Source organism: Carassius gibelio, chromosome B16, assembly GCF_023724105.1.
Source record: "Carassius gibelio isolate Cgi1373 ecotype wild population from Czech Republic chromosome B16, carGib1.2-hapl.c, whole genome shotgun sequence".
NCBI classification, from domain to species: Eukaryota; Metazoa; Chordata; class Actinopteri; order Cypriniformes; family Cyprinidae; genus Carassius; species Carassius gibelio.
This window is the reverse complement of record NC_068411.1, coordinates 12153608-12274864: the sequence shown is the minus strand read 5'-3', so window position 1 is coordinate 12274864 and position 121257 is coordinate 12153608. Positions and strand designations below refer to the sequence as shown.

The 121257-nt window shown below is 37.0% G+C and overlaps 9 protein-coding genes and 1 long non-coding RNA gene across 22 annotated transcripts in view; 6 read left to right on the top strand and 4 right to left on the bottom strand.

Annotated features, from left to right (window-relative positions):
• Positions 1-530: 530 nt before the first annotated feature.
• Positions 531-15059, top strand: arhgef5 (Rho guanine nucleotide exchange factor (GEF) 5). 2 transcript variants are annotated; one of them, XM_052578202.1, is made up of 15 exons: positions 531-1098; positions 1998-5084; positions 6424-6472; positions 7082-7122; positions 8697-9031; positions 9868-10028; positions 10244-10396; positions 10493-10622; positions 10832-10906; positions 11014-11103; positions 11185-11333; positions 11454-11597; positions 11817-11887; positions 11981-12085; positions 14227-15059. In XM_052578202.1, exons 2-15 carry the CDS (start codon positions 2177-2179, stop codon positions 14361-14363), a joined length of 4548 nt encoding a protein of 1515 aa, XP_052434162.1. In that variant the 5' UTR covers positions 531-1098; positions 1998-2176; the 3' UTR covers positions 14364-15059. The 2 variants fall into 2 exon arrangements, with proteins under 2 accessions (XP_052434162.1, XP_052434163.1); XM_052578203.1 differs by having other exon boundaries at positions 532-1098; positions 1998-4682.
• Positions 15060-15284: 225 nt separating this feature from the next.
• On the bottom strand, positions 15285-25826 carry ccdc106a (coiled-coil domain containing 106a). 2 transcript variants are annotated; one of them, XM_052578204.1, is made up of 9 exons: positions 25665-25826; positions 25143-25265; positions 24918-25019; positions 22098-22283; positions 21518-21568; positions 19271-19492; positions 18721-18930; positions 18337-18640; positions 15285-17022 (listed from the first exon to the last, which is right to left on the bottom strand). In XM_052578204.1, the coding sequence occupies exons 2-9, from the start codon at positions 25195-25197 to the stop codon at positions 16998-17000; spliced, it is 1155 nt and encodes a 384-aa protein (XP_052434164.1). In that variant the 5' UTR covers positions 25198-25265; positions 25665-25826; the 3' UTR covers positions 15285-16997. The 2 variants fall into 2 exon arrangements, with proteins under 2 accessions (XP_052434164.1, XP_052434165.1); XM_052578205.1 differs by having other exon boundaries at positions 25661-25779.
• A 5962-nt stretch (positions 25827-31788) lies between these two features.
• On the top strand, positions 31789-37642 carry LOC127974503 (uncharacterized). The gene is made up of 6 exons (XR_008157301.1): positions 31789-31936; positions 32007-35180; positions 35382-35470; positions 35691-35793; positions 35888-36016; positions 36138-37642. It is a non-coding gene; the product is annotated as an uncharacterized LOC127974503 (long non-coding RNA).
• Positions 37643-40537: 2895 nt separating this feature from the next.
• Positions 40538-45229, top strand: tmem238a (transmembrane protein 238a). 2 transcript variants are annotated; one of them, XM_052578917.1, is made up of 3 exons: positions 40538-40635; positions 44187-44350; positions 44645-45229. In XM_052578917.1, the coding sequence occupies exons 2-3, from the start codon at positions 44310-44312 to the stop codon at positions 44982-44984; spliced, it is 381 nt and encodes a 126-aa protein (XP_052434877.1). In that variant the 5' UTR covers positions 40538-40635; positions 44187-44309; the 3' UTR covers positions 44985-45229. The 2 variants fall into 2 exon arrangements, with proteins under 2 accessions (XP_052434877.1, XP_052434876.1); XM_052578916.1 differs by having other exon boundaries at positions 40546-40635; positions 44642-45229.
• A 110-nt stretch (positions 45230-45339) lies between these two features.
• On the bottom strand, positions 45340-58456 carry si:dkey-17m8.1 (C-Jun-amino-terminal kinase-interacting protein 4). 3 transcript variants are annotated; one of them, XM_052578914.1, is made up of 28 exons: positions 58313-58456; positions 57105-57553; positions 56402-56596; positions 55680-55800; positions 55483-55553; positions 55318-55385; positions 55085-55154; positions 54814-54971; positions 54078-54337; positions 53496-53553; positions 53250-53402; positions 53067-53106; positions 52809-52936; positions 52402-52458; positions 52172-52312; positions 50950-51076; positions 50691-50774; positions 49759-49806; positions 49234-49375; positions 48331-48373; positions 47759-47839; positions 47599-47666; positions 47375-47523; positions 47114-47285; positions 46800-46913; positions 46608-46706; positions 46409-46501; positions 45340-46315 (listed from the first exon to the last, which is right to left on the bottom strand). In XM_052578914.1, the coding sequence occupies exons 2-28, from the start codon at positions 57201-57203 to the stop codon at positions 46206-46208; spliced, it is 2949 nt and encodes a 982-aa protein (XP_052434874.1). In that variant the 5' UTR covers positions 57204-57553; positions 58313-58456; the 3' UTR covers positions 45340-46205. The 3 variants fall into 3 exon arrangements, with proteins under 3 accessions (XP_052434874.1, XP_052434875.1, XP_052434873.1); XM_052578915.1 differs by having other exon boundaries at positions 52402-52455; positions 57105-57556; positions 58313-58433; XM_052578913.1 differs by having other exon boundaries at positions 57105-57556; positions 58313-58432.
• Positions 58457-59589: 1133 nt separating this feature from the next.
• Positions 59590-60937, bottom strand: LOC127975088 (prostate-associated microseminoprotein-like). The gene is made up of 4 exons (XM_052578867.1): positions 60886-60937; positions 60290-60395; positions 60090-60198; positions 59590-59963 (listed from the first exon to the last, which is right to left on the bottom strand). The coding sequence occupies exons 2-4, from the start codon at positions 60393-60395 to the stop codon at positions 59798-59800; spliced, it is 381 nt and encodes a 126-aa protein (XP_052434827.1). The 5' UTR covers positions 60886-60937; the 3' UTR covers positions 59590-59797.
• si:dkey-87o1.2 (uncharacterized protein LOC796684 homolog) lies at positions 59871-76684 on the top strand. 3 transcript variants are annotated; one of them, XM_052578865.1, is made up of 6 exons: positions 59889-60001; positions 66803-66835; positions 73030-73327; positions 74760-74814; positions 74918-75035; positions 75779-76684. In XM_052578865.1, the coding sequence occupies exons 3-6, from the start codon at positions 73031-73033 to the stop codon at positions 75801-75803; spliced, it is 495 nt and encodes a 164-aa protein (XP_052434825.1). In that variant the 5' UTR covers positions 59889-60001; positions 66803-66835; position 73030; the 3' UTR covers positions 75804-76684. The 3 variants fall into 3 exon arrangements, with proteins under 3 accessions (XP_052434826.1, XP_052434825.1, XP_052434824.1); XM_052578866.1 differs by lacking the exon at positions 66803-66835 and having other exon boundaries at positions 59871-60001; XM_052578864.1 differs by lacking the exons at positions 59889-60001; positions 66803-66835 and adding an exon at positions 72080-72361.
• On the bottom strand, positions 67397-70009 carry zgc:174935 (uncharacterized protein LOC796019 homolog). The gene is made up of 4 exons (XM_052578863.1): positions 69424-70009; positions 69200-69254; positions 68645-68759; positions 67397-68325 (listed from the first exon to the last, which is right to left on the bottom strand). The coding sequence occupies exons 1-4, from the start codon at positions 69718-69720 to the stop codon at positions 68220-68222; spliced, it is 573 nt and encodes a 190-aa protein (XP_052434823.1). The 5' UTR covers positions 69721-70009; the 3' UTR covers positions 67397-68219.
• Positions 76685-79859: 3175 nt separating the features above from the next.
• them4 (thioesterase superfamily member 4) lies at positions 79860-87466 on the top strand. The gene is made up of 6 exons (XM_052578862.1): positions 79860-81252; positions 83112-83304; positions 83416-83578; positions 83693-83803; positions 83915-84039; positions 87005-87466. Exons 1-6 carry the CDS (start codon positions 81121-81123, stop codon positions 87052-87054), a joined length of 774 nt encoding a protein of 257 aa, XP_052434822.1. The 5' UTR covers positions 79860-81120; the 3' UTR covers positions 87055-87466.
• Positions 87467-91824: 4358 nt separating this feature from the next.
• Positions 91825-121257, top strand: part of LOC127974456 (nuclear receptor ROR-alpha B) — a 51432-nt gene continuing 21999 nt past the window's right edge. Inside the window, exons 1-2 of one of the 6 annotated variants that reach the window (XM_052577701.1) lie at positions 91825-92305; positions 117407-117436. In XM_052577701.1, the coding sequence (XP_052433661.1) occupies positions 92245-92305; positions 117407-117436 (91 nt within the window). In that variant the 5' untranslated portion in view covers positions 91825-92244. Of the gene's footprint in view, positions 92306-117406; positions 117437-118783; positions 119048-121257 lie in introns of those variants that run through there. The other 5 variants (XM_052577702.1, XM_052577706.1, XM_052577707.1 and 2 more) reach the window with 5 other exon arrangements.

The window sequence follows — 121257 nt, the reverse complement described above, 5'->3', positions numbered from 1 at the left end:
TCAGTCTTCCTGAATGAGCCCTTTCTTGCCTGTCATACATTAGAACCTGCTAGATCATTTCTCCTGACCTTAGTCCAGAAGATTTCATTGATTTTGTCAGTTTTGTTTAGATTATTATGTTATACTTGTTTGCATTTAGATAGCAGCATGCTCTGGAGTTAAGTTTGTTCAGGTGGTTCAATTTGAAGACAGGAATCTTGGCTATTTAGGCCTATAGCATCAGACTCTTTAGAAAATGATCAATTAAACACAAGCATTTTAAACTACAAACAATATCACTTAATCATCACTTAAAAATATTTTGATTTTAAACTAAAAGTTTATTCTAAAATATATTTATAAATTTATACTAAACTTTGTGCAAAAAGAGAAAAAAGTGTCTGTGTTTTCCAGTTTATCTTTCCTAATGCGCAAATGTGTCATCTATGCTACACTGTCTTTCACAGATTTTTTTGGAGAACTTTTGTGTTACATAAACTGCAGGCGACATTACTTTGTATGTGACACATGTGAGCACTTCCTGCTTCTGTGAAAGAGAAGCATGCAGTGGTGAGGTGTGTGAAAGGCTGAATTACTGGAACAAGCTGTAACGCAATTACTATGGGTCTATTGAGTTTATGAGAACTAAAGAAAAGCTGCGTGCAAGCTTGAAGGTTACTTCTGGAGCTCCTCAAGAACAGTGCTAGAGAGCGAAAGCATAAGGAAAACAGAAGAAGGGGAGGAAGATAAGTGTCAATCTGTTCAAACTTGTTTGGGAATTTGAGAAGGGCGGGAGGAGGGGACAAGAGAGAGAGAAACAGAGAGATATAGAAACAGAGAGAGAGCAAGAGAGAGAGAGGGGAACACTGCGAGAATCTTTTTACTTTGATGAAAACTATTTTTGCTTATCTGAACACATTAAGTAGAGCAGAGGCAGGCTGGATAATTAAATCAGTGTTTTTAGAGCATTTATCTCGCTCAACTTTGGATCTCTCAATGGGCAAACACTGATATGTTAAATGACTGTGAGTTGTGCAATTCCTGCTAGCTTAACTTTGTCAAGAAAGCAAAGGAAAAGTTGGAGAGAGACAGAGAAGCGTCACCAAAGACACTTCTCAGGTGAGTCCTCTGCATTATTCCCAAAACTTTTCATTTTTTCCTTTTTGTTGTTACTTTAGCAAACCTTTTTAAACAAACGTCCACATCACAAGCAAATACTGCATTGTCATGCTTGGGAATATTAATCTGTTTATTATATTCACCACAGTGGTTTTCTGATGACTCTGTTAATGTTAATTTGTTGTACATCGTATGATTCAATGAGCATCATGAGTCAGCTATGTCAAAGACTTGCTCCTTCAACTGCTCTTAATAGTGCTTTGGCTGTTCCTAGGCTTGAATTACTTGAAATGCCTCTGAATAAGATACAAGAATAGTATAGGGAAGTGGTTGGTTGATCTGCATTCTTTGTAATTTGCTGAACTGACAAACAGGCTGTTTATCAACTGTATATATAATTCATAATATAAATTCTTATTAGTGTAATTGATCTGTAGAAATGTTAAGAGAAGTATATCAATAAAAAATACAAATGGCAAAATGTTTTATACATATTAACAGTATATTAGACTGATCTGAAGTGATTCGTTTGACCAGAACAGTATTTCTGTTGCATTGCTGTAAGTTATCTGGTGGAGTATAGTTTAAGAAACACCAAGGTCATAGCTTCAGTTGTCTGGGAATTAATAAAATAAAATTCATACTTTGAGTCCAAGTAACTTCAGATAAGCATCTGCCAATAATTAATTCATGTTAGGCATTCAACTTGACACTTAAAAAAAAAAAAAAGTTTAAGTAACTGTTTAAGCTGCCAAGGCATCTAACTGACACGTTTCAACAAGATCCAAAGTTTGAAGATTTCCAAGAATATGTTTGAATGTTTTCCTCTTTGGAATATGAATTATATGTGGTTGATTGATTTATTGACTTCACTGATTGATTTTTGACTTCCCTTATAGGTTCTCTATGTTGCAATGGAAACCAGTCAAATTACTTGTACCGTCCAAAACACTGTGCAGATACAATCCTCTTAAGGTGCACTAGACAGGTTATCGACCGAGTGCAAACTGTGATCTGAGTCTTTTAGCTAATTGGCAAAGGTGACCTGGGTGAAGAAGAGACTTGGAAACACCAAAAAATGGAAAAAACAAGAGAAAAAGAAATGGTGCCAGACACGTGCGATGGGATTAAGGACAGGGAGAGATTTCCTGCAACCAGAAGAAGAGATGAAAAGATTGACTGGAGAGAAAGAGAGAGGCGGAGAAATGGAGATCGATGTGCAAATGGAAGCTCAACAATGTCAGAGCAGGCTGAGTATGGAGATCGAAACAATGAGAGGAGAAAAGGGGACACTTTTCCAAGGATGACAAAACCAAACAGATTGAGAGACAGAAACATACCACTTACAGACTATGAAAGAGAGCGTCAAATGGGAAGACCGAAGGACATACTGTATGAAAATGAAAGAGAAAAGGAAAGGAGGAGATACAGAGACATGGACATGCAGTGTGAAAGAGAAATTGCAAGATACAGGGAGGAGTTGAGGAGAATTGAAATGAGAAAGCCTGTAATGGTGGAGCCAGATAGACAGAGGGAACGAGACAGGGAGTTTGACCCTAGAATGAGAGATAGAAGGAGAGAAAGTTATCCAGGGGTCAGTGACCTTTCAGGCATGAGGGACAAAGAGACAGACAGAGAAACACATCGGCAAAGAGACAGAGAGGACAGATATTATCCTCGGCTCATGGAAGGACAGACAGAAAGCTTTTCAGATAGGGAAAGGAGGACTGATAGACAGAGAGAGGGAGAGAGATCTAGGAAAAGAGATATAAAAATTGAAGGAGAAAGTGAAAGAGTCAGGGGTAAGGAAAGGAAGAGGGAAGAAGACTCTACACAAAGACAAAAACTCTACAAGAGTGAAGGAGCCAATGATGCAGAGCGAAGGGCAGACAGAGTTAGAGAGAGAGACAGACGTAGAGAGAGAGAAGCCGAAAGATGGCGAGACAAGGCAGTAATAGGAAGTGATTACAAAGAGACAGGTTATCATGGTCCAAAAGGAGAAAATTCTGAACGGCTCAAAGAGACAGATAAACCAAGAGATAGAACAAGAGACTCAAGAGACGCTAACTTATACACAGCTGAAAGAGGAAGGTATAGAGATGGAGAAAGGACAAGAGATGGGGATAGGTACTCTGAAAGAGAGATTGAAGAGAGGGAGAGGCGGAGGAAAGAGTACAAAGAGAAAGGGAGACGTAAAATGGAGATTATTGGAGAGCTGATTTCAGAAAGTGATTTTGAAAATGAAAAAAATAGGATGATGAGAGAGAACCTTGAGGACAGAGACAGAGAAAACACATCTGAGACTGATAAAGAGAGACTGAAAGAAAGAACAGAGGAAGTGCAGGAAGACAGGAGTACACAGAGGAATGAAGAGAAGAGTGAAAGCTTTGCTACTGAGGAAGCAGTTACAAAGAAACCGAAGAACAGGATAAGGAAAATGTGGCTGGAACCTCGGAGTGAGAGAAAAGAACCTTGTTTAAAAGAATACACAGAGAGAGAGAAAGCAAAAGAAAGATACATCCAAAGATACAAAGAAATCATGACAACAGGAAATGAAAAAGAGCCTGAGAGAAGGAAACCAACCAAGAAAAAATGTCTTGAGGACAAGTATAGAGAACTTGAAATGGCTGGAGAGTTCATGAGGGATGTGGACGCAGAAAGCGAGGAGAAGAGGATGGAAGGAGACATGGCTTATGATAAAGAAGCCGTGGAATCAGAGTGGCAGATGGAAAGAGAGAAAGTGGCCGATAACTTGGAAGAAAAGGAAAGAGATGAACAGAGAAGCAATAATAGACATGACTATTTAGAGAATGAGGAAGGAAGTGAGGTAGAATCGCAAGCTGAGAAGAACAGAGTGTTGTCAGCAGATGATGGATTTGTAACTGTCTCCAGTGGAGGGGATGATGCAGAGGAAGAGGATTTTGAAGACTGCAAAGAATTCTGGGAAGGTGGAGTTCCCAAAGCTGTCTCTGAACAATCAGGAACTACAGAGGACACAGAAAATGGGGCAAATGAAGCTCCGAAAGGACCACTAAGTGTCTTTTGTGTGATTGATCAGACCCATCCCACGTCACAAACCAATGAAAATTCATATGTACATCCTACTGTTGAAGAGGCAGCCAATCAGCATTCATGTCATAACATGGGAACCCAAGGTGAAATGAGCATAAATGAAACATTTGAAAAGGTTGAACACTGTGAACAGGACATTGAAAGAGCAATGGACAACCTCAGTCTTTGTCCCAATGAGGACAAAGGGGAGGGAGCAAGAAGTACTGACCAGACAACAAAGGGTGTAACATCACTGAAAGTCCAAATTATTCCTCCCAGTGAGCAATCAGAACAAGACACCCAACTCTTCCTACAAGACCCTTCTGAAACTTCAGGGCCATCCAAGGATAATGGTCATGGGGGAACAGAGACTCATATTGAAGATAAAATACAAAGAGGAGCAAAAGAAACCACTGGAGACTCAATGGAACATTCTGGTTCTGATGACACATGGAGCACTCACTTTAGATGGGCCAAGAACACGATGAAAGAGATCCTGGGTCTAAAGTCGGTGGACACAGAAAATGCAAGAGGTAGTGTGACACACATAGACACGCAAACCAACACACAAACAGACAGTGAGAGAGAAATGGAAAAATCAAGGAAAGCGAAAGAAATAATAGAGGGAGGAGAAGAACAACAGGGAGGGATGGAGAGAGAGTTGAATGAGAACCGTGATTGGCTCGATCCTAGTTCTAACCACCACATGGTTTCCTCAGAAGGAGAGGCAGAGGGGAAGGTAGAAGAAGTATCTAAGAAGAATGAGAGTAAAGAGGAAGTTGTTGTAAGCTCTAGTAGTTTTCGAAATTTGGGAAATGAGGCTCACGCGAGGAGGCGAGGGTTCCGGAAGTCAGCGGAGAAAACCAAAAAAGTGGAAGAGGATGAGGAAGAGGGAGTTGGAAGGGACCGCAGGACGAGAATATTCAACAAATCAGGTGAGAGGAAGACGAGCATAAGAAGGCTGAATTGGACATTCAGTCACCCACCTGCTCCCACTCTGTGAGAAGAGATTGTGAAAGGTCGAAATGTGTCTGTTGAACCTATTCTTTCAAATGTATTATACCAGTGGTATATTTCACATTTATGCATTTAGCAGACGCTTTTATCCAAAGCAACTTACAGTGCATTCAGACTATACATTTATTTATTTTTTTATATGTGTGTGTGTTCCCTGACCTTTTGCGCTGCTAACGCAATGCTCTACCACTGAGCCACTGGAACACTTTTGTCACGTATAATGACACATAGAGAGGGTAAATGTGCTTACGCAAGAATGTAACACAGAACTCCATTAATTATTTTCCCTTAAATAAGTGTCAATATGGACATTAAAATGTTTTGTTTCCTGTCATGTAACTGACTGTTCCTAACATTTGAACAGTAATAAGCAGTTAAAACTATTCACTGACAGGCACGTGGCAGATATGTTTTTCTGTTTAATCTGATACAATTGGGTCCTAAATGTTGTTTTATGTTCAAATGGATTGCTGGTGACTGTGGACACTTTAAAGAATGAGAGTATAACACATCCCAGTGATTTTTCAGTTTTCATTCATATTGCCTTGTGTCAGACATAATTAGTCAATGATGGATCTAATGTCAAAAGAAATAATAATAATAATAATAATAATATTCTGAGAACATTCCTAAAATTGTTTAAGAGACCTATTCTTAGGACATTAAACGAATCTGAAACCACACAAACAGTACACTTTAGGTTCTCATAACGCAGGAGTAACTAATAATGTATTACCCCAGCATTTTTTTTCTTTTTTTGGGTAGTCTCATTTTAACAGCCTGGAAGCTCAAGAGGGCTCCTGAGGATTCTTGTGGGGTTGGAGTCATGACCGCTGAGGACTTCTTAAACAGCAGCATTTCTTGGAAGAGACAGAATTTTGAGCTGCCAGATTTCCTATGTTTCACCGTTCTCATTCACGCATAACAAGTCTTCCTCCAGTACACTTTACTGTTTTTGTTCCACCTCATATTTCTCATTGCATTAGGGTTATTTTTATTTATTGCCACATTTTCTTGAGAGCTGTTCAGTTGCTCAAACCCAGAGGCCTTCCGGTCTATCATTTTTAGTTATTCTGTAGAAAGCTTGAGGCGGTTCCCATGTGTACAGCTTGTGTACAGCTATGTAGAACCATCCCCATCTGTATTGCTTGAAATACATTTTTACTGGATTCTGATCTTATCTTGGTTAATCAAAGCTTAAGGTGCTTAAAAACAACATTGTAATGTGTCCCGATTTCTCTGTTTTGGTTTGTATAGATGACGAAGAGGACAAATTAAGTCTTACCTGTGGTGAAATGGATCTAAGGTAGGAGAACGTGTATACTGCATGTATAAACACTCCTATATTTTGTCCCCTGTTAATTGTACTTTTGATAAATGTTTCAAATCATGTACACTCATATGAGATGACAACTCCAGGTGTGTCTGTCAAGCTTAATAAAAGCTTTTTTTATTTTACATATAGCAGGTGGGTGGATATTTTTGGAGGAATTAATTAACTGCTGCTGACTATGAATAGTAAATGTATTCGATGGTGTCCATAACTGAAAACTACTGTTGGTTTAATCCTGCAGGTACACTGGTGCAAAGAGACAGACATACAAGACAGCTCAATTTATACTCTATGATTCCCATTTCTAATGTCCTTATATCTGGATTCATGCATTTTTAGGACATCTAATATTGTTCAGTTGAAAATTGGGTTACTTTCGAGGTTCTAACTCTGATAATATCTTCAACAAAAAAATGGAAATGACACCATGACAACAGAAACCTTTTCTTTTTCGGTTTGATGTTTATAACTTTATATCCGGTCTATCCCCACTGACAGTATTTTATTTAGTAGAAAATCTTACAAATGACCATTATATAACATGTCCTTTGCTGTTTTTCTCTCTCTCCTTCTTACTTTTAGGAAACTTAGGAGGACAAGAAAGAGGAATTCGAAATTCTTTAGTAAGTCCCTGGATTGTCATTATCTGTCTTGATCTTTATGGCTATAACCAAAGACTATAGGGACTTTGCTCTAACAGATTAGATAAATATTTAACAGAAAAATATTTCTATTTAAAGTCTTCAAGATCCATTAAAACATTTCTAAGACACATACAATTCCCAGTGATACAAATATCAATTTAATGAAAGTGTAAATAATATGATTGTATCTGGCTGTAAAACAAAGGAATAACATGGTTACAGTTCAGATGTAATGTGCAGGGAACGTTTTGCCATTCCTGACTATGCTACTTGGCTAGTCCTCCAGGCAAAGAGCAGGTTTATGCTTGCATTTCACTTGGAACTGCAGATAAACCGCTTAGTGTTAAAAACACTTTCTTGGATGTTCATGCTTGTTTTTTTATTTTGTTTTTTTTGCCCTGTTCAAACCCTGACCTGCTTTCTATGACATTCCGACTTGATCTCTGTTTGACCTGGTGGATCATTGACAGGTTTAGCCTTTTTTAGGTTTTTTTCTGCTCCATTTACTGTATCTTACAAATTAATTTATATACAGTACAGACCAAAAGTTTGGACACACCTTCTCATTCAAAGAGTTTTCTTTATTTTCATGACTATGAAAATTGTAGATTCACACTGAAGGCATCAAAACTATGAATTAACACATGTGGAATTAAATACATAACAAAAAAGTGTGAAACAACTGAAAATATGTCATATCGTAGGTTCTTCAAAGTAGCCACCTTTTGCTTTGATTACTGCTTTGCACACTCTTGGCGTTCTCTTGATGAGCTTCAAGAGGTAGTCACCTGAAATGGTCTTCCAACAGTCTTGAAGGAGTTCCCCGAGAGATGCTTAGCACTTGTTGGCCCTTTTGCCTTCTGTCTGCGGTCCAGATCACTCCTAAACCATCTCGATTGGGTTCAGGTCCGGTGACTGTGGAAGCCAGGTCATCTGGCGCAGCACCCCATCAATCTCCTTCTTGGTCAAATAGCCCTTTATGCCTTCAGTGTGACTCTACAATTTTCATAGTCATGAAAATAAAGAAAACTCTTTGAATGAGAAGGTGTGTCCAAACTTTTGGTCTGTACTGTATATGTATAAGGTATGGTTATATGTATGCATTATACATAGTAATTTTTTAAAGGGAAAAGAAAAAAACTTCTCATGAGTATTTCTTGGTTTTTAAGCAAATTCTGCTGCCAATTAGGCAGATAACAGCATAGACAAGTTGCATGCCATGCACTTATGAACAAACCATAAAGTTAAAATAAAATATGGCCTAGGCTTCATTAAATACGGGATCATGTGCAGTGAGAGTAAACATGGTTGGTTTACTGCCAACCACAATGTGTTTTATACAAATTGTTGGTTGCTTATTTTGTCCCTCCTGCTAATATTAATTAATGGCAGTGCTTGACTTCAAGGATGTGTTTTTTAATAGTATAAAAAAAAGTATTAGTATTAGTAATAGTTTTTTTTTTTAATATTTTTAATAGTTCCAGTATAAAATCTGGGTCCAGTTGAGGAGCACAGCTCTAGAATCATCTCAGTGATTTCTCTTTCTCTTGCAGACTCTCAGTTGTATCAGGAGTACAGTGAGGTGATGCAGAACAGAGAGATTCAGTTGTCTCATTCTGATTCTCTGTCAATAAGCACATCTTCCTCTCCGAATCATTCCCCTAAGTTATCACACAGAACTCTCCCATCTATCCCTCAAATCATATTGCCTCAAAATCTGTCCCAAACCAGCCAAAGTTTAAATGTGCCTCAGCAATCCATAAACAGACCCCCGTCCCCTCGCCTGTCCATCTCTGCTTTCTCACCCACACTGTGGCAGGATCTCCCCGGAGTGAGGACCAGCCCAGAGTTGGAGGAACTTACTAGTGATGAGAGACGCCTGCAGGAGGTAGAATCATTTGATTGTTATCCCCTACTAAACATTAAAAGTGGCTCAAGTCATAAACTTAAAAATGTATGATACATTTCTTTGTACTTGATAATAACATACCAAACCAAGAGTGATTTCTCTGAAAGAAAAACAGATCAAGCTCACTTTGCAACAAAACTTTTCACTATGATAAAACAATGAACTTGAGGGGAACTAACATGTTGTGCATTTACTAAAAAGGATCTTGGTGGTTGGAAGCAATTGTAAAAATGTGAGAAGTGATGTTAGAAAAGTATGTTGAATCTGCTTAGATATTTTGTTATTAAATTAAATTAAATTTTTAAGTTTAAGTTTGGCTTAAGTTTCCACTGTTTTAACTGTACGTATTTTTGCATTATGGCTTTATTTACTGTACACATTCAGGTAATTGTGTAAGAAGGTTTTGCTAAAAGTTTCAAAGTCACATTGCAAGATATAATACCACAATTGGGAAATACATTTGTGTAAATGTAAACAATTAAAATAAAACAAATTCATAAATGCAAGATTTAAATCACATTTTGGGATAAAAAAAAAAACAATGTAACAGAGTGAGATGCAAAACCACATCAGTCCTCACAGCAAGATTTAGCTTATTTCGAGATATAAAGGAACACTTCAACTGTAACTGATTGTACTTGTGTAAAATAAAGTCATACATTTTATATACAATGTTACAATTAACTTTAAATCTTGAGACAGAAACAGGCTTTCATGGTACATTGCAGTACCCATATGCAACAAAACAGGTGTTTCAAAAGATATTTGTTTTTATTAGTAAGGATAGCAGCATGAAGAGCCTCTGTCTCTTTCAGGTGAGGTTTGAGGTGGTGACCTCTGAAGCGTCATACCGTCACAGTTTGGACATCATAGTAGAGAACTTTGTCATGTCCAAACAGCTCAAAGGTATCCTGTCTTCGCAAGACAAAAACTGGCTGTTTTCCAGGCTAAATGATGTTAGAGACATCAGTCACAGGTTAGAATCCTATCATTAAATTAACAGAATTACTGAAGATAAACACTTTTTAGTTTTTGAAAGATGTTTAGATTTCTACATATACTATGTGTGCTGCTGACATCTTAAGACATAACTCCCCAAACGTGTATGAATTCATCTTGGAGTCAGTTCTCAAATGTCTGCTCTGAAATCTGAATTACTAATATCACCAATATATGCTTCTTTTCATTTAGCTTTCTGTCCCAGCTGGAAGAAGCAGTGGAGAAGGACTTTATGCGCTTTACTGTCTGTGACATCATCATCCAACACTGTCCAGAATTCAGAAATGTTTATGTGCCATACCTTTCCAACCAATCTTACCAGGACAAGACATATCAAAGATTGATGTGAGTATTTGTTTGCGCTGGTCTTGAAAAAAGCTTCTCCTGTTTTATTTTTGTCCATATGATTATTATTATTTTTTATTCCACCATCTCTCATAGGGACGAGAGTCATGAATTCCGTAGAGTTGTGGAAAAGTTGGAACGTAACCCGGTTTGTCAGCGACTGCCTCTGCGGTCTTTCCTCATTCTACCATTTCAAAGAATCACACGCCTCAAATTGCTTGTGCAGGTACTTCTTTGGCTCCACATTTTTTATGACAAATTCCCCGACTTTGCATGAAATGCCATGACTCATGCTTGCTAGGAGCACATGTTTTCTCACCTGCCTTCTTTGTATATGTTATATTATCTTGATATTATATGCCATCCATCTTGTCACAACGAATATGGCATGCTTCATTTCTAAATTCTGTCTTTTCTCTTGTTTTTGTTGGGTAGAATATTGTAAAGAGAACTGCTTCAAAAACCAAGGATGAAGCACAGGCCATTAAGGCCATGAAACTACTCGAAAAGGTGAGATTCTTGATGCACTTGCAACAATGTAGTTAAGTCACCCACATCTCTGCACTGGAATTTCTTATCAGTTTTCTTTCTCACCGTGTTTCCTTGCTTCTTAACAGATGATCCAGGAGAGTAATGAAAGTATCTCTCAAATGAAGAACATCGAGTCACTTGTGACCCTCAATGCCAAAGTTGACTTTGAGTGCAAGGTGAGCATGACATGTTTGGGAACTTAACTTGCCATCTGAATAAAAGTCAAAATGTACAATGACTTATTTTGTCTCTCTTAGACTCTTCCATTGATCAGTCAGTCCCGCAGACTGGTACGAGAGGGACCTGTGACTGAACTGATAGACTTTTCTCTGAAAGACAGGGAAGAAGAGAGAAATGCTTATATGCACCTTTTCAATGACTATCTCCTGGTTTCTTTGCGGAAAGAGTATGTTTTGCCTTCTTTCTCATTCTTAGTCTTTGAGAAGTGAAATCAGGCTTTTCATGTTTAATGCAAATTATATATTTCGTTTTATGGTGCAATTAATGCTTAACTTCCTGTTTGCAGAGGGGGTAGGTTTACAGTTATCGATCATGCACCGGTGTCGGAGCTGCGGGTTGAGAACTGCAGGTTCAAACTGCATTCCTTACAAAAGAACCTGTTCCGTCTGCACATGCCACAGAAAGCCCTGCTCTTGCGGACAGATACCCAGTAAGTATGTCAGTTATGAGAGACTGTTGCTAGCTTGTAAACATGCAATGGCTGCCACATGTGCATGCCTGTGAAGTCCTCATCCCTGTAGGGCAGGAACGTCCAGTCTTGCTCCTGTAGGGCCAACTTCCAATAGAATCTTGAGTTTTGAAATCTGGTTGTGCAGAATATTGCGTTAAATTAATCTGTTCCCATCTTTCATTTTCTATCATCTCTCAGAGCCAATAAATTGCGCTGGATATCAGCACTTTCACGTCCTTATCCTGAGATTGACTTCAGTGCCGTTCAGGGTATGTGCATTTCCTGCTTTAAAAGAAACTAAGTAAATACTCTAATGCAAGTTAATTAACATGTTCTAACCTTTTTTTTTTTTTTTTTTGCAGACATTCCACAAATGCAGTGCATCAAAGCATTTGTCGCTCAGCAACCCGATGAGCTAAGTTTAGAGAAAGCTGAAGTTCTGTTAGTGCACCAGCAGAGTAGTGATGGTGAGTTAAATCTTATCACATGAACACAAGAAAAAGATCTTTAACCACATGGTTAAGAACAGTGCTAAGAACTGCAACTGCTTCCAGGAAAGCCATGGTTGGTTCACATGTTAGGAATCACATTTGCCCAGGGGCACCCAATCCTTTTCCTGGAAATCTACCTACAAGCAGAATTCACTCCGTTTCAACACACTTGTCTGTAATTATCAAGAGCACCTGCATACCTTGACTTGTTCAGTTTTGTTAGCCTAAAAAAACACCTGACCAATATAAACAAGTAGTCACCTTATAAAGTAGAACCTCTGTTGGCCTTTATTGATAGTATATTTATTGTCTAGTTTAAGAACTTGCATGACTGCACCCAGCCCAAATTCACTAGAGATCTAAGGGATTTGTGGTAGACGAGAAATATAACCAACCCGTTAACGCCCATCTTATGAGACTCGTCTCTATTGTTAATGCAACATACAATGGAAGAGTTCTTGTAGAACTTGTGCGGGTAGATCAAAATGGTGGTGTACTGGTATTCTGCAATGTAGGAAAGGACAGATAGTCCTAGAAATCCAACCTGATTCAAAAACCTCTTACAGTTGATGTGTGTTTTGTATTGCATGTCCTGTAGAACATGACATCATCCATACATGTGTATATGGTAAGCAAATTCCATTGGGTCAAGTCGGACCATCAGGGACTTTTCTTTTTTTATTTTTTGGTTTAGGTAGGCATACTTAAACCATCTACTAAAGATCTCAATTTTGCAGTCTAGAGAATGGTTTCATAACACTTAAGATAACTCCATTAGTCCCCACATCATTGGCAAAGGTTGATTGCTTCTTACCTCACCTGATCAGCAAAAACAGACTATTAATGAGTGAGTAATGATGAGAAGAGTTGAGACCTTGCACGCGAGTTCTTTTTTTATTTGAAGAGATAGTGAAGGGGAAAGACAAAGTGGCATACAGAAAATGTCTCAGTCCACCACACTGGAGTTATTGAATTGTATCTGGGTTTGAGAGTCAGATTACGAATTCTGTTCACTAGCCTTGTCTGCTTCCCACCAGTTGAATTGAATAGTCTTTTCCACAGCAGATTATTGCAAAACTTGTTTCTTTAAAAAAGAACATCACAAACCGTAATCTCTAGCTTCCGCTAACTGTTGTTGTTGTTGTTGTGTGCATGTTCACAAGAGCATGGCGTTCCAGTGGATTACATAGGCGTAGTGCAAAGCTCCGGTGATAATATTCTTGAATCAGGAGTGTTTGATTAAGGAGATAAACAAAATGTTCAGTGGATTCTCCAGGTCTAGATTTGGAAACCCCAGATGTAGGTCAGTGCTTTTCAAACTTGTCCTGGGGATCCCCAACTGCTGCACCATTTGTATGTCTTCCTCTCTGATGAGTTGAATTAGGTAGGTTAAATAGAGGTGACACAGAAAATATGCAGTGGTTGGGTTCCCCAGAAAAGGTTTGAGAAGCACTGATTTAGGTCACTGTAAAACAGGGATGTCCAATCTTGATTCTAGAGGTCCACTCTACTGCAAATATTAGCTTCAACTCACCTGCCTGGAAGCTTCTTGTGATCCTAAAGACCTAGATTAGATAGTTCTAGAGTGTTTAATTGGTGCTGGAGCTAATCTCCGCTGGAAGGTGGCCCTCCAGGAGCAGGATCGGACTCTGCCGTTGTAGAATGTATGGTGAAAGTCAGAAGCAGTTGGATTTGGCTCTAAATCAAGAGGATTTGTCACTTGCCCTAGAGGGTTCTTCTGTCATCAGATGTGAAATTCATATGACTTTTTCAGGGTTAACAACAATATTTGGGATGGCAACTGGATAGACTCCCTATTCCTTATTTGGACCAGTATTATTAACACAATGCACTCAAGGAGATTTTTTAAGACTGATTCTTTCATGACTAAGGCATTCCTAGCTACCACAGTTTATGTAAACAGGCATATTTTCCCACACAGTGTACAATGATTGCATTACTAATGATGTGTGCTCATAGTGCTGATAAATGAACTCCACTGGATCCTAGTAGATATTCTTGGTTGTTCTGTCACAAGTAACATTCCAGAACTGCTAAAGGATGCTTTGACAAATTCAGGGCAAAATTCCATTTATGATTCTCTCCTTTTTATTCAGGCTGGGTTGAAGGAACTCGTCTGTCAGACAGACAACGTGGTTGGGCCCCCGAATCTCATCTGGAGACAATAGTCAGCGACAAAGCAAGAAAGCGCAACCTTCTGGACACCGTGAAAATTGCTACAGCTGCAATGTGAAGCAATATGCATAGCCTTCAATGTTCTCAGGTGGACTTTTTCTAATTACAATTTTTTTGTATTACTTTTGTAAGACTTCTAGAATTACGTCTCAACTTCATGGGAAGTTTCTATTTATTTTGTGAATACAATCAAGAGTAATGTGGGTGTGATGGTCTCACCCATGTCAGGGTTCTACTCCACATCCTGCAGAAAGGAATGGCATGATGCTGAATTGCAGCAGTTTAACTTTTACGATATCTTATGGACACTGACAGAGATTGCAATTGGAACAAATGTATTCATATGCAGTACGTGTTCCTCCGAATGAGTATCTGTGCTGCTTCCATAGTTTTTATATAAGACATTCATGGGCAGAGATTTGGACTACAGTCTGTTGTCCACAATATGAGCGAGCCATTTCACTGCGTGTAATACTGAATACTGCACCAAAACTACTTGTTCTCTGTTATTTATAAACATCAGATCCCCTTCAGCATGGAATATTAATGCTGTCGGACCGCAGCCTGATGGGAATACAGTTTGAAGAGTTGTTGGTGTGCTCTAGGACACAAGATGCAAAAGGACAAATTATTAATAGCTGTGAAAAACAGTGGACTTTAGCAAAGTGCAAATTTTATTTGGGAGCAAGAATTATGGTGTACAGTACCCAAGGCTGTCTACAATGTACATAATAAAGGTTTTATGTTGTGTTCATGGTGTAGTTCCATCTCTGCTTCCTGTTCAAACTGATTAGCATATAACTGTAATACGCCTTTAAAAATAAACAGATAATTAGTTTCCTGAAAGAACATGATTTCATGATTTAGCAGATGGGGTTTTTAGTCTTATCAAGTGCACTTTGAAGAATTATGGGAAGGCTATTAGGTAGCAAGACCTTAAGAAAGAAGAATCAGAATGAAAGAGTAAAGTGGCGCAGGCTTCAGTAGGAAATCAAATGGTTTAGTGTGATTCACAATACAAAGAATCAATGAACATTTCATGAAAGTATAACAGAAAAGACCAGACTATATAAACAGCTTCTCAAACACAACAGCGGAAAATGATTTTATGATCAACTAAACTGTACTTGAAATATTCGCGAATGATTGGTTCCTGAGGTGAAACTGATATATACTTAAGCCCAGACCCTTAAATCAATGGTAGCAGACAGGAAAATGACATTAAAAAGTGCAAGATAATGCAAATACAGTGACACTTCACAATTAGGTTCAATTTGTTAACATTAGTTAATGTATTAGGTAGCAATTATTTTAGATTAGTGTTCATTTCTACATAAACTAAAAAAAAATTAGAATATCAAGTTTTATAAATAATGCATTACCCTAGTAAAAGGTGATATTCTTAGTACAGTTCAAATCTATTAACATATTTACTGACATATTGTTCGAGACTTACTAACATAAAAACATTTTTTAAGTCACCGTAAGTACAATTGCAGGATATTTTTTATTTAGTTTATAAAATAAGTACAAGTATATTTAGTATACTTAGCATTAAATAAATGTATTTTAGATACATTTAAGTACATTTATTTTTCACTAGGGTATAAATGGGAGTAAATCAAAACTGAACAATAGTAATGCTGTTCATTTTAGTTTATGACATCTAATGTATTAACTGTTAACAAACTGAAACTTTTCGTAGTGTTCCCACAAACTTGATCTGATGGTGAGGAAGAAGATTGCGATGTAAAGAGAAACCTGCTGTTTTTTTATTAACCACTTGGAGGATTCAAAATGTGCTTAAAGGAGCCATGAACAGTCTAATCTCGCTGCACATTAACAAACACCCAACATGCACCCACACACACAAAGTGAATTTGACAAACAAAAACAGAGACACACACACACACACACACTCATGAGTACTTCAGCACCAGGTAGAACAGGAACATCTCTGCACTCACTCCCTCACACAACATTAACATCTGCACTATGCTGTACTAGACTAGTACTATTACCAACTGTTTTAACATGTATTATATCACTATATAAACTTTGCACATGCTGAACAGTCAGTGTCATCTAATAGGAGACAGGCCATTATTAAGGGAGACACATGCACGAACACTCCACAAATCACATCCAAAGAGGTTCAAATGGGAACGTAAAGGTGCCGCTTGCGAAGAGTAGCACAGTGTTAAAATAGGAGGAGTGCATGGGTCTATGCATGCACCACTTTTTAGAAGAACCTACATTTCAAAAGTCTTTCACTCTGTCAAGTAAGTGCTATGAGATACGGAGAACCAGGACACACACTTGGGACAACGGAGAGGATCTAATGACCCAGCAGAGAATATCATAACTAAAGGGGAAATTCTTGAGCTTTAACCATAGCAACAATTGGGGGATACTAAAAAGTCTGTTATGAAAGAATGGTGTAAAATGGGTTTGAGAACTAACTTCTGTTTTAAAATACCAAACCTGAAAGCAAAAGTGTGCAACCCACCCGCAGCTTTGAGCGTCCAGTTTCATGAGTGAGTGATAATACACTTGGATCCGAGTACAACATATCTGAACAGAACAATGTGAATGTTGAGATGGGAGATGTGTGTCCTATGGTACATTAAAATACAGTGAAGGGTTCCACTGTATAGTAGCAGGATAAGAATCACCCTGCTAAATCTTCCTATTATCGATTATCCGTTCCTTTCAACCTGGAGAAGCATAAAAAAACAAACTGACGGTCAGTTTCTTAAGTGTTTGTCGATACAAGATTTTGTGCCTTGTGTAAGAATGTGTTTTATATAAATTGCCACACTGAATCAAATGCAACAGATTATGTAAGAATGCTATTATGATCTACACAAGTCATTTAAAACACACTGATAAAAATAAAGCTCTTTCATGAAGCTATATCTCAGTTCATAATGGATATTTATGATTTTGAATTGTACATTTAAAGCTGATTTGTACATTTTAAAACCACCTGTTTTTTATCGCTATTGGCACACATTTTAATATCTGTGCATCCTTAAAATATAGTATTTATTATTAGAGAGCTTATTTATTAAGAATATATTGATTAAAGGGGTCATACAATGCGATTTCAATGTTTCCTTTCTCTATGGAGTGTTACAAGCTTTTGGTGCATAAAGAAGAAAAGTAAAGTTGCAAAGTCTCAAATCCAAAGAGAATAAGGCCCCGTCCACACGGAGACGGAGCTTACCCCAATCCGATCTTTTTTTTCCTCGTCTCAAGAAATATCCGCGTCCACACGAAACCGCAAAATGATGTAGTATACATGCCAGATCAGTATGTGGCGCTGTAATTCTGCCACAGAGATACACTAAAAACAGAGAAGAAGATTTGGACTATGCTCATAAACCTTGCGCGTGGTACACAAACGAACATGGAACAATACATTTATTAATCAGTGTTAATGTTAGTTAATAAAAAGACAATCGTTAAGTTTTTGTTCATGTTTTTGTTGCTGTTACGTGACGTAGAGGTGTCTGACTAGGGTCTGACTAGGGGGGATGACGTGGGCTGATGACGTCATCGTTTCAGAAAATATACGGATTAGCCGTCCAGACGAAAACGCAAAGACGGCGTTTTCAAATTTATCCACTCTGGCACCCGGTTTCAAAAAATAGCGGTTTCACCTTACGAAAACGCCGGATCCGTGTGGACAAAACGTCTAGCCGATAAAAAATTTGTGCATATTCACAGAAACGCGTCTCCGTGTGGACGGGGCCTAAGTCAACATATTCTGTTACACCAAAAACACAAAAAAGTGATCCTTAAAAAAAAACATAATATGACTCCTTTAAACTATATTTCCAATATAGTCCATAAACATATAAATAAAAAACAGTACATATAAACAATTCATTATAACTAACTGGTTTATAAATTGTGTAAAATGACTATGTCCTGGAAGAGTGACAAAGAGAAAAGAAATTGAACAGGAACACTATAATTGCTAAGCATCTGTATGTATGTATATATATGTATGTATGTATTAATACCTGTAGGAGATGGGAAGGAGGAGGTTGTTCTTCTTCAGGGCTTGCACTTTGCTGAGTGTCTGTGGGTCGAGGGCGATATAACACCGCCGGGCGTAGTCTAGAAGCTTTTCCTTAGACGGGTCAAACTCGCCCACCTCAGCCACCTTCTCTGGAGCCACCAGCAGAAGCTCAGCGATGGGTGTGGTAGAGGCCACCGTATTACGATCTACACCGTGGATCTGGAAGGCCTTGGACATGTTCTTAAACCTCTGGTATGTTACCAGGATCTTTTTGTAGCGGAACAGCACACCCGCTGCGTCTTTCACTAGCACAACAGCAATAAGGAGAGAAAGATGAACTGAAGAGATCAGAAACAGAAGAAAGGCACTTGTTCGTCTTGCTCACCTCTCTGTCTTTCTCTCCCTCTGGCGATTCTGAAAACCCTTCTTCTCTTCAGAGCTGGATGACTGCCGGTGGGTCTTCCAGCTGTGCCAATGTTCCCAAGCGACATGTTCTCTGTGATCACATCTTCTCGAGACATCATTTCCTCTTCCTCTAGGTAGCTATCCTCGAGGTAGTCATCCTCTTCTTCGTCTCCCAGAAGAGTGAGGGATTCTGTGGAAGCATAAAAAAAAGGAAAAAAATAAAACAAAAGATTTCTATATGAAATGCTGTTCTTTTGAATTTGATTCATCAAAGAATCATGCAAAAATATATCACTGCTTCTAAAAAACATTAAGGATAACATAACAAAAAACATTTTAATCATATTTTAGAAAAATATTAAGCTCATGAAAACATACATGGAAATATGGTAAATATATAGTGCCTTCAGGTTTTTTTAAGTTAGCTTCTTAACTAAGCTGTAAAAATGCTTAATGCAGACATACAGTAAACATTTAAACCAAAATGGCAATATAGTGCAAATACAGGTTAAAAAACATTTTAGACCCACCTTGCAGTTCATTGAGGGACCTGTTCTTGCTGCTGCTGGTGCTGCCGCCACCGTGGCCCTGCAGAAGAGGCTGAGGGTGGGGAGATCCATACAAGGAATTTATCTGAGCACTGACTGGACCAGGAACAGAGCTCAGGGCCTTGGGATTGGTTGAGGTCTGTTGGGTTGGCCTCTGCTGGAATGATTGACGGTTGGACGAACGCTGGTTCTCCACTTGTTGATCTGCAACGTTAATGATTAAAGTTAATTCTGTGGCCAGTTGCATAATAGGCTTAGACGAAACACAACGAATGCTGTCATTGCTTTCGGAGGTGGATGCTGCTGTAAGGAATGCAGTTGTTTAACAGTTCTGGGAGGCAATTATACAGAAATACTTTCATAGACTTTGCTCGGGCATTTCCGAATGACCATATAACATTTCAGATGCTGTGGAACAAGATTGGCCCGCTGGTTAGTCTGGATTTACCGTCCCATAGCGCTTCGTCACATGATGTTTTTTTATGTGCTTGGAGGAATTTATTCACAAAATGCATTTCTATCTCCCATTAACCCTTTTTTGCACAAGTAAAAAAAACACCTCAGGTGAGCATAAAATAATTTGCTAATTAAGGCATTTTTATTTTTAAAAAATCAGCGTTTCCATCACTTGATTCTAATGCGATACTTCAAAATGTGCAAAAAAACATGGTGATGGAAAACCAGCTAAGGATTAAAGACTTGTCTAACTTGAATATGAAAAATGAGATTCATTACCCTCAGCTAACTGCTAGCTAGGTCTGCACGATAAATCGCATGCAATATTTTATGCGCAACTTGTCAGTAAAGCCGGTTTTGTGATCAGTGGTAAATCTCCATCACCTGCGCGCTTTGACAAGGAGCAGCATTTACTACACAGAGCCGTTGTTCACTGAAAAGCTGCTCAAAACCATGACCATATTTCATATAGAGCTTGTCAGTGAACATTTATATTCAATTATATTCAAATCTAAATAATATGACATGAAAAAACATTCGTAACAGAAAACTCTGTTACGAACATAACCTCGGTTCCCTCAGATACAGAATGAGTATAGCATCCTTCCGGAAACCGCCTGCAGGGGTACTCCACGACTAACCCAAACCGGGTTTGTCTAAGATTTCAGGGCTGCCAAACAAAGATATTTTATTATAAGGCCTGATTGACCCTGATGCGAAGCAGCCTTGCCACCAAGCGTGATGTGGGGCCCGGAGTTTCAGCCAGTATTGCAGAGGCCGCATACATAGAAGGCCAAGCTGCAAAACTAGGGTGGTGGAAGCCATCAGCCCTAGCATCCTCTGGAAAAACTTCAGAGGGAAACAGGCTTTATACCTGACGGAAGCTGCGAGCTGCTGAATTACCAGGGCGCACTTGAAGATTACACCCAGGAATGTGATACATTGGCTGGGGAGGAGTGAGCTCTTGGCAAAATTGACCCTGAAGCCTGAACACTACAAGTGGCTGAGGAGACCGGATCTGTGATGGTCTTGCTCGGTTTGCGACTGGGCCAGTCGTAGAGATAATTCATAACCCGGATTCCCATCTGTCTCAGAGGGGAAAGCGCCGCGTTCATGCACATTTTAAAAGTGCAAGGAGCTAGAGACAGCCTGAAGGGAAGGACTGTATATTGGTAAGCCACTCCCTCGAACGCAAATCTCAAGAATTATATGTGATGGGGGGGCTATCTGGATGTGAAAGTAAGCATCTTTCAGATTGTGTGAAAAGAACCAGTCCCCGTGGGCAAATCTGCGCGAGGATCTGTTTCAACGTTAACTTCCATCTCATGAGGGAGAGGTTCAGGTAAGCATGACACAGGTGAGCAGCCACGGCCTTGTCTAGGGGCGGCATTTGCTCATAGTCCTACTCCTGAGAGACATCAACTGAAGTGAGAGCTGCGTGAGAGGTAGTGCATAAGCAGGCCAAGTAGGGGGCACGCCACTACTTGGTCAGTTTGTCGTGAACTTCAGTGAAGAATGGCACAGAGCACTGGCGGGGGGGCCTGTGACCTCTTTAAAATACTAAAAATACTAACTGGAAATAAATCAGCTAATATGAACTAAAACTGAAACAGTACAATAAAAAAAATAAACATAAAAAAAAAACTAATAAAAATTTTACCAAAATGAAAGCTGGAAATATAAAATAAAAGTTCATTCAAAATATAAATAAAAAGTATAATAGTATACATAATTTTCAATGAGTCTAATTTCGAAAGTAAAAAAGGTTTTTACCGCGATCATTTTCTCGTGTCCTTCTCCAAGAAAAACTCCTGGAATCATTACCTGCAGGAAAAAAACAGAAATTCAGTTTTCCTGTCAGTCTTTGGGAAATCTGTATTAATACCCACCCTGACTTCTGCATCATATGATGATTTACTGCAGCCATGATCATAAGAGAATGTACAAAAACATATTTTTAATATAAAACTGTTTATTACCCTTTCTTTCTGTGGATAGTAAAAGCAAAGCCCATAATATACTTAATATGCATACATAATGTAGCTGGACTGTAGATTGTTTACTGAATTTGCACACATAAGATATATTCAGAACTGATTTAACTTTTTAAATCCAACTCCATGTCTTTCACAAAGCATGTATGCATGACAAATGGAACTATGTAAACTGAAGAGTGTTTATGGAAAAAGGCACAAACTAAAGTGCAACATGACAGTTCTCCCAAACATTCCACTGTTTCTCAAATGACCTTTGACTGCATTAACTTTTTCTTGTGGCACAAAGTATCCTCTATCAGTACTGTGTTCGCTCACTCTCTATCTATTCTCTCCCTCTGGTTCTTTCCTCGTCTCACCATTGCTTTCCTGACTCTTGGTTGAGAAGATGAACCGATCGAGCTGGCAGCGCAAGAAGTCCCTCTCCTCCTCCAGGTCCTCAATGCGTTTCTGCAGCCATGAATTCTTCTCCAGTGAGATCTGTAGTTGTGTGCGCAGGTTATTGATTAACAGGTACGAGCTGCTCTGTGCTGGCGGATCACTTCCTGAATCACAACACAAGCGAATATCACCACATGGTGACCTATACATAGTTCAACCAAAAATTATAATGTATCCTGTCTTTATTTACTTGCTATAGTGTCCTTTCAAACACATACAACTTCAAAAATAAAGATTACGTGCTTGATATTTTTGGGGGATGTTTCGAAACATTTAAGTGAGGCACAGCTGGCAATGGGGCAAACCATGAAATAAGGAGATCCGACAACAGACAATGATGTTCAAGGCGAAGTCTATTTATTTTGAGAAGTAAAGATTAGCAGTCCTTAAAGAAATTTATTTAAGAAACTATGGGGAAAAAGTAGGAAACTGAGAGAAGCGAAAACAAAGAAATAATCAAAAAGGAGAAACAACCCTGATAACTTAACCCCAACCCAACTAATATAACTATAAAACAGAAAATGTAAACCTTAGCGTATCCGATGCCCAACATAAATTACCCTAATTAATAATAAAAGTACATATACGGCAGTCACTCCCTATTTAGAACTACGTAACATAATGAATGATGGTACTATAAGCAGTGATGGGGAGTAACTAGTTACATGTAACTAAATTATGGTTACAGTTACTGAATAAAAAAAAAATTGTAGTTAAATTAAAGTTACCTATGGAAATGTTAAAGGATAACAAGGGAGTTACATTTTACTTTAATTTGAACACACAGATTTAATGGCCTTTCATAAATTGCATTGACTGTAAAATATGAGACACCAATTTTAGTTTTTAGGACACAGAATAGCACACACGCTTATTCCATAACCATTTATTTCCTATTTAGGTTTATGTATATGCTTTAATATTATATGTGTATATTTTTAATTAACTGTTTTTCCGGTCATAAATATTTTATTTCAGAAACATCATAGCTAATAATCTACAGGTGCTTCTCAATAAATTAGAATGTCGTGGAAAAGTTAATTTCAGTAATTCAAATCAAATTGTGAAGCTTGTGTATTAAATAAATTCAAAGTACACATATTGAAGTAGTTCAAGTTTTTGGTTCTTTAAATTGTGATGATTTTAGCCCACATTTAACCAAAACCCACCAATTCATCTCAACAAATTAGAGTATGATTATATGTCAATCAGCTAATTATATCAAAACACCTGCAAAGGTTTCCTGAGCCTTCAAAATTGTCTCTCAAATTAGTTCACTAGGCTTAACAATCATGGGGAAGACTGCTGATCTGACAGTTGTCCAGAAGACAATCATTAACACACTTCACAAAGAGCCACAAACTTTCATTACCAAAGAAGCTGGCTGTTCACAGAGTGCTGTATCCAAGCATGTTAACAGAAAGTTGAGTGGAAAAAAAAGATGCACGACCAACCGAAAGAACCGCAGCCTTATGAGGATTGTCAAGCTAAATTGATTCATGAGTTTGAGTGAACTTCACAAGGAATGGACTGTGGCTAGGGTAAAGGCATACAGACATGTCAAGGTATTTGGCTACAGTTGTCGTATTCCTCTTGTTAAGCCACTCCTGAACCACATACAATGTCAGAGGCATCTTTCCTGGGCTAAGGAGAAGTAATGGACTGTTGCCCAGTGGTCCAAAGTCCTCTTTTCAGATGAGAGCAAGATTTGTATTTAATTTGGAAACCAAGGTCCTAGTTTCTGGAGGAAGGATGAGAAGCTCATAGTTATAAGTTGCTTGAAGTCCAGTGTTAAGTTTCCACAGTCCGTTTTGATTTGGGGTGCAATGTCATCTGCTGGTGTTGGTCCATTGTGTTTTTTGAAAACCATAGTCACTGCACCCATTTACCAAGAAATCTTGGAGCACTTCATGCTTCCTTCTGCTGACCAGCTTTTTGAAGATGCTGATTTTATGCAGGATTTGGCACCTGCCCACACTGCCAAAAGTTGGTTAAAGAACCATGGTGTTGGAGTGCTTGACTGACCAGCAAACTCAACAGACCTCAACCCCAGAGAGAATATATGGGCTATTATCAAGAGCAAAATGAGAAACAAGAGACCAAACAATGCAGATGAGCTGAAGGCCACTGTCAAAGAAATCTGGGCTTCCATACCACCTCAGCAGTGCCACAAACTGATCACCTCCATGCCACGATGAATTGAGGCAGTAATTAAAGCAAAAAGAGCCCCTACCAAGTATTGAGTACATATACAGTTAATAAACATACTTTCCAGAAGGCCAACAATTCACTAAAAATGTTTTTTATTGGTCTTATGGAGTATGCTAATTTGTTGAGATAGTGATAGTAGGTGAAATGGTTTTTCAGCAAAAATCATCACAATTAACAAAACCAAAGACTTTAACTAATTCAGTCTGTGTGCACTGAATTTAATACACAAGTTTCACAATTTGAGATGAATTACTGAAATAAATGAACACGACATTCTAATTTACTGAGATGCACCTGTATTTTCTTGCTATGATTATAAAGCTGTATTGAATTTTAGTTAGTGTGGAAGCTAAGCCTAATAATGTAACGTTGGTTATTGAGGCATCCTTCTTTGTGTGAAACGAAAAGTTGTTGATGTTTGAATGAGAGTAAATGACAGAATTTTCATTTGTGGGTAAACTAAACCTTTAACATTCGCTAAGACACTCGAACTATACAAAGTAATAATTATGATAATCTGAACTGACCGTCAAAGTTGTGGTCATTCTGGTTGTAGAAGCCTCCCTGCTGATCAAAGTTGTTGTCTTCAAAGGGAATGGGGATTTCATAGGCATCCTCGTTCTTGGGAGCTGAAGAAAGATGATTAAAGACACGTAGGATGGACATTATTTTTTCAGGGAAATTCACAGGTGTTACGTCATCAGCTCCAAAGTGCATTTATGACTGTGTTATTATAGCGCGTGCACACTTACTCTGGAGCTCTCGGGAGCTCGCGCGCTTTCTTGAGGCTGCATCCGCATCATTCATATTTCCACCGGTTCAGACACAGAGAGCGACTGTCACCCCAAAATACTCACAACATCTGCTTTATTTCTCTGCAGACACGCATGCGGCAACATATCACAAAAGGTACATAAAACATGCCAGATGACTAGCATTTTACCAGTTTTACGAGTAACGTTACAAAGTTAAACAGGTAAACTGTCACTATCTTTCAATCACCCAGACACCCAGCCACCCACAACCAAAACAACTAGACAGGTTATAACATGAGCTGCACTCTTCTTGATATCAAAAAATACTGATCTTATTCACGGTTAGTGTAGTGGTGAAGGGATTATACACCGTTTGTTTAACTGCACTGAGCCGAATAGCTAACAGTTAGCCAGTCATCTCAGTGTAATTAAACACATTTAAACCGTTTCATACAGAGCCATCCCAAATACACGCTGTATTTCTATCACGTGATGACACTAAACACGTAACGTACAAACCGTTGTTCGCGTGTGAAGGTGCTTTTCTGTCACGTATTTGATGCGTGTCTCAATGCACTTTCGCTGTGTTTGCTGAAGAATCAGCCTGCTAACAATAACAATTAAATCACCCTCAGTAGCAGAGCTAAAAACAACGTGAAGATAGACACTATTATGCCACCTTCAAAATAAAAGCCTTGAGAGTCAATGAACAGTATTAATATTTGCAGTTCATGCAATTTTAAAGTAGCGTTCAACAAAATGAATTGTGAACTTTTCACAATACTTTGGTATGCCCATTGTGACTAATACAAATATTGCACTTGCATATATATATAATATATATAATCATAAAATTATGTTTTATTTATATCTTACACCAAGCATTTTTTTCTTGTATCTACTTAAAATGTACCCATTTTTGGTAACAATGTAAGTATTTGTGTTTCTTGTGAAAAAAAATTTTACTAAAAATATGCAAAATATTTTCTAAAAAACAGACTATATGTCACTCAGTCTGAACTCAACCCCAACCACATCATATAAAATTAAAATAGAAAATTAGGAGGGCAAGACACAAAAGGTAATTGCAAAAGAGGCTGGCTGTTCACAGGAGATCTGTGTCCAAGCACATTAATAGAGAGGTGAAGGGAAGGAAAATATCTGGTAGAAAAAAAAGTGTACAAGGCAAGCAATAGGGATAACTGCACCCTGGAGAGGATTGTGAAACAAAACCCATTCAAAAATGTGGGGGAGATTCACAAAGAGTGGACTGCAGCTGGAGTCAGTGCTTCAAGAACCAATACGCACAGACGTATGCAAGGCACGGGTTTCAGCTTCGCATTCCTTGTGTCAAGCCACTCTTGAACAACAGACAGCATCAGAAGCGTCTTGCTTCAAAAAGGACTGGACTGCTGCTGAGTGGTCTAAAGTTATGTTCTCTGATGAAAGTAAATTTTGCATGTCCTTTGGATATCAGGGTCCCAGAGTCTGGAGGAAGAGAGGAGATGCACACAATCCACGTTGCTTGAGGTCCAGTGTAAAATTTCCACAGTCAGTGATGGTTTGTGGTGCCATGTCATCTGCTGGTGTTGGTCCACGGTGTTTTCTGAGGTCCAAGGTCAACACAGCTGTATACCAGGAAGATTTATAGCGTTTCATGCTTCCTGCTGCTGACCAACTTTATAGAGGTGCAGATTTAATTTTCCAGAAGGACTTGGCACCTGCACACAGTGCCAAAGCTACCTTTACCTGGTTTAAGGACCATGGTATCCCTGTTCTTAATTGGCCAGCAAACACACCTGACCTTAACCCAACATAAATTCTGTGGGGTATTGTGAAGAGGAAGATGTGATATGCCAGACCCAAGAATGCAGAAGAGCTGAAGGCCACTATCAGAGCAACCTGGGCTCTCATAACACCTGAGCAGTGCCACAGACAGATCGACTCCATGACACGCTGCAGTAATTCAGGCAAAAGGAGCCCCAATTAAGTATTGAGTGCTGTACATGTTCATACTTTGTCACGTGGAGGGTTGGGATGAACTCAAGCGCAGACAAGATGCACAACAAACAGGGTTTATTGAAGACAAAAAGGGGAAAACAAAACCCACGAGGGGGAAGACAGTGAACACAAGGGCACATGACATAACAGGTGACACAGGTAAAGCAATGAATGACAAAACTAGGATAACAAGGGGGGCGAGGCAAGGAAACGAGACAACACAAGCACATGGCCCAAAGACAAGGCCATGTAATTGTACACAAAACACGGGCCTGTCATGATCCTGTCTCAAGACTAAAGGAAAATCAAGGACACGAGGGAAGAATCATGACAGAACCCCTCCCTTAAGGAGCGGCTTCCAGATGCTCCTCAAGGGGACATCAAACGCGGGACATGACTGACAGAGACACAAACCAACAAGGCATGACAAATAACAATAAAGGTAAACATGAATACACTATGACAGGGTTAGGGTGGCAAATCAGATAAAAAACAAGGAAGGGGAGGAGGCAGGACAACAAAGGTAATGGGGGGGGGGGGGTCCAGGGTGGGTGGGTGGGTCAGGAGTCTTAGGTGGACGGGATGAAGGCTGACGACGAGGGGTCCGGGCAGGTCTGGGTTGTGTAGGGTGGGGAGTGGTCTCTGGACACTCGACAACATCTTCTGGACACATGACAACATCTGTGGACATGACAGGAGTGACTTCTGGACACTTAACAACATCTCTGGAGCCCGCATCAGCGTGGACAGAAACTGGCTCTGGAACCTATCTCACTGCTGCTGGCTCGGGGTTGGCGCTCACTGCTGCAGGCTCGGGGTCGGCGCTCACTGCTGCTCTAGGAACAAGACAGGTCTGGCAGGGACTTCTAGGATATGGACTAGATGTGACAAATACTCTGACAGGGTCTTGGCAGCAATGACAACTGGCATCTCTTGACGAGCCGAAACAGACTGCAACACTGCTTCAGCAGCCGAATCGGCCGCGGCTCTCTCCTCAGCACTCACGGCTGCTGACTCAGACACAGCTCTCTCTGCTACAGAAACCTCTTTTACGGAGGTAATCTCAGGAACGGTCTTCTCCACTGCAGTCTTCAGAACAGCCTCCTCTGCCGCAACCTCTGGAGCCACGCTTAAAGCAGAATGCTCAGGAACGGCACTCTCAAGAACGGGTTGGAGAGGCATCAGGGACTCATGAGGAGACCAGAAGAACCCTTCTTCCTCCTCTTTCTCCCTGGCCACGTTGCAGAGGTAATAACCGGATCTGTGACTGGCTGGGGAAGTTCAGCAAGAGCCGTGGCTGGTAGTGGTAGGGCAGTCTCTGGCAGAGTTGACTCCGACACTGAGGACTCCGAGGCAGACTCCCACGAGAATGGTCTCCCTCGTTTCTTTCAGAGACTGATTGGTGCGGAAGGTGGATCGGGATTCGGGGAGGGATGAGCCTGATCCCCCAGTGTTGCAACGGCCAGGATACAACCCTCTGGGATCACTGGCAGCTTGGCAGAAGGTGGGGTCCTCGAGGGGGAAACCTGCGGCTCCTCCTGGGAGAAACTCTCCCATAGTCAGGCATAGTTTCTCAGGATCCACTCACCCTGGGACGAGAATGGAAGGGTGATCTTCCTCTTGTCAGTGTGAGATGACAACCAGCATGGGACTCCGGTTGTCGCTGATGATCGGAGGACATCCTGTCTGCTGAGTTCTTTGTGCAGCGGTTCATTCTGACAAAATTTTTTAACAAGACTAGGAACTAACAGTTAACAAAAGACTCTACACACAAGAACACTTACTACAGAGAAACTATCACAAGACTCACAACGTATCTTCAATGTGTAACAATGAACCGCACAAGACAGTGAACACAAGGGGATAGAAATAGGGAGACTAATCATGACATAACAGGTGACACAGGTAAAGCAATAATGACAAAGCTAGGATAACAAGGGGGGCGGGGCAAGGAAACGAGACAACATAAGCACATGGCCCAAAGACAAGGCCTTGTACACAAAACATGGGCCTGTCATGATCCTGACTCAAGACTATAGGAAAATCAAGAACACGAGGGCAGAATCATGACATTTTAGTTGGCCAATATTTCTAAAAATCCTTTCTTTGTATTGGTCTTAAGTTATATTCAAATTTTCTGAGATACTGAATTTGTGATTTTCCTTAGTTTTCAGTTATAATGCTCAAAATTAAAAGAAATAAACATTTGAAATATATTAGTCTTTGTGTAATGAATGAATATAATATACAAGTTTCACTTTTTGAATGGAATTACTGAAATAAAACTTTTTGATGATATTCTAATTATATGACCAGCACTTATATAGCTAAGATAACCACTAACCGTAAAAAAAAATTGTGAATTATACAATATGAAAGTGAAACAAAACTGAAAATCTAAATTGAAAGCACTGTCTTCCTTCAACCGTCTTACCGTCTTCAACCACATTACATTATTATTGACCTTTTCCCGTTAATATTTTTGGAACATAAGGAATAAGGAATACCATTAAGAATGAAAGCATTTCTTGCTGATTACCACTTGACATGTAAATGATTTAACACAATAAAATGGTGTTTTGTTAAACATCTAAATTGAAAACATTTTTACAAAAACTATCTACTTTTAACTTAAGTCCCATAAAAATGAAAAAATCATCATAAAAGTTCAATATCATGTCATTCAATTGTTATGAGGGTCACATGAGCAGGTATATGTTTTTTTTATAATACTTTCTGTGTAAATCTTATTTAAACCAATCCTATTTTGTCAGTTACAGGGTTGAGAATATAAGGTGTTTTTTATATCTCTGACTACCACCTGTGCACACTCCAACATCCGTCTGCCATCAGCCTCATCAGTTCCTCCAGATAAGCCATAAGTAATTGCATTAAATAATGTATAGACCAAAACAATTCTATATGAAACAATAGTGGATTTAACATGAATTTTAAATGTAATGTTAAACATTCTCCCTTTAAAAATACTTTGGTCAGTTCAAGAATAATTTTTTACAAAAATCCTATTACACTGTTTAAATTATTAATTATTAGTTGTTTTTTACCCTTACCCAACAATGTGTGTATTAGTATAATATATAACAGATGAAACATCTAAAACATTTTCATTTCACTGCTCCGGGTGTGTGTTCATGGTGTGTTCACTTGTCACTACTGTGTGTGTGCACTTGGATGGGTTAAATGCAGAGCACCAATTCTGAGTATGGGCTACCATACTTGAGCAAATGTCACAACATTCACTATTTTTCAGTTTAATGCTACTCCGGTGTGTCATCAAAAGGTGTTATGATTAAGATATGATACAGGCATGAGCTGTCGTGTAAAAGTAAATGGTATCGCCGTATCATATGACTCAGTCTACAGTTTCGTTCCTTCACTCTGACTTATGGTACTTTCCTGCTCTCTTCTCCATTTACATGACATACTGTAAATGCTGTCTTTGATGCTTTCTGTCTTCCTCTTTCAGATGCTTCTCTAATCAATCTGAAAGACACCTATTAAACTACATGAGAAGAAAAGGAAATGAAAGTTTAGTAATAGTCTTACAAAAAGCAGTTACCATGAATAACATGTTTACATATATGAAACATTTTATGCTATGAAAGGGATACTTTTGTGTTTTTAGTGTTTTGTACCTTTGCAAATGAAAAAATTATGATCAGTTGTGAGTACTGATGTTCAGAATACTAAGAGTTTTGAAATGTACAACTTGCTTTTGAAAATAGTGCCAAAACTATTAAAAAACAAACCTGTAATACTTTTGCATACTATTTATGCAACAGTAAAATAGTGATTTGTATATATATATTTTTTGCCCCATCCATGGTTAGACTTTTACATAAAGGCAAATTATGAAAAGGGGGAACAGCATCAAGTTGGGAAATAAAAGGCTGCTTCCTCAGTGGACACCCACTACATGTCTGTTGATGTCATTTGTAATGCATATCTAAATATTATTTGTCAGATCTTATTGTGACATTCAGTAGATATTTTCACAAAGAATGCATAAATTGATGCATTCTCTTATAATTCTGCTTTAGTAATTATACACTATTTTGGCATGTTCATAGTAACTACATTTCTGAGATGAAGGTACTGATTCAAGCCCAAATGAGTGTAGACTGATGATGCGATAAATAGTGACATCATGCTGTTATATCAAAAAGCATAGTTCAGAAATTAGCAAATCAAGAAGATGGCAGATCCACAAGGATCTGTCCTAGACCCTCTGCTATTTTCAATATACATGTTGCACTTTGGTAATATCATTAGAAAATAAGGGATTCATTTCAACTGTTATGCTGATGACATTCAACTATATATATCAACATGAAACTTCTAAATTATCTAATCTAACAGAGTTTGTAGACTGATGAACTGTTACTTCCTCTACAGTCAAAAATTAGGAAACATTTTTTTACTATTAGTGATGAGTCATAGGAAACTAGTGAGCTTATTTCACATTTTACAGATATGTTTAATTTACATCATTATTTTGTTCTTAATCACACAGCAGATATTTGGCAGATCTGAGGTTAAACTACATTTCGAGGGTTACCCAGTGATTACATCACCCACTTGCGCAATACCGAGCCATAAATTCAACTGTCATGAACTGTTACCCTTTTAAATGTCATGAACCATTACCCTTTTAATTGTCATGAGCTGTTACACGTTTCCACAGATGGCAGACTTTGCGGCAGACCCACGCAGCAGAAGTGATTGTTCTACAAAGGAATACTGGATTGACGGGCTCCGCTGTGACAAAGGTACACTGTCTACACGGTCGTTTTTTCAGAAGAATAGACTGCTTAATCTCTGTCATGTATTTTTCTCCAGGGTTAAAGTTGATGAGAAAATGTTCTAGTGGCGTGGCATCTCAGTGTGAGAAATGTTCAGAAGGGATATACCAAGACGGGAGGGATATACCCAAGATGGACTAAGTATAATACAGTTTCATTTTTCTTTCATGACTTCTGTAATGAAATAAAAATGTCAGTTATGTATATTTTGCTGTGTTGATTTTGTTAAGATGTTCACTCTTTGTTCTTTGACTTGTTCTGTGACTTATGCAGTGGTGATTTCACCGTATACACCCCAAAATAATCAGTCTGGATACTTCAAAAAGTCCTTTTTATAGCATTTCATGGGGGTGTGTGGCCTTTAAAAGGACTGTTTTTGTATGACTAAAACATAATAAGCAGGGAAGCCTTAGTAATTATGTGAATGTAACCATATATTATTGCCAAAGAACACAGATGTGCCTTCAGCATAGACAAATACCTCTGACAAAAAAACATTTATTGTAATGTGACTTGACTTGTAAAAAAAAATCTATTTTTATGATATTCATACAAGAGCAAAATACATTTTAGCCCCTGTCCAAGCTATGGCTTTTACATAATAGTAAATTATGAAAAGGAGCGACAGCATCAAGCTGGGAAACACAAAGGTGCTACTATCCTGAATGCACGTACTCGTTTCTGGTAATGTCATTTGTCTAAATAGTCTTTGTCAGATCTTAATGCAACATTCAATAGATACTTTCACAAAGAATACAAAGACTATTTTTAGGATGTCTGGACCTAGTAATTAACCCAGATGATTCATTCTGTCATTATAATTCTAGTTTATAAATTCTATAGTATTTTGGCATGGTCATGGTTACTAAACTTACTTTTAAAACAAAAGTCACTGAGTCAAGCCCAATGGGTGTGGACTGATGATGCGATAACTCGTGCACACTTTCTTTCCATTTGTAATCTTTTCTAGTTCATCTAGTTTGCTTGACGTCATCATTTACTCGCCCACGTCATTCCAAAACTGTATGACTTTCTCTCTTTTTTGCAGATTTTAAAAGTGGTTCTGAGAGAAAAAAAAGTCCCTTAACAAACTAAACCCTGTTTAATAAAAAAATTAAAATAATATTTTTTATAATAAACATCTTGTTCATGCAGTATCTTGATTTTTCAATGTGATGTCCATTTTATTTGTATAGTACCTTTTCGATACACATTGTTTCAATGCAGCTCTACAGAAATTCATTGTTTATAATACCTTCATATCGATGCTTAATGGACCACATTTAGCACAATTCATGCCATAATACTTTTATCTTCAGTCCCTTAATAAGCCACTATGGCAAAAATCCAGTTTGATGTTGAATAATGAAAAGAAAAAAAATATTAATGTCAGTTAATAAGTTATGTACGGTGCCCGTATGGTGACTTGTTCGGTTTACTTCATTTTGTCATGGCCACGACCTAATAACTTGTGGGAACGTGATAATATGTCGTGGCCAAAAGCGGAGCGGACAGCGTGTTTCATTGTCTCGCCACCATGCTAGTTGATCTGCTGTAGAGTCAATTGGTTGTTCTTGGAAATAGCGGGTTAACTCCGTGTCAGCACGTGCTCTGATCGGTAAAGGGGCAGAGATTTCAGACCTCCGTTTATTAAGGAGATCTGTCACAAAACTCATCATCCGCGCCAACGTTTTTTGAGCAAATTTCAAAGACGCACCCGCCCGCCATCCGCTGATTGTTTTGCGGTCTATGGACGATGCAATGCTTTGCTGATGCGAGCCGCAAAAAAAAGCCATTGTCTGTTCTAGAAAGGATGCAGCAAAGATATTTAATGCTAGAGTATGAGGCATAGGCCTACGCTGAGTTTCATTTAGGATGAGATGCGCTCTAGTTCACAGTGCAGTGCAATTGAACGCGGCGCGCTGGTGCTTCCATGTCACGGTTATCATTGTCTGCTATATTTGCCTTTTATTTATTAAAATACATGCAATTGGTTGATGAAACATTTATTAAAATTAAGATAAAATTTGTACAAAACGAAATTAGTTTTTAAGAAAGGTTTTCTACAAATCAAAATTTAATGAAGTGGTAAATATCATGTCTGATGATTTACAAAACTTCATTAAGTGGTAAAAACCATGTCTCCCGATATATTGCGCATCTTATGATCCTATCTAAAAAATTAAAATAATTTTTGATAAAAAATGTTTGTAAAAATATTTTAATGACATGGTTATACACTAACCGTCACACCCCTATTGTTCCCTCAACATAGCATCTCGAGGCCACGACATAAGGATGTCATTAACTCGACAAAATGATCTCGTGGCCACGACATATTATCACGTTCCCACGAGTTATTATGTCGTGGCCACGACAAAACTAAGTAAACCGAACAAGTCACCTTATGGGCACCGTAGCTATGTTACTATATTGATTGATCAATAAAATAAAGGATTAAGTGTATTTGCGGTCATTCCACAAATTAATTTAAAATATGCAGATACATGTGATTTGTCCATTGCTGGAAAATGATGGGATCAATGATCCACAATGCCTCAATAGTTGGCTTTAGTTTGAAACAAATGACTATTTTCTTATAACTTAGAGTGTCAACATAACCTTGACAAAACATCATAATTTCTGAGCAGGAACTTGTGCACTGTCGCTGGAGAAATTAACTTCCCTTATTTCCTGGAATAAGTCACATTTGGTGTATGCTTGTTTAGTACATTTCCTTTTGGCCCAAAATGTGTATAAAAAAAAAAACATATGAATTGAAAATGTATTGCATGTTACAATGCATAACCATCATTGGGGTCAAAATAAATACATTTATGTTTATGAATCGGTTTATTTAATAATTTGTTTTTAATTAGTTTATTGATCATTGACAATCAGCCATATATTATATTAGAGATGTTCGTGGAACAGAGGTTTAAATATTCTTTATTCTGAGACATGAGACAGGAATTCCTCTTTTTGGAGTAAAGGTTTTTCCCAGTTCAGTTCCTCATAGTGATGACTAAACCTGACTGGACCGGTTTAAAGTTTTGTAATTGGGACATTTATTGTACCCCGCATAGTTTTGTGGTTAGAGGATGAGTAATTTGTCTACTTAAATAAGAACCTGTAAGGGCTTCCATTCCACTCGTTCTTTCAGTTTGAAGGAAACAGGAGCAACTCTAACATTAGATCCCGGAGGACGGAGGTAAAGTCACGTGCTCTTCTTTGTATTTTGTTTTGTAGTTCTACAAATATATCAATATTATATTGAGATACAGTTATGTACAACTATATCTCACACAGAATGTAACCTTTAACCAGATAATACATATTGTATATCACAATTCAAAGACAATATATACTTAACTGGTCTTCTGAAATATACTTTTAAATCTTCTTCTTCCAGAAGGGTTGACTGCATCCATGATAAGAAGCATGTTTCACATCCAAGGACAACGAAGTTGGAAACTCCTGCTGTGTATTTTGTCATCATTGGTAAGTCATTAGAAAGTAGTGAGCAGGTTTCAAGTTTCACAAATATGAGCACCATGGTTGTGTTCTTAATCACACAACAGATATTTGGCAGATGTTCTGAGGTTAAACTACATTTCATGGGATAGCCTGTTATGACATCATCCAGTTGCATAATACCAAGCCTTAAGTTCAGCTGCACAAATAGTTACCCTTTTAACTGTCATGAACTGTTTTACTTCAGATCGTAGGCGTTGTGATGGGGCAGCGCAGCGTCGGCAGCAAAAGTGATTGTGCTAAAAATGAATACTGGAGCGACGGGCTCTGCTGTGACAAATGTGCTCCAGGTACACTGTCTGAAATGTTTAACTAATACCATTTACATTTTTCAGGAAAAAATATCCGGTTTAATCCCTTCACCTGTCATGTATTTTTCTTTAGGGTATAAGTTGGTAAGAAAATGCACTAGAGACTTGCCATCTCAATGTCAGAAATGTGAGAACGGGACATTCCTAGACAAAATGAATTATTTCCCAAACTGCTTCAGATGCGAGAAATGCACCAAGCCATGTATGATATAGTTTTTCTTCCTTTCATGACTTATGTAATGAACTTAGAGTTTAAATTACTTATATACTGTATATATTTTTATACATGTACACTCTTTGTTCTCTGACTGCTTCTCTGACAGATGCGGTGGTGATTTCACCATGTACACCCCAAAATAACACCGTGTGTGGATGTCAGTCCGGATACTTCAAAAAGTCCTTTGATAGCATTACATGGGAATGTAAAAAAGAAAGGAAAAAATGGCATGGCAGGAACCATTATTGTGTTCGCTCAAAAATTGATGGGATATTAGCCTGAAGTATGACTCAAGAACACAGCTCTACATCCAGAAGAGGCGTCATGCCCTTTCATGCCCATTCATGCCCATTCAGATTTTAAAGCCAAGTGGATTTTGAATGCAGCTTCCAAAAGCAAAAATAAGCGATTTATATTTTCTGCTGTGTGAGAATGTTCAGCGAGTCATATCATTAGCTGCTAAATTCAGATCTGCATTCGCTGGCTGGCGCGCTTTTACAGGACTGCACATAATTATCACCAATCACACAAGATTCTGTTGAGCTTGTTAAAGCATTAGCCAATCAAAGGTGTTCCGATGAGTCACCTGAATACCTCTTTCTGGCAAATTCTCTCGTCAGAAACAACAAAGAGCAGATGTGTGTGCGAATCTTTAAATAAGATATTAATTTCACAGTATTAACAGTTTCAATGATTTTAATGGGAGTTTTTGAGATTGATTTAACTCTAGACTGTCAGTGAAAATTTTCTTTGCTCTCTTTCTTTACAATGAAATATTAATAGCCTAACTTACAACGTTTTTATTATAAAGGCAGTCATATTAAAATATATTATGGCATGACACCCATATCTTTTACTTAAGTAAACAGACAGGTTTTTATACTTATTTAATATATTACATTATTAGGCTACTTTGACACTCGTATATTATCAAATAAATAATCAATGAAGGTGAGAATCGAGATATTTCATGGTATAGTTAATATGTCTGGGAATGTTACTAATAAAAATTACAAATATAAATAATGCTTAATAATAATTTGCCAATATGCTGTTGTGGCCACTGTGTGTCACATGACGACCCCCCCCCCCCCAACCCACTCATGCCCTCTCAAAAATAATGAGTGCATGACCCCTCTGACCTCCAGCATGAACAAATACCTCTGACAATAAATGAGATTCTTGTGAGAAAGACTGAGTTGGGTGAAAGCCTACTGTATACAATCTATACCATGTTCCTCTTGACTGGTAGTTCATGATTTTATTATTAAGTAAAAGGCCTTTTAGTATAATTATTTAAAAAAATCCACCTTCAGGTCATGGAACATAACTTTTATAAGGTTAGTAAAAATATTTCAAGACAAGCATTTACTGGACTGAAAAAAAATTAAATTTTTGGGTTCATCTAATTATTCATATGAATGTAATGGAAGGTTCTTATACATTATAAGATGACTATTAGTTTTTTTCACTCTGTAATCACGCACTTTACAGTATTTAAGTGGTGTACTTTTAAAGGTATCAAACAAAAGACTTGAACATTTCTTTGTACTGTACATATCTCAATCATTGTATTGCATTATATTTTTTTAAATAAAAAATGACAACTGATATTTGCATGCATTTTTTGTAAGTAGTCTGCTATACTCTTAACCCATAGTACAGTGCTGCCATATGTGTATTTAACATTTATTTTTAATTTTTTTTTAAAACAATATGTGACCCTGGACCACAAAACCATGCAGTCATAATGGTACATTTTTTGGAACTGAGATTTATACAGCTGAATAAATAATCTTTACATGTATGGTTAGATAAAACTATTTGAAGATTTTGAATCTGAGGGTGCAAAAAGAATTTCATTAGCCCATGTTTAATTCACCCCCAAGACATCCTTGGTTTATATGACTTTTTTTTTTTTTAGACAAATACAATCAAATGAATATAAAAAATGATCCTTTCTCCTCCAAGCATTATCATAGCAGTGGGTGGGTGTTTTTGTTCAACAGTCCAAAAGAAGTCAAATAAAATGCATCCATCCAAACATGCCTCATATGGCTGATGTGTGAATAAAGGCCTCCTGTGGTGAATTGATGCATTTTTTTCTCACTTCTGCTAACTGTCGTCGGTGGATGCTATTCCTGTAGATTACGTAGGACGTATGACGAATGCAGAAATGCGAAAAAATTTTTTAAAAAAAAATCACAAGTCATAAACTTGAAAAATGTAAGAAAAAAATTTAAAGGAAAATGTCAGAGGATTTTGATATAAGCCCAGAGAAGACTGGCTTTCTTTTGCATAAGTAAGGAAACTTTGCTTCCTTTTGTCCTGTAAATAAACTCTGGAGACTTGCATATCTCACCGTCGTGAGGACATATGTCCTACATCATACACCCGGAACGGCTTCCACATATGACAGTTAGTGGAAGTGAGAGAAAAGTGTTTATAACATTTTAAACATTGATCGTTTTCTTACAAAAATGCATTGAAATGCTACAGGAGGCCCTTATTCACCCCCCATAGCATGAGGAACATTTTAATATGGATGGATGGGCTTTATATGACTACTTTTGGACTACTGAACAAAAACACCCACCAATGCCATTATAAAGCTTGAAAGAACAAGAACAATTTAATATAACTCTGATTTTATTTGTCTGAAGGAAGAAAGTCACATACACTACCTAGGATAACTTGAGGGTGAGTAAAACATGGACTAATTTTAATTTTGGGGTGAACAAACCCTGGTAGCCAGTGAGGTGCTGTTTGTAGCTTTATTTTTGTATAAATTACACATTTTTTTATTCTTAAAGGGGGGGGTGAGTTTTTTACACTGTTAAAGAGCTGGATTCCCATGCTAAACATGGACAAAGTTTCAAAAATTAAGTTGTACGTTTGAAGGAGTATTTCTGTTCCAAAAATACTCCTTCCGGTTTGTCACAAGTTTCCAAAAGTTTTTTTTCGAGTATGGCTCTGTGTGACGTTAGATGGAGCGAAATTTCCTTATATGGGTCCTGAGGGCACTTCTGCCGGAAGAGCGAGCGCTCCCGTATAGCAGAGCACTGAGAGCACAACAGACTGTCACTGATCAGAGCGAGAGCGTCGCGAAATGTCACAAAAGAAGTGTGTTTTTGGTTGCCAGGGCAAGACAACCCTGCACAGATTACCAAAAAAAAAAGAGCATTAAGGGACCAGTGGAAGGAGTTTATTTTTACAGAGCATCAACGGAGTTGTGCAAGTGTTTGTGTTTGTTCCCTGCATTTCGAAGATGCTTGTTTTACAAACAAGACCCAGTTTGACGCCGGATTTGCGTATCGTTTATTTCTTAAGGATAATGCAGTCCCAACGGAAAAGGGTCACGATCGTGTGTTGGAACCGCATGCGGTGAGTAAAACTGCTTCAAATATCTCTGTGTTGTTAACTTAGCTATCGGCGCGTAAACACATCAAGTAAACAACATGCGATGTTGTCATCAAACTGCACTTTCCACATGTACAGCTTAAAAAGAAAAAGAAAAAAAAAAAGACGACATAAATTTGAACTTAGTCATTTTCCAAACCCGCTAAGCAAATATATACAGCTTAGTACATACCACATAGAGACATCGTTGCTGATGCTGCTCTTGTTAAATTTCAGCCTCTAGATCTGATTCTGGATCATAAATATACGCTGAATCTGTTAGCCATGGTTTGTTTTGGATGTTTTTTTCCTTACGGTAATGTCACAGCTTCCAAACGCTCTCAAGGCAAAAGCTTACTCGTGCTCGTGATTCTTCAAATAGCCTATATAAGTTCCAAATATATAAATCTATAAATGTTTAAAAGAAATGTGCATTAACATAGAAAATAAAATAATTTTATAGAAAAACTACCCTTCTTTTATTTTTATTTTAAATTTTGATACAGTGGTGCCATATGGCAACTTTTACCACTTATTATAAAATCATAAAAAATGACTTTATGGTTAGAACTTAATGCATATATGGATCTCATTACAACCAACTTTCATATTTTTGCTTAATAAAATGTAGGTGTTTTTTCCTCAGGTGTGATATATCATAGACTAGTATAACATCACATCTGAGAAGTAAAAAAAATAATATTTTATTAAATAAAATAAAAAAATCGGATTATTATTTCATATGATATACGAAGTACATTTTAAATAGTGTTTATACGCAAACTTTTCAAAAAGGGACTTTTTTTAAGAGCTATGATAAATTTCCTGAAAAATACAACTCATTCCCCAAACAACAGAGCGTTGTCTGAACGGAAGTAAAGCGTCACTGAGATTCACGCGCTTCTGAATGTTTTGTCAGTTAATCCCGGTAAATCCTCTACAATTACGTTTTGGTTTTGGTTTGAGAGAAACGACATCTGGTTCGCTGGAAACCGGTAAATCAGTGTGAAAGGTGTTTATACTAGAATGAAACCAAATAAAAAGCCCCAAACGTCACATCCTCTTATGTTTCATGTCTTGTGATTTAGGGGAAACGTAACGGAAAACAAACGAGTGAATGAATGACGTTTAAGAAAGGCGTGTCTAGCGATACCACCTGCGGGTCGGAGGCGGAGCCACTGGATGATGAATGGAGGGAACCAGAGGTGAGTCACAGCAGCTATATCGTGAATCTCATTGAATGGCTTCAGGATCTCAGTATGGGAGTTGAGATATTAGCAGGGAAATGGAATGGCAAAAGGTAGATGATAAGCATAAGAAAAAAGAGAAACAGAAGATATAGCTACATTCCATTTTTATGTAAAATCGATGCTGAAGTATATAGACAAAAGGATAATAATGATTATAAATGGTGTTTCTCCAAAGCAAAATTGGAAGATTTTAAAGAACATTGTAAAAAAAAAGCTCAACTACTACAAATGAATGGTAATGTAGATATTTGTGCAAAGTTAGCTGAATGATAATTAGTGCAGCAGCAGAATACATTCCTAAGAAAGTAATATCTCAAAACAAGAAATTAGTTCCATGGTGGAGTGATGAATGTTCTATGTTAATTAAAGAAAGAAATCAAGAATTCAATTCATTTTAAAGAAAAATATGAATATGGAGAATATAATATAATACTATAGTGAGAAGAACTATTAAATCCACAAAAAGAAATGCGTGGAGAAAATCTGTGGGAAAAGAGTTTAGAAGTCAATTCCTGTACTTCCTGGAAGGGGAGGACATTGATGTTACAGAAAAGGAAAAAGCTGATTTACTAGGTAATTTTCAGGAATACATAGTTGCAGTCATCTTACTGACTATCATAAGGAAAGGAAAGAAGAAATGTTAAGAGGAAATAGGCAGCTAATTATTGAAAAGAAAGATGGGAATAACCCTTTAGATTTGGAATTTAATATGATGGAGCTAAAAAGAGCCATTGGATCGAAAAATTCAGCCCCAGGACAAGATCAGCAGAGCTATACCATGTTTCATCATCTACCAGAAGAAGCATTAAAGTTCATTCTGGAATTATTTAATACAATTCAGAGAGAAGGTGAAGTTTCTAGACTGTGTAAAAGAGCAATTATCCTGCCTTTTCCAAAACCAGGGAAGGTTCCTTAAAGTCCGGAACTACAGGCCAATTGCATTAACATCACATCTTTGCAAATAGATGAAGAAAATTATTATCTAGAAAAAAGGGATTATTAATAGCCATCATTGTGGTTTTAGAAAAGGTCAACAGATGCTATAATTAAAATAAGCAATGAAATAGAAAAGTCAATTAGTATGAAGTAAATGATGACTGTTTACTTTGATATAGAAAAAAAGTATGATTCTATGTGGAGAGAAGGATTATTAATACAAATGAATAATCTAAGAATAAGTGCAAGACTATTTAATTGGGTAAAGAGATTTTTTAACAAATAGGTCAGTAATGGTAAATGTAGGATCAGTATAATATTATTAATGGAGTTCCTCAAGGTAGTGTGCTCAGTCCTCTTTTATTCAATATTATGATAAATAATATGTGTAGCCATGCAGGGTGAGGGCAACACAGTCTCACCCCTATTCGTCAATCAGCCCTTTATGAGTCAATCAGCCCTTTATGCTGATGAAGGTGTCATTTGAAAAAGAGTAAAAAATGTTAAGTATGTTAAAGGGGGGGTGAAATGCTATTTCATGCATACTGAGTTTTTTACACTGTTAAAGAGCTGGATTCCCATGCTAAACATGGACAAAGTTTCAAAAATTAAGTTGTACGTTTGAAGGAGTATTTTTGTTCCATTTTTGTTTGTCACAAGTTTCGGAAAGTTTTTTTCGAGTATGGCTCTGTATGACGTTAGATGGAGCGGAATTTCCTTATATGGGTCCTAAGGCACTTCTGCCGGAAGAGCGCGTGCTCCCGTATAGCACAGCACTGAGAGCAGAGACATTCACTGATCAGAGCGAGAGACCGAATTGTCACAAAAGAAGTGTGTTTTTGGTTGCCAGGGCAAAACTGCTTCAAATATCTCTGTGTTGTTAACTTAGCTATCAGCGTGTAAGCACATCAAGTACACAACATGTGATGTTGTCATCAAACTGCACTTTCCACATGTACAGCTTAAAAAAAAAAAAAAAAGATGACATAAAGTGGAACTTAGTCATTTTACAATACCGCTAAGCAAATATATACAGTTTCAGTACATACCACATAGAGACGTCGTTGCTGATGCTGCTCTTGTTAAATTTCAGCCTCTGGATCTGATTCTGGATCATAAATAAACCTCTGAATCTGACTGTTAGCCATGGTTTCTTTTGGATGTTTTTTTCCTCTCGGTAATGTCACAGTTTCCAAACGCTCTCAACGCAAAAGCCTACTGGCGCTCGTGATTCTTTAGCTCCGCCCACACGTCACGCCTCTAGGCGCTCGTGTTTTTCTGGGAAAAATCGGTACAGACTATCTTTCTCTTATGAATATAATAAAACTAAAGACTTTTTGTAGTTTTGAAGGATGCAGTACTACTCTATAGGTACTCAAGATTAACAGGATATTGAGTGAAAACGAGCATTTCACCCCCCCCCCCCCATAACAAAATTCATAAAGAAATTACAAATGTTGAAAATTGGTCTTATAAATTGGGTTTTAAAATTCCACAAACTAAATTGTGTTATATGTTATTCTCAAAAAGTAAAGTATAGTATAGAAAGTATAGAAAAAGTTAGTATAGAGAAATATTTTGCATCTACATGTATTTAAAGGTTTAAGTTGGAACAAAGGTAAGAAAACTAAATAATGTGATATGAATACATTTGATTTTATAACAGAAAATGTCATAATTCCACCATATTTCTAGAACCTATGGTTAACTTAGACATAATTAAAAATAAAAAGCAATGGTTGGAGAATGGAAAGGAACATATTTGTAATTTAGTTTAAGAGTTCATGAACAAAAAAATATTATGGCTATTTAGAAATGTACACAGATAGTTCTAGAGATCCTGATCATGGACATGTGGGTGTGCGTATTGCTATTCTTGAATTCAAAGTAAGATTCAAAAAAAGAATATCCAATCATGTGTCTATATATACAGCTGAACTAGTTGCAGTATCTCTGGGTTTACAATGGGTGGAGGAAGACAAAAAATCAAACAACTGGAGATGATATTTTAATAGACATTTACTCAGTATTGTTAAATTTAGAAAGATTGCAAATAGAAGTTCAGTTTTGTTGATTCCAGCACATAGGAATCTTAGGGAATGAAGAAGCTGATAAATTAGAGAAAGATGTGCTAAATAATTCTGATAAAATAGAGATTCCTCTTTTATTCCTCTTTAATTAAAAGTAAAATTGATAAACAGTGGCAAAAAAATAATAATAAACAGATATGGGATTTAGATAATAAAGGAAGAGAATATTACAGAATTCAGAAGAGAAGAAATAATATAGACAAGACTAAATTTAAGACATACTAGACTTAATATTTTATTTCTTACGAGTAAAATAAACACAGATAAATGTGAGGTATGTGATTGCAAAGAAAATATAGATGTTTTAGTTTAATGTAGAAGATTTAAAGGATGTATTATAATATTTGGGAGGGAATGGGACATTAAAGGTATTCTAGGGATAGAAAATTCCCAAAGCGTAGTTGTTGAAGTTTTAATTAAGTTTATGCATGAAACGAGTATTTAGAAGATAAAGCCATGATTTTACACACTCCAAAATAGGTGGCGGTATGGACCTTTAACAACATAAAACTAAACGAAGAAGAAGAAGACATCACACCTGCGTGACGTCACAGCTAGATTGAACTCAGGTGGCAAATCCCGGAAAAACACAAACGACCACAAATGCGCAGTTGCGTAAACGAATATCATTTCAGTCATAAAAGGTAAGTAAAATTATATCTCTCAGTGTAGGCTGATGTTCTTTATTTGGAAGGTAGTGCTCGATTATAGATAAAGCAACATAAAACAATTTTTTATAGCCTACATAAAAGATATCTTCAGTTTTATTAATCGAAAAGGCCTGTTCTACTAGAACTGAGACTCTTCAGGATTTTAACACTGTTCTTCTTATGATGTGTAAAAAATGATAGTCTGAATGCACTGTAAGTCGCTTTGGATAAAAGCGTCTGCTAAATGCATAAATTTAATTTAAATTTAATTTCTTCTCGTGGCAGAAGGGCGTGCACCATGCCTACAGCTGACCGTGTTGGACTGACCCACTGTAAGTTTGTCCTGGTATTGGCAGTCCTCCTGGATCTTCTCGGGGTGTCTGCTCTTCTGATCGGTGTGTTCGTGCCGCTTGAGGTCGGGGGTCGCGACTTTGGGGATCTGTTGTTGTATTCGGGAGCTCTGCTGGTGTTGTTGTCTATGGGGGGCTGGGTGATGTGGTACAGTGGGAATATTGAGGGTTTGAAATCAGGAACTGAGCTGACACACAAACGCAACGCCGTGGAGCGGATCGCTCGCACCCTGAGCCGCCGCATACGGAAGCCCCACCGCGGCCGCAGCACGCCCTGAGCCCCGCGCGAGGCCAACATCTCAGATGGAAAATGGATCGATAAGCACGGATGAAGGCTGACAGATACAGTATGATTGTTACAATGTGGTGTTCGATGCTACTACTACAAAAAACTATGAAATTGCAGTTATGTGGAACTGTAGTGCAATGTACATTATGATTTTTTTTTTGGACACGTAATTCTGTATTTCTTTTTTGCAGCAAAACTTTTATACAGTGTATATAAATCTTCTGTTGTGCAAAACATGGGTGATACATTTTTTTAAGCACTGATCAGTTGTTCATAATTTAAAACCGAGCATGCAGCATTGGAGCTTCATTTTAACAATACTGAATAATTAAAAAACTCAACAATTTATAATCAGAGTGAAAATGTATTTACAAAGTTGCACATTTTCATAACATTTTCCAGTTAACAAAACATTGTCACTTTTCTCTCTCGCTTATTAAATAGGAAGAGCCACACATTCCAAAAATACTGCACAAGTCACCATACAGAAGCTTCCATTGATTTCACAACATATAACTTTGAAACCAATAATAATAAAATGAAAAATAAAACCACACCATAACACCAAACCTAAAGAAAAATAACAATTTTGTTCAGATTGAAGTATGTGCACTATAGATGTCAAAGTCACCGAATGCAGGTAGTGTGTCAATCTTGATGTCACTTTTCTTTGTGCCAGTTTTTCCAGTTTTTCTAATGCAAGACAAGCAAACATAAGATTATTTTTGAAAATACTTCACGTTGTGGCCAGCAGCATATCATTTGCATCACTCCTCATGATTTAAAATAAAATAAAAAATTATATATTAATAGGTCCTGGCCTAGCATTACAATAACACACCATCTTTGTTCCAGTATTTAGGATGATTGTTGTGTACAATTAAAAAAAAAAAAAAAATCACTGTTCAAATACAAGGCAGAATTTGGAAACGCACACTAAGGCACACTGGAGAGAAGTCTGTGGAGCAGTTATAAAACATACAATGTCATTTAAAGTTAGATCACAAAAAAAAAAAAAAAATGAAAGTGCAGAATGAAGATTTGTAGGTCCTAGAACTCTTACTGATTTAATTTGACTTTAGCCCTTTACTTCTCTTTGGGAGCATCAATAGAAGGGGGACGGGAGAAAATTGATGCATTGTTTATGTAGTACGCTCAATCCTATCCAGATAGAGCTTAAAGACTGTTTGAGTGAACAGCTGAAGTGCTTTCAGAGGGCGGGGCTTGGGACAGAGGGGGTGGGGCTCTGCCAAATAATCATGTGACTTCGTTCTGATCTCTGTAGGACAGACTCATTGGCCCCATCACTTCCATCATCTCCTAAAGGAAAGAATAGTACATTTAATTATAATCTTATCTTAAAACATTCTCAATGGAAAAATGTAAATTTTTGTGCCAAAAGGAAAGTCACACCAATTCGGAAGTTGATGTATCCTTCCCCACCACTGAGAATGAGCTGAGAGGTATTAGCAGCGCCATCTGCTGAACTGGAGGAACTACGGCAGCCTGCATTGGTTAGAAAAAAAAAAAAAGAAAAAAAAAGTATTGAAATACTTGCCAATACTGATCTTCCATCTACTGTTACTAAATGTTAACAATATTTGTTTCAAACCTGGAGCAGAAATGATGAATTTAACTGCTTGTCGATGGCCATGGTAACAGAGCTGAGCTGAAGCAAGAGAGCAGTATGGTATAGAGCAGGATTCTGAAGCTGCAAAAAAAAAAATAGATCAAAACATTTAGAAGTTACACAATTCCAAACCATTTAAGAATAGTTAATTTTAGTTAGGGGGAAAACACTCACTTAGGGAAAGTGGAACTGAGAAGATTGCCCCACTTCCTGTTCCCACCCACAACCGCCCGCTGACCACAGACAAGGCTGTGATCTGAAGAGGAGAGAGGGACAGGAAAGCAGAGCCTGCCAAATGAAGATGCCCAAGCAGATTAAATAAAAAATAAAAATCACATACAAAATCATGCGTCACTTTTGTAAATTTTTAATCCATCCTTGCTGAATAAAGATAGTCAACAACTCACTAATGCTTTGGAAGAGTAGACACCTATGCATGTAAAATTCAATAAATTACCCATATTAATAAATAAATACAAATCAAATACCTAAAGCTTTAGTCACTATGGATGATAAATCTACTTCTTGTAGAGGACGGCCAGTTGTCCAGTCAAATAGCCTGAGGATTGGATCCAAACGGCAGGCAGCCCAAACGCCACTTCCTGCCGCGCACAGAAAACGCACCTGCTGCTCACTTCGCTCAGACACTGTGAACGATTTCTAAATGGACAGAAAGAGAAACGTGAATGAGTGAGGATTGTGATGCACAAGATGAACAATCAATGACACCTTTTCGGACAGAGACCAACCTCTACTTTGCGAATTTTCACACTGATCATGTAAACTTTATTCCAGTAGCCCACCCAAAGGCAGCCCTCTTTTGCTAGGCAGCAACGAACGGGCTGCAAAGGAGGTGTGCCGAGCGAAAGCACCTCTTGAGACTGGAGATTCCAGACGCCTAGAATAATTATAAGTAATAAGTAATGTATATTTTAAAAAACACACCCAAGCAGACTAAGCCACAAAAACACACCTGAACTGTGGGTGAAGAATGCAAGCGTCCCATTGGCCAAGCCAGCGATCACCTCGCCCTGAGAATACCTTTACAAACAGGAGGGATTCCATCAGAAACCTCAGGAATTTCATTTACACCACAGATGACACAAGCTGAAAGATATTCAACAGACACTAACGTCAGAGAGTGAACCCCCTCAGAAAGACTGACGGACTGCAGACAGCGGCGTCTGGAGCTGGAGGACGAATGAATCAGCACACTGCAAGAAAGAAACATGAGCAGTTGAAACCCATGCAGCAGAAAAAAAAAAAAAAAGTATATACTGTTATGTACACACACACACACACACACACACATATATATAGGAAGACTTCATTTGCAAAAATTGATAACTAATTAATCCAAATAATATCAATCAAATTCCAGTTGGCCTGTTTTGATTAAATAATAATAATAATAATAAAAATAACTTTTTCAACTACATACAAGTATATATACAGCATTTAGGAGGAATTTATATCTGTAAACTAAATTATGCATGAAAATTTGCCTGTGGCTCAATGTTAGAGCGTTGTGTTTGCAGTGCAAAAGGTTGTGGGTTCAATTACATACTGGTAAAAAATGTATAGGCTGAATGCCCCGTAAGTCGTTTTGGATAAAAGCGTCTGCTAAATGCATAAATGTAAATGTCAACTAATATTAGGGATAAAACCTACTGAAATAAAATTAAATAAGAAGGGCATGCCTCACCCTCCATCCAGTGTTCCAATCCACACGGTCCCCGCAGTGTCTCCTAACACAAGCACAGACACAAGTGAAACAACATTCAGTAAAACACATTCTCTTAGAATAACATACTCTCATATGAAGACAAATGCCATGAAACGTTAATAATGCAGCCATATGTAATAAAGAAAACATTCAACTATAAACTACAGACGGGTGTAAATATAGATTATTGTTTTAGTTTGTGATGGGTAAAGTGAAGAAAATACCAAAGAAGGATCTTGCTAAGATCCTTTAAATAAATTCTGAAGTGCAGTTTCCCTCAACTTGAGGAGACTGGTTTTGAATAACTTTAAACTTCATAAATAACCTGTTTAAGGAGTTTTCTCAGTCTCCTGAGTCTTTCTATGTCTTTAGGACATAAAAAAAATTGTTTTGTTGGCTTTAAATAAAAGTAAAATAATTTTATTGACTTAAATCAAAAACATATTTGGTCCTTCTTACTGTGTTAAGTTACAATAATCTGGAAAATACAGTATGTACACTACAGTGGGAAAAAGTTTGGGATCATATGTCAAAACAGTACTGTTTTGCTGTATTTTTCATCAAATAATTGCTGCCTAGCTGAGCATAAGACCCACATACTTCTTTCAAATACATTTATCTTACAAGCCCCAAACGACTGAATGGTAGAGTACTTTAAAAATGCTAAAAGAAAAATCTGTATTTTTCCTTCTTGGAAAAAAGCGTACATTTTAAAGTGTTCTTGAGTAATACTCAAGAAAAGCACACATTCCTCTAGATAATACGATAGATAAGTACTATTACTCAGATATCACCCCTGACATCAGAAGTCTTACACAAGCACCACTGATCCAGCTGTGAACACCTGGGGAAATTCTACAAAGCTGCAGAGCTCAGACTGACCAGCAGGGGGCACAGCACAGATGCATAACGCAGGGGACGTGGGTGGGAGGCTGAACTGATCCAGAATGGTATTGGAGCGAGCCGGGTCAATCACTGTGACATCACTGCTGGATGCAGGTCCAGTGACGGCCCACACAGAACACTGAGGATGGGAGGCGGCGAGTGACATGTTTACAACCATCAATGACATCATGCAACATGGTAATTAGGTGAAGGTGGTGGTTAAATGCATTTTTTGGACAAGAAAACAACCTGTTCCGTAATACAAGGTTCCCACATTGATGGGAAACCTGAAAATATGAGGGAAATTTAAAACTGGGATTTCCAGTACTGGGAAAGTACAATTTTATTCTAGTTAGGCTTGGCTCAAAAATATTCAATTGGCGAGATTGCTTATTATGAGTGTAATGTGTATGAAATTCTTTTTAAAAACCAGTAATCGGCCAGTAATGCATTAGTCAGAAGGTGTGGGAACCCTGTACAAGTTTATCAGCTGTAAATACTGTGAAGGATTGTTGAACGTACCGTCTGCTCTCCTGATATCTCTGGAGGAACTGCGACAGCACATGTGAGCTGTAAAAGATTCAAGATTTATTAATCAACATCCTTTACATCCCTGACCTTCATCACCGCTGGCTAAAGTCAGAATAGATCACTTCCTCTTCGGGTTACGCATACACTCTTGGGAAATAAACACGAAGTCAAATGTAAACTATGGTGACGTAAGATATTAAGCACCAATTATATTATGTTCAAGCTGGCATTACTCACCATTTCCTAAACTGAATTAACCCTCTCTTCTTTTATCACTGGGACACAAAACTTTATTAAATTAAATGTTTTTATTGTTAACTAAAACTAAGACTATCAAAATAATTTTTGATCACTGAAATAAAGCTAAAATTATGTCCTACTAATTGTTAATATTGTAAGAATACATTGTCATTGTTTTTTTTTTATCATATATATATATATATATATATATATATATATATATATATATATATATATATATATATATATATATATACACACACACACACACACACACACACACACACACACACACACACACACACACTTTATGTGTGTGCGTGTACGTGTTTGTAATTATTTTTTTAGTATTGAAATAATAATATAATGAATATTAATAAATATAATGTAATAATGTATATACTGTAACTGTGTATATTTACCCTAGAAGAATTTTGGTGTCATTTATCTGTAAGAAAAAGCTGAAACTAATTCTTCAAAATATCTTCTTTTGTGTTCAGCTTAATAAAGAAACTTTAACAAGTGGGGGTTATGTAAATGATGACAATTTAAATATTTGTGTGAACTATCCCTTTAATGCTGAGATATTAAAATTAGTAAGACTATTAGGATAAGTAATAGCTGCAATAATAGTATGTCAATAGTACTACAGTAAGAGTGGATGACTGTTCAGGGACTCTCACCTTGGCTGTAGAGTCTCTCTGGTCCAGCAGTCTCAGCTGGATGAGGACGGGCACTTCTTTGGGCTCAGGAGGGAGTTCAGAGTCCTGTTCCACACAAACACACTTTCAGAATCAACTGACAGATTCATAATTCCATTCATTACTTGTAAATATTGTTGATAAGCACACTTGGACTTGAATATGTGTTTCAGATGCACTTTGGGGAATAGACGGCTCTATACCTGGTGCTACAGATAACAAGATAAAGATGTGTGTTTACCTTTATGTTTGTAACACAGAGAGGCATGCTCCAGCCATGGAGCTGTTTTTTACCCAGAGTACCCCACACATGAGAACGGATCTCTCTGTACAACTCTCTTTTCCTTAATCTGGGAGATGGAGAACTTCTGCACAAGAAAAAAAAATCATTCACTATTTGAACAAACTGTAATAATGAAAAGCACAAGAAAGAGAGAATGTGTGTGTGTGTGTGTGTGTGTGTATATATAGTCTCTCAAATACACACCATTGTTCAAAAGTTTGGGTCAGTGAATTAAATTAATTAAAACTGACAGTAAAGACTTTCTTAATGTTAAAAAATAAATAGAATATTAGAATATGAATATGAATAGAATATGCTGTTCCTTTAAACTTTCTGTAATATAAATGTAATATGCATAAATGTAGTGAAATATTTAGTAGCAAAACTTTTTAACAGTTATAATAATTTCAGCATTTTAGAATTATTTCTAAATGATATTGAGACATTAAGAGTGAAGTAAAGGCTGATGAAAATTCAGCTCTGCCATCACAGGAATTAATTGCATTTGAAAATATGTTAACATAAGAGTTACTTTTTTCAATAATATTATTGTTTTACTTTATTTTTATCAAATAAATGCATCCTTGGTGAGCACAAAAGGCATCTTTCAAAAACAAACAGATCTTACCATTTTTGAATCACAGTGTATATTTGAGTGAATGACATTTCTATTCATTTGTGAGTGACATTTAAATAAATTTACATTACATTAAAAATACAAATCACACATACAATGAATTGAATATATCTCTTGAGTAATTATAATGTATTTAATTTCTAAATTATTATTTATCCTGTGTTTTTTTTTTTTCTGGGGCAAATATTTAACCCTGTAAAAAAATGTATTTCAAAAGTCCTTCATTGATTAATATCGGAGGTCAGGGTCATATGGTGCAACCAACATGCAGGGGGGAAAAAAAAGCATAAAACAGGAGATGACAGACAGCCTCATGACTGTGTGTCAAGTTACAATAATAAGAAACAGAGCAATTCCAAGAGGATCCTCGCACCGCGGTGCTCGAGGCCTAAAAATATCAGGCAATTTCAAATTTCTTGTAAATCAAATAACTTTAAGAACCATATTAAACTAACATTTATACTTTACTTTAATACAAAGCAAAATAACGATCATGGCTATCAATTAGCAGGTATTTAAAACTACTACTGCAAGAGGACTCACTCTGTTTGGGGTGATTTTTTAGGGAGTTGCTGTGGAGACCCCACTGGTGTTTGTGCAGAAGCTGCTGTGGGAGAGATGGTTAAAGCAACAGCTGAGGCTGGAGCTAACTGACCCTTTGTCAAACCTAGAAAACGATTAAACCTGCAAGAAAAACGAGAGGCTCACAGCAGGAAATACCACGCACCAACTCACTGTTAGCACTAGTTGTACAGTATATCCAGTAACCTCACCTGCTCCAGACACTTCCCTTCCCTTCCACAGGGGGGCGCTCTTCTTTTGTAACTCTACTGTAGAGGAGGGCAGAAAACATAAATCAGTGTGTGTGTATACTACAATTGTTCATGTTCTGTGTTTAAAACAACAACAACAACAACAACAAAAGAGGTCATTGTTTGTGCAGAGGTCACAATCTTAGGGCGCTGTGGGTATTTGGATTCTCAGGTGCTCGGGAGTGAGAGATTTTTCTGGGAAGTTATTTATAGACTTCATTCAAAGTTACAAATATACAGACAAGCCACATGATTTGTTGCGTCATTAATACCCATAATGCTCCACTTACGGTGACGGCGAACAGATCAGTCAGTTTACGGTTCAGTCAGTATAAGATTTGCATCAAGGGAGAGAGAATTTCACACACCTCTGAAGCTGGGCACGCCGCATAGCTTCCTGCAGTTCGAACAGTCGCTCTTTGTACTGATTCTTCTCCATGACCACCCGGGCCATCTCAGAACGAGAGAAGCGACGGAGGGAGGTAGGTAGTGAAGCCTGGAGAGAGCAAGAGAGAACGAGGCAGGAATTAGGGACTGATTTCAATGTTACTAAAAAAGTATCATTTCTAGAAGAGTGACGTCCATAAACATTTCAGGAATGCAACTAAAATCAATCGCAGACTTACATCAGGGTCCTCTGAGATTGTCTCAAGCTCTTTTCGTAACCTGTTTTAAAAATATAAAAAGCCATTTCATAAAAAAACATACATAATAGAACAAGCGAAACACAAACTGTTAACAAACCTGTTCATTTGAACCATTAAAAGTAACAAAACAGATGAAAATTACTCTTAGAGAGATTTTTTTACCGCTTGATTTCATCCTCCATCTCTTTGGTTTTTCCTTCCAGTCGGCTGATGGTTTCACGGCAAGAATCAAGTTCCATAGTCAGGGCAGATCTCTCACTGGTCACCTCCTCAACACGGGATATAAGGGCCTTACGAGCAGCATCCACCATTTCACTGAGACAGAGACACAGAGAGAGGAAAAACTGAATAACAACACACGGGTCATGATCCGAGCCTCAAACGGATTGATAAGAAAAACTGTCTTACTGAGTGGTTTTTAGTTCCTCATACTGAGAAAGAATCTGCTCGAACTGCTCTGTGCTATCTGCAAACCAAACAAAAACACAAAGCTTCAACCACACACATATTTAGACAGTGATGGATCTATATTGAAGTAAAGCATAATGCAAAGTCAGCTGGTTATTATTAGTGTTAAACTTATTCAAATAAACAAGGGGTTCTGAAATGATCCCGAAATGGTTTATTTTAACGGTATAACCAGCTGACTGTACATTTGAATGCTTATTACAAAGCCGTACCAAAAAAATAAATAAATGAATGGACATTAAATATTAGCTTGGGGTTAAATTATTTTATTATATGAAAAGAAAGGGGCAACGGAGTGATACGTGAAACTAGCACAGTGCAGGAGAGCAACAGCCAAATTTACAGTTTAGTGATCACTATATACAAATATATCTGAATACTGCAATTGACCAATCAGAATCAAGTCTTCCAGAGAGCTGCATAATAAACCAAAAAACATAAGATTTGATAAAAAGGATTGATGCTGTTCTCCCTGTTCATCTAAACAACACACATACATTCAAATTAGACACATGATCGTACCTCTGACACTTGCCCCCCGGTCGACGTTTTCGACATATTCACTGCTGAGTTCAGATAACTCTGAAAACACAGAGTCTGTATTTCTCAACTCCCACTCCAAGCAATCAGAGTCATCATCCATCTCTTCCTCCTCCATTTTTTCTCCATCTTTCACCTTCTGGTCTTCATCCACCTCTCTCTTATTCTCCTGGGCTTGATTCATTTCATCAAGCAAAGTGGAGTTGAAATCAGAAGTTGCTGTCTTTGAGCAAAGAGTGGAGCTGGAGAGAGCAAAAGAGAGAGAGGTAAACAAGAAGACAAAAAAATTAAGATAAAAAGATAACGTTTATTGGAAAGAGATTAGTTATTTGTATGAGAGAAACACAATCAAATAATAACTCAGATTGTGTTTCTTCTCATTTTTCCAAGAAGGAAAAAAATCACAATGAATCATCTAACATGACTTAAAAGTAAACCAAATAAAACATCAACGGGATGATCCACGCCCACTCACTTCCTGGACTCAAAGTGGAAGATAAAAAAGAAAGAAAAGAAAGTCAGAAAGCTATTGATATGTAGATTCTTAAGTCTTAAAGCGCCTTTACAGTATAAAAAATCTACAGAACTGTTTTCTATTGTAATACATTTTTTCCTGTGATAGCAAAGCTGAATTTTCATATACATTTTACATATTCAACATGGTCAAAGTTGCAACAGTCTAGGGCAAAACAATGAGATGTTATATAGATTTCTATACCTAGTTTGGATAAAGCCCTTCAGATGAGCCAGCTCAGGGGTGGAGCTTATGATGTCACTGATGAAGGACTGACCGTTATTATTATCAGCTTCAGCATCGGTCACTTTACTCATTTCTGACGCAGTGGAATCAGGGGCACTGCCAGCTTTTGGATCATGCTGCAAGATAAAAAGGATGCTGTTATGAAAGTACAGATATTTATTGTATTACAGTAGACATTAATGCAAAAATATGCAAAATAATGTTTGGAGAAAACAACAAACAAATGAACCTCTTCACTGGAGGTTTCTGTTTGACCGTGGGTAGAAACAGCTTCTGAATGTTTGCGGTGCACATGATTCCTGCAAACAAGGAGAATGTCCCGCTGACACTTCACAACACTCTAATAGTTACCTTCTCAAATGCACAGGAAATGTTAGTCTTTTTGCAAATCATGCTAAGCAAGAAATGTGTATCACATTGTGGCATTCCTCTACCTCTCAAGAAAGGGGAAGTGTGTGTTACCTAAAAGTGAAGGCCTCACTCTCCCACTCCTTTTTCTTTTCCAGCAGATCTCGGTGTGTCAGTACTAACTGGATATTAAAAGAGAAGATTGAAAAATATATATTTTAGCAATTTAAATGTAAAGTAACCAACAAGCTCAAGCTAAACTAACACAGATGCACAGACCTTGTTATGTGTATGTTTGATTGAGTTAAGCTCTCGTGTCAGATTTGCTTTCTGCTCCTCCAAAGCCATCACTACAAATAAAAGACAATGCTTATATACTTCAAATATTTATTAATATAGACCATGCCAATGTGTTACCATTCTAGATGGGCAGATAGAGGGCAGAAGGGTGAAAGGTTTTAATCGGAGAGACTCACATTGATCAGCTTGTTCCCTTGCTTTCTTCTCCAGCTCTCTTTCTCTCTTTTCTCTCTCCTTTTCTCTTGCACGCATTGCCCTCCTCTCTTGCTCAAACTGGTCATCCAACTCCAAATAGCGCTGACGGCATGTACACAAGTTTCATTTTTAAAAAAGTTTTTACATTTAATAGGTGCAACTTTGTGCAAAACTTGTAATTAGAAAGGAAATGACAATGAAATACATAATAAATGTTTCTGATCATGCACACTCACATGAGATGGCATCAGTTAAGATATACGTATTATTCACGGTTGACAGCTAAATGTATATTTATTTAATAATAATAATAATATATTTATTATTATTTTTGTTAAACTCAATGTAGTTGAATTAATAGGATGTGAATTAATAATTAAATATTATAATGGATATTAAAAACAATTAGAAATGTGACCAATTTGAACAGAACTTATCCAGGCGGTCACAAATAGCTTTATTCTGTTTATGGAGTATTAAGCTTCCCATAAACCCATAATTGTTGAATGCATGAATGGGCCACTAACTCTGCCTATGGGTGCCAATATAAAATCCCAAACTACAGTTCTGTAATATAAAGCAGTTCACGTTTAAAGATGAAATATTTTGAGGAAAAAAAAAAAAAAAAAGTATAATAAAAAGCTAAAAAGGTTAAAAGGTCACGGAAGAGCTTTAATTCTTCCTTCCCACCGTTGTGTCTCACCTCTTGGCTCTCTCTCCTAAGGGTCTTCTCACTCTGATACCTCTCCAGCAGTTCTTCTCTCTCGTCTTTCTCTTTCTCGGCCTCCTCCTCTCTCTCTCTCAGCTGAGCCCTGCAGCTCGCCAGCCCTTCCAGAACCCAGACGAGGATGGGCAGCAGGGACTCCACCACACCAGCTCCATGGGTCTCCACCACCGACTACAAAGAAACAGTGTGAATCGTATTCGTATTCCCCCAACACGTTTAATGCTCTTATCTTAGTGGGCAGCTGCCCTCACAGGAAGAGCTCTACATATAACTTGTGCTTATAAAGGGGAAAAAATACTACGGCTCACTTCCCTTATGAAAGTCAGCGAAACATCTGCTCTCTGAACTTAGCACTTGTGCAAAGTGGCAAATGATTAAAATGCCTCTAAAGGTCCTGTTTACACCGAGAACAACTATGTTTTGTTTATTATAAATGCACTTTGCAGTTATGTCGTCTGCAAACTTGAAATGCTCGAGCTCCTTGAAGTCGAGTGGATTCTGACTGTCAATGTTTTTATCGTTCATCAGCTGGAAAAGAGCTCTGGAAGTGATTCCAACAATCTGATGTTATCGTTATAGTTGCGGTGTGAATTTTTGAGTTTTAAACCTTGGTGTGAACAGGCCTTAAGAGCTATTTTAATTGGTGGGTGAATAAAGGTGGAGGCTCTTAACTGGTTACCTGCAGCTCCGAATACAGTTTCCCCGCCTCCTCGCTCACAATATCCGGATCCAGCTCCAGTTCTCCGCTTCCACAAAGAGCGCTGTCACCATAATCCATGTTTCACAGCTCTCCGTTCTCTGACTGGCTTATTTAATAAAACTATAATTTGAATGTACCCCCAGTCTTGCTATGCAACCCAAACCTCTTCGTTTTTTAATCACACTGTTTTCACTACCTTAAAATGTGTTATTGACAGCATATACACCTACTGAAATATCTCTTCTTGCCCCTATAAATATCTACCCAGAAGCAGAACTATTTTCTTAAGCCACATGGTATTTCCAGTGAATTTCCCTTCTTCCATGCTTCTCGTTTTCTGTTTCAAATTCATTTTCAAAAACTAAACTGACTCAAGTCATCAGAGTTAGTCGGCACTGCTCATGTCTGGAGGTGATTTGGTGTCCATTCTGCTGGAATAAAAAAAAGGGTAGTAACATGCGTTAGTACAAAACCATTTTGAACCACTTGTCATTTATGCACTATTAATACCCCACATTGACAGCAAGACTACATGGACTGTTCAAGTGAACCATAAAATGGGGAAACCAGTCACACAACCTAAAGTACACGTTTACATAAATGTTAACAGAAATCTTGTCCATGTTCATGATCAAGCTCTCCAAAACGTGTTAAGCTCAACTGTTTGGTTGCAGTTTTAGATCTAATGTTGTAAAATCCTACAACTTAACTTTTGTTATTAAATTGTCTGTAGCTCATATGTAAATAAATGTTTTATATTAATTGTCTAGTTCACCCTAAATAGTGAACAAGCTGTAGCTCATATGTAAATAAATGTTTTATATTAATTGTCTAGTTCACCCTAAATAGTGAACAAGCTAGTGGATAGGTTATTTGAACGACTAACTTAAAATAAAAACAAACGTCATGCACATTTGTGCACATACTGTACGCACATGCATAAGCACGCACACATATAATCCCATAAAGGCTAACAAGTCTCTCAGACTCAAAAAAGCATTACCGCGTGAATAGAAAGTACAAAAATAAACTTTAATATTGAACAGAAAGGTAAGTAAACTTTGCGTGACGTCGGCAAACACCTTGAACGCTGTCTGTCTGAGCCTGCATTGACACTCGGTCTTTTAGCGGTACATTTCATAAGTAAACGATTATTTATTGTGATAATAACATATTTATCAACTCACCTTGACATATTAGTGAGGCTTGGACACCATGTCTATAAGTTCATACGGATGAAATTCAAGTCCTTCGCGTTAGAAACGATATCAATTACTCTAAACCAGGTTAAAGAAGGAGGCGCGGTTAGAGCGTCAGCAGTTTGAGTGACGTTAGTCTGGACCAATCAAAAAGAAGATCGTTGAATAAGAACCAATTGTTATGCAGAACGGACGGGATATGGGCGGGGTTTCCTAGACGAGAAATGAAAACTTTCCTGAAACTTGACCATTGACACGTGATGGCTCAGACTTATCATGTGACTTCTTGGTAGAAAAGCAAACACACCTGGCTAAATACTTCACATTCTAGTTGTGTGTTTGAGAGGTTTTAGATAATCAAAGAATTGAACGGTTTTATCTTGACAGAGTTTATCACCGTTAGCTCTTAGGTTTGCGTTCATGTTTATTATGACCTGCGGACGCTCCACAGACATCGACTCATTGCGATCAGATTTCAGATCCGCTGCTTGACAGAGCACAGGAAACGAGACAGAGCTTCTGCTGCTGCCACCGACTTAACACAAGAATACTGGACACACTGGACGAATACGGTACTCTGGAAACAACGTCCATTTTAAAATGATCTCTTAAATGATAAAAAAAATGCATTGTAGTAAAAAGTTTCATTGTTTTATAATAAATGCCAAAAATGCAATATTTTGTCATATGTACTTATTTTATATATTTTTTTTGTGCTTATTGCATTTGTCAAGCTAAAACCTTTACATATTTTGTTTAAATAAATAAATAAATAAATAAGCTTTAATTCGGTTTTTTTTTTTTTTTTTTTTACATTTATGCATTTTGTCAATATTTAATTTAGATGGGTCTTTTTATGTTTATTTGTATAATATTGTAAAGTCACAACCAATACAGGTTTTAAACATTCCTCATATTTAGTAAAAAAAAAATCAAAGATGGCAATCCCATGGAAGAAAGAATAACAACATTAGCCTGTAATCAACAATTGTTTAATTATTTAAAAAATTAAAAAATTCAAGCATCAACAATTATGGCATCACACATTAACTTGTCTGTAATTGCTTAACTGCAATTATAGGTCCATCCAAGTTACTGTATATTTAGAGCAACTGCATTTCTAACTGTATTTAATCTATATTTAGACCACATAAAGAAATTATGGTGATTATTTTCCGTTTTATACAGTGGCATGTCCCATTAATTAGAAAACCTTCTCAGTGAAGTGAAATTAAATAGTTGAGAATCAAGTATCCTAAAATAAATTCTGTGTATAGCAGCTTTATTTAAACAGGTAAAGCTAGTGACATTATATTGGTTCTCAACATCAACGTATTTCAACATCAGGGTCAACATCTGTTTATGCAGAGAACCATTAATTCCCCAAACTACAATTAAAAATGGCTGATGCTTTTCAATTCCCAAAAAAGTAAAACTGCAAGCAAACCTAAATTCGTCTTATTAAGATTTCGTTTAGAACAATAAATCATTGTCAGACTTCCATGTCTCAGGTCGCGTCCTGCCCCACTTCCCATAAAGACAAGGGAGTTTGTGATTGGCTCTCATCACAGCCACACTGGTGCAGGAGTCGGGCTTTCTGATGACCTCACACCACTCGGGATAGTCCACTGGTAGGGAGCTGCTGTCAGGGGGAGAAAACACACTGAATAAATGCAGGTTAGTGGGTAGATTTGCCCCAGCGCATGCAAACAGCTTGGAAAGCTTCAATAAAAAACCTCCTGTAGACTCAGAAGTGCAGACGTACTGATCGCAGCAGCCCACGCCGAAGGGCTCCATACACACACACTGGTAACAGTCTTTAGTAATCCAACTCTCGCCAATGCCGAAGACCTGTCCTTCATATTCACAGGCGCCTAAAAATAGCACAAAGACTTACAGTTTATGTATTTAGACATTATTGCCACACATAAATAGAGTAAGGCCTTTTGTTTGAAATGCGGTGACCTTTGGTGTTGAATGTGCACTCTCCACCTCTGTTCACTAAGAGAGCTGGAGCAACTGTGTTCAGCAGACAGCCTGCGATCAGCAGTATATGACCATTTGAACCCATCTGTAAAAATCCAGCTCTTCAGTTATTATTTAGCCTTTATTACATATCATTTGGAGTGAAGTTTGCATGCAGCACTTGGTTTCAAAGCTTTGTTTAAATCCTGAACTGTTTTGAGCATCACAGTATTCTTTCGTCTCTCTCGAAATATACTTATGGTACATTTTTTTTTTTTATTTGGTTACTAAATGTTTTTGTTCAAATTTTATAGAGAATTGATCACATTTTATTAAACCGTCAGCGAAAACAATATATAATTTTTACCTTTTGAATCTTGTTTTTTGGTATTACTTTATTATTATTACAGTAAAACTTGAAGTATTAACATTATTATTGTTTATCACTGTAGTTATTGCTTTAGATAATTTATATTCATTATATTTTTTTCAATATATATCGTTTTCCTGACAGACTAACTAACCAATCCCTAAATTAAGACACATTCAGGTATGTAAAAACAAAATGTTAGACTTAAAGGAAGTAAAGCTTTTACCTTTCCCTGTGAATCTTGTCTCGTATATTGATCTTTCCTGTGCTTTCTTAAGAGTCTCTTGAGTTTATTGTGATGATGCTCCATGATCTCTCATATTTATACTGTACTTCTGCGTAACTGACCCTCCTACTTGACCATAACGCACATAGATAAATATGATGTTATGCATTTAATGCACAAAGCTATTACTTTTAATTGAAGTTAATTTAATTTATGTTGCTTCAAGAAACAGTGCATATTATTTTTGTGTTTTCGTGCACAGATAATGATAAACTAGACATCACAGCGATGGAGGTTTAAGAGTAAAGGCATTTTCAATTAAAGTAAAATCAAAAAGTGAAAAAAAACAAACTTGTTAAAAATGGTATGACAATATTTACTCAGTGTCAATATGGATATTTATGCAGTCTTACTGATGTAATCGCGTATGCAATTACACTAATCTGTGTGTTAATAAATAACTGTGTACACTGTGGGGACATTGCAAAACGCATGAATACATCCTTGATGTCCTATTTTTGGCCCTTCAAGCTATACGCATTTTTTGTACATGAGCAGTGAATTAGAATAAGATTATAAAATTGAGATTTGTTTGTTTCAATGACAAATATCACGTTTCATCAACGTCTGTAGGGTTATATTGAAGATGCGTTTATGTGTATATTCAGGGTTAAAATTTAGTTTTTAAAATGTACAAATTAAAAAAAAAACATTTTAAAATAACTTATGTTAAAATATTTTGCTAGTAGTTACATGTTTTACAATATATTAAAAATTTTATGACGTTTCATCTGAATATTCTGTAATGCATCATCTCAAGATATTTTTTCAATGGTACTTATTAGGTGTATTACAGTTTTGTTTATTTTTGATAACCAGATAACCAGGATTTTTTAAACAAAAAGAAAATGGATTGAACTACTTCTGTATGACAGCTGAGTAAAACTGAAGAAACACCTTCAGTGATTAAATCTTTACCGATCGCCTGTTGCCAAAAAAATAATAAAAATAAATAGCAATGACCAAACAAATGCTTCAGGCATTACAGTACTTCATCTTCTCCATCATTCATTTTCACTATTCAGACTGAAATAGGATGAAATCATATGCAGTTTCCTTATAAAAATGTATAGCTGACATAATTTGAGCGCATGGACTGTACATTTTCTGACTGCTTTCTGAGTCATGAGTTAAAGGGTAACATACACACAGACACACAGAGAGAGATTTCTTATTTATTACTATAATTACACAACTGGTTATAAGATATACAAACCAAATCAGATAGTGATTCAAATGATTTGAGAACCAAAGAAAGCTGCTCTGAAAGAGAGTCATCGCCCTTGATATGAGTCAGACTATAAATTGTGAAATCTGATGGCCCATAATGCTCTTGTTAGACTGTGGATGCCAATAGTGTGAGTATTGTTAAATTAGACCAAGCCCATTTAACTGAAACTCTGTTGGCCAATTTCCTAGGTCAAAGTCTTTTTTATGACAATTTAAAAATTTGATCTATAAACACTGGTATTTTATTTAGAGTGAATTATCTTTTTTTTAAACACCCACACATTTTGAGTACTACAAGTTTAATACTAGAACTACAAAAGGTTGAATAGTACTGAGTATTTTAATGAAAATGTAATATTATTGTATTAAACAATAAATGCATATATTTCCTCTGTGTGAGTTTCTCTTGAAATAAATGTCTTTGTCATACCTATATTAATTGATGAGTAAATGTAAATTATTACACTGCAGCTAGCCATTTAGTTTCAGTTAGAAAACATTAATAAGAACACAGAATACAAAACTTACTCTGTAAATGCACTCTTAAAAATAAAGTTTCTTTATTGGCAAGATTTCAAGAAGAAACTTTTAACATTCATGGAAACTTTACATTCTACAAAAAGTTATGTGTTGCGAAAAGAGTACTCTAGAACCGTTAAAAAAAGGGCTGTTTAAATAACTGTTCACGTAATGGTTCGTTGGGAACCTAAAAATGGTTTTTGCATAGCATCACTGTGAAAACCTTAACTGTATGATACAGCAGCAATTACGCTAGCACAGTTGTAAATTTCTTTCTGTAAAACATAAATGAGCAAAACAGAAAGTTTTTGTTAAGAAATGAAAGCTAAGACATGAAAAACATAAACGAATCTGTTATTGTGTGTCTTACTGTGTGTTTTGATGTTGCTTCAAAGCTATAAACCTGTTCAAGGAGCAATCAAGGAAGTACTAAATAACTGAATCTTTGATGAACCCAGATGGTGAATGAAGAGAGGCCAAGAATGGGAAGATTTGTGCCAGAGTCTGTAGGAATATGTCTGATATTTAGTTGACGTGATATAAGGAAAGCAACCGAATATCAAACATATCACACAGTCCCTGACGTATCCGAACCTCCGCATCATCTCGTACAGCGTCTGAAACGGACATGAAGTTAGAAAAATCATGAGACAAAATAAAAGGAATGAAGTGCGAAATGGCACAAAGCTAATTATGCTTTCACCCTATACCCCTAAACCTCGGACTTTTTACATTTCTGTTATTAAGTATGTTAAATTCAGTAATATTAAGATTCTTTACCTGGCCAACAAACACATAAGATAAAGGAATAGGTTCTAAAGAGTAAGCTAAACAGACATGAAATCATTCTGTTTGTTTATGTAACGAACATGAACATTTTCATATGCATTGGCACACACAGACTCACACAAAAGTACTCACAGTTTTGAGACTCCAGGCTGAAATCATTCACATCCTCGATGTCTTTAAGTCAGTTTTGCTTGAAAGTGTCTTCTGTTATAATTTGCATGTTAGCATGTCATGCACCGCAGCAAGAAAGTGCATGAATGTCACAAGTTTCAGTTGGGATGGGTGTATTTATACACCCCTGAGCAAAGTTTAGCACCCTTTCTAGACCCCGGCGTACAGACAGACACATGCTCTCTCACAGGGGTTAATTAAGAGCGCATTGATCACCTTGCCGCCGGCTCTTCCTCCTGCATTAGGCTGATCAATAGATGTGATTTCACACATACACTCACACAGAGGGCAACAGTCAGACAAGAGTGTATTGAATCCGCAAACAAACTACCTCCCTAGTATATTTCTGAGACTGCAAATAAAAGTTGTTAACCCACAAAAAATGTTTAATAGTGATACCAGAGTGACTGGGGAAAAGCATCACCTGTTTGGTTTTAGATAATGTTGAAGACCACAATTAAGTCAGTTGTGTTACTCAATAGTGCTTGTTTGCTTCATATTTAAAGTTGAAGATTAGAAATGGGAATAATATACTGTTTGAAGAAGTCTTTGTATTAATCAAGGACACATTAAACTGAGCAAAGGTGGCAGTATAAGCTTACCTTTCACAAAGAAAAAAGAAAAGAAATTGTTCTTTTGAGTCCTGAATCAATGTATCACAGTTTCCACAAAAATATTAAGCAGCATAAATGTTTTCAGCATCGATAATAATAAGAAATATGAGACACTGGATCCCAAAACCAGTCTTAAGTGTCGATTTTTAAAGCTGAATAAATAAGTTTTTGATGTAGGCTATTGTTTATTAGGATCGAACAATATTTGGTCAAAATACAACTATTTGAAAATCTGGAATCTGAGAGTGCAAAGAAAAAACCTGAGAAAATTGCCTTTAAAGCTGTCCAAATGAATTCTTAGCAATGCATATTACTAATCAAAAATTACGTTTTGATATAATTACAGTAGGACATTTACAAAATATCTTCATGGAACATTTATTTTAAAATTGTAAGAATATCACTGTTCATACTGTATTTTTGATCAAACACATGCAACCTGTGTGAGCATAGAAGATACAAAACATTAAATCTTTGAACAGTGTATGGGATGAGATTTTATATTTCTCAAAATCATATGAAACTGCACTTTAAATGCAAATATTGAACTTAAAAGCCAATCTGAAATAAAAGCAGACATGCAGAACATTGTTGCAAAACAAAAGCCTTTTACATGAATTCAAATAATATTCCAAATGCCTTTTAACCCATTGTCTGGCATTATCATCCTCAATAAAATGAGGAACATTTGACCAATATTATATATACATACAATTTAGTGAAATCTTGCTTATGATGTTGAAAGAGTTGCACGCTTTAAGGCATGAGAGTAAATGGTTAAAAACTTCTTTATAACTGGATGGGATGAGATTTTTATTTTTTTAATTTTTTTATCTAAGGTGAGAAATACTGTAGGGGTTAACACAAAACCCTGTTTGTCCTTTTGCTTCTCTGAAGAGGTTTACAGGACTGTGCACAACTCTAAAACAAGATGGAAGTCATTTAGTTTCTAGTCTTTTTGTGTTCGACTTACCAAAATTAAATTCTCCCAAAATGTATATGAAGGCGAAATTCACCCAAGCTGTTTTTGCTGACCTGAACCTAAACGTCCTTTCACTTGAACATTAATTTGTATCATTTCCTAAGAAATGCAATGGAAAAATTGTATTTTGGATTTCATGTTACATTTCACTGTGAATTTGAGCATTCGTTAGACACCTGAGATTGTATTATATTTTTGTATTTTGATTTGAAAAACTGGATGCATGCTTAATATTTATCTACACATTTTACATGCAATTTCTTGGAAATGAAGCAAAAATTAAGCTTCATTCAAAGGATAATTTTCATTTTGAATGAAAAAGGCCTCTGCTTGTGTAATTCATAACTGGAAAATGTATCGTTAATTGCTTAATGACTGAAATTACAAATCAAAATCAAACTAATATTACTAAATTGTCATAAACATAAAATAACTGTTTCAAAAGTGTTACACTTCCAAGGGTGGGGGGGGGAGTTTCCTATTGAAGAATTACAGGTTTGAAATCCGTCTGGATGTATAGCCTGCTTACTGCCCAGCAGAAATTTATAAAATTGCATTTATAAATTAAAAACAGTTTTTCCTCCTTTGCTGATACTGTCCATGGAATAGTATTATATCTTATTATTTTATTCATTTTTATAGAACAATTGCAATATGTGCACTATACAGAAATATATAACAGTAACATTTTACCAACTATTTATTTAAAATGTCTAAAAATAAATCTCATATTTTTTGTCATGCCATATTTAATCATTTCTAAAAAGTAATCTTTCCTTTGAAATAAAAAACAATTATTACCATCTATTCTACTTTGTTTATTATTTTTGGACTGCTGTCTGGAAACATAATTTTCCTGTAGCAGCACTGAAACCATTGTTTTCTATATTGCTTACATTTCACATTAAGTGCGTTAAATGTTACATAAGACGAGCCCAAAATCAGAAGTGAAGCAGATGTTATCGTCAGTTTTGAGCCCCGCTGTACACGGTGACCTTCTGAGTGAGACGGGGCGGAAGAGAGACACTAATTGTTTCCCCTAATTGTGAGCCCGAGGGTTAACAGAAAGAGAAAAGAGAAGGGAGGGGAGGGATGCACACAGTGTATGAGCCAGTTAAGTTCACATATGGTCCGTTTGACAAAGCATGATTAATGTAGAAAAACTGAAAAATACTCGTTAACCTTACCATTTCAAAAACAATCAATTTAAATTAAGATGTTCATAAAACCAGCAGCATAAATAGAATATTCCATATGCACTTAATTTCCACTTGTCTCTCTTTTTTCTTCCTTTCGTTTAAAAAAAAAAAAAAATCTGGATTACAAAAAGATAATTTGTACATGTTATAAATACTCAATGTTTCAGTAGTATAGCCACAAAACATATACATTATGATTTCAAAGTGGAAAATGGCTCTCCTATTCGGTGTACGTTTAGGAAAAAAAAAAAAAAAAAAAAAAAAAAAAAAAAACTTTTTGGTACAAAACAGTTTTGGTTACATTGAACAAAAATATATATATTTCTCTAAATATCTTATTTTGTGTTCCACAGTAGAAAGTCATACAGGTTTGGAGTGACACGAGGGTGAGTCTTTATTTTTGGTTGAATTCAAATGAAATGTTAAGAAAAATCTAAGTAAAACTTGGTGAACTATTAATTTAAACAACTTTCCAGATCAAATTAACAGATAAGCCTAAACCAGTGGTTTCATAAAATTATAAGCTTAATATTACTTTATATAAAAAAACGTTTAATATTGAAAACTTACTGTTTTATTAAAAAGAACATTTAATCATGCCATGTGCTCTTGATTAAACCTAACTTCTAGTGAACCCAAAATATTAATTTAAAACCCAAATGAAAATGTCCCGTTAATAGTAGAAACACTGTCAAAGGTTTGTCAGAAGGTGGAGCAGTACAGTATATTAAATCTGCTGTTGGGTTTCATCTCAAACCACATTATACCCAACCTTTACTTACACAACAATCAAACTGGTTAAACAGCATAACAAGTGTGTGAAGTGTGAAGCCACTATGTTCAAGTAAGATTAAAAGCAGACTACATTGACTAGACAAGTATTTTAAAGAGCTTTACATTGCAAAGTGGTAAACGTCCATTTACTGGAAGAATACTTAAAAGAAATGTCCAATCATACTCTGACTTTATTTATTTATCTTTTCACATTAGACATTACAATGTGTCAGCATAAAACCATAACTTACAACAAAGAAGAGCAAGAGTAAACCACTCTCACAACTTCGTCACTGGTTTTCTGCGTCACTGAAGGCTCAGATTAAACTCTGCAGAACAATAGTAACCGGGGGAACAGAGTGAGGATGATTAGGTGTGACAGTGAGAGGGTCAGAGTTTCCCATTGGTCGATACAAGCGGGACGTATGAATGAGCCTGAGGGAGGGTCGGAATGACAAGCTAAACTACATTTTTGGTTTGAAAAAAAATCAAACAACCAGAAAGAAAATTAAACCTAACACTCTTTTTCTAAAAGAAAAAAGGAAAGGAAACTGAATGTGCATACTATCCATCCTATCTGCCCTAACTAGTATTGAGAATTACTGATATCACATAGAATTTAAGATGGATAGTATGCACATTGAGACACAGGCAGCGTTTAAAAAATAAAAATAAATAAAAGAAATTCATTTTTGGGTGAAGTGGACATCAAAATTCAATTGATATAGAGAAAATGCACATGCATCATCCCATATTCCTCATGAACATAGAAATATTTGTCAGAAAACACAGGAGGAATATGCCAGACCAGGCGTGATGTCAGTCAAACTTTGAACCCAAAGTGTGTGTCATTTCAGGGATGCCTTTGGAATGCTGCAGATCAACCCAAGCAAGACGTTCAAGTTAGTTCACCGTCCTGTTCAATTCTCCAGCGGACGCTGGCGTGCTATTGTGCTCCACTCCCCTAACACACACGCATACTCATCCACTTTTTCTTCACTCCACATTTACTTTTGGCTGTTCGGCTTTTGGTTCCTCAGCCTTGGGTTTTACCTCTTGTATTTCCTTTGGCTTTGCCTCGTCGGTTATTTTACACAGTTTCCTTGGATAAGGAAAGAAGTATTGGTAAGCAATGTTAATGATTAGCAGAAATACACTTTATTCCTATTTAAATAAATATATATATTTTTTTTAATTTTACAAGTTTAAATGCATAAATGATCCCAAATCCTCATTTGAAAGCTTCAGGCTATATAACATGTACAGGGCTTTAACCCATGACCCTTCAGCCTTACACACAGAACCACCGTCAAAGACCAAGCAACAGATTCGGCACCCATTTAAACACAGCTAGCTTTATCTGACAGCTTCATGAGCTTGGAGATCTATAGAAAATAGTTTTATTATAATAATGTACTCACTTTCCCTCATCAGACGTCTTGTCGATGTACTTGCAAAGGGTGCTCAGCTGCTCCATTTGGTTTTTTAGAGATTGGGCCTCTGTTCCCCAATGTGACTTCTCCTTCACAAACTCAGCTGTGAACAGAAAGAGATATAATACATTTATAAACACACACACACACACACAAACAATAGAAATGTTAGAAATAGAAATATAACTTGTGTTAATTAGGTAAAAGGGTTAAAGCAAACAATGACAGCAAACATGAGTGTAATAAGAGCAATTATGTAAGCTATTGTCAGCACATTTAGATTCAATTCGAGTACTTAACAATGACTTACACCATGCATCATTAGCTAGATTTATCCAGGCATGACTGACTGGCTTTGCATTTATTGCCGCTAGGGGGCAGTATATTTTCATGGGCTTTAGCTTACTATAACTGACAAATCTAGCTAAAAGAGATACAATCAGGAACTGTTTCTACTTCCATATTATTATTTGCCAAAATGGGCTTTGAAAATGTCCAAACTGTTTTCTTGTGAAAAGTGGAAATAAAGAGATGGCAACTCACCCTGGATTTGTTTCTTTTCTGACTCTACAGCAGCAGTTTCATCTGTTAGTCGTTTCTGAAGAAGAATAAATAAATCACGTGTCATATAGGCCTACATGGATTTGAAGGTATACTGTCAATCACAATAGCTGGACCATTGAGTACAATGGTAATACAATGAAGAAATTAAGACGTATATTAATACTTGAGAGCACTTAAAACATAAAACGCATTCTAGAGCTCACCTTGTCTCCTTTACATGTAGCAATGTCACCTTTTTTCTTCTCTGCGAAGGTCTTGGCTATGGACAGGTCTTTGGTTAGACTGTCCACCTCTTTTTTCGTTTTTTCTATCAGTGTTTTCATCTGGATCAGCTGATCTTGGTATTCTCCCAGAACATCTCTGGTCACTCTGAACTTAATATCTAGAAATGAAGCCTGCTTGCTCAGGTGGGTCTCCTGCTTTCGTGTGGTGTGGATGTAGCCAGCGATCCCCAAACTACACACCAGGAGGAAACCCAACAGCAGTGCAGGGAACTTCATGATGGAGGACTCTAGAAGAAGCTGGACTGGACTCACAACCTGTCTTTCGCTTGCAGGTGTAATGATAATCAGAGTTACCCGTCACTAGCCCCTCCCACAAGACAGGAGCATTATATTCTGAACACAGATCTTAAACTATTTTGTCACTCAAGTCCACGTTAATTGCTAAATGCAACTGGGAAGTAGGTTAATAAAGTGATCCTCAGTTAGCTTCCTTCCTGGTTTTGATGTTTTGAACGATCGGTAGATCCCTGCTCACCTGAGCGCTGTTTGAAGGGAGTGGAGACGTCGCTACAGGTAACACAACCCACTTAAAGAAAGCCACGCCCATCCAGCGAACTCATTGGCGTTCACCTGCAGTGACGTCAACCTATCACGACGCACGTCCGACTCATTTCTCAGAATCGGCTCTTTCGAACCGTTGTTTTCAAAGAACTGGTTAAAATTATCCAGCGATTATTTTGCATCCTTACCCCACTAAAGAACCCTTATATATGCAGCCACTTTATTGTTTATTACGTTCTTCTCGATTATTCTTGTATTAATGCTGTTGTAATGTCACGTCGCCCAGATATCAGCGCATAAATAATTAGGCCACGTCATTTACAACCTTTAGGCCTACATATCTTTTACATCTCGTAGTTGCAAAGGTTAACAATACAGGTGTTGAAGACTTGATTTAAATATAAACTAATTTGCATACACTTCCAAAACAGAAATTTGAACATTTGCTAAAGCCAGGTTTAAAACTCGTATTTTGCTTAGGCTATAGGTTATAGTCAGTAGCGGTTTTAGCCACGGGCGAACCGGGCAGCCGCCCGGGGCGTCATTTTTTCGTGACACATTGGGGGCGGCAGCACGAGCAGATAAACAAAAAATCCTCTGTGTCGCGAAGCGGTTTTTCGTCATTTATATCATTTCACTGTGTGTGGAATTGGCAAATTGGCGCTCCCTGCAGCTGCCGGCGCCCCTGCTTGCTGAAAATATCCACTGTAGCTTTGTGTTGTGAGAGAAGTGTAAGTGAGTGGGGGGAGAGGCGCGTGCGACATTTCACCTCTGGGTCTCTCTCAAATGGAACGGACAGGGCGGGGGTGGACGGGGACGGGGGATCCACACTAGTAATATAATTAATAATAGGCTAAAGTCAGTCACACACCTCGACTTTCTTCCAAATAACCCACATTTCATTCATAATGTTATAATACAGGCCTATAGCTCCTGCAAATGAAACTAGGTAATACAAGACGATTATGCGGTCATCAAGGTGAATTGGTTTAGTCTTGACTTCTGGTCCTGAGTGACAGTTGGGGGATGGGAAATCTGTTGATTGTCGAGTGCCAAATAAACAGAGGTGGAGAAGAAAAGGTCAAAGCCAGGTGCCCAATTTCGAAAAAAAAGAAAAGAAGAAGAGGAGAAACGAGCAAAAGATAAAGGTATGCAACTATTGTCTCTGTATGATTACAGTATCCATTTCATGAATGAAGGGCTAATGTTAATTGCTGGTGGGTATAACTCTTTGTTAACCTTTTTGCTATGATGCTTGCTATGCTTATACAACAATAATTTGGTTTCAACTCAATCGCGAGATCTCATTTATAATATTGTGCTTTGCAATAAAATTGTTAAAAGTTCAGTTATCATTTCCATCAGTTGGTTTAACATTAGGCCCTGTAAATAACCAACGGCAGTTTATTATTTGCTACACAGTATGCTAAGTATTGTTTCCTAAGTATAGTTTTACAAGTCATAACTAAAAGTGTGTCATGCGTATAATTTGAGGCAGTAACCTAATGGCACCTCCATGAAAGTTAGATTGATATACTAATTTTGGTTGAAAAATATCCTGAAACCCAAAAAGTTTTTGTTTTTGCCTATACATATAATTTAAAGTCATTTTATTTTTTTAAACAACTGAGTCCCAGTGACCATAGCATAACGTGAATAAAATATAATTTTTCAATGTATTTTTTTTACTATTTGTTTCTATGCTCTAAAAAATGTGATGACATGGGGAAAAAAATGAAATAAATAAATGTTTTTATTTTCCGGGTCTAGGAGGATATAGCGTGTAATGACAGACATTTAGTGTGTGAGAGCATGTTTATGTAACCCTTCTATTATGTTTTGAGTCAATTTGACCCTAGGCTGTTTTAGCTTTATAAAACATTATCCTATGGTCTTTTGATTTCAAATGCAGTTAAATTGCAATTTCAGGGGCACTTCTAAAATATTTTGGAGCATCCTCTGCCACTGGTAAGGATGAGCGAGGGGGGCGCTCGAAAGGGGTCTCGCCCAGGGTGTATTTCAATGTAGAACCGCCACTGGTTATAGTTAAAGGGGTTTTTAAGCTTTTACTTTTTATCACTTTTCTTGACACATAAAACTGGTGTTTGTTGTAAGTGCCATCGAGCTGAGGTTCTCATCAAACATCTATAAGTTTTATTTTTTATAAGTTCAATGAACCGGTATATCATCACGTCGCTATATTGTCAGACATGGAAAAAATTCAATTTAGTCGTGCACGCTTGAAACTTGACACTTGAATTGAAATCCAAGAACAATGATGGAAAGAAATTCATTTTGACAACTGTCGAGCCAAGCCTTCACAGTAAAGTGGGCCAATGAAACCTCAACGCAGCAGGTGAGCACCTGTTAAACGTGGTTGGGGGGGAACAAGGGGTTTTGATGCCCAGACGACATACACTTTAAAGGCATGTTCTTTAGTTCATGCAAATAAGAATATCCCGGTCCATCCTGTTTAACCACATTGTAGGCTAATGATTGACCAATTTTGATGAGTTTTAATATGCCACACCTTTAAACCTAAAGTCTGCGTAAGAGATAAAGAAGGACTACTTGTTACATTCTTTAATTGGAAGAAACACCAGAGAATTTTTTTTTTTTTTTTTTGTATGTATTCTGCTATATTGTTTTAGCTGCTTTGACAAAACAAAGGAGGGAGGAGAGAGTGGAAAAGTTGGTCAGAGATCACAGCAACAGTATCAAGGAAGTGGAAGATCCACTCTCTCTCTCTCTCTCTCTCTCTCTCTCACACACACGCACACACACACACACACACACACATTAGTTTGTTTAACTCCAGACAGGTAAAGCAGGCTTACCTGTCGCTGTTTTAAAGCAATAGGTTTTCAGGAAGACAGGACAGGGAGTCAAGTTGGATTCAGTCAACAGTATAGACGCTGCTGCTATGAGAACCAAGTAGCACGCCAGAGAAAGAGAAAGAAAACAAAATCAACTTTCCCCGGAGGAACTCCTTTCATCTGCTCTACCCTTTTCTTCTTCCCTCAGGATGAGAGCCATATCAGCAATCGTTTTTCTGGCCTTATGTGCGCTGCTTGTTATAATCTACCAGGCCGTACAGCAGGAGCTCCACATTCGTGACCTCCAAACACGCATTGCAGTTTCTGATCGACAGATGAAGCTGAAGGAGGATGGGATCATGGCAGCCAAGACGAAAGTGGAAGAATTGAATAAAAATCTTAATCCTCTGATCACACAGAGGGATAAGCTTAAAAAAGAGAAGGACGACATTAAGACAGCCAATGCCAATTCTGAAAAGGAACTAGGCACCTGCAATGCTGAGAAGGTAGTGTAAATAATCTCAAAGAACTGTACAGTGATTCTCTTTCCATTGATTTAAATCAAGAGTTGATGCATTTTATTTCAGTAATTTGAGATCGATCCCTTCACATACATCTCTTTTGTCTCTGATATGAGAGTAGGTGACACAAAATACTTTTGTTGATGTTGTCCTGCAGCGTGACATTCTATATTTCACATTACATCATGCTATATTCCATTTCATTTTAATATACATTTTTACACAATAAGTTTGGAGTTGAACAGATTTTTTATGGGTTTCTTATGCTTATCAATGCTGCACATATTTGATCAAGAATACAGTAAAATCTGTAATATTGTGAAAAATTATTGCAATTTAAAAATAGCTTAGTTTTTCAAATTTTTATATATATTTTAGAATGTAATAATTTTCAGCATGGCAAAGCCAGTATTCAGTGTTGGTATACTTAAGAAACATATCTTATTATTTTCAATGTTGAAAACTAGAAATAATTTGCAACATTATCAGTGTCTCTGCTCTCATTTGTTGCATCTTTGCTTAATTACCCCCCCCCCCCCCCAAAAAAAAAAAACACTGAGAAGTACTGTACTTGTGGCTTGCACATAATATTAAATTATATATTGCATGTAGCATTTGTACTTTTACATATTTATTTTGACAAAATACAATACTATTAAAAATGAACTACTGAATGCAAAATGATGGAAAAATTTGATTCATATAAATGTTACATGCTTCAATTATTCATTCACCCAAAAGCATAACCATTAAACAGTGTTTTAGGAACACAACTTTACCCCCAAGATTTACTTTATGGCAAAGAATGTTCATATTTGCACTCTATATGATCATATAGCGGTATAAACTGAGATATAAACGCATTAACACATTCCATTGCTCTTTCTGTACCGGAAGGAGACAAAACATTGTATATCCAGTTATGCATGTTTCCATAAGAACCAAAAGACAGAAGACCAGGAAGTATTTAAAAAAAAATGAAATATTAGTATTACAGTATGTTAATTTGATCCCTCGCATGCATCAGCGTTTTAAAGTTTTGGGTCAGGACAGCTGTTTTCAACACTGATAGTAATAAGACACTGAAGACTGGAGAAATAGCTGCTAAAATCACAGGAATTAATGGCATTTTTAATTCTATTAAAATAGAAAAACATTATTATGAATTGTAATAATATCTCTGATTCTCATGATGAAACATGTTGAAACATGCCATCTGAGATGACTTGTATGTTTTGTATTACATTCCTTTGGTGGATATTTGCCTGCTTTTATGCAAATCAAGTGTTGTGACAGGTCCATTACTGTGCTCTCTGTTAAACTGAGCACTGTGTTCCAGTTTCTTCTGTCCATGCTCTATAACCCTTAATCATGCGCCTGCTCTCACACAGTCTTCTTCTGTCTCTTCCTCTCTCAGGGTAAATTAGAGAAGCAGAGCATCGAAGTGAAAGACTTACTCCAGAAACTAAAGGGTAAATATGAGTTCGTCTTGCTTCTAGGGTTTGACTGGAATGAAGATGTGTGGATATTAGTGCTCATGGCCTTGTCATTTTCTTCTCGCATATTGTTCTGAAGAAAACCAAGAAGCTGAGGAGAAGAAAGCTGTGGAGGAGATTGAGGGTCTGAAACAGCAAATTCTACAGCGAGATTTAAAGATCTGCAAATATGTGGATCAGACACTGGAAGAGCCAAAGTAAGAGTGGTTGATGGTAACCTAAATGAACCCTAATTGACCAAATTTTTTAACAGTAATGTCAATTTATAACAATATACTTTTACATATAATTAGCCTCTAATTACCTACAATTTTAGAAAACTAGGGCTGCTCTGTGCCTGCTCAAAAGTCAATGTAAAAATTTAATGCAGCCTAAAATGTCTCATCTCAGACCCAGTTCACTCTGTAATACTATTGTAAATGCATTTATAATGTACCACCTTTGCTGTGTAAATTGGGCATGAGTGTTTCTAATGCCAAATTTACACTGAAAGGTGGCAGAGAAGTGGTTTTTAGGTGTATTTATACAACGTGTAATGCTGCTTAAAAGAAGCATTAATGCATATTCACTGCAATTACTGCATAACTGTATAATTTGATACCAGGGGATGAATTGGGTCTGAGCAGGCATAATTTAGTCTGGCATTTAAGCATTCAGTGCAAGCACAGAGCAACCTTAACTTTGCTGTAAATACACTTTAAAACAATTTCTGAGGTTGTGGTGACAAATCCTTTTCTTTCACTCTTCTGACAACAGTAATCAAGCTCTCAATATATGTTTTTTCTCCTGTGGAAAGTTTCATACACGTTAGCATTTTTGCTTTGTTTCCGTTCACCACTTTAGAAGTAGAACCCCAGAAATGGGAAAAGGGTCTATAGTTATGCTGTTTTTAATGTCAAAGGCCACAAATCTGAAAGTCTTTTTTCTTGTCTGTTTACAGGAAGTTGTGTGCAGGTACAATTTGAAGGAGCTTTGTGAATGAACTTGGAGTGCTCAGGAAAAATGGGAATGGAACTGTGCATAGCTTTTTTCTTCACACTGCTCTTTTGACTTTGTTAACTCAACCTTGAGTGGTGTTTTTTTGTTTTTATTGCATCATAGCACTTGAGCAATTATCTATGTCTTAAACTACAGATTCTTTGGAGGGTTAGGTGTGTAGTGTTCTGTTCTGCACAATATTGGCCAGACTGGATCTGTGAGGGTTGGAGGATGGGGTGTGTCTGTTCTGGTTATTAAAAAAAAAAAAAAAAGAAAGAAGGTAGACTAGATAATGAATGAAGTTTTATTTTTTTAGTAGTTTGAACAGCCATTAGGCTTTGTCATGTATTTGTCAGATTTGATTTCATTTTTTTATCAGTTACTTGTTTTGTGAGATAGACTGTGTATTTGTCTAGGTGCAAAATTGTCACATTCTTCATTTTTGCTAACCTGTTTATCCACATTCATGGCATTTCCAGTCAGTCTCTATTGAAAGTCCTTTGAGTCACTCTTTAAGGTTTTTAAAATTTACTCTTTAATTTTACAACTGAAGAAGATGCTTAATGCAGTTAGGTTTCTGTTGGGAGCCTGTGCATGTTTACAGTACAAACTTTATTATCTTTCTTTATAGTTGCTAATTTAACTGTGTATTGTTAGAACGGGACACAAAAACTTGTTCTAATGTGAACAGTGTTTACCCTTCCTTTTTAAAAAAAACAAAAGACTTTGCAACAGCCACAACAGAAACCAGTAATTCCTGATTCTTAAAACCAGAAACATCTACATGGCCATACAGTTTTTCAAATGTATCAGAAATTAATTCCTTGAAAAAATAATAATAATACAAATAAAGAAATATGTAAACAAACGTGATTTGGGGCAATTGGTTTTCATTTGTCTTTTTAATAATTGTTATTAGTGTTTGCTCAGGATTTAGCATTTTATTAAGTCTTTTCTATGATATTGCAGTGAGTAAAATTAATGATTAATATATGAGAATAAATTATATGATGAGTTTTATAATGACAGGATTATGCATTCAAAAGTTTGGGGTTAGTAAGTCTTTTTTTTTCTTTTAAATATTCATTACGTTTGCATTAAATTGATCAAAAGTGACATTTACAAATGATTTTTATTTTAAATAAATATTTGCATTTTATATAGATCAAAGAATCCTGAAAAAAATGGATCATACTTTCTACAAAAATAGCACTATTGTATTCAATCTTATAATAATAATAAAAAAAATTATAAATAAGAAACAAAAAAGAGCTTAATACAAGTTTTCCAGCAATCACAGCAGTTGAAAACTTAAGGATAAAATAACTGTAGAAACAGTTTGTACAGTCCCGTGTTATAAAGCAGTGAGTGTGAAGGCTCAGCGTTGGAATGTGTTTTAATGGTTTATGTTCTTTGTTGATAAATGGCCAGGCCAATCTTGTTGAGCTCTGTGACGTGCAGATGTCTCTCCTGCTCCAGCATCCTGCGTAACGCTTCTCTCCGGACCTGTAATAATATGACCATTCAGGATATAACAACCTTTACCTGCTGCCATCACTATCAACAACATTTACAAGTCAAAGCTAAATTTGAATCTTCTTTTAAAGCAAATAGCACACAACAAGCTGTAACAACTACTGAGGAGGTGTGGCATATAATGGAGCTTCTGTGACATGATGACTAAAGGCAAATTCACTACAAACCCGACAGATACTGACATTTGAGTTATTATTAAACTGCCTGTGCGATATAGAATGAATGGAAACAAGTCCCATAACAAATATGAAACAATACAATACATAATAACAATAATAAAACATTTAATCCAATTTGTTATGATATTATTAAGTATTATTATAATAGTTGCCATTACCTAAACTCTATATTAGATTTTTGTTTTAAAGGTTTAAAGGTAAATACACTTATTTATTTGAACAATATTTCACATGTATAGATAACTAGCATATGTATTTATTTATTTATTCACAGTTCAAAATGGCAATTTGTCATACACTATATGGACAAAAGTATCAGGACGCACCCTTCTAATGAGCAGGTTTGACTACTTTAGTCATTTCCGTGAGTAGAAATATTAATGTTGGTAAGTATAAAATGATATTCTGGGGAATTGTGTGCTTCTAGTTTTATAGAAACAGTTTGGACAGGAGCCTGTTCTGTTCTGAGCCTCTGTGTATAAGGCAAAGTTTAAACAGAAATGACTGATTGAGTCAGTGTGGTAGAACTGGACTGGTGTGACTTTTAATGCAGGCCTTGAGCCAAAAACTCATCACCAAACACCAGTGACTTGTATGGGTACAGTCATTTTAGAAAACACATGAAAAAAAAAACCTTGCTGCAGATATTGCAAAATAGTTTTAAATACTTAAAATGTTGTTTCCATCTTTGTTGCCACAGTTTTGGAAGTGCCTTTTTCTGTTCTAAAGAAGGGGGTCTCCTGAAACTTTTCTCAATAGTGTACATTTGAAATGCATTAACCTTAAAAACGCACATCAGCAGTTCGACAAATACTCAAATTTGGTACAATCACCTTTTCAGTTACTTGTTTCAGTTCTCTCTTTCAGTTATTTTGTAAGTTTGCTGTCTAGATTGCTACAATAAGGATGAGCTCGCCTCAAGATAACTCTGTTGGTTACGAAATCAATAACTTATTTGAGGGCTCTGTAAGGACTAACTTCATTGTGGAATTCAATTAATCATCCTTTCTGAGCATAATTAATCATTTGGCACCTGCTGTTTGAATCATACAACTGTTTGATCATCTGCGACAGGTTTGTGTCTGCATCCGACAGAACAGTCGTATTTTCTGTTTCAATTTGCTTTTACGCTCGTGTTCTTATATCACCCCCTACTGAGGATATACTGCTATTGCAACTAAATAAACAGTTATGGATGAACCTGTATCATAAAGAGTCATTTTACAATTATTTGCTTCATACATTCCAAATGTAGATTTCGACATGTTCAGATAAACAGTAGATATTTTCAGGAAAATCACATTGAGATGTATTAATGTCTGCACTGACCATAGTGAGAGAGCTGTTCCACAACTCCATCTCTCTCTGTTGGATCCTCTCTCTGCGTTTCAGGGCCTTTTCATAGTAATTAAGGCCAAGGCACTCAAATTCAGCTTTCAGTATCACTCTATTGATTCTGGAACAAGAAGATAGTATCAGTGCGGGACATATTCACTGCTGCAAGTCTAAAAGCAAAGGCTTTAACCTAGATCATTTCGTGTCATAATGTTTCTTTGTTTTAAATGTGATGAACTCTTAAAAGTGCAGCTCAAGATTAAGCACACCTGTCCAGCTCAGCAGTTCTGTCAGCCATCTCTTCATCTTTCTATTAGAAAAAGAAAGCCGTAAAAATAGAGATTTAAACCTGAGAGACTGTGCAGGACCTCCAGGAGAAGATTTGTTCATCATATACAACTTTATTAACATTTGTTAACATTTAATGATGTTACATACTGTTCAAACGCATCGGATTGCGTTAATTTGATAAAAAGTAATATTGCAAAATATAATTACAATTTAAAACAACGTTCATATATTTTAAAATGTCTGTAAAATATATTAAATGTCACATGATCTTTCAAAAATAAAACAAAATCATTATTATTATTATTATTATTTTACTACTAACGTCCTACTAAGCATTGGTCCTATGTAGTTATGACAGATGAACAGAATCTCTGTACCCTTATTCTGTCCCCCACAAACGTGTTTGTTGAACGCCGCGCCTCTCGCCCAAACATGATTGTGCGTCACAGGCAGATAAACATCTGCTAGGAGTAAAATGACAAAAAGTAAATTCCAGCAAAGAGTGAAGAGCGAGCAGAACTACAGAGTTACTGTGGCAACAGACAAACAGGATGTTGTAATAGTTCATCCCACCAATCAGACGTAGGAATCTGCGTCACGTGGTTATAATGTCACGTGTTTCCACTCCGCGTGCAAGAACTGGCCAATCACCGAAGACATTCGTGAAAGTCACAAGGCTTGTTCGACTTCATGCAAGGCTTGTTCGACTTCAAGCAGTTTTGCGCAAACCGATCGTCGGCTGACTTGAAGCAGTGCATGCCGGTTAGAAATTTTGTCCGACTTGATACAGCGCTGACGCCACGTGACTGTGACGTGTGCCGTCAAAGTACCACGAGAGCGATTCGAGAGTAGCCGGAGAACTTAGCCAGCGCAGCTTCTGAAGAGCGGCTGCACAGATTCTGATGACGACACAACTGATCCACGATTGGCTGGATTCACTGATGACACAGATGACGTGCGTTTCAAGTTTATTGCGAGTCGGCTTCAGTTTCAGAAATTCTAATATGGACTTTTAAAACAGTTCAATACGTTTTTATGTCGTCTTCATCTTATAAATCATATTTATTAAATATTGTTTTACTGTATTTACTTTATTGTTAATATAAAGTTTGTGTATGTTTATTTTGCATGACTTTCTTTTTTATACAGACCTTTTACAGTATTCAGCAGCATAACCTATTCAAATGAGCATTTTTAAGAACTAAAATGTTAATCTTAAAAGCATACAATCTAATGTGGTCATAAATGTATGCTCCTATACAAATGATACATAATACATTATGTTCCTCCATTTGTTTGGTTTCTTCATATTCTTTAGTTTATTTTGCTGTGTTTATAGCCTACTTCACCTGCATGTGGTTAGCAAACTGCTAACAACTTGCTGTAACTTCAACTTAACAACATTCAAGACCCTTCCAAAACACCACTTATACACACATTAAACGCGATCAAGTAAGCAATCGCCACGTGATCTGCCATGACTGACGTAATTGCAGCAAACTACGGGAGCCACAACGTGTCCGGCTTCATATCTCCGTTTTCAGCTCCTCCCCACCTGCACGCGGCTACTCTCGCCGATCGGTTGCATCCAGCCGCAGCCGATGTCGAACACACCTACAGACTGTTCTGTTCACCGGCTGATCTTGTATTTTCATCTTAAAATTGGATGTCTTTTTATACAGCATTCTATCGATAATTCATTGATTTGATAAAGGCTTTCTTTTATAAGAAAGTCATTTTATGTTTTATATGTGTTTTCCGTCGTTTTTCAGTTTTTAGATGAAAAAGACCTGTCAGTCAGCGTGTGTGGAAATATGGGAGGTGGAAATGTCTTCAGTTAGTTACATCATGTAACTTTTCCAAGAAAGTCATATTCATTTATAGCAATACGACACTAAGGATTTTATTCTGCCCAGAAGAGTAAGACATATTTGGTCTGGAGTGACTCTGGTTTGCAGTCATCATGTTAGGACTCTCAGTGATGAGGAGACTTCTGATCTCTGGAGGGATGAGGGGGCTCCCTCTCCAGCAGCTGCTCTCTGAAGAGACCCTCAGACACCTGCGGACCTCTCCTCACAACACCAGACACATCTCGGTAATCGAGCCATTCTTTCACTGGTTTTATCTTGCTGTGAATTCACATTCATTCTCTAATGTTAGTCATATTAATAGACAGTCGTGTGTGTAGTGTGTAGTGTGCTGCTATGAAGGAATGGTTACATTGTATCACGTATAGGAAAATCTATTTTTTTTTTTTTTTGTAATTTTTTTTTTGTTGTATTTTCAATTAGCCTAATTATAAAATAAATACATAAATGAAAAAAAAAAAAAATGAAAAAAAAAAAAACAATCTAACCAGGCTACTGTACTCCACTCCAGACAGTTTTTTTTAGTATTTAGTAACATTTTATTTTACATATATCTACATCTATATATATATATATATATATATATATATATATATATATATATATATATATATATATATATATATATATATATATATATTACATTAAATGATCTAATTGTTATCGTTTAGGAATAATAACACATTTATAACTGCCTTCACTAATGCCAGTAATCTAATCAAAAGTCGTGTGGTTGTGTTTTGAAATGCATGTATTAATATTTTAAATGAATAATGTTTAAAATATTTTATAATAATATTATTGTATAATATTTGTAATTTTTTTTCTCAGTTTCAGTAATTTTAGTTTCCTACTTTCATTTTTTTTCATTTACTGATTTACTTTGAATTTAATTTAGTTACAAGACTGTATTTAAATTTTTCATTTAAATTTTTAAAGTAAGTTTTATTTAAATTTATAAAAAATATTTTTAATAATTTTGGTTAACAATAACAACAATGCTCTCAAACGAGAAGAATATTAATGTTTAGCCTTTTATTTATTATTATTATTATTATTATTTCAATTTTAGTAATTTTAGCTCTTAAACTTCAGTTACTAGCCAATTTTCTATCGTTAATTTATTTTTTCTTTCCTTTTTTTCAGCTTAATTTAAATGAACAAATGTTTTTTTTTTTTTTTTTTTTAGTTTTAGGTAACAACACTGAAGAATAGTATATATTAATAATATAGAATAATTCTGTATATATGATCCTGGACCACAAAACCAGTCATAAAGGTCAATATTTTAAAATTTAGATATATACATATTAAGGAATATTATAAATGGAAAGCTTATTGTAAAAAACAAAAACAAATTAATTAATAAACAAATAAGCTTTCCATTATTGTATGGTTAGTTTGGATAAAAGAATATTTAGCCGAGAAACAACTATTTGAAAATCTGGAATCTGAGGGTGCACAAAAATTAAATTAAATTAAAATAAAAAAAATAGATTTTTGACATAAAAGAAAAATCGATCATTTTGACCCATACAGTGTATTTGTAACAAAGGAGGAGCCGTGACGACGAAGTGGGAATCTGTGTGCAAGCTTTATTTCAGAGAGAGTAGTAGAAACAGGCAGGGTCAACACATCAGCAAACAACAACAGCAGAGACGAGGCAAAATAATGATGCAGTTAAAAAGGAGAAGGTCAGTGCAGGCAGCAAAGGATCGCAAACAAGGAAAGAGTCCAGGATCAAAACACAATAACACAGAAGGAAAGACAACACGAGGCTAAACATGCAATCACCAGCGAAGAGAGAGCATGTTTGTGCTATTCTTATAGTCCTACTAATATGAGGCAGTTGTGAACTGGTAATGAGTGCTGCTGAGTCCTGGCAAAGGATTATGGGAAATGGAGTCCTGAGTGAATGGCAAGGTTCAGAATGGAGTGCCTTCTAGAGGAGCTCATGGGCACTCCAGCTGGAGATGTGACAGTGTTGTTGGCTATTACTATAAATATACCAGTGCTTCTAATGACTGGTTTCATGGTCCAGGGTCACATATATAAGAATAATATTTTATTGTCATTCTTTGTCCAGACGGTGTCACTGTGGCCGTTCTCATCTCAGCCAAGAGACTTCAGCCAGCCCAACTCCTCATGGAGTCCAGAGATGCACAAGGTTTACGACCACTATAATGCTCTGTGTGACACTGACATTGAAAATGGTGAGGAAAAAAGGGGGCCGTGGAGGAAGTTGCCCAGCTACAACCGTTCCATTAAATATGCTACTGGTAAGCGATTAATATGTATTTGCATAGTTTCTCCTAGTCACTGTTATCAGTGAAATCAATGGTGTGATAATGCAATTTAGTGTAATATAGAATATTGTTTCTGTCCCGTAGGTGGCATTCACCTCAGCAAATTGATCCAGGCCAAAGCTCGACTTTTCACGAGAAACGTTAAAGAGCAAGGCGCCACGTTTGAGTATGTGGTGTTTGTCAATAAGGAGGAGAAGAGATGTGTTTGTGTCTTTCAGGCAGGACGTTTACTAGAAGGTGCACCTGGGTAAGGAGCTGCTCTATTCTCTGTGTATTATATACCTGGAATTGTATCCCACATTTTTATTGATAAAGAATGGGAGAACAGGAGATGATGTTACATCTGTTTCCCGTGTGGCAGGCATGTACACGGTGGAGCCATAGCCACCATGATTGACACAGTGACTGGTACTCTTGCCGGTTTCCTCTCAGGACCAGTTATGACTGCCAATCTCAACATAGACTACCGCAAGTGAGATAATGTTTCAGTACTCAAGTCTTTCAAATACAGTTACCATTAATGTCGACGCTGGCTTGGATCATCTGTGATCCCACCTGATGAACTCTGTTCTCTTGTATACAGTCCAATGCCTCTGGGTAGTGTGGTTTTAATCCACAGTGCTCTGGATCGAATAGAGGGGAGGAAAACATACATCACTTGCAAAGTGACCAGCACTGATGAGTCCAAACTCTACACGGAATCCACAGGTAGATAACACAAACTCATAAACCGATATCATGTACAGACATGGTCGGAATTGTTGGTACCCATTGGTAAATATGATCAAAGAAGGCTGTGAAAATAAATCTGCATTGTTAATCCTTTTGATCTTTTTTTTTTTAATTCACAAAAATCTATCCTTTCATTGGAAGATAAGAATTTGAAATGGGGGGAAATATAATTATGAAATAAATGTTTTTTCTCTAATACACATTGGCCACAATTACCCGGTACCCTTTTATTCAATAGTTTTTTAAACCTCCATTTGCCAAAACAACAGCTTTGAGTTGTCTCCTATAATGCCTGATGAGGTCAGAGAACACCTGACAAGAGATCAGAGACCATTCCTTCATCCAGAATCACTCCAGACCCTTCAGATTCCCAGCTTCTCCTCTTCAGTTCACCACACTCGTTTTCTATAGGGTTCAGGTTTAAGATATTTTAGATTAAGTCCAAGAGCTCTCAGTCCCTCCATTGAAACTGTGTGTACGGTATACTGTCCATGTCCAGAAAGGTAATAAAAACATCTTCAAAGTAGTCCATGTGACATCAGAGGGTCAGTTAGAATTTTTTGAAGCATTTTGGTCCAAAAATAGCAAAAACTACGACTTTATTCATCATTGTCTTCTCTTCCGTGTCTGTTGTGAGAGAGAGTTCAAAACAAAGCAGTTTGTGATATCCGGTTCGTGAACTAATCACTCGATCTAACCGAATCCTTTTGAACCAGTTCACTGAATCGAACTGAATCTTTTGAAACGTTTCATGTGTCCAATATGCATGAATCCACAAATGACTTAAGCTGTTAACTTTTTTAATGTGGCTGACACTCCTTCTGAGTTAAAACAAACCAATATCCCGGAGTAATTCATTTACTCAAACAGTACACTGACTGAACTGCTGTGAAGAGAGAACTGAAGATGAACACCGAGCCGAGCCAGATAACGAACAAAACATTGACTCGTTCTAGAGTCAAGAACCGTTTCTGTCAGACGCGTCCGATTCGTGAACCGAGGAGCTGATGATACTGCGCATGTGTGATTCAGCGTGAAGCAGACCGACACACAGAGCGTCTGAACTGAACTGATTCTGTGCTAGTGTTATGAGCCCAAGGTAAACCCTAGGCTTGAATCAAGGGCAGTCATCGCAAATTAAGTCATTAGGTCGAGCGCAAAAGAACCGGTGAACCATTTTCTTCAACCGGTTTATTGAATCGAACTGTCCGAAAGAACTACTGGTGATCTGAAAATCGATGCAACTGGATCTTGACTCGTGAACGAGTCAGTCTATTGTTCATTATCTGGCTCCGCTCGGTGTTCACCTTCAGTTCTCTCTTCACAGCAGTTCAGTCAGTGTACTGTTTGAGTACATGCATTACTCCGGGATATTGGTTTGTTTTAACTCAGAGGGAGTGTCAGCCACATTAAAAAGTTAACAGCTTAAGTCATTTGTGGATTAATGTCTATTGGAGACGCGAACTGTTTCAAACGATTCAGTTCGATTTGGGGAACTGGTTCAAAAAGATCCGGTTACATCGAATGATTCGTTTGTGAACCGGATATCACAAACTGCTTTGTTTTGAACTCTCTCACAACAAGCACGGAAGAGAAGACAATGCTGAATAAAGTTGTAGTTTTTGCTATTTTTGGACCAAAATGTATTTTCAATGCTTCAACAAATTCTAACTGACCCTCTGATGTCACATGGACTACTTTGATGATGTTTTTCTTACCTTTCTGGACATGGACAGTATACCGTACACACAGCTTCAATGGAGGGACTGAGAGCTCTTGGACTTAATCTAAAATATCTTAAACTGTGTTCCGAAGATAAAAGGAGGTCTTACATGTTTGTAACAGCATAAGGGTGAGTTATTAATTACATAATTTTGATTATTGGGTGAACTAACCCTTTAAGCCACTCAGACTCTCCTCCCCATCATTCATTAGAAAGATATAGACACTCGTCCTCTTCCAGGCAGATTTGTAAAGCTTTCTGTTGATTGGAACTTCTTAATTATTGCCCCGATGGAGGAAATTTGACTTTCCACTGCTCTTTCCTTAAAGTCACTTTCTTATTTGTGAAGCTCGGTTATCTATTGCTTCACATCAGAAATATATTCTTTGGTTTTTCTCATTGTGATGGGTGATTAAGGGAATTTAGCCTTTGTTTTTCCTATTTATATTCCTGTGAAACAGGAAGCCATGGCTAGATAATTTCATGTTCATAATCACGCTGGTATGCTCAAAATAGTGAATATAAATGGAAATATATTTCAGATTTATTTTAGTTTCTACTGGTACCAGTAATTGAAAAAAAATTCATAATGAGATTTTCCCCCCATTTTAAATTCTCATTCTCCAACGAAAGGTTAGATTTTTGCAATATTTTTTAAAATAAAAGATCAAAAGGATTAACAATGCAGATTTATTTTCACACCCCTCTTTGATTATATTTACCAAGGGTACCAACAATTCTGACCACGTGTGAATGTTTGTATGTGTGAAGTAGAAGTGTGAAAATATGCATGAGTGTCAGTCAACTCTTTAAGCCACATCATGCACACCTCCTCGTAGACTGACGTTACACATTTCACCTCCCTTACACAAGCTGATACAACACAGCTGATATACCAGTTAGACATGCATAACGTGTTACTGCTGTGTCACACAGTTGCTCCTTTTTCACAAGTCAGTTACTAGTATTTTATCTAATTGCTTACATTTTTAAACTGGCTGGCAATACTTAAAAACACAAGAAAATGATAAATATGATGGCGCAGCATTGGCCAATTGGCCCAGTGATAATTACATCAACAGTTAGAAGAGTCTTTCACGCTGACCCTTGCCATCAGACAGTCCTTTTAGTTGAGTCCTGCATGCTTATGTACCAAAGTATCATCAGTACTTAATTTTTCCTCACACTCTCTATTTTCTCGTCTTTTTTGCCTTGCAGCTCTATTTGTTTCAATAAGTGTCGGCCATTTATTTGGATCACGAAACTGAAAGCTGTCTGGAATCCACCACAGAGACATGTTCATCATCTGTACTAACATGAAGGAGATTGGAGATGCAGTGTGTGCCCAATGAACAAAAGATCAAGTTCTCATGTATTTGAGTGATGCATTCAGTTACATATGGCTGCCTCGTATTTTATTTTTAAAATGAAAATGTATTAACCAGGTTTATTTAATGATACGGTATTGATCATGATGACAGTCTTCAGTAGTCTATTACAAGTATTATATAACAAATTTTTCTGTAATGTATTTTAACAGTACTGTGTTCCACATTGTGTTAAAGAGAATCTCACTTTTGTTACAAATGAAAAGTTGGGCATTTAAAGTATTATTGTTATTTCTAGGGATTCCTATTTATAACTGCCTTCAATAGTGCTATTAAAGTCAGTAATCAGAAATTGTCCTTTTGTTATTCAGAATGTTGACAAATTGAAACGGTGCCCATTGTAGGAATTAATGCATTGTTATCATCCTCATCAACTCTTTACATTATCTTTATTATCTGTTTATTTCACTTCTTTTTTTTTTTTTGGTGGACTGCATGTTCTCAGAGTATGGATTTATAGAGAGCACAGCCTTAATTCCACAAAATTCTAACACAAAACAAACAGTTTGTGTAAGAATTATTTAAAATGTATATATGTTAACAGGTCAGATGATATATATATATATATATATATATATATATATATATACACACACACACACACACATTAAGCAAGCAAAAGACAAGTTCTGATAAAAATTGCAGCTTAAGTAAAACATGAAATCTTAAAGCCATCCAGTAGATGACGCCACCTCATAAATGGCTTCAAAGTTATTGTTCATCAGCCTTAATATTCATCTTTTCTCAATTAGCTGCAGGACTTTCCTCCAAATATCATTATGACGTCACACTTGACACAACTGAGAACCGACACATTCTACGGGGCCTTCCACAGTTACAGTCTGAGAAACATGATGTTCCATGTATCGTCGCTCTTTCTTCAGAAGATGTCGCTGTTTCCGTTCTCAATTCAGCGGCAGGACTTCAACCGACTTTACTGAGGAGCCCAGAGATCCGCTGAGTAGCCTACGTAATGCACTCGAGACTAGAGTATCACCGGAAAGGCAAAGAAAAGGAGTAGGGCCGTCTGTATGTTATAGCCAGGACATTTACTGGACATTGACCTTTTAGGTAAACAAGTGCTTCACTCACTTAATTAACACTTCGTGTAAAATAAAAATGTCAGTGTGTCATTCAAAATGTTGCTGAAATATGGTAGCTCTATCTTTTAGGGTATTAGCGCCTCAAAATATGAATGCCACAGCTTCAAGGCAGAGTGTAAACCCTAACTAACTTGTGAAGGATGGGGCAGTCCCATGTTATGTTTTAGAACAGGAAGTGATGTTCGATTATTTTCCTGTGCGGCAGTTATTTACATGCAAGGCATAACCACTATGATTGACACAATGACTGCTGAGCTTTCTGCCCTTATTTGTTCAATGGTTTGCGTGGTTTCAGGGATTGAGCATCAGGGTTGGCACTTGACAACTATTTTCTTCCAGTCCAGTGCCTCTGGGTAGTGTGGGTTTCATCTACAGCACTCAGGGTAAGATCAGAAAGTGATGAGAAACTTCCCTCACTTGTAAAGTGACCAGCACTGGTGAGTCTAAACTCTCCACTGCAGGTAAACATACTCTCATATCTCTGTATATATTATGTAAGAAGGAAAACAAGCTGATGTCATTGATGCACTAAATATGAAAATATGCATTAATATGCAACCAAAACTGACTACCTGAAACCACTTTATCCACACACCCACATAGACTCACGGCGCACCTGTGGGTTGTTCCCATTACAGATTTCTGCCTAACACACACTTATCTGTTCGTTCTGTGCTCATCAGTCTGAACATACACTTTTTATACTAGATATGTTTACATCGTACACTCCATTAGAGGAAATGCATAGCAGATTTTACCTTGTAAACTGAACTTGTACCTTATCTACATATCTCTTTTTTTTCTCACGCTTGTTCTCTTCCCCTGTTTCGCTCCTGGTAGTTCTATTTGTGTCAATAAAACTGGGTTATTTATTTGGAGCATGAAGCTGAAAGCAGCCAAAAATCCACCACAGGCTATGTGCATGTGCACGCATCTCTATACACTTGAGTAAGATTGCAGGTGTGTGTTTGAGGCGGTGTGTATGTGTGTGTGTGTGTGTGTGCGTGCGTGCGCAATGACCAACTGATCTAGCTGATATTTAACCTAATCTCTGAGAATGGGGTATTCAGAAATGTGCACATGTAAGCACTACACCAAATCCACTCTATCGCACTCCTCACTCATATTCCGAAAAATTATTATACTTTCTTTTTAAAGCACTGTAAGTGAATTCTGATAGAATAACATGTAAATCGTTCCTACTACCTGACAGTTGGTTCGTTTTTGAGTTGGAATTTTTGAAGTGTCTGTAGTATTAAGAGTTTTACAAAATAATATATTTATTTTTCACTTGTATTATTAGGAAAGACTCTTATTTTTGTACAATTTAATTTGATTAGTTAACATTTAAATGTCTTATTTTTTTTTTGGAGTGAGTCAGTCAATCAATCTATCAACCGATCGGTATCAGCCTCAATATTTTAAATGCATTCACTATGAAAACAAGTCTGAACACTGACATTTCCAAATGAAGCACATTAAACCTGTATTAAGCTGGAATGGCACCAGTAATCTCTATGCACTCGTCTTTCCTATAGAAAGAAGCAAGATATCAATCGAAATCCATTTGGTCTGAGTTTCACATTCTGCATATATTCCAGTAAAGAGAACTGACTGACACCGCAGGGTTACGGTAATGAATGACACATTGTCCACATCAGAGGTGTGTACAATCATATGTGGAGACTTTAAACTCAGCATCTCTGTGTAAATACTGTCATGCGGTGCAGTGTGACTTCATATGCCTTGCTACAACTCATGGGCATGTGAAGCTGGAGCTTTACAGATAAAAATATATGTATAAATGTTATCTCGTCGCCTTGTTATCCTCATAGAAATCTGACTTAGATAGATAGAAAGAAACATCTAGACCTGCATCTCTGTGGTGGCCCCTGCAGTCTCCCACAGGCCTCTCGCATATGTATGTAGGACACAGTCTGAGGTGGGTTTCTATCTATGGAGAGGTGTTGAGTGTCTGGTCAAGTGGGCTTTGCGTGATGGCTTCTGTGGGAACACTTCAACATAGCTCTTTCCATGTGTGGTGTTAACGTTCAAACCTGGGTCTGACCAAAATGCCATTTCCATCATCTCACCATTGCCTCTGCTGAGATCCATTTTACTGGCAGTTAGCCTTAACATTGACATTGCCGAGACATGCCGGCATTTTATACTGTTAATAATTAGAAACGTAATAAAAAATAAAGGTGCTTTATAAGCGATGCCCTAGAAGAACCATTTTTGGTTCCACAAGGAATCATTCAGTCAAAGGTTCTTTATAGAACCATCTCTTTCTTACCTTTTTATAATCTGAAGAACCTTCTTTCACCAAAAAGAACCTTTTGTGAAACAGAAAGGTTCTTCAGATGTTAAATGTTCTTAAATGGAACCATTTAGACAAAAAGGTTCTTCTATGACGTCGTGAATCACCTTTATTTTTAAGAATGTAATAAATATAACAAGAAATAACCAGCTGTCTGCTGGAGGACCACTTAAGTCTGCAACAGACATTGGTATAATTTAGACCTAAAGGGATAGAACTTCCCAAAAAGTCATTATTTACTCATCCTAAGATGTTGCAAACCAGTATGAATTTCTCTCTTCTGTTCAACACAAAATAAGACATTTTGGAATTTTGGCAACCAGTCAGTTGACTATATTGACTTCCAAAATCTGGAAAAATGTACTATGGAACTCAATGGCTACCATCAACTTGTCTGATGTACTGTATATTTCTATGCCCTTAACCAATTAAATACATTAAGTGGACAAAGATTAAGGTGTACATTGATATAATGTCATCAATATTTACTGGTGGAATGCATTATAGTGTGTGTGGATAAATAAAGGTTCCAAAACGGTGATGCCAGAACAACCATTTTTGGTTCCCAAAAGAACCTTTCAGTGAACAGTACCTAAAAGAACCACTTTGAAGAACATTTTTTTAAAAAATCTTAAGAACCTTTTTCAACTAGAAATAATCTTTTTTGCCTTTGAAAGGTTCCATGGATGTTCAAGGTTCTTCATAGAACCACTGATACCAATAAAAACTTTTATTTTTGAGAGTGTAGTCACCTCCTGTCATCCGGTGACAGTTCAGTCAGTGCTGAATTGACATTACATAACACATGAGCATTAATGAGCATTAGCCCAGTGAAACACCTCTCTTTATAAAAGAAAAAAGACATATTAAAAACCTGAGCGATAGATAATAGAGTTACACTACAACGTTTAAACATTTAAACATTTTATCCAGTTACTAGTTTGATAGCTAGGTTTCTAAATATAGAATTACATCAGAACAGATTTATTTATTTACTTTTTTTTAGCAAAATAATAATAAAATAATAATAATAATAATAATAAATGTGTCTTGTAGTGTAATGTAATGTTATTATACATTTAAATAATGCATATAACATAAAAGTGGACTGGACAAAAAGCCTCATAAACTGCTCTTCAGCCCCCGTTAAAAGCATTACTCTCTCGCTTCCCGCGCCTATTACATAATGATTGATGACATAACACCGTGCTGGCTCGGGACAGGACCGCGCGAGCGCGGCGCGAGCCGGAGGCCACTCGGTCGATTTATGCAACAAGTGTCTGTCCGTTTCTCTCTTCCTCCAACTCTCTCCACGACCGCTGAACGATTAGTCTTTCCCTTTGAAATGTCAGTCACGCACGTTAGTTACTTTCAAACGACAGCCGAGGGGAGAAACGTGTTGACATAAACCTTGTTTGTTTATAGACAAAACGCGGCCAACTTTTAGGGAATAATTGAAGATGGCGATGTGCTTTTTAAAACGTTTGCGGCGTCCCGGTCGTTAAAGTGTCAGCAGTTGTCATTTTCCTTTTGTTTTAGTTATCTTAAGTTGGTTTTTAGATTAATTAGTTTAATTTAGTTACAACTAACCACAAATTCTATTCGGTAAAGAGGTGTTTTGGCGGACAGAGTTTTGACTGGAAAGTAATGGAAAATGATGAGCCTGCATCACCGGACCCGATCCATGACAGCACTCAGAGTAATAGAGGTAAGCGTGTCCTTCATTAACCCATTACATACCTACATGCTGCATTAGTGCCAAATGATCTCATACTGTGTGTGTGTGTGTGTGTGTGTGTGTGAGAGAGAGAAAGAGAGAGAGAGAGAGAGAGAGAGAGTTTTACACACTTGTGAGACGTGGGACAAACTCGAAAACACATTTAGTCATGGATATGATAGTGGCAGTCTAAAAATACACCCCTTATGTGACAGAAGTGCCTGTCTGTGCGCCAGCAGTCCTACACTAACCCACAGCGCTTGTGCCAAGCCTGTGCCACGCGAGCCAGCGAAACCACAACTCTGTGACTTCTCCCTCTGATCCAGCTGCATTCACTCGTCTGTTCTTTTTGAACGTGCAGTGTTTGGAAGTTTGAAAAACACTTTGTAAAGTTTGAAAAATTCTGTCTACATTCTTAAAACAGTAAAGCCCCTTTCACACTGCCATTCCGGCAAATACAGGGGTAAAGTGTTCCTGTAATTGTTCCCTGAATCCCTGGTCGCTAGATTTGGCACTTTCACACTGCCAGTGATGACCCGGTATATGTGCGTGCTTTCACACACACAGTGTTGCCAACTTCTTTCAATGGAAAGTAGCTAAACCCTGACTGAAAAGTCGCTAAATGTCGCTAGATGACGTCACATGCTAATTAGCATATTCATGACGTAAGTGCGTCATATTATCTTGCCCTTTCTGTGCTCATGTAATGCATTTTAAGGCAGCTAAAATTTTCAATACAAGTTTTTAATTATTATATTTTAATGTTTCTGTTGTCCGACAACGGAATTAATATTATAATGAATGAAACGCGGTCCATTAAGACTACATAACCAGCTCTCAAATCCTATTTATGACAATGTCTAATGAAATCACATACACATAAGATTAAGATAATGATTGTACTGTGATTTCGGCTATACTTGTATGTAAAATAGAGTTAGAAGCAACAGAATATATTTTTTAACTGAAAGTGCTGCTCCTCTCTGCTCGCCGAACATAACAGATGCACAGAGAGAGAGGCGTGTGTGCACGCTGGGAGAGGGAGAGAGATAGAGATAGAGAGAGAGAGAGAGAGAGAGAGAGAGAGAGAGAGAGCTCGTGCGGCAGTGTCGGAGAGTCTCAGAGACTAAATAAGGTCTGTCAAAAAAAAAGTCGCTAGATTTGTCGCTAGTCGCTTTTTTGGAAAAAAGTCGCTATGGGGGTCTGAAAAGTCGCTAAATCTAGCGACAAAGTCGCTAAGTTGGCAACACTGCACACACAGCCCTTGAAGATCCCGTAACGACACGTGACATCAGCGCGTGACGTGTAATGTATGAGTCGACAACGCTAGGCACGTTATACTTTCACTGAAGCAAGCGAATGATCTCGCGCGTCATCACTTCGATACAGAATTAGATCTGGCTTTTGTTCACACAGCGCTCGTTCCGGATCGATTACCGCAATGTTACTATGTCCCCGACCCGGGTTCGATTCGGTAATCAATTCCAGGACGTGGTTGCTTTCACACAGAAGGCGACCAGGCAATGTTACGGGAATATTGCGGGTCCGACGTGCAGTGTGAAAGGGGCTTAAATGTCTTCTTTTGGATCATAGATTCCATTAAGAACCTTTAACATTGATGGAATCATTCCAAAATGTTCTTTAAAGTGCAAACATTTTCTTTCGATCATTAAAATGTTCTTTACTTGTTATTTAAATGCTATATACATGCATACATATATATATATATTAGGGGTGGTAAGTGATTATAATTTTTAATCTAATTAATTACATGATGTGTTGATTAATTAATGTGATGATGTGCCTCAGCTCCCTCCCTCAACTCTCCTTTGCCCCTTTCTCTTACTCTCTTCTACCTCATATCTCATTTTGTTTCTTTGTAAAGGTCCCGTTTTCAAGCTTTTTTGAAGCTTTGATTGTGTTTACAGTGTGCAATATAACACGTCTTCATGTTTCGCGTGTAAAAAAAACACCGTATTTTTCATACAATACACCTATCTGTATGACTTCCTTGTTCTATAAAGTCCCTCCTTCAGAAATATGTTACGAGTTCTGATTGTGCCAGCGGTTACTGTGTTGTGATTCGACACTAGCTTAGCACGTGCTGCCCTCCTGGAAACGCGATTGGGCTAGTTTTGAGAAGTAAGTGGGCAGGAGCATGTGCTGGAGATGTACTTATAATCACAGGAGCGTTTTTACTGATGAGATGAGCGTGAAAGTCGCATTCAATTTTTTTTCACAGTCCTAACATCTAGTTAACAACGCTAAACAGCATTGCCCTTTGTGTAATAAGTTACAGAAACTGTTAAACACAATAATAAAATACACTTACTGGTTGTGGTCCATAAACAATGCCTTCTCCAGACAAAGAGGGAACTGCTCCATCTTTCAAGAATAATCTTTGTGCGAATCCGGCATTAAACTGATTGAGATTGAAGAAGTTGTCCTCAGCAAAATGTGCTGCACATACTTTTACATGTGGATTATAATTTTCGGGAACCGAGTTGAACATAAATTGTAATTAATCTCCAAGTACAGCGTCCCTGGGAAGGCCAAACAAATGGTGATTGGACTCCAAAATGAAGATAACAGCGTTTCAACGACATGGCGACAAACACAAACGCAGGAACTAGAGGAATGTAGTCCAAACGGGTAATTTTTTGTAGGCGAATTCTGTTAAATAAAATATCTCACTCGGCATTGAACTTTGAGCTTTATAATTTTACAGATATTATTTATACTCTAACAACAACATTACATACTAACTAAAGTTTAAAACATGGGATCACGAAGAACGGGACCCTTAAAACTCTCAATGAGTTTATGACAAATACATAGAGAAACAGCCCCATGCATGTATTATACATGAGAAAAACGGAAAGCAAAGCATTTGTGAATATAACCAGTGGCGTAGCCAGGGGAGGGGCCATGGGGGCACTGGCCCCTCCTGAAAACTGATTGGCCCCCCAGTGTGCCCCCACATTTCTACTTGTCTGTCACTCACAAATTCAAATTATAATCTTTCAGTTTAGTAAATAACTCATGATTGAGTCGCGATGCTTCTCAACGAGGACTAAGAATAGCGAGCTGCTGTTTTCCAAAAAAAAAAGCACCTATTTTAAATAGCTGATGTTTTTCGATTAGCGAGTTGTTGCAGTGCAAGAAGTGTTTGGTACTAACGTTAACGTCTTTCGGTGTTAGACAGACCAGGTTCGATGACGATGTTATCTCCTAGAGCAGACCAAGATGCTAATCATTATATTTACTATGCTCCTCTGATGCTGAATTTAAAAGGGGTTTACTGCGTTACGATTTCGGCCGAACGAGCCGATAAAGGCAACAACGCAATTTAAAGCAATGGTTTTAAAAAAACTATAATAGCAATTCTAATAAAGTCATTATTGAATCATGCAGTCGATTAGCGACTTTTTTCACTCAAGTGAGGTGACGAAACAAATCGTGTAATGTTTATCTAACGCTCCACACTTAAGACTTTTTTTTTTAAAAGTCTATATGGGTGAGACACATGCAGAGGTGGGTAGTAACATTTACTTCGTTACATTTACTTGAGTAATTTTTCGGGGTAACTAATACTTTTCGGAGTATATTTAAAAATGGGTACTTTATACTCTTACTTGAGTAAATTTTTTGGGAAAAATCTGTACTTTTACTTCGTTACTGTGAGCGACGCACCTCTCGTTACTTTATCTTAATGCAATAAATGTTATAAATGCTTCAGTTTATTCCAAACGCGCCGTCTATTTTTCTCTGGGCAATGAGCGATGCCCATTCGCGAATGATTCATTCTTTTGAGTCAATTCTGTTCAAAGGCTTGATCAAACCAATTGGCAAACAAGTGAATTGGTTCATGAATCAGTTTGAAGGAGTCGTTTAGTTCCCTGAAGCAACGCGCTGAGCGTCTGAAGCGGTTCACTCAGAGTTGTAACGTTTATCATCAGCAGCGTTGAAAACGTGGCTATGGAACTGCACTGAATTGAAAGCAAATCTGCAAAGGCTATTATTTGCTTGCGATGGAGATCCTTATTAGATGAACGTGTGTGCTGTCTACTGTTTAACAGGTAATAACTTGGGCTACATTCGATTACAGTACACGATACCACTATGACAGTAGTTTGTTGTACGTGTGTGGCTTATAACAGAGGGGAGTCAAGTTGAATGCAGCTTCCAAAAGACAAAAAATAGCCGATTAAGATTTTATTAATTTTAATACAATCACACCGGTGCGAGTACGTTCAGCAAGTCATATCATCAGCTGCTAAATTCAGATCTGTGATCGCTTGCTGGCGCTGAGCCAGAGATAGACGTGTTTTTACAGCGCTGCGCATTATAACCAATCACACACGATTCTTTTGAATGCAATGGCCAATCAGAGGTGTTCCGATGAGTCATCGCTGAAATGCCGGTGCTTCCTTCACTCGCTCACTGACTGAATACCTCTTTCTGGCGAATCCTCTCGTCAGAAACAACAAAGTGCAGATGTGTGTACGAATCTATAATTAAGATATTGATTTCACAGTGTTAACAGTTTCAGTGATTTTAATGGGAGTTTCTGAGAGTGATTGCAATCTAGACTGTCAGTGAAAATTATCTTTAATAATGTAAATGTTATTTGCTCTCTTTCTGAACAATGAAAGATTAGTAGCAATATTTATATCACATTATATTAAATGTGAATTTAACATTGAAAGTTAAAGTCAGTCGTATTAAAAATATGTTATGGCATGAAACCTATATCTGTTACTTAAGTAAACAGACAGGGTTTTATAATAAATTGGAGTAAAGGCTGATGAAATATATACATTTACACACGCACACATACATTACATACATTTATCTATATATCTAAATAAAAATAGGCTCCGTATATATGACCTAAAGTAACTAGTAACTAACTACTTGAGTAGATTTTTTTATCCGATACTCTTTTACTCTTACTCAAGTAACTATTCAAGACTAGTACTTTTACTTTTACTTGAGTAAATATTTCTAGAATTACTTTTACTTTTACTTGAGTAAAGTTTTTGGGTACTCTACCCACCTCTGGACACATGCAAAAACATCGTTTTTTTTACTGGTCAATTTTGAGATTTTGGCCTGTTTGTCTTCAGTAACATGTCTTCTTTCAGACTTGTGGTGAAAAAAAAAAAGTCCAAAATACACATATAGGTCTTTATTTTTCTACACCTTTAGTCTATTTGCGTCTGTAGATTCCTAATAAATTCAGTTGGCGTTCTAAATCACCATGGTGCTCCGCGATTGCTGTCTGCCCCTGCAAAGCTCTCTCTCCCTCCCTTCACAGAAGTTATTGACAAAACGTCATTTGATGACACCCAGAAACATTCTCAAAAAAATCATACATAATTATTTAATGCATGATTAAATAGCAAAATAAATAACTAATACTAAAACAACACTGGACTAATTAAGCTATTCTAAACTGTTTTATAGGATCCACATATTTTACATGTTAAATTAAAGCTACCTTTTTGAACAAGTAGCTTTCTAACAAAGTATGGATATATGATATTTTTAAATCAATATGCTCAAGATTAATTAGCCTTGACATAAGTAGATTTTGTTTATTCATCAATGCAAATTTACTGCAACTGCTGCTATGCAAATTGAATGGGATGTGGATAATAAACAAAAACATTATGAAATTATATTAAATTTATATTAGTTATATTAATTAATTAATTGTGTATTTATTAATGTTATTCTGCATTTATATAAATAAGGCTATTATATATATATATTATATAAGGCTATTATAAATAAATTATATTATTATTATTTGTGAGTTGTACACTATTCATACATTGGATTATTTTATTTATTACAGTTTTTCTTTCACTTTTGTAAAGTGAAAAGTTAATACAAATTGTATTTGATTTTTTTTTTATTTAGAGCAGTGAATAACTGCTATTAAAATATAATAGGGTATCACTGTTTATTACTGATTTTAAAGGTTACTGAACTCTTGAAATGATTTGGATATACAGTTCAAACAACACAAGATTGGCCCCTCTGTATTAATCGTGGCCCCTCTTGTGCCCCCCAGTTGAAAAAATCCTAGAATCGCCCCTGAATATAACTAAATCAGTGTTATGATAAGAGCTTATTTCTAACACACTGACTCGTAGGCTAAGAGGTAAGACACCCTGACTGCACAGAGAAAGAGAGGGAGCAGGATAGATATGCCCTGTTTCAACCACAGGAGCTCAACCAATGCTGCGTGAACTCAACCAATCAGGATGTTTAGCGCCCAAGTCCCGCCCCCGAAAGTTCCGGAACTTACTTACTTAAGTACCACCTTGCCAGCAGGGACTTTCTGAGGGGCATTTTTTTACCCGGAACTTTATTTATTTCCTGGTTCCTGCAGTGGAAATACATCGAGTACCAGGCCAAAGTCCCTAGTTCCTGGGTAAAGTTCCTGCGGTGGAAACGCGGCAGTTGTTTAAAACTCAAATCTGTGGTTTATTGAAAAAGACTATTTAAAAAAAAAATTCGCCGATCTCGGAGATGCTGGCTCTGATGTCTCTTTAGTGGTTAAACATAAGATATCATTTGTTTTGGGTAAATCTAACAGGTTATCTTTGGTCTGTATTCAATTAATCTATATGTTAAAATGAAAATAAAAAAGGCAAATTTATATAATATTTTGTTTCATTGTAATGGCGGTATATATACACATATCCCTGAACATTTCTGCAGCTGTTATTATGTTTAAATGAAAATGAAAGGAGGTAGTGGTATTTGATATCCTATTTAGTTTTATTGTTAATGTACAGTGAGGAAAATAGCAGTAGCCGAGGTAAGCTGCCTGATGTTATCAAGTATGCTGCTGTTTGCAGATTTACCAGATTTGCATCATCGTGACATCACACTCCCGAGTCGAATGCGCAAAGTCTGAACTACCGAGGATGCACGTCCAAAATCAGCGTACTATAGTATTGAGAAATAAGGCAGACCTACGTCACCAGTCTATTTGCCTAATCTTCCCGGTACTTTACACCGTGGTGGAAACACATAAAGCAACAGGTCTGGGGGGAAAAAAGTTCCTGGGGAAAAAAGTTCCTGGTACAAATGTTCCAGGTAATTTCGGAGGAAACACAGCAATAGAGAAAGAGATGGAGGGAGAGTGAGAGAGAGAGAGAGAGAGAGAGAGAGAAAGAGAGGGAGGGAACAACATAAATGGAGAGAATCAGCAGCCAGAAAAGAGAAAGATATGAGAGAATGTATAGTGAAAGGTTAGCACTTCCTTGCTTGTACCCAGGGCCTTTGTGAATAAACCATGGGATGTATCGGCTCTTGAACCCTCAGTAAGACCCTCTTCTTTTCTTCTACTTTCCGGCAGGGTGCATGTGAGCGGGAGATGGAGAGAGGGGTGGAGGGAGGGGTGATACATGCAGGAGAAGTGAGGGGAAAGTGTGTGAGGGAGAGGGGGCAATCAGGTTGGGACCATCCTGAATCCGACACACACTTAACAGTTAAGTCCAAATGATGAGTCCTAGTTGGTTCGGTGGCATTTTAAGGTGTCCACTAAAGAATTAAAATTCTGTCATCATTTACTCACCCTTATGAGAGTGAGTAAATATTGACAGATTTTATTTTGGGGTGAACTATCCCTTTAAATACACCTTCAAGTCAAATGTAATATTAACTTCTTAATGAACTGTTGTATAAGAGGAGCATTACATTTGCACTCGTGTGATATTGCACATAGCCCACTTCTCGTGTGATTTTTCTTAACTATGTGATGTAAATATGAGATACAATCTCAAACGGGTGTTTTGTCCCATATCTTGTATTGTAGGGACATTCTCTAGGCTCCATCACACAGTTAGTTGTGGCTCTGCCTCATATTAGTCATCAATCGACTGTATGAAATGGCACATAGGTTTGAGACAGGGCAAGTGCAATAAATGCGTTAATACTTTTAATGCTTTATTTTTCTCCAAAATTAATCTTATTAATGCATTAAATTACCAGCCCTAATATACACATACATCATACATACAAATATATATATATATATATATATATATATATATATATATATATATATATATATATATATATATATATATATATATATATATATATATATATATACATATATTTGTAAAGTACATAAAAGTGAGCACATTTTTTGTAATTATATTTAAGTTAGGCTATATCTCCATAATATATGTGGATGTTATTAATTGTGTGGCTGATTGTTTCTCAGAGACAGGGAAGGAACAAAAAGTCAGGGAAATAAAAGGAAAAAAAAGAGAATGGAAAGTGATACCCATTGACCAAGTAGCACAGAGATAAGACTATACTTTAGTTACTGAAATGAAATTCCCTCAAGGGTGTCTTATTAGGATCTTGCAACCCAATAGGTCTCTTTAGGGTCTTATTCAACTGAAAGAGTATTGCTTTAATTGGAAACTGGTGTATTGGGTTATCTGAAGTTGAACTCTTGGCTATTTCACTCTTACGGCATTTTTTCGCTGAGATCAGTTTGTTCAGTGACCTTATTCTGTTAACCATTAACCCTTTTTTATGCAATATGTGTTCAGGCAAAACTTTACATAGAACGTGGATTATTTAATTCAATTTAAAACAATTTCAGTTGTTTTTGATGTCATTATTTAGTCTAAATGCATGAAAGGTTGTTGCACTTTAATATATTGAATTTTGCAAGTTTAGTTTGCTCAGAGTTGTATTTCATATAACAGTATTTGTAATGTTTTTTTTTTTTAAATTGTCTTTTCAAACAATACTTACAAAAACAGTACACGTATGACTTCTTATACATTGTAACTAGTGTTCTCATGGTACCAAAATTTCAGTATTCGGTACCGATACCAGTGAAAATCCACAGTTCTCGGTACCAATTCGGTACCAAAGCAAAACACAAGAATATTCTAATTAAAAAATTTTTATATTAAAATTAAAAAAACTTTTTATCACTAAAACTAAAACCAATGCCATTCTTTATACTTATTTACAATTGTGTTTAAAGTTTTTCTACAAGTTATATAATTATGAAAAACAGCAAACAAATTTCACCCAAATTTAATTTGTCTTTTAATTTATGAAATTTAAACACATTTTATTTTTGGTAAATAAAGGAGATTTGATATTAAAATTAAAACATGGAAGAAATATTTTGTGATTTATTTCTTTAAAAAAATAAGTTTTATTAATTTTTTCAACAGTAGTAGCAGTATCACATACATTTTACTAAATAATAGTAATATTTAGTAGCACAATGCCTTTATGTAAAAATGAACTTTTAATGAATGCATATTTGTCATTTTACCTGAACTTAAGACTGGTGGTGATGCTTAAGATATTTTTGGTCATTGAGGGTTATTAAAAGATAATACTGCGACTAATTCTACTACCATACTAACAATATACAATGCACTATGGATTGATGAGCTGTTGGGTTCATGAATATTAATCACGTTGTATGCGTTCAGTCAAACTGATTTGCTGAAATGAAAACAGGGACGGTAATAGATGAACGCCAGCCAATTAATGCAAGCGTCACGCGCTTCAGTCTATGTAGTAAACAAACCCGCATGTCTCTGCCATTCGATCGTTCACACAGAGATGCACAGAACATGCAGGATACATATTTCAAACAACTTTTGTGGCTTTACATTTACCGATATTGGTCCATATGGAGATATGATTTGATTTATGCTAACTTTGACAAATTCCGTGACTTTCCATATTTTCATAGTTTCATTTTCATGAATTGATTTTGAGATTCCGTCCTCGTTTTCTGCTTCGCGGAAATCATAGCGCTGTATGCGTCATGAACCGGGTTTGAACGGTACCTCGGTACTAGGGGTGCTCCGATCACGATCGGCCGATTGTTAATGCGCATCTCGTCAGTAAAGCCGGTTTTCTAATCAGCGGTTAATTCCATCAGGTGCGTGATTTCACATAGAGCAGCTGTTACTACACAGAGCCGTTGTTAACTGAGAAGATGCGCCAATAAATGCTGAAAATTAACGTGATTTGCGCATCTTCTCTATTAACAACGGCTCTGTGTAGTAACAGCTGCTCTATGTGAAATCACACACCTGATGGAATTAACCACTGATTAGAGAACCGGCTTTACTGATGAGATGCGCATAACGATCGGCCGATCGTGATCGGAACACCCCTACTCGGTACTACCGGTACTTAAAGAAACCTGGTACCGTCACATTTACATTTGTTTTGTACCGACTTGGTACCGAAGTACCGGGTCTTTTGACAACACTAATTTGTAACAAACAGAAACGCATATAATCCATATATTAAGAAAGTATAAGCCCTGTGTCATAACCTCCCGCCTTCTTGCAATGCATCTCTGTTCTGTCTTATCGCCGTCACTCTCTCTTCATACAGCCCTCTTTCTAAACACATTTATCCCCATTTATTCTCACACTTCCCTTATCTGACACTCCTTTTCTGCTCTTCTCACTGTATCATCTAAACACACTTTCCCTCTGTTTTGAACTCCTCCGTGTTCACTTTCTGTTCTGATCTGTCTGCTTCTGTTCTTTGATGAGCTCCCACTTGCACCTGTGTATTTGAACCTCACATCTCTTGTGTATATCATAAACTTAACTTTCCCATTCTGAGTCAACATCTCATACCTGTGTTCACCTGTGCACATGCTAGTGCTTATCAGCATCATTATATTTTCAGCAACAGACCCTTACACTTTTAAAATCAAAGTTTCTTTCAAGCCTCTTATCCAAAAACATTTTTTTGTTCTTAAATTGGTTAAATGCTCATTGGAGATTTATTGCAGCTTCTTCACAATATAGGTAAAGACCTCCTGGGTTCTTTAAAATAATGTTCCAGGTTCAGTACAAGTCTATGGATTAAGACAGTAGTTACTGTTCTTTCTTCAGTGAAGGAAATAAATGCATCTACAATGGAACGATATGTGACAAGAATTTGGAATTACATTAATAAACATTACTTACATTATGTGTTAACATGAGATTATTGTGACAGAATCGCCAGGTTATATCCAGTTTTTAACTCCAACAATTTAAAACTGCTAAACATGACAGAATTTCCCACACTGTGCTCTAAAATATGCCAAAGGATTATGCCAAATCCAGCCAAAGGATTTATATCTGCAATGCATAACCTGGGGTTTATTCATCTAGAACAGATTTCTCACTGTTAAATTCTAAACAACTTTACCTCCAAATAACAATTTGTTTGAAAATTATTGTTGAATTTTATATCTTTGGTAATTAACCCCATATAACTGGCATTCCTTTAAAGGTTGCATTTATTTTTCTCCTAAAAATGGATGATATGTAGAACAAATATGGTGGTCTGAAGAAGCTACAAAGTAGCATCTAAACAATCTCCTAAATAAGGGATAGTTTTCATGAAAAGGAACATTCTGTCATCATTTACTCAGCACAACGTCATTCCAAACCTGCATGACTTTTTTGTTTTTGTGGAAAGAAGATATTTTGAGAAACGTCTCAGTGGGGTTTTTTTTGCGTACAGTGGGAACCAAAACTGTATTTTTTCCAGCATTCTTCAAAATATCTTCTGTTATGCTCCACAGAGGATGTGAAGTCACACGTTTAGAATGTCATGAGGGTGAGTAAATGATAATAGAATTTTCATTTCTTTATGGAGCTTAAAAATATTCTACAGCATGTGGTTGTAAAATTCTTGGTTCTATTCCTAACCTTAACACTGTGAACCCTGCTGGTAAATGTACATCACCAGATGTATTTTGCATCTCTTTCATTTTATTTTATTTTCATATCTATCTTTTTTACACAGTAGAGTCATCAAATAATCAATTGGTCTCTGGAAATTTTCTTAATGTTTTAATTGTAGTGAGTCTGATGAAAAAGCAAAGTAGTCTGCTTTCATGAGCAGAATTTGGCTGTGTGTGTAAACGTTATCACTGAGGGTTAAACCACCTGTAGTCCATTAGTTTTTTATATCACATCCACAATTTTCCACTCCTGAATGCAGAAATCTTGTTCAGACTCTTCCAATGTTTACCGCTTAGATATATCTGTGTTATTACGTCAGTGTTTTCTTTCACTATTTATTTTGCTTTTTCTCTCTGATTCTCTGATTCTCTCTAATTTACACTCATATCACCTTGCCAGAAATACTTCTGTGTGTGGTAAGAATGGACATAATCTGGTTTAAAGGAAAGATTAGTGTTTAGTGAGTGTCTTTGGATTCCTGATCTATTTTCAGAAGCCGATTGGCTAATTTGAGATCCAAAAGCTTATACCCCCACAACCCCACCACACAGATTACCTGCTTTCACACACACAAACCTCTCTCACACACATTGCAACACTTTTTCACAGTTTCTACCCAAGATGATTTGTGAATACGGTGTTTACGAAGGCAGAGTGTGACATTTGACAAAACACGGGGGAGATTTTATACAGGTGGGAGTGAGAAAGAACAGAACAGAGAAAGAGATGGAAACCACGGAGTATTGAAACACTCAACGACAATATGGCATGTTTTACCTTTTAGCGGTTTATGAATCTACATAGATGAGGCTAATCTTGAGACTCATGATAATGTCAATGGTTTTCAGATGAAAACTGAAATAACTTTGATGCTCTGTGTTGTATCTTTACAAGCTATTTATGTACAGTAGATTCATCTTCATTCACAGCTAGATGAGTTCAAAGCACTTTTTAGAAGTTAGTCTTTCAGGATGGGTCAGTTTTTCATTGTTATAAGATGTTGTTGACTTGTTGATTTCCCTTGTTTAGCCACAGGGCTCCTCAGACACTTCAGACACCTCAAAAACAGAGGACACCTGCAGTTCATGTTCCTTGCCTAGTTACCCACTGAAGCTAAGCAGGGTTAAGCCTGGTTAGTACCTGGATAGTTGACTTCTTGTTTTGCTGCCCAGAGAGCTGGCAGTTTTCAGAGCTGCTCAAAAATACAGTATGCTTAAAGTTGCTCCTTATAGAACTTCCCTGAATGCACACCGGCTCCTCACTGTACTTTTAAAAAAAAATATTTTCTTGTCTTTTTCAGTCTGTTAAGTCATTAGACTTAGGACGACCTCATGTTTCAGCATTGCTATACTATTTATTACACTTAAGTAAGATGCACTATAAACAAAATGAATGATGATCAGCTGTGGTGACAAACAACGATGATCAAGGTACTTGTGCCTTAATTTGGTTCATACTATACAGATTCATGTCATAAGAGGCTTGGACACATCATAGATACAGGTCGCAGAAGAAGAGACTTTAGAGAAGTGAGCAAGGTCTCTGCGGTCTATGTGGGTACTAATAGTAATGGGGACACTCTGCCTTTTCTAGGGCATTTACGGTGCCATTGCATCATCCAGGTGGTTGAGTAGATTACCACAACCTGTGCTTCATGTGAAAGTTTAAGAAAACATCTGTACAAGTGCATGGACATACACATTCGTTTTGTGTGACCATTTCATTGTTTCCGGCCATTTACTCTTTGGGAAAGCCTTGAGAGGTTGACACTGGAATTTCTTTAATTATTCTAAAGTTTGATGGGAATCTTTTGCCAGGGCTAGTGTTGTTGAAAGTACCAAGTTGATACTGAAACTAAAAAAAATGTAACAGTAGCTGCTGCTTTCAAACATCACAGACATTAATGTCAAGAGCATGAATACAGTCGCCAATCAGATGTGTTTAGTTAAGAATCCATTTCATACCTATCAAAGTGGACGTTTTTGTTCTGCTCGAGTTCAACGACTAGTATTGCATGCGTGCAAATCCTGTGTGACACACTGATCATCGTAGCAATGAATGGGACAACAATTCTGACATGTCAAAATAGATCTGTGTATTAGGGTTGTGCTGATAGCGATAGAATCATGTATCGATGATAGTCAGAGATATTGACATTTAGATTTCTTCTTCAGATTTCATACGATAATCAAGAAGATATTAGGCTCATTCTCCTATTAATGTATTAGATTATAATAATAACTATTATTATTTTTATTAGGTGGCCTATTATAATTCGGCTATCAAACTGCCCAGCTATTTCACTTCAGCATGCGCAATAGAGGATTAGAGCCTGTATTCAGTGAAGTTGTAACACTTTGACTTGGATAATTAGTTAAGAAATGAAAGAGATAAAAAACAAGGAGTTGGTGTCCCACACCTTTCTTGGCATTACAAATAAAGACAAAATAATAACAGGGTGGCAGAGTGAACTTATCATCCATAGTGGTTCTCACGTAGTCCTTCTCTTAAAGACTGATCACTTAACTTATAATGCACACTATGTGGTGATGACGTAGAAGGACTTCGTGAGAACCACTATGGATGGTAAGTTCGCTCTGCCCCCTTGTTATTATTTTCATGCACTCTGCACTATAATGTGATGCATGCACAATACATAGTTTTGACATCACTTATTTAGTTTAATGCCCCAGTTATGTTAGAATGCATCTCATTCTGGTTTCTGTGGTGATGCGTCGAGCTCGTCATGAGGCATGCGGTCCAGAGCTCTGTATGACCGATGCATCAGTTCAATTCAACTTTACTCCAAATATATGAACTTACCTGTTTTGAATCCTTTATATTTAACATGTTCATTTATGTCCAATATTAGCATAATATGAGCATTTAGACTGATAACTTCCGTGCGCAGATATGACAGTTGTGTCTGACTATACATGAACTAATTCTTTTAAATACACTATTTTTATATTTAACGTTAGTTAAATCAGTATGTTTTAAAGTATATTTTTTCGATTATTGATTCCATAGGCTCTCTCTCACCCATCTGACACATCAGACAAGAACGGAGTCCCTCTCTGGCTCCACCCATGCACGATAATATCGTGTATCGTCGATCTCACGGACTGATGATATGACAATTTGAAAAATGACCATATCGCCCATGTCAGGGTTTGGCAAAGGAGGAACTCAAGTGCAGACAGGATTCTCAACACGAAGGGTTTATTTACAAAAAGGGGAAAACAAAACCCACGAGGGGGAAAACACTGAGTAAGGTAAAGACTAAATAACTAAACAGGACTGGGCTGACAAGATAAACAAGGACTCTAAATACTAATTATAAACAGAGATGTATAAAGTACTAGAGACCCATACTTGAGTAAAAGTACAAGTGCTCTATCAAAAAAAAGTGACTTGAGTAGAAGTAGAAGTGCTCTTTAAGCACCACACTTAAGTAGAAGTACTAAAGTATTCAACATTTTTTGTACTTAAGTATTGCAAGTAGTCTATTTTAAAATTTACTAAAGTACTGAAAGTAAAAGTAGAAGTATTGTGTTATGTAGTTATTAAAGAAAGTAGTCAAAAGTTTGAACATTTTTGTTCAAAATAGTAATTGTTTTTACTATTTCAAATGATTAACCTAAAGGACAAATCACAATTCCTTTGACTGTAACTTCTTGTAAACAAAAAACTGTTACTAGGGTTAGTTAGCCCAGTTTGCAAAATGATGTCATTAATAACTTACCCTCATGTTGTTTCAAACCCGTAAGACATCAGAGGGTCATTTAGAATTTTTTGAAGCATCGAAAATACATTTTGGTCCAAAAATAGCAAAAACTACGACTTTATTCAGCATTGTCTTCTCTTCCATGTCTGTTATAAGACAGTTAAAAACAAAGCAGTTTGTGATATCTGGTTCGCGAACGAATCATTTGATGTAACCGGATCTTTTTGAAACAGTCCACCAAATCGAACTGAATCGTTTTAAACAGTTCGCATCTCCAATACGCATTAATCCACAGATGAATTAAGCTGTTAACTTGTTTAATGTGTCTGACACTCCCTCGGAGTTAAAACAAACCAATATCCCGGAGTTATTCATTGACTCAAACAGTACACTGACTGAACTGATGTGAAGAGAGAACTTCGTGAACGATTCGTGAACCGAGGAGCTGATGATACTGCGCATGTGTGATTTAGCGTGAAGCAAACCGACACACAGAGCGTCTGAAACGAACTGATTCTTTTGGTGATTGATTCTGAACTAATTCTGTGTTAATGTTATGAGCCCAGGTGCAGTCAACGCCAATGACGCCATTGCATTGAGCGCAAAAGAATCGGTGAACTGTTTTTTTCAACTGGTTTATTAAATCGAACTGTCAGAAAGAACTAACGTTACTGGTCATCCAAAAACCGATGCAACCGGTTCTTGACTCGTGAACGAGTCATTATCTGGCTCGGCTCGGTGTTCATCTCTCTCTTCACAGCAGTTCAGTCAGCACGCGCAGTCTCGCTTGATTCGCTCAATGATGTGCCAGCTTCATCAAACCTGCCATCTACAGTTCTGGCAGTGGTTTGTAATGGAATGATTCATAACATTATTATGATTGTAACGAGTAATAATGCAGCACAAAAAAAAAAAATCGGAGTAAAAGTATTAAACTCAGCGAAAATATGTACCGAAGTAAAAGTGGAAGTAGGAGAAAAAAAATAATACTCTAGTAAAGTACAGATACCGCCTTTTAGTACTTAAGTACAGTAGTGAAGTAGTTCTACTTCGTTACTATACATCTCTGACTATAAACAAACACTCACGGTAAGGTAAACACTCACATGTAGGAACAATCACAATGTGGAACACATATGAGGTACAATGAACCGACAAAAGACAGAGCACACTAGGGGATCTAAATAGGGGAACTAATTAAGAAACAACAAGTGGCACAGATAAGGCAATCACACCACAAGACTAGGATAACAAGGGGGGCGGGGCAAGGGAACGAGACAACACAAGCACATGGCCCAAAGACAAGGCCATGTGCTAGTACACAAAACACGGGTCTGTCATGATCCTGCCTCAAGACTAGAGAAAAGTCAGGACATGAAGGCAGAATCATGACAGAACCCCTCCCTTAAGGAGCGGCTTCCAGACGCTCCTCAAGGGAACATCAAACGCGGGACAAGACAGACTGGGACAGAGACAAAAACCAACAAGACATGACAAATAACAACAAATGCAAACATGAAAACACTACGACAGGATTAGGGTGGCAAATCAAAAAAAACAAACAGGGAAGGGGAGGGGAGGAGGCGGGACCACAAAGCTCATGGGGGAAGGCTCAGGGTGGGAGGGTGGGACAGGAGTCTTAGAAGGACGGGACGAAGGCTGACGACGGGGGGTTCGGGCCGGTCTGGGTGGTCTAGGGCGGGGAGTGGTCACAGAACAACTGACAGGGGACATGACAAGGGCAGACGCAGGACATGGGACGACATTTACTGGACACGGGGAGACAGCTGGACACTCGACGACATCTACTGGACACGGGAGACAGCTGGACACTCGACGACATCTACTGGACACGGGGAGACAACAACATTTACTGGACACGGGGGGACAACAGGACACGGGGAGACAACTGGACACTCGACAACATCTACTGGACACGGGGAGACAGCAACGGGACAACATCAACAGGACACATAACATCAGCGGGACACGGGACAACATCAGTGGGGACAGAAACTGGGTCAGGAACTGCGTTAACTTCGGCTGGCTCGGGATCTCTGGGGACAGGGTCTGGGGACAAGACAGGACTGGTAGGGACTTGAAGGATCTGGACAAGAGGAGACAAATAATCAGACAAAGTTCTGGCAGCAATCACAACGGGCATCTCCTTACGAGATAAAACAGACTGAAGCAATGCTTCAGCTGCAGAGTCGGCCGCGGCTCTCTCCTTCGCCCTCACGACTGCGGACTTGGTAAGAGTTCTCCTAGTCGCTGGCTCGGGGTCAAGGGTCTCCGCTGCTGGCTCGGGCACGCCAGCGCTCTCTGCTGCTGGCTCGGGCACGCCAGCGCTCTCTGCTGCTGGCTCGGGCATGCTTACCGCTGCAGGAAGAGACAAAGTCGCAGGACCGGAAGACCCCTTCTTCCTCCTCGGCCGTGGTGCAGAGGTCACCGCTGGGTCAGAGACGGGTTGGGGGGAGTTCGGTCTCTGGCAGGGCTGACTCCGATGCCGACGATTCCGAGGCAGACTCCCACGAAAACCGTCTCCCTCGCTTCCTGGGGAAACTGACGGGTGTGGGAGGCGCCTCAGGACTTGGTGAGGGATGTGCCTGATCCCCCAGAGCGGCCACGGCCAGGATACGACCCTCAGGGATCGCTGGCAGCTTGGCCGAAGGTGGGGACCTCAAGGGGGAAACCTGCGGCTCCTCCTGGGAGAACTTCTCCCACAGCCGGGCATAATTGCAGAGAATCCACTCACCCTCGGGCGAGTATGGGAGGGTGACCCCCTTCCTGTCGGTGGGGGATGACATCCAGCATTGCTGGCGGAACTCCAACAGGTGTTGTAGCTCGGCGGTCCTCCTGCCTGCTGAGTTCCTTTTGGGTCGGTTCATTCTGTCAGGGTTTGGCAAAGGAGGAACTCAAGTGCAGACAGGATTCTCAACACGAAGGGTTTATTTACAAAAAGGGGAAAACAAAACCCACGAGGGGGAAAAACACTGAGTAAGGTAAAGACTAAATAACTAAACAGGACTGGGCTGACAAGATAAACAAGGACTCTAAATACTAACTATAAACAAACACTCACGGTAAGGTAAACACTCACGTTAAGGTAAACACTCACGTTAAGGTAAACACTCACGTTAAGGTAAACACTCACGTTAAGGTAAACACTCACGTTAAGGTAAACACTCACGTTAAGGTAAACACTCACGTTAAGGTAAACACTCACGTTAAGGTAAACACTCACGTTAAGGTAAACACTCACGTTAAGGTAAACACTCACGTTAAGGTAAACACTCACGTTAAGGTAAACACTCACGTTAAGGTAAACACTCACGTGTAGGAACAATCACAGTGTGGAACAATCTCAATGGAACACATATGAGGTACAATGAACCGACAAAAGACAGAGCACACTAGGGGATCTAAATAGGGGAACTAATTAAGAAACAACAGGTGGCACAGATAAGGCAATCACACCACAAGACTAGGATAACAAGGGGGGCGGGGCAAGGGAACGAGACAACACAAGCACATGGCCCAAAGACAAGGCCATGTGCTAGTACACAAAACACGGGTCTGTCATGATCCTGCCTCAAGACTAGAGAAAAGTCAGGACATGAAGGCAGAATCATGACAGCCCAACACTACTGTGCATTAAAACTTGGAGTATATTTACAGATTTAAAGAGCAATGTTTACTTGAGAAAATTGTTGTTTTGGTTCAATATAGTACTATACTTAACAAATATAATTAACTTGTTTTTATCTGCAAAGAGATCAAATGCAATTACAAAATCATGTGACTTTGAGAGGAAAAAAATACTGTTGAACTGGACAAATTTAGTATGGTCCCTTTTCGTAGACCTATTAAATGTGTAGGAAAGCAAATTACTTATTATATATATTCTAACTGTGACCTGACAGGTAGGGATGGGTATCGTTAAGGTTTTAACTGTATTACTACTCTTACCGATACTGCTTATCGATTTCTTGAAGTGTCTTGGAGACATTGGCACAGTTCTTCTGGATTGAGTCTGTCTCAGTTTTTGTGTGTCTTCATGTTATTCCACACAGACTAAATGATGGTGAGATCAGATGTCTGTGTGGAGCACTGGCTGCTGTCAGACTCCTTGGGCAAAGAAAAATCTCACTGCATTATTACAATCAATGGCAAAAATAATGTTTGGAAATGTAAACTGATATTTAGTACTGACACACTACAACAAAACATAGAAATAACTTACTTAAAATATATTGATATTATGATGAATTAAAAGCTGAATTGGCAATGCTTTATATTATGAAATGTAAAATAAATATTTGATTAAATGAATATAAAACATCAATTTGTAAATGCCCCAGTGTTTTTAGTACTTACTATACATAAGATACAGTAAAAAATATAATAATTTGCATATCTGAATGAGAGTATTCCATACATTTGTCAGTTGTGATGTTAAATACAGCTTGCAACATGTCGGGAAACTTACAGCTCATATATTATTCTCTCATACAATTATAAATGCAGCATTGTGACTGAACCACTTTCATTTCTGGTGCACGAGATGAAAACACATATTTTTCTCATTTTCTGAGTCATGGAAAATTCTGCTTTTGTGAAATATTTCCTTCTTTCTTAACTAAAAGATGTTTGCTCGGTCTAGATGCAATTAAATCTGCACTTACAATATGTTTCTGTCACTTATCACACATGCACACGTCAATAAGGCAACAGAAAGCGGGTTATAGCATTTCCAAAATCGGTAAAAAGAGGCAAAAAAAAAACCCTGTTGTGACCGGTTTATGCTTATGCCGTTTAAAGAAAATGGGTTATCGCGTTTAAGTGACCAAGTGCGTTTTCCTCTTAATAAGCATAATCGGCTTAAGAACGTGCTTGTAAACGAGGTCATTGACGGCAAAAGCCATGTCACTTTAAGACCGTACACCGGTCTTTCATAATTTAGCCCTGCCCCAAACAAGTATTGGCCGTTACCGATACCGACATTGGTCAGTTGTATAAAGCAGTGCTTAAAAATTATATAAAAAAATGATTGCTTCACTCTGAGCAGAATGATGTTTTAATGTTTCTGTATTCCTCTATGAAACCAGTTTGAGTAAAAAACATACTGGTTAATATAGTTTTTTTATTTTATTTTTTTTTTTACTTTTTCTTTGGCAATAATAATAATAATAATAATAAAGCAGCCTGTAGGATTTGCATTGATTTCTTTTAATTTACTAAAAAATAAAAAAAAATCATTCTTGAGTCAAAGCCAATACAGCATCATCTTTTCTAGATTTGCCAAAGACCAAATGTATTAAACAAATAAAAAACTGTCAATGCAATAAAAACATTAAAGAGTTTATTTTCAAGATTTTTAAAAAGTGTTTCAGCTCAGATAAAAAAAAACGCTACTCTTTTAAGTGTTTTGAGAGGGGAAAAACAGCTTAAATGAATGTGCCGTACATTGCATTTTATTATTACATTCAGAAATAATGTAGGCTAAAATAATGGTAAATAAACGCAAAATTACAAACACAGTAAGGCTATTCAATAAATCCTCTAAAGTTGTATTTAGGCTAAATATAAGCGTCAAGCCAAAACAAATTAATTTACTTAATAGGCTTAACTAAACTTAAGCTTACCTCTCTCATTCTCCATGAATCCAAATGTTTCCATATTTGGGAAGTATCTGGATGCTAGCCTATTATTTAATATGTAAACTATAGGATTTGTTGTTCACTTGCATTATCAACGTAAAAGATCATACTTCACATATAGGTTATATCAGCTGTGAGGCGCTGCACTGAATGGCACCGACTGTAGGCCTACGATGTACTATTTAAAATGAGCAGTGTAACTTTTTATGTTTGTTTAACTGTATTTTATTTTGATAATTAACTGGCTGTGATTTCAAAAATTTGTATGTGTGTGTGAGGCAACGATCCGATTCCTGCATTGTCTTCCGAACTGTTACTCAGTTATTTATGGTCACACCAACTATAGGTGGACTCTACTCTGTCTTTGTCATACAGATAGAAGCAAAACATCATTCAAAACTGTAAAGCTTTTGTGAAATAAAGAAAAATGCTTTCTGCCATCCCGTCATGAACGTCGGAGCATGTTTCAGTTATCCGAAACTCAACACTTTTTTTTTCTTTCATTTTATTAATATGTTAATGATTTAAGTGAAACATATTTTGTGTATAAGCCTATATATTCCTTTTAATGTAGCGTATAAAAAGATACATATCTCCTGCCATTCATTTTACCTTAAGGCCTAATGCTTGGCTGTTCGTGACAGATCCTCGGATAAACTCTAATGCCGGTGCATTGCCATTGCGACTGACCTTTGATGATTTTACAGCTGAAAGCGGGCATTTCACTCGTTTGATGCATCAGCATCACGTTTGCATATAGCCGTACTGTGCCGTCTGACAAACTGTATTTTGTAAAGATTTTATTTTGGCAAGTATTTCATTAATTTGCCCAGAGAAAAGCGTTGGATTATGCACCAGTCATGCAACTTGTTGTCTCCATGCAGTTAATTAATAAACCATCGGTATCGGCCATTTTCATGCTACACTCTTAAATATAAAGTTGCTTCAAAAGGTTCTTCACAGCGATGCCATAGAAGGACCATTTAAAGTAATGGCTCTTTAAAAAATCACCTCTTTTTATAATCTGAAGAACATTCTTTAAGCCACAAAAACCATTTGTGAAAGAGAAAGCTTCTTCAGATGTTAAAGGTTTTTTATGGAACCATTTAGACAAAAAGGTTCTTCTATGGCATCGTGAAGCATCTTTATTATTAAGAGTGTATTTCCGATATGCCGATGGCTTTAAATTAATAATAAATTGTCAGATACATCACTGAGGTACATTTTAAAATTATATTTTAATGAATGCTTAACACGTAGTGATAGTGAGTTCTGAATAACTGTGATTGTTTGTTTTCAAAGGACATTAACTCATGCACACAAAATATTTATTTCGTTGTCTCTGGTCCTGTAATAGCTACATGGTCAAGCTGTGCCAGTTGGCCAGAATGAATGGATAAGTAGTTTATTTAGGGTTATCCAACTGCATTTAGATCTGTTACCATGGTGCCTTATTTCACCCTGATCATTCAGGTGCCAATCTGCCATCAAACAATGAACGTCCTTGCTCTCTTATGCCTATAAACATAAACACACTCAAAATTTCATGCATTTTTGTTGTTGAATTTGAGAAAATGCACAGAACTGAGCATTTTACTGACCAAAAAAATATATCGAAAACAGCATTGGTCATTTTTTTTTTTTTTTGCTATTAGGAAAATCGTGAGACGGAGTTGTGAAATAGCTGCTTTGAGAGTCTTTGTTTCCGAGTGCGTCTGCAAGTCGCCAGGCACCTATTTGTGTGTGTTCCGCTACATAAGCAAAAGTGACTTTTTCAAAAAGCCACAAAGCCCTTCAAAGAGGGAGAGAGACAGCCGGAGTGAGAGAGAGACAGAGAAAGTAAGAGAGAGAGAGGCCAAGTCTTCTTCCCAGTGATGGTTATCTTACCTGCCCTGTGTCTTCAGACAGACACACTGCTAAAAATACCCATCGGAAACGGCCAACACAGCATCAAATCTGAACTTTCTCAAAGTGTGGTCAAACGTCAGACAACGGAGATTGCTGTTTGTGCTTGTGTGTGGGCTGAGATGGGGGTTAAAGGGGGCTTTACATGTGAATGATGATAAGTGTTTGTGCTTTCATGCCTATAAAAGCCATCATGTGATATGTGTTTGTGTACATGTGTTAGTGTCCAGTTTTTACAGTTTTACAGCTGGAAATGCAGAGCTTCGTGTCTGAGGCACAGATAGCAAGAAAGTGTAGCCTTTGGTGTACTGGCGCACAAATAAGATTCCCTTTCCTGCGTGCTCTAAAGCTGCGCGAGCGTACTGTACCTGTCTGTACCCGCGTGACTAAACTGTGACAAAACTGAAATGTTTTTTTTTTTTTTTTTGTAAAGAAGAACTAGCATACACGTTTGAAAAGCCAGAAGTAAACGTCAGTCCTGCATTAGGATGATTATTTTTATTTTACCTTAAAATTATATAGACTGAATTTTATTTTAAGATCACCTGCTGTAGCACACTGAAAAAAAAGTGTTTCATTCATCCAATTAAACATTTTTAGGGTAATGATTCACATGTATATTTTTTTTTTACTTGAGACAATAAGTTATTTATTTAATGGCTCAAGTAAAAATATATAGATGTGAATCATTACCCTAATTTTTTTTTAATTGAATAAATGAAACACTTTGTTTGCATCTTTGTTTTATTCGCACCAACATTATTTGATTTTAATATTTTGGAATAATGTATTTATACATAGCATACTTTTATTTATTTTCACTGGTAAATACCTTTTTTTTTTTAAACCAAATGTAAAAACTAAAACAAATACTGAATGCTGATTAAGAAACATCTTATTGAATGTGTGTTTATTGTGTTGTTTGGATTGTAGAACTATGCAGTTATTGCCTTTAATGACACATGGTTACAGTTAATCATTTCATTTAAGGCCAGTTCTCTGTTTCAAACCAATTCAAAAACCAAAGCTAAATGCTGATGTCTGTACCATTTATGTTTGTATTGAATGTAGGCTACTTACTGTGCAGATACTGATGTTAATTTCAGATGGTTACGGTTATTGTTTTCAATAGCCAAAAGCCAGTTTGGCCTATTAAATACCAAATAAACATCTTGTTTATGCACACTTTCCTTCTTTCTTGTTTGTTGCTTAAAGATAAAAAAAATAATTATTGGAAATCGGTATCGGAATCGGCCAGTTTGCATGTAAAAAATCAGTTACGGAATTTGCCATGAAAAATGATCGTGAATCCCTAGTTTTATTAAATGTGCTTAAAAATGTTAATTATTAAAAGAGATAGTTTTATTAAATGTGCTTAAAAATGTTAATTATTAAAAGAGATAGTTTCTTTCTTTTGCTGAACACAAAATAAGATATTTTGAAGTTTCTGGTCCCCAATGAAATTCCATAGTAATTTTTCTTCCATACGGCCATCAACAGTTTGGTTGCCAACCAAATCAAAAATATATTTTTTTTATGTTCCATGGAAGAAACTAACTCAAAGGTTTGGAACAATTTAAAGTATAAGTAAATGATGAGAGAATTTTTATTTTTGTGTGGTCTATCCATTTAACTTTCAATAGGTTAAACTAAAAATGTTATTAAAAGAATACCTTTTTTATTTATTTTTTTATCCTGTAAACAAATTTGAGACATGTCTAACCTGATTTGTGTGACTTGTTATTTTTAGCAATGAACATTAAATAAACAAAAAATTTAAATCTAAATTGAAATGTAATTAAATCTAATTTAATTACTCTATTTTTTAATAGAGTCTGATATAGTGACAGGCCTTATTCAAAATTTCAAGACAGAGAGAGATTTGCAGTGTTTACTAGTTACATTTCATTCTACTTCACGATTACTGTATGTTGAATATTGTTTTTATTCAATATATTTAGAACATATATATTTACACAAAACATATTTATTGCCTAACTAACTATTGTTTTGTACCTTTCTTTAGGAAGTCCAGTGCACAAGAAATCTCATCTAAGTAAGTACAACTGAGAATCTCAACCATTCCTTCTGTTCACTCTGTGTAGCTGTGCAAGTATGTTGTATTTTTCAAGCACAATAGCAGTTTTCTAGTGTGTGCGCGCTATGAAAGGTGGCTCGTTTAACCCCCTCTGCATGTTGTTTTTTGCATATCAGAGAACCCCTCCATTGTGGTTATAGGAAGGGGGGCCTGTATCAGTGTAGCAAAGCGGTGCATTATTACACCTGCCAAACACACACAAACACAATGCACCTGTATCCACATATATTTTTACTTCAGCCACAAAAGCTGTAGGTTTAAATGTGAGCAAAGCTACCATAGACACGCACGCACAGGTGTGCACAGCCATGGGTGTGTGCATCTGAATGAAGATAAGATCTGAGAGTATTTTGGTGAAAAGATGCTGTTTAAAACTCTTCCCGCTTTTGTGTTTGATAACAAGCGTGAATTGTGTAAGTCTTATGCTCTTTCTTTCCTTCCTTATCTCCTTTAATTTTAGTTTTTGCATTTAAATTTGAACTTGGTGGCAATGTCCAATTGGTCATTTGATCTTTTTAGGTCCTTCTATAGAAAGTTTCTCAGTCAAATTAACTTGATAAAATTTTTAGGAAACCCTCAAAGGAAAAAAAGTGAGTTTGTTTCATATCATATTAGTGTACCACCTTTATTTGAATGTGACTGTAGGTGGATTAGAAAACACGCAGAGCGTGGTTGGAACATGATTCATAATGACAAGCAATAACAACTTTCTGCCGTATTCTGTAGCAATGATATCAAATGATGACCTTAACCAGCTGGTTTACACCAATACCCTCTACCACCAATCAGACCAGCATCATATCCTTTCTGAACGCTAATAGCCAACAAGTCAACTTTACCATTTAAATGCTGCTTTGTCCTTTAATCAAGTAGAGAAAGGAGGCACAGTATCCTTTCAAAAAACAGTAATATGTAACATTTAGGTACTAATATTTTGTACCTTGTTATAATTACATTAGGACACCTTAAAATAAATTGTAACCAAAAAAAGGCTAAAGGTGTACATTTCGAAAGGTAACCATCCCAGTAACAGTTTTTGTACCTTTTTTCCCTAAAAGCACAATCCGAAGAACAGAAATTATTCAGGATGGTTTGATACTATTTTGAGTTTTTAGTTGTGGGGGCTCTGATGGAAAATGAGAGGGATGGAGTGAGAAATTCAGGATGCAATGAAGAGAAACCCACAGAGGTGAGCTGCTCACACTGCTGGAATGGAAAGAGAAAGAGAAAGTAGAGTCCACCTATAGACGGACAGAGAAACAGCACGAAAGTTCTCTAGAAGAGACTTCATGCGTGTGCGACGGAGAGAGGTGTACCTTACAGTCTGAAAGGGACAGACCCTCTCCCTATTTGTCACTCGTGGATAGAAACACACACAAATGCTCTCTCTCTTTGTCACCTACCGACTGAAAACCACCTAAATCTCTCTGTCATCTCCCACCCTGCGACAGCATCATCTGTTCAGAAGTTTAACTGTGAGACTGAGCTGTCAACCATAGTGAGTGATTTTGACGTATAGCTTCACCAGAGAAAGACAGCAGTTCACACATGCTGTGAAGATGATGCGAGGTAGGCGTTTATGTCTTGTGTTTGGCCTAATAAGTGTGTATTTTTACTGATGTTTGTGTGGGTGTGTGACAAATGTTTGTTTACATTACATTGGATGCATCCTTGTGTCTTTGAAACTAATGGGTTTCATTTTGGTTAGAGCAACTTACAAGTTGCGAAACACTTTTGTGTCTATTTTACTCTTCCGTTTTGCTCATCAAACACAAGATCAGGACACGGTGATTATATATCCATTGCTTTCAGGCTCTCTGTTTGACCTTTTCGGAGTTTCGCTGTGTTGTTTGTAGTTGTACGCGACTCATTCCGCCATATTAACACGTCCGAGACTTCAGAGATGGATGATGCACATCATGGATATCTTGAAGGATTGGGTGGGATGATATGCAGGATTTTGGTGGACTTCAGAAAGCAGTGTAGATCTGATGTGCTTTGATTTTGAAATCAGGACTTTTATTTATAATTTCTTTATAAATTCTAAATACCTTTGCATTACCTGAACAAAACAATCGATTTTTTTAAAGAGAATGTATGTGCCTTTTATAATGTCAAATGTTTTTAAATATGCAGATTGTCTTGTTAAGAAGATTGTGCTGGAAAGATTGATTTAGTTTAATTTATTTGTATATATTTGCCATGCAACTGCTTCATTCTAATTCTATTTTTCATACTTGGTTCGTATTTGCTTTTAACTTATGTAATTTATGAATAGATTTAACAGTAGACTTGTGTTTGTGGATGTGTGTGTGTGTGTGTGTGTGTGAAGTGGTCCAGCGTGGGTGTGTGACTCTAGCTGTTCTCACTTTGAGAGTGAGTTTAGTAAAAGGGATTTTCACACATTCAACATCAAATATGCCATTTCCTTTTCCAATTCACCTTTGAGCCTAAGGCACAACATTAGTTTAGTCTAAAATCTGGTTTGACATGAAAAACTGAATAATCAAATTGGAAATTGATGTAGAAAGTATCCTTTTTTTATTCAACTTGGTACTTTATTTGAATCTTAACTAAGTCTTTTAAACAATTTGATATAACAGGACTTTTCTATATATATATATATATATATATATATATATATATATATATATATATATATATATATATATAGATAGATAGATAGATAGATAGATAGATAGATAGATAGATAGATAGATAGATAGATAAATAGATAGATAGATAGATATAAACTTTATATAAATCCTTAAACTCACAATGAATGAACAATAGAGACAGTGACAGGTAATGCAGATAAGTAATCAGTCACAAACCTGGCAAGCCACAGTATTGTTTAATGGTCAGATAAATTGATTATTAGTTTATCTTTGCATGCACTTTGTGGCTGTTATGATTAGTACCACAACTAAAGATATGATTACGCGACTACAGATAAAGGGTTTAACGTGTAGATTATCTCATTAAATATATAAACACTGCAAGATAAGGTCTCCCTTTCAGAAACTCTTTGAATTGAACATCCTCAGATTTGAGTCATTGTGTTTGGCCTAAACGGAAATAACACAGAGGGAGAATTAAAGATCGTGTTTATCTTTTTAGCAGTCACTCTATTTTGGTTTACTCTCTCCTGAGACCCACACAGACAAAACTGAGGACCCCGAAAGTATCAGATGACGTTCGTTTGTGAGGCTTGTGGCTGTGGACATTGTTCAGAAATGACTCTCAAATAGACATTTTTGTACAGTCCCCTAAAACTGAATTTTCCGTAGCAGCCCACATCACGTATGTGGTTAAATATCTGCTCATCAAAATTGCTACAATTCAAGCAGGACTTGCTGAACTCAGCTGTGTTGTATCTTTTCACTTTGCATTATCTGATGACAGTTTGCACTGAAGCTCTCGCTGTAGTCCAACACCGCGCTGAAAGCTTTTTTAGGGTGATTAAAACAAGTATTTAAGGCGCCGTTTAAGAATTCCAGATTCCAACCACAACTGAGGCTGTCTTTCCTCTTGCATTGATTTTCATTTAAAAATGACATTTCTATCGTGTATGCACTCGTAAATTCATTTGTTTCTCATAATCTTAATAAAATGCTTAAATGCTGGATAGATGTAAACTGTGTCTAGGCACAATAATTTTAGTAACAAAACATAAACTGTTGAAAAAAAAATCCCAGGATGCACCTCATGAAGTTTGTTGAGAGAATGAGCAGCAAAGATGAAGATTAAAGATAGTTTTGATTTTATTTAATATTTTA

Bases quoted from the DNA above. Each gene is read 5' to 3' on its own strand.
- ccdc106a (XM_052578204.1), bottom strand. From the start codon at position 25,197: ATGAATGATGCGGATGCAGCCTCAAGAAAGCGCGCGAGCTCCCGAGAG. The intron at 21,569-22,097 runs GTGAGACGAGGA...TTTTTCCTGCAG, and splicing joins CAAGAGTCAGGAAAGCAATG to GTAATGATTCCAGGAGTTTT. The intron at 18,641-18,720 runs GTGAGCAAGACG...CTGTTGTGCTAG, and splicing joins AGGGAGAGAAAGACAGAGAG to TGAAAGACGCAGCGGGTGTG.
- LOC127975088 (XM_052578867.1), bottom strand. From the start codon at position 60,395: ATGGGTTCAAATGGTCATATACTGCTGATCGCAGGCTGTCTGCTGAAC. The intron at 60,199-60,289 runs GTCACCGCATTT...TGCTATTTTTAG, and splicing joins GTGCACATTCAACACCAAAG to GCGCCTGTGAATATGAAGGA. The intron at 59,964-60,089 runs GTACGTCTGCAC...CCCTGACAGCAG, and splicing joins GGCGTGGGCTGCTGCGATCA to CTCCCTACCAGTGGACTATC.
- si:dkey-17m8.1 (XM_052578914.1), bottom strand. From the start codon at position 57,203: ATGGATTATGGTGACAGCGCTCTTTGTGGAAGCGGAGAACTGGAGCTG. The intron at 47,286-47,374 runs GTTGGTCTCTGT...CTGTCCATTTAG, and splicing joins TGAAAATTCGCAAAGTAGAG to AAATCGTTCACAGTGTCTGA. The intron at 46,914-47,113 runs GTATTTGATTTG...TTCATTTGGCAG, and splicing joins CATAGTGACTAAAGCTTTAG to GCTCTGCTTTCCTGTCCCTC.
- arhgef5 (XM_052578202.1), top strand. From the start codon at position 2,177: ATGGAAAAAACAAGAGAAAAAGAAATGGTGCCAGACACGTGCGATGGG. The intron at 7,123-8,696 runs GTAAGTCCCTGG...TTTCTCTTGCAG, and splicing joins GAGGAATTCGAAATTCTTTA to ACTCTCAGTTGTATCAGGAG. The intron at 10,397-10,492 runs GTGAGTATTTGT...CATCTCTCATAG, and splicing joins AAGACATATCAAAGATTGAT to GGACGAGAGTCATGAATTCC.
- si:dkey-87o1.2 (XM_052578864.1), top strand. From the start codon at position 72,342: ATGAAACCTCAACGCAGCAG. The intron at 72,362-73,029 runs GTGAGCACCTGT...TTCTTCCCTCAG, and splicing joins ATGAAACCTCAACGCAGCAG to GATGAGAGCCATATCAGCAA. The intron at 73,328-74,759 runs GTAGTGTAAATA...TTCCTCTCTCAG, and splicing joins GCACCTGCAATGCTGAGAAG to GGTAAATTAGAGAAGCAGAG.
- tmem238a (XM_052578916.1), top strand. From the start codon at position 44,310: ATGCGCAGTTGCGTAAACGAATATCATTTCAGTCATAAAAG. The intron at 44,351-44,641 runs GTAAGTAAAATT...TTCTCGTGGCAG, and splicing joins TATCATTTCAGTCATAAAAG to AAGGGCGTGCACCATGCCTA.
- them4 (XM_052578862.1), top strand. From the start codon at position 81,121: ATGTTAGGACTCTCAGTGATGAGGAGACTTCTGATCTCTGGAGGGATG. The intron at 81,253-83,111 runs GTAATCGAGCCA...TTCTTTGTCCAG, and splicing joins ACAACACCAGACACATCTCG to ACGGTGTCACTGTGGCCGTT. The intron at 84,040-87,004 runs GTAGATAACACA...TTTGCCTTGCAG, and splicing joins ACTCTACACGGAATCCACAG to CTCTATTTGTTTCAATAAGT.
- zgc:174935 (XM_052578863.1), bottom strand. From the start codon at position 69,720: ATGAAGTTCCCTGCACTGCTGTTGGGTTTCCTCCTGGTGTGTAGTTTG. The intron at 69,255-69,423 runs GTGAGCTCTAGA...ATTCTTCTTCAG, and splicing joins CTACATGTAAAGGAGACAAG to AAACGACTAACAGATGAAAC. The intron at 68,326-68,644 runs GTGAGTACATTA...TCCTTATCCAAG, and splicing joins AAGACGTCTGATGAGGGAAA to GAAACTGTGTAAAATAACCG.